This window comes from Myiozetetes cayanensis, unplaced genomic scaffold, assembly GCF_022539395.1.
Source record: "Myiozetetes cayanensis isolate MyiCay16 unplaced genomic scaffold, myiCay2020 scf4, whole genome shotgun sequence".
Taxonomy (NCBI): Eukaryota; Metazoa; Chordata; class Aves; order Passeriformes; family Tyrannidae; genus Myiozetetes; species Myiozetetes cayanensis.
The window spans coordinates 55,346,643-55,454,933 of record NW_026087631.1 but is presented as its reverse complement, the minus strand read 5'-3'; the positions used below and the strand labels follow the sequence as shown (position 1 = coordinate 55,454,933).

General features: G+C 38.3%; 2 protein-coding genes across 4 annotated transcripts; one reads left to right on the top strand and one right to left on the bottom strand.

Annotated features, from left to right (window-relative positions):
• Nucleotides 1–15,133: 15,133 nt before the first annotated feature.
• On the bottom strand, nt 15,134–31,816 carry LOC126647538 (uncharacterized). The gene is made up of 7 exons (XM_050329837.1): nt 31,705–31,816; nt 30,329–30,385; nt 29,737–29,859; nt 27,643–27,690; nt 25,162–25,250; nt 23,583–23,675; nt 15,134–15,505 (listed from the first exon to the last, which is right to left on the bottom strand). The coding sequence occupies exons 1-7, from the start codon at nt 31,814–31,816 to the stop codon at nt 15,317–15,319; spliced, it is 711 nt and encodes a 236-aa protein (XP_050185794.1). The 3' UTR covers nt 15,134–15,316.
• A 22,484-nt stretch (nt 31,817–54,300) lies between these two features.
• Nucleotides 54,301–107,803, top strand: KIAA2026 (KIAA2026 ortholog). 3 transcript variants are annotated; one of them, XM_050328654.1, is made up of 8 exons: nt 54,301–54,951; nt 57,345–57,545; nt 64,081–65,507; nt 73,981–74,057; nt 78,307–78,396; nt 90,890–91,005; nt 97,598–97,785; nt 99,930–107,803. In XM_050328654.1, the coding sequence occupies exons 1-8, from the start codon at nt 54,401–54,403 to the stop codon at nt 103,550–103,552; spliced, it is 6,273 nt and encodes a 2,090-aa protein (XP_050184611.1). In that variant the 5' UTR covers nt 54,301–54,400; the 3' UTR covers nt 103,553–107,803. The 3 variants fall into 3 exon arrangements, with proteins under 3 accessions (XP_050184611.1, XP_050184612.1, XP_050184613.1); XM_050328655.1 differs by lacking the exon at nt 57,345–57,545; XM_050328656.1 differs by lacking the exon at nt 97,598–97,785 and having other exon boundaries at nt 90,890–90,932.
• The last annotated feature ends 488 nt before the right edge of the window (nt 107,804–108,291 follow it).

Here is a 108,291-nt window from a genome sequence, read left to right as displayed (position 1 = left end):
TCTTAGAGTGGGAGAGGTTCTTCTTTCCCATTCGCTCCCTCAACTTAAGAGGTGTGGAAAGAGAAATTGCCAGTGAGGACTGAGGCAAAAAAATTGTTGAGCATTTCAGCCTTCTCATCTGTTGTTACCATTTTGCCAGTCTTGTTCATTGGGGATGAGGTTTACCCTTTCTTTGGCCTTCCTTTTCTGGCTGACATGCCTTTAGAAGTACTTATTATTCATTGTATCCCTTGCCAAGTTAAAGGCTGGGTGTTTTGTGGCTTTAGCTACAACTACAGGTTATCTAAAAATTTATGTATTATAAAGTTGTAAAGCAGATTACTATTTTTTACCTCTTGAAAAGCTTTAGAATTTCTTCAAGTGCTTTTTAGTGGCAATAGAATTTATCTTTTTAGAAATATCTCTATTCCTTACTATCCATCAGAGAAGTGATTCATGAACTACATGCAACCCAAAACAGCAGCATGCAAGACATTTCTAAATGATTGTGGCCTTCATTATGTAGAAAATGCATTGTTCCAGGTTAGCCTAGGGGCCTGTGAGAAAGTTAGAGGGCTTTCTTATGCCAATATCTTACTGGAATCACTGAACAGCACAAAACTTTCTGGTTAAACAGCTAGACCTTTGCAATGGTGGGTCGGATAAGTGACAGTAACCTCACAGCAGTGCACTACCTAGCACTTCTGGAATCAAATGTAGACATCTGAGTGAAACACTGAAGCTAACTGCACATCATGTGCTAAAATTAGATGCCCAAGAAGTACATCCAAAACTAGCAACATGATGAGCGGTGAGCTATTTAAAGTCAGCATAGGCAGTTTGTGTCGGTCTTGATCTAGGACAACAGAAAGGATAAGGGAAGTCTTAAATTCTGTTTTGCAGATAATACAGACAGCTCAAACAGCTAATTCTGGATACCCACTTAGTCAGTTTGCAATAAGTAGGTTGGGGTTTTCTTTCACAAAAGTCTTTGAGTACAATAAGATATGACTTCCTAAAGGTGATGTAAGACAATTCTTCCAGATAGTTAATTGACTTGGTATAAGTGATCATGATTTTGGTTTGTGTCGTGGTTTTGCCCACCAGCCCATCCCTGGGGCTGAGGATGGTTTTGTCCAGGTGATTTCCGGACAAAAAACCAATCAAAAAGTTCAGTGACGCCTTTGCTAATTACATCTTTAAGAAAACGGACGAGAAGGTTGGTGTCGCAGTTGAAATTAGGAGCAGCAGCCATGTAGAAGAGTAGCGGGCCCGAGGAGGGCCAAGGCCTCCTCGTCCCCCGGCTTGGGCCGGGGTGGGGGGCAGGTGTGGCACTGAAGCCTCCCTTCTCTCTTGTGAGAGAGTGAAGAAAAAAAAGGTTTAAAAGACAAACTGCTTAGATGAGAAACCGCTGCAGAAGAATTCCAGCCATGAGATAACAGGACTTCCAAGGTCAAAGCTGGCAGCTGAAGCTGCAACAGGAGAGAGAAGAAAAGTTCGAAGGGGGGAGAGCTACTTTTTTCTCCCTTTCACTCTCCCTCCCTTCAGCAGGGTAAAGACTGAAAAATAAAACCCTGCCACTTGTGAAAATATGTTGGGGTGAAGAGACCCCCATGCGGCTCACAGAGGAGCCTGTGGATGTACCAGAGATTTGTGACTTTTACAGAGAGAAAGCCTTATGCTGGAGCAGAAGCGGCTCGGATGAGGCAGAGTCCTGTTGAAGACTTTGTGACCCTGAGGGAAACCTCACGCTGGAGCAAGAGATGGCTCAAGTGAGATGTTGGGATCTCAGTAAGAGATCTATACTGCTGCTGTTAAAGATTTATGACCCTGAGGGGAATGAGGACCTACGCTGGAGCAGAAAACGGTTCGGGTAGGGATGTTGAGATCCATGCTGCTGGTGCTGGAAATTTGTGATCCTGAGAGAACCTACGCTGGAGCAGAAAAATGGCTCGGGTAGGGATGTTGAAGATTTATGACCCTGAGGGGAATGAGAGAACCTACGCTGGAGCAGAAAACAGCTCAAGTGGGATATTGGGATCCGAGTAAGGGATCCAGACTAGACCCATGCTGAGAAGTCAATCAAGGACTGTTCTCCAATGGGGAGGGACCTCCATAGGAAAACAGGGGTGAACTCTTAAACCATTATCCCCTGTAACCGTGTGGAAGAAGATCCATAGTAAGCAAGTGTCCCCTTGCAAGCCTATGGAAGGAAACCCTTCAGGACCAGAGTAACCCCCAGCCTTTGGTTTTAACCCAGGAGGGGGGTAGGCCCAGCCCTGAAGGCTGACACAGAGAAGGAGAAGGAGTTCCAGCTGCGACGAAAGTGCTGCAAAGTTACTAGAGAGAGAGAGAGAGAGAGAGAGAGAGCTGGAATTCCGAGAATGGAAAAGAACTGCTTCTCCTCCTTGGACTGATATAAAGGGAGGTGGGGGGAGAAGTATCTTCTGTAAATACATAATACCTTTTACTTAAGTAGAATTATTATAAATATAATTCTTTAGTTTTAGCTTGTTAATAATAAATACTCATACTTTTTTCAATTCAGTCTCTTTTTGTCTGCATAAACCTTCTCTCAACTGATAGTAATTGTATAGGGGGTGTAAAAGTAAATTGAGCCAGGGCAAAACCACAACAGTTTGCCATGGTGGCATTCTGAGAATTTTTAGGTTCAGTGTGGTATAAAACTATCAGCCTTCTGTACACCGTGGTTGTCATCCTTCATTCCTGAAAAAATGTAATCTTTTTATCTCCATGGTGCACACACGTATGTATCCATTACATTCAACATACACAGAATGGCACATTCTACGTATCAGATACTAACTACAATGTAAGAAAACAATGGAGACTGGAAAAAATAGAATAACAGTTGAATGCTTCATGACATTACAATATTGAGTAAAAACGTTCTTAGACATCGGTACTATTTTATATGAATAAGGGATAAAGAAGGTTTCCAAAGAGAATGAATCTGTGACTGGTGACAGAATAAGCCCATTGTCTCCATTGTTTTTGCTCTTTTTTTAAAAAAAAAACCCACGTTTTTTAGTTGTCAGGTATTTAAGGAAATTAACTGAGAGTAAAAAAAAGTAAAGGAAGAATTAAGTATTTCATACTGGTGGTCTAGTGGTTAAGGGCGCGGCGCTGTCACTGCCGAGGCCCGGGTTTGATTCCCAGTCAGGGCCACTCCCGGGCAGATGGAGCTCGTTAGCCGTGTAAGGTAATCCATCTACGTCCTAAGGACCTCACTGCCACCGTCCAAGCTCGCTTGGCCCCGGCAGATGAACCTTAGGATTAAAGGGCGGGCTCAGTTCCGCGCACACTGTGTCTCACCTAAAAAATCCAATGCGCAGGCTGGAAGGTGTAAAGACCTTCCCCGGATCTTCGCTCACGAAGACTGGCCATTATTATTATTGTGGAATATAGGCTAGAAAATCTAAAACAGTTTAAGGATTTTATTGGAGACGTTCAAGAATTTTATAACTCATGTTGGTGGTTTTATCACATAATAGCTTTGCAATAAATCTTTTTAGGAATTCTCCTAAAAACCCAACCAAATGGAAAAATAGAAATAAAAAGGGCTTCAGCTTTCCAATACAGCATGTGGATTTGCGTTATACTTTATCCATGCTAACAGAAGGCCCAGTCATGTGTTAATTTGTGGACATCATACAATCACAGATTTTACCATCTGCTCTAAAATTAGTACATCAGAAAAATTCTGTGTAATCACCTCTTTGATATCTCATATCCTGCAGTATATCTAGATATAATTAAAGAAAAGACTGTCTGCTTTAGGGTCAACTTACTGTTTAAAGTAATGTAAATCCTCAACTGCAAACTGAAACTGCTGCAAGGACCAAAGTGTAAACTGACCAACACATTTGCTTTTTGTCATCCTTGATGCCCACAAGCCAAGCATTTCCAACACTCTTTATTCCTTAGTTTCTTTGTCCTGTTACCTTTACAAGGCTTTTAAGGAGAAGGGATTACTCAATGTTAGGATGACTGTGTCCGTCTCTTTCTGTGATGTGTTATAAGAGGATGAAAGAATCTAATCCAATAAATTTTAATTTTTTTTTAGGGTACTCTCTATCTCTTTGGGGCTTTGTTTTTCTCATTGTGGTTGTTGTATAAAGCTGTTCAACCATCTTTTACTCTCACATTCTTTTGTACAGGAAGCTGAAGTTCTGTGTTTTGGGAGGCCACCTTGCACTTGCAAACCTGCGAATCAGAAGTGGATGTGCTTTTTCAGTGGCTCTGAGCAGTTTCCTGAGGCAGTGGAGCTCACCCAGTGAAGTTGCAACATGGGAATACAGTAAGTCCTCAGAGAAATGCAGACTCTGACAGTGGTAAGGGAGCCATCCAGTGGGCTCTTGTGAGACACACAGCCACGACAAAATAAAATGAACTAACCTCAGGGAGTTTTCTGCCTTTTTGATTGCAAGATGTTGGGTGTTGTGCTTTTGTCCAAAGCCTGCTTGTACTATTAAATGCCAAACTCCTTTACTTTTTGTGTTCATTGTAAGGAACTAATTTTCCCTGAGACATGAGAGTTTCTGAAGATCAGGATATGGAGCTACATTTTGTAGAATACTCATTCAATTAAACTGTAAATACCAATCTCTGGGTTTTTTTGGTTTATGTAATGGAAAGGAAAAAGCACCATGAATGAAGTTGGAAGACATTTATTCATTCCTTTGATTTCTATTTTGAAATACAGTTTCATCCTAATGGTTTTGAGTGTGATGATACTTTAAATTAATTTAAAGGGTTTCCAAATTTGCATTAGAGATTTCTTTAGATTATTTTAGAAGATTCTTACAGATGATTTATGGATGATTTATCTATGATTTGTTCACTTACCAGAGTAAAGTAAAAAGTAATGAAAAAGATTACTATTAATGCTTACAGCAGCGCAAGTTCTGCAACACAGAAAATTTTAGATTATAGTTCAAGGAGTAAAGGGAAATTGCCAGTGTTTTTTAAGCTTGGAGAAAATGTTAATTGGAAGGAAAATTAAGATTTAACTTTATTTGAAACAAGCTAGCACATAGTAGATTTTTTTTCCTATCATTCTTACTCATGTATAGTGTAAGACACTGAGGCATTTTTCTCTTCTGATCACCTTTAAAATCTGTCAACACAGTAGAGAACCTCTTGCTGAAGTTCATCTGACGTAAGTGTACTTTATGAAGTAATCCTGTCCTTAACTTTTTTATAAACTTTGTCTTTATTTTATTCACCCTTTACTAAAAGGTAAGCAAATAAAATTTGACTAGTCTAGGCATGTATATGAAAAACTCTGAATTTAGCTATGCTACAGTATCAAATAATTGAAGTACTTCCACCATGAACAAAAATACATCAAGATCATGTTAATAATATTTATTATTCTTGTCTTATGAATACAAAAAATTTGAGACCTTTTAGGATGTTTTAATCACTCTTTTAAACTTGTTTATTTTACTGCAGAGTCTGAAAGGTCATAAGTCTCTTACAAGACTAAAACAAACAAACAACAATACAAAGTTGAGAACTGTGTATCAGTAGCTCAGAGTATCACTTCTTAATGCTGTAATATACAAAGGATAGCTCTGGCTGACATATCATTGCAAAGCCCTATATCGGTTTTGTAATTTCCTCCTGTGAATTTTGCCATACATATCTATGCAAATTTGCCTGTTGGACCAATAAAAGCCCGGCTACAATTTGTCCTCCTCAGCTTTTGCTGAAAACTGTGCTCAGAATTCTGAAAAATTGTTACAACCATTTTTTTCTGCTGTTATGGTTGATTCTTGGACTATTTTGCAAGAACTCCTCTAATTTATCAAAATATGTTTGATCCCTGTTGCGTTCAAAAGAGATTTTTTGTATTTCAGAGAGAAAGAAAGGCTGGATTAGAGAATTCCTTTTATAGTTATGCTAATATTAATAATTTGTTTTCATTGAGAAATTAAAGCACTTGAAAAGAAAATATTTCAGGAGAAACACTCCTCCTTTTTCAGCTTTTTACTGACCTGTAGTTTGGGGATGGTTGGCTGGTGACTGAGCAGGTGCTGTTCCTCAATGCAGTTTATTTCCTATCCTTTACATGATCACTACAATTCATGCTGCTATGAGATATAAGGCTTTCAGACCTGATATAGTGTACACTGCATGACGTGTTTCCTGATAGCTTAAAACAAATATAAAATGGTGCTTTCGCCTTTTCCATGTTAATTATTCCTTGGCCTCCTTGCTTCTTGTTTTTCTTTCTCTGTTTTTTTTTTTTGGGGGGGGGGTTTGTTTTTGTTTTGTTTTGTTTTGTTGGTGTATTTTTGGTGAGTTTGGGGTTTTTTGGTTTTTGCATTGGCTAGAAGAATACAGTTTCTTGCCAATGCTGGGCTATTTTGTATGTTGGGGAGGAAAGATCGAAGAAAAGTCCTTCTGTATTAATTTACAACAGAACTGAGAGGAAGCAAGGAGTCCAATACATATTCTTCTTGCATCCATTTGTAAAGGTCTGGGGGGATGGTGAAGTGTGCCTTTAGAATACAATAACAGGTTTTTAAGAAACGGCAATTTAAGAATATGGAGTAGTGAAGGTGATAAATAAAACAAACTAAAATTACTGTTCTTATATAGAATATATTTCATTAGTGAATTTTTACTGCTAGAAATATGTCAGTATGTTATAGGATTCATAGCTTCTATATGAGCAGATGCTTTATAGGAACTAGACTGCAAGATGAGAGTGTAAAACAGGTCCTTCTTATAATCTTTTCCAGCATCTACAGCAAAAGGGGATGTATCTTTCCATCTAGGGATTGAAGTTTTTTATCATCTTTCTGTATTTTTCTAAAAATCATCTTGTCCTAGACTTTGATTTTGGGACAGCACCAAGCTGGCCAACATAAAAAATTTTGCTAGTGCACCTGAGAAAGAGGCACTTTATCTCAGAGATTAAATTTTCAGCCTGTGAAATCGTATTCCAGTTAGACACTCATTTTCAAAGTAAATCGTTTTCCAAACAGGAGTTAAAATTACTTCCAGGTTTTATATCTGCCTCTGACCTGCCTCTGCAAATACAAGGCGTCAGCACTGCATTGTCATGTTTTGATCAAAGTTATTCTCTTGTTATGTTAAGGACCCATTCAATCGGAAATACAATAGTTATTGTGCAGCTGAAGCAGCAAAGGTTCAAGACACAAAACAGTTACTAGGAGATTTGAGAAACCATAATTCACAATAGCCCTAGAGCCTTTCTAGAGTCTACCCCTGACAATACTACTAGATTCCAAATGAAAAACCTCAGAGCCACCGTTTTCCAAATGCCAGCTCCTCAGCCCTGCCACCCCACCTTGGTTGATCTGACCCAGAAACTGAGGTGCTTATTTTTCAATTATCTCAGGCACTTTTAGGCATTACCAGTGTGCAACACCTCTGTAAAAGTGTCATTGGTTATTTGGCCTATTTTAGGCCAAAGGAAGAGCAGCATTAAAAACATTAGTGTTCTAATACAAGCAGAAGCATAACATTTAAACCCAAGGAAACTGATAGTGGCAATACCACTGCCTTTAGCACTATAGCTCTACCTAGCTGCTTTAAATGCAGCTGAAATTCACAGTTCAGCTGTGCAATGTAGAGAACTGGGGGACAGCCCTTCCATCAAGGACAACAGAGTTCATCACCCCCACATTTTTACTGCAAATCACTGTGGAGTATTTGCAGGAAAATGGAGGCCTGGTGAACAACCCATATTACCAGCTGTGAAAGAAACCTCAGGCTTCCCATGGGAAGAACACTTGGTTTACAGTTGGTAGTTGTAAACTTAGGCTAACTTCCCAAGAGAATGGAATTAGTTTATAGTTAACTTGAATAGACTTCCCATGAGAATAGGATTAGTTTACAACCAACAGTTGTGAGAACCTACGGTGGGAGCTGGTATCCAGGTGCAAAAACATCGAACCTGCATCTTGTCCAATGAACATGAGACATGGACTCATGGACAGACTGAGCTATCCAATCCCCAGACTTTAATCCTGCACCCACGAGGGTACAAAAAGTGTATAAAATGTGTGCTGTGTGTCTTAATAAACGATTCATTGCTTAATCGTATTGATTGTCGTGGTGGATCTGTGCTCTTGCCGTCCATAAATCACCTTGCTAACATCTCTATTTTCTTTGTGCTGAACACAGACAGAAACTGTCCAGATGCCAGTAACCAGGTGGGCATCATAAACACAGAAAAGGATGGTGCTGTAGACGCCAAAGGAGGAGGGGACTGGCTAAAAAGCATCACAAGTGCCACTGTTTGATCTCCAATTGTAACTCCCATTGAATGTCTTCACCTCTGAGAATGCCTTCTGCCTTCATTGATATTTAAGTAACATACATAGTAGATTTATGTAATAAGATATTAACCATTTATAAATCAACAATTCAGTGTACTGCCAATAGTCTCTTTGTTTGCCAAATGCATATCCCACTCTGATAAGGTGTATAATTGGGTTTAATGGTAGAATTACACTAGAATGTCTGTTCTACTATCAGCTATTTATGAGATAAACAGTAGTTCTCATCTTTGGTGCTACTAATACCACAAAATTCCCCACAAATTAGCTACTTTGTGTAAAATTGGCATAATAATTTGTCAGTAGCCTACTTCACCATTATTTTAAACAAATGTAATTATTAGAGTTGTTAAAAGAGTGCAGGTGTTCATTGTATTTATTGAGTGATTAAGGGTCTGTAGTCAGAACTGGTACCTCACTGAGATGTTATTCAAACAATTTGTTGATGTTTCTATTTAAAGTAATACATGCAAAAGGTATAACAAAGGGTAGAGAGACTAGGATTAGAGGAAAGAAAGGATAAGGGTTTTATTATATTTCTTTGTCTGAGCTGCTCTCTCCTGTTACATTATACTTTTTGTGGATTTTAATACATTTTGTGATTAAGGGAAAACAGAGAATAGAAGTCCTTCTGAACTAAATGACTAGGAACTCTACTATGCCTCTAGTTTCAAAACCATACTTTATGGCTCAGCTAATCCCTTCCATTTCCATGGTTGTTCTGTATTTACAAAGGTAGTTCATAATTTTCAGCAATCCATTGTAAATTCCTAGCCCTATAAATTTCAATTTTAAAGTCAATTTCAAGTCATATAACAAAGTTTAGGGTATTACCAAATGGAATATGAAAAATTCCAACAAATATCTTAGGTTGTAAATAAAATGTGTTCATCATTATGAATTAAACTAGTGAAATTGGACAGGACTAAAGAACAAAAGAGAACACTGTCATAACATCTGTTTGCCCATAAAAGTACTGGACCCTGCCGTAAAGACTGCAGGATTGAAGCCCAAGAGGTACAGACTTCAGTGCAAACTAAATATATTGTCACTTAAGTCTGCAGAAGGCTTACAATGGAGGTGTGGTGTGTCTGTATTTCTAAATTGTCATTTCAAAGCTATCAAAGCCTTAAATGTGTTTTAAGTTATCAAGAGGAAAGCCGTATAAAGTGAACTAATTTTTCCTGATCTTTGCCACCTATTAAAAATTACACTATAACAGACTTAACTACATGAACATTAAATTTTATTACTAAATTTAAAGCAAAAACGTGATTAAATACATAGAAGTATATGTAATACAGCAAAGCACATTAATCAACTAATTGTTTAATAATCAACAATTTTTTTTAATGTTTCCGTAAGGAAAATTGTAATAGGGCCATGAACACATCAGCAGGCTCTAACTGCCATAAGAAGCCTGTAACATCCTTTCTCTGTGTCCCCCCTCTGTAAACTATTCCCCTCACTGAGTGCTTGACTGCTTTTATTTAAAGTCAACTCAATTTCCCTTGCAGAGAGACCAACCCTTGCTGCTCCCTGACAGGTCTATTTGCCATTTCTTCCTCCAAGTATCTGTTATTAGTGCCTCAAAAAATGTATCTCCACTTTTCAATCTAAAAAAGAGTAAACTTTTTAAGTTTCTTGAATATGTGTCACAGTCCTGTTAGCCTCATTAAATTGAATAACATCTTACTCAGTGTAAGAAATAGCTTAATACAGACCCATAACAAAGGTTTGGAATAGATTATTCTCCTCTGTTTCTCTGAAGCAAAAAAAAAAAAGCCGAATTTGAGAGAGGATAGGGTTTACTTTAATAGTGTTTGCCTATGTACATTACAGGAAGAACACTGACAACTCCTAATTTCATAGCAAATTTCAGATGCCTTCTAAAAAGCATTTATGAATCTTCTGCTAAACTCACCAATTCTTTGGAATCTGAATTTCTATACATTTTAATCTCTGCATTACAGTAAAGGCAGATAAAATTACTAATTTCAAGCAATTTTTTTACAATTAAAATCATGTATATGAAACTTTGTAACACAATGCTGGCAAGTCTGGTTTGCAGTTAAAACCCTTTAAATTTGTTGATATTTATCTAGTACAAATATACCTAAACACTGCAGATCACCTCATCTGTTAAAACTAAGTTCCAAAAAACATTGGGGTTGAAGTTCTTTCTAGTTTGTTGTCAGTGACTTGTTATGTTTCATTAGAATAAAAACCATACACAATTATTTCAATTTTGAAAAAAGCTACTGAGTAGTAAATGGTCAAAATCAATACTGGTTGATACATTTGCAAGACCCTTTGCTTTGCTTTGAAGTTCATCAGTCTGATGGATATGGAGAATCTGTTAGAATCTTAATGTTAGGCTGTAAGAATGAGTGTGGATATCAGACATACCACAAAGCTCCAATTCTGCATTAGAAAAAGACCAAAAGAATTGTAGGACTAAGAATCATGAGTTAGAATTCTGGATTTGCCATTTGCTATTGACTGGTATTGGCTAAGTCATTTTTCTGTCTGTAGCTTGTGGAGCCCCTGGTGGTCTAGTGGTAAGGGCGCGGCGCTGTCACTGCCGAGACCCGGGTTCGATTCCCGGTCAGGGCCACTCCCGGGCAGATGGAGCTCGTTAGCCCTTAAAGGCAACCCATCTACGTCCTGAGGACTTCGCTGCCACCGTCCAAGCTCGCTTGGCCCCGGCAGATGAACCTTAGGATTAAAGGGTGGGCTCAGTTCCGCGCACACTGTGTCTCACCTAAAAAATCCAATGCGCTGGCTGGAAGGTGTAAAGACCTTTCCCGGATCTTCGCTCGCGAAGAATGGCCATTTATAGCTTGCTTAAAATGTACACAATGAAATTTGTATCCACCTTTATTTTACAATAATGTTTTACAAAACTTTGATTCAGAACGTACTATGCAACTGTGAGTGTTATTGCAGGCTCTACCAGTGCAGAAACTCTGTCACTCATTTCAATACCACAGCTTCAACCATTTTGCTTATATACTGTTCTAACATGAGGAAAAAGTGTGGATTTCCACCAAATCAGTACATTTAGAGCATGATACATATCCAGTAATACCTTGGAAACGTGTACATATATGAATACAAGAGTCAGGGAGATAAGCTAATAGTTCTAGTACAGATAGTATAGCTACTGTTGTCAGAATTAATTTTTGACTTATCTCCAAAAAAAGTAGATAATGTACTATGAAAACACTGGACACAGAATTAAGAAGACATTGCATAACTTTTACAGTTAATATAATATACCAACAAAGGGATAACTCAGGGTTCATATTTGAGGACTTAGTGTACGTCCTTCTGAAAGGAAAATTTCATAAAAACAAAGGTTTTATTCTCACCCAAAGTATTTTTATTTCATTTATGTGTTCCTGAGGCTCTTTCCAGAAGTGATTTTTCATAGCATAAATTCATCTTACAGAATAGAATCACCACCAGTTAACATAGAATAATTTAGGTTGGAAGAGACCTCTAGAAATCATGTAGTCAGCTCTGCTGCTCAGTAGAGGTCAATTCAAACTTGTTACTCATCATTTGTTATACACATCATCACTTTGACTAATTCATGGCTAACTTTGAGATCCATCTGAACCACCAGGAACAAATCTTAGAGTTCTTCTTTTCATCTAATGCAAGAACTGGGGCTTTTTCTGTATCCAGGTTACACTTTGTGAACTCCAGTTTCAAAAACATTGAGCAGTTATTCCTGTTAATTATTAGGATCATTTAAATAAGAGATAATTGAGAAGAATGAGTACTGTACAGATATTGAAATGCTTTACATAGTTTGTCAGATGGTCTTTAAAAGCATAGATAGTTTTTACCATGCCAGAAACATTGCTTTGAAAAAGAAAAAAACCTTATAGCAAAAGTACATCGATGTGACAGGAAGAAATATTATTTTCTCTACTCCGGAGTCAAACATGTAAGATAATTTCAAGGCTTATCTTAAAAGTAAAGCTTAATTGTCAGCAAAGATAGCAAAACATTTTAAATGCAGAACATATTTGTTTATAATGTTAGTAGTCAATGTATGATAGTGGTTAACACTAGTTTAATACTAACTTATTAGTGTAATTAATAGTCTAGTATGAGCTTATTCAAGGCAATTACATCATTCAATTAATTTTAGACAGAAGATGTAGGGGTGCCAGTAAATGAAGCAGCAAAGGTCAAATTTATAGGTTTTCTGAAAGTGCATTTTGGATTATATATCCAATTTGGATTATATATACGTTTCTAAATAATAGCTGTATACATAGGTCAGACTGAAAACAAGGCAAACTCATAATTAATTACTAATTAACTACTTTCTTTCTTTCTAAGACATCAAAAAAATGAAGCTGATACCTGACTGAGAGATGGTGCAACTTCTAGTAAAGCTAAAGTGAATGATGAGGAATGTATGACTTTCTAAATAGTCTAAAGTACCCATATGCATAATCAGATATACTTAATTCTTTCTCTTTGTTTTTTTTCATTTCTTCTCCTACAGAAAAAACAGGTAATTTAGTATGCCACTTAGACAGTTAACATGATGTTTACTGAGGAGCTAAAGCTTCAAAGAACAGGCAATAGATTAACTTCTGTTGTCTATCAGCACATACTTGTTACTTTATCATACATTCTAGGGTATCACTTTAGTTAGCCTTATTTGCAGCTCCCTGTGCAACTGTAGAATACCATGCAGCCAGAGGTGAGCTTAGGGGTAAAATAATGTTTTTAAACATAACCATTATAACTTCTTTGAACTGCTATTTGCACTCATTTGGGAAATAACTGGTGGGGTAATAAAAGGGCTTTGGAACTGATGTGAACTTTTCAAGACATAGTCCTCTGCTCAGCTACATGAGAACTACAGGTTTTTAGCCAGGGTTAGTGTAGTTAACTCTTCTACTTTTTAGTTTTCTAGAAGGAGGAAGGAATGTGCATAGAGTCACATTATTCTTTCTATGCTTTATTATCATCAAACTTTTTCTTTATTCTTCTCCATTTCATACCTTTTAGCTAATTTTTTTTCTTGTATGTCTTTCTGTTCTCACCTGTTCTGTTTCTCTAGTCAGTTGGCATTGCTATTTGTGTTAAATGACACTACTATCTTATATTTTAACTGTGAAATTTTACAAAATTACTGCTGCTGTTTTCCATAAGGGCTTTTGTCCCTTGAATTGTTAAAAAACAATTCTTATTTCTAAGGCAGACAGTAAAAGTACAAAATTCTGCACATAACCATAATTTAAGATTTAATTATAAAATAGATTCAAAATTCACTGAGGTCAAAGTTACTTTTGTGGTGATATGTGCTGATGTCTTTTGTGTGCTTTGTACAAGCTTTATGACTTATCTTTTCATCAACTTACCATCTAGAGAGCACATTTTGTAATTTAGTGAGGTGATCACATTATCAGTAATAAATATGTGACGATGAAGTGTTAGTGTATCAGATAGTGAAATTATTGTACCTTTTGCATAATCTATTTCTTGTGCAAGTATGTAGTGCTAAAATAATTTCATTTTAGTGTAATGTGTGATGAAAACAGTATCTAGAGTTTTGGGGCTTTTTTTTCTTCCCACTAACTCGTTTGAGCTCTTGGTAGGTCCAGAATTTTTAAGTATTATTTGGAGAATACTCAAAATATGTTCAGTCAACATTGGAACAAATGAAATGATTTTCACTATTTGAAGAATACAACAAGCAAACATGAAACCTTTTGAGATCTTACAGACCTTTGGAGTTTGGTGTACAATAGATAATTGCCTTATTGCAACGTTCATTGGTGTGACTGACTGACTGACCTTAGGGTTCCTGTTTCAGTATGCACTGTTGATTATACACAGAACGATTCCTGCAAGGGTTATGTATCTTATAGCCTGTTTTGCTGCAACTAAGCAACAGCTTTTTGGCATAGATGCATCATGTCTATAACTTTTGCACACACATTCTCAAATTACTTGCATCACAGAAAATTGCTGCTAAATCATGGTGGAACCCCATGCACAGCAGTGCACAACCAGATCTTTAACACCTACTCATCTGGATCACTTTTAGTTTGTTTTCTCTTGTATTTCAAATGTGTTATGCCTTACAGGGTATGATCTATGGACATTTAAGTATTGTCATCTTCTGTTTCATACCGACAGACCCTGTAGCTTAAAGAGAGGTACTCATGCTGCTCCTCCACTATACTACACATAAGCACCTAGTGTTAATTTTATTCAGTTATTTTGAACATTATTATTTTTCAGATGTTGTTTTGCACTCTGCTTTGCAGATGAGCACGATTGCACTTCCCCTCCATGATTCAGAGGAGGAAGCCAATATGTCAGAGCAACGTTCTGCCGATGTTCACAGGCACCTGTCAATGTCTCTCTCCAGCTGCCTACACACTGTGCATCTGATGCTCTGTATACATCTTAGAGAAGTGGATAGATGCTGAAATTGCATAATGGAGTGTATGGAATGACTTGGAGATACAGGTGCAGAGTGATCTTCTACCTTTCAACTTCTTCCACCATTCTCAGTTAGACCTGAGACACCTTTTCCACTCCTCTCTGTCAGGATATGCACATATGCATTTAATATCTTCTAAATATTTTCTTGTCAAGTTAAGAGCTTATAATAGACATTTAAAAAAAGATAAAACATTTAGCACAGGGAGAAGCTTTGAAATATCCCCTGTATCCCCTTTTTCAGCTTTGAAATATCCCCTGTATACTTTTCCCATTCCAGAAGATTTCATATCCTTGAAAAGATAATTGTGCAGGTAAGACACAGAGACTGATCACTTGGTATGTTTTTCAAACTTAGCCTTCCTCTTTTGCTGTTGCAAGTAGAGAAATAAAATATGTTTGTGACTCAGAAATTAAGTAAAGGTAAGATTTCAGCCAAACCAGAAATTAGTTGATCTCAAACTTCCTCCTCTTTGTAGGAGTGTGGGCACTTAGGCAACAGAAAGGTAGACAAGTTACTTTTCCTGTAAATATGACACCCTGAAGTAAAAGTTTTTGTCCTCATTGGGTTCTTTGTTTTCCAGCTTACAAATATCAAGTGAGTCGTCATTCACATGCAGATAGTAACTTCTGTCTTCATAGCATTGGAACTGTACTGAATCTCCTTGGTAATGCATGATGAAAAAGTTATTATCGTCATTCAGCTGTGAAAATATACAAGGTAAAGAACACGTTATATTTTTAAAGCCTTTCTATAGGGTTTCGTGTGACAAAAGTTCATGTATGTTGCTGGTTTGTTGTATTTTGGATGCTTTTGTCCAGTGACACATATTTACCAATTTTTAAATAAATCTTTGACAACACCTAATCATTTTGGGACAGATTCTGTGATAACTATGAATAAAATAATACCCATCTCCCTCAGAGCACTGAGTAAGCACAGACTCATAGCTTCACTTTTTTTCTTCACAGAAAGATTAGCACAGTTTTGCCAGTATCATTAGGATAATTTGGGATTTTCATCTCGTTATTTTTTTATCTTAGACATGCCCTGTCAACTGCCTCTTTTGAAGTAAAACTAGAATGTTACAGTAGAAATTACTCTTTAACAACTGTTCTATTACCTGTGATTTTTCCATATGTCTCATTTCCAATGTGCTTTTTTTAAGATCCATCTCTGAGGCAATAGCTATGGTCCAAACAGCTCCTCTGTGTGTGTGGTATCTAGCCTCTTCAGGCACCTTAGGCTAAGGACTGAGAAATAGTCCTTACCAGAACACATCATGCCAGAGAGAGGAAGAGTGTGTGCTAAAAGGTAGCCTTGGAAACCATAAGACCTGGAGACTAGAAGCACTGTTAAATCTGCGAAACCTGGTAAGCTTGTGGTAGGAGCTGCTGAACCTGCGCATGTCCTCCAGCACACACTGGCACCTACCACGGGCCATGTAACCCACACCACGTCCAAGAAGGCAGCAGCTGCTGTAAGTGGGCAAGGATTACAGGGCAGTACATGTGATCACAGCTGCTGGAACGAGGAACCCTTGTGCAACTGTGCACAACTGCCTGGAACCCCCTGGAGAGTGTGGGCATGAGACCTGCTCCTGACTGTGTACACTGAGTGAAGGAGTAACTGAGAAGACTGTGTGAATAGTTATTTGCTGCTAATCATAAGACCCTGCTGGCAATAGTAAGACCTTAATTAACATAAAATTGAGATTTGTATTTCCAGCAGCTCGGCCTCCTATCAGGGAATATATATCTTTTGGGAAAGACTGAATGCATCATAATCTAATTATTTCAACTTTCCCTTTGAGTGACCTCTTTGACTATCATCCTATCCAAAAGACAGTTCTGTAACTCTTACAGGTCTAGTGCATTATCACACAGCACCTACAGGATGGACAAAGGATCAGATCCACCCAGCGTGGGTTTAAGAAGAACAGGTCTTGCCTGAGCAACCTGATCTCCTTTTATGATCAGGTGACCCACCTGGTGGATGAGGGGAAGGCTGTGCATGTGTCTATCTGGACTTCAGCAAAGCCTTTGACACTGTCTCCCACAACGTACTCCTGGAAAAGCTGCAGCCCCATGGACAGGGGCACTCTGTGCTGGGTCAGGAACTGGCTGGAGGGCCGGGCCCAGAGGGTGCTGGTGAACGGGGCTGCATCCAGTTGGTGGCCCATCACTAATGGTGTCCCCCAGGGATCAGTGTTGGGTCCAGTTCTGTTTAACATCTTTATTGATGATCTGGATGAGGGGATTGAGTCCATATTTAGTAAATTTGCAGACGACACCAAGTTGGGAGGGAGTGTCGACCTGCTGGAAGGCAGGAGGGCTCTGCAGAGGGACCTGGACAGACTGGAGAATTGGGCTGATTCCAATGGGATGAAGTTCAACAAGGCCAACTGCCAGGTCCTGCACTTTGGCCACAACAACCCCCTGCAGCTCTACAGGCTGGGCACAGAGTGGCTGGAGAGCAGCCAGGTGGAAAGGGACCTGGGGGTGCTGATTGACAGGAGGTTGAACATGAGCCAGCGGTGTACCCAGGTGGCCAAGAAGGCCAATGGCATCCTGGCCTGGATTAGGAACAGTGTGGCCAGCAGGAGCAGGGAAGTGATCCTACAATTGGGAACAAATCATGTCAAAAAGCAGTGAAATGTGACACACTGTACTCAGCGCTGGTGAGGCCACACCTGGAGTGCTGTGTCCAGTTCTGGGCCCCTCAGTTCAGGAAGGATATTGAGGTGTTGGAGCAGGTCCAGAGAAGAGCAAGGAGGCTGGTGAAGCGACTTGAGCACAAGTCCTGTGAGGAGAGGTTGAGGGAGCTGGGGTTGTTTAGTCTGGAGAAGAGGAGGCTCAGGGGAGACCTCACCACTCTCTACAACTCCCTGAAGGGAGGTTGTAGCCAGATGGGGATTGGTCTCTTCTCCCAGGCAACTATCAGTAAGACAAGAGGGCATAGTCTTAAGCTCTGCCAGTGGAGATTTAAGTTGTATATTAGGAAGAAATTCTTTACAGAGAGAGTGATCAAACAGTGGAATGGGCTGCCCAGGGAAGTGTTGGATTCTCCATCCCTGGAGGTTTCTAAGATGAGACTGGATGTGGCACTTAGCGCCATAGTGTAGTAACCATGGCAGTGTTGGATCAAGATCTGGACTCTTAAGGTCCTTTCCAACCCAGCTGATTCTATGCTTCTATGATTCTATTCTGTGATTCTATGATCATTGCTTAAGAGGACCTCCAAAAGGAAACTAAATGCCTGGAGAAAAGCAAGAGAATATTAAAGCATCACAGCTACATTTGAAATTACAGCATTGGCAACAACAACCTTTCCATGGAAGGAGCAATGTATCCTTTCAGCCCGTAGGACAAAAGCGGATGGAAAGAAAATGTCCTGCAGTTATGGCAGACTACCTGAAAGAAACTTGAGATACACCTTCTATACCAGCAAAGCTATAATGGGAAGCAGCTAAAACATTCTGTCGTGATAGAGTCCATGTAACAACAGTGTATCTGCAGCTTCAAACCAAAAAGTATGTTTTAAATAATACTGTTAAGAAAGTTGAAGAAAATTTGTCTTTAGCAAGGAAGTACCTTCTAGGGACTCAGAATGGATATAAGGAAACATATATGGAATAAGACAGTTTAAGGAAAGAAAATCTGCAGAAGGAAGGAGAGAGATTCATATGCACAATGCAGAAATTCATTCCAGAGGGAGGGAGACTCCATTGGTATCTGCTGAATGTGAACCCAAAATTACATGCTACCCAAAGGAGATTGAGATACAAAAAATAAACAATGCCTACTGTAACAGCATGAAATGATGGAAAATTAGATGGAGAACTGCAACAGGAAAATTATTTGGTGAATGACATTATGTGACTAGGAGAAGAAAGAGGAACTGGGAGTAGAAGCATAATGAAACACTGTTAGGACTGGGAGTTGCAGCAGGTCATTAGAAAACAAATTGTTTTGCAAGCAGTCGTGACACAGGTAATTTTCTATTGTGGCCTGTAAAGAAGGATGTTGGAGAATGCAGTCAATTACTGCTCAAGTTCTTCCTGACGACAGCTTCTACAGCAGCAGGGATGCCTGAGAGGTTATTTGGAAATTCCAAGAAAAGAATTGCTGCTTTTCAGCTACAATATGACCATTTGTTTTCCATTTCATTAAATGAAGAACCAATTTGCAGGTTGGGTTTTACATTTAGTGTCAAAAAATACACCTTTTCTTATGTCCCACGGGTGATTCACAATGCACCTGCAATAGTACATGTATGCCCATGTTAGAAAAATGCTAAAAATATTGTCTCCATAGGCAATATTAAAGAAAACACGTTAGTATTGCCTTATTAAAGAAAAAAAAAATACGTCAGTGATGGGAGCTACAGAAAGAGATGTGAGGGAGTAATATCCAAGGTTTAAGTAAATAGACTCAAAATGATGTAAAGTCAGATTGAATAAGGCACAGTGAGCAGGTTAGGCTCAGCTGCTATACACTAAACTAGGAAGCAGCCGGAAGATAAAAAGGAATAGATACAAAAGCCAGATGAAAGAGAACATCCTGCTTTGTTTCAACTCATTATGCAAAGGAGTACAGGGCACACTGCAGTCTACATTTTGACTCATAAGAAACAAGGAAATGAGCAAGTTATCAAACAGGCATGAGCTGTACAATGATAATAAGCAAACCAGTAAAGCTGCTACCACCAAAATTGCATCCAAGAAGCTATAGACAGGAAGCTATTACAATTATGGAAGGTATTACAAATTAATTATGTGATTTGTGGCTAAAACAGGGTTGATGACACCCCAGTGTTTTTTGCTATTGCTGAGCAGTGCATGTACAATATTATGAGCTTCTCTTTCTTCTGACTCAGCCTCAGTGAGTAGGCTGGGGTGGGCAAGAGGGAGGGGACACAGATGGAAGAGCTGTCTCAGAGTGGCCAAAGAGATACTCCATGCTATATGATGTCATGGTCAGGCATAGAGACTGACGTAGAGGAAGCAGGAATGTGAGGTTGAGTGGATGCAAGTTTGCTTCCAAGGAGGCTATTGCTCAGAAACTGGCAGGGCATTAATCTCCTTGTGGGAGGACATGAGTATTTGGGGGTTTTCTGTGATATTCATGTGTTATTCTTCTGAGTCTTCTGCTTGACTCAAAAGTTTTCTTATGTCTGCTTTTGCTATTCTCTCCCCTGTCCACAGGCGGGGAGTGGGTCTGGGTGAGTAGCTGGGCTGGATGCTGACTGGGGCCAACACTTCAGTGCTTTTTTGTCTCACAGCTGGTCCTGTGCGACCAGCCCTGGGTCAGTCGGTTCAGGTGCATTGGACATCCCTACACTGAAAGTAAACTGTGGCCTGCACTCTGCTGCTAAAGGAGTCAAGAATAATGTTTCGGCAATATCAGCTGTAGCATTCACTCTGCCACATTTGTTTGCCATTCGTACTGGAGCAGTAGGATAATTGATACAGCAGCCCAGCCCCCAGTGGTGGCATGACTTTGTTCAGCCCAGAATAGTCCTCTTTCACCCTCTGTCAGACTTTCACACTGGTCATACGTGACTTCTGAAAGGTGACTGAAGCTTGCTGATCACTCCTTGGCTCTCCAATAGATGAATCAATAGTTGCAGGCCGAAAAAAACCCTCAAGCTGCACATTGGGTGCCAAAAAGGACTGTGGGTGGACCCCAGCTGGCTGCCAAACCCATAAACATTGTCACTACTTAAAAGGTCAAAAGTTCTGAACCAAGGTATTTTGATGGACCTCACACGACAGGTTTTACCTGTTTAGAGTTTATTTTGGACTATTTAACTGGAGTAAAGAGTAAGTCTCACAATAAGATCTTTCCTAAGTGCATAGCTAGCCTCCAGTGTAAGCTCTCTTATTTAGCTTCATCTAACTAGTCAGTAAAATATAGAGGAGTCTAGAATGAAAACTGTTCCAGCTGTTAATGGGACTTTTTACAGCTGCAGTCCTTAAGGTCTCAGTTCACTCAGGCTAAGGAATTCCAGTCAAAATTTTGGGAAAATCTGTCCAGACACAGTCACCTATTAATCCTGAATTATCCAGCAAAGAACAAAAACTTGAAGAGGAGCACTCAGCTTCAGTGATAGAATTGTTGAATTCTATCTTTTACTCTTTTTTTAAGCAACTGTGTTAATTCAATAAGATTTGAAACTGAGGGAAAACTGAGTGCTACTAGTGCTTAGGAAAAGCTGAGAGAGATAAGTATACATACATAAAAGTCTGAGGGTGGTAATATGTCAAGAATAATAAAATATTATAGTTGAACCAGAACAGAAACTCTGCTGAAGAGAAATACTACATATATGTACTGAAAATGATGTGTACCTTTCTGATAGCCAATATATATTCACTAATTCCTGTGCTGGAGTTAAAAGGAAATACTGTTCTGTGTCTCTTAATTCATCATGCTGTATGGCTAACTGCATTTGCTTCTATGATATTATTAATTATGATAAGCATGTTCTACTACAGAGTTAAAATAATCACAGTTATAAGCAAATGCAAGCCTGCACCTGAGTGAACCACTGGGGATGGTCTCTCCACTGCTGCTCTAGCTGGAATACTGCAACTGTGTGTGCTGTGTGAGGCTGTAACTGTGTATACTGTGCAGTTTTCCACTCTTACCATGATATCATTGCAATAAATATTGTGCTACCTTCCTGGCTTAATCCCCTATCAGTATCAGATGTTATTACAAACTATTATGTGTTGTAACAAGTTTTTATTATTTTATTGCCATAAGAACCTAATAATTAGAAGATGTTGTGATTAATACTGATAGTGAACCATGTCTCCACAAGCCTTGGTTATAGAAATAGATATTGACAACACTATGCATGCATAACACTCTGTTACAGGCTCCACAGATTCTCACATTCTTACATTTCTGATAATTCTACTGGCAGTCTTTAAATAAAAAAAGAGAAATGCCTGTCTTTAAGATCACTGTTCAAAGCTACTGGACTAAAAGTCACATTGCAGCCCCACATAGCTTTGTCATTGTCCATGAGAAGCACTTTTCCATCTCATTGCACTACTCCTACACTTTTCCATCCTAAGGACAATGGGGGCTCTATTCATCACACTAGAAATCTTTTACTCGTGAGTGCACTCATTTTAGATGGTTTATTAAGAATCTCATGAGTCACACTTGACTAAGATTTTGCCTCTTGGCCCAAATGTATGTGATTCAAGTGCAGATTACTGATTTCTTCTTGCAAAAATGAGTAACATTTCTTCTTCTATTTGAGGGTATTAACAAGAAACCATGATGAGCAGATCACTATCTGTCTTGTTAGCCAACAAATGGGTTCTCTGAAGGAATTTTTGATTTTAATTCTTTTTAGAAACCTGAACTGATGAATAGGTGTCTACAGGCAACCGTTACAGCTCTTCTTCCCAGATGTTTCCCCAAATTTGGAGGCATCAAGACACTAATTCTTTCCCTATGAATCTTTTCCACAGAAAAGGCATGTATTTTTATTTGAAAAAAAAAAAGTATTAAATATATTTTAGAAGGATACAATATGACCATAAAACTTTACATCATACAAGGAGGGGACTAATAGTTGCCTTATAAATTTCCTAAGCTTTGTTGCTTTCTCCTTCTGTGTAGAGTCAAGGAATATTAGTGGCAGGTAAGCAACTCAGCAGAACTTAAACAAAGGACCCACTTAGATTTTCCAGGCCCAGTACGCAGATCATTACTTCACTAGTATAGCTTGTACCTTTGGAAGATCATTTCAGAAAGACTTCAATTTACCAGAATCGGTAAATTAATCCTTTCTGGTTTAGAAGAAAGGTTAGCAATGTTAGAAATACTAGGCTGGGAATTTCAGGTTTTCAGGGTTTTATATTCACTGTTATGAAGTTCTGAAACTATCTGATTCTAGATAGCTCTAATTTTGCCTGCTGTAACTGGAAAGATTGTCTTTTCAGTTCCCCTGAATAATAAACTCACACCCTAATAAAAATTATTATTATGTACATTTCCTTAGATTTGCATTTCCTTTAGGTTACAATGTACATTTAAGATATCGTATAAAGGAATTAAATAAATTTTCTTCATGTGCTCACAATGTCTTATCATTTATATCTGGAGAAGAGCCAACAAAATCAAGCTTTCATCACAAAAACATGTTTACAAATCAGCTGGCTACCTGTATTTCTATCCACAAGGCATTACTCCTGATCTATAGTCATCTAATGATACAGGATTCAACCTGAACATATGACAGGAAGTGCTTCCTTTTTATTTCTTCTTCATAATAAATCATACGTGCATCTTTTACAGCTTTATTACTTCCCAGAAGTTTATGACTGATGGCGTCATTGTTTTTTACAAATGTTCTAACCTTTGTAACCTGATTCTTCTAGACCTGATAAACACTCATCCAGATTTTCTAGCCCTTGTCCAAGAATCTGTACCAAATGAAAACTACTTTGTGTCTCCCTGCATTTTATGTAAGCATAATACAGGATGTATAGCCATCTTTCATGTATTAATTGAAAGTCAGATATTTTATCTATAGATTGAAAGATGTACTCATACATACAAGTCAGGTAAAAAAATATGGAGATTTTGTTTTCCTGAAGAAAATAATAAAGATCAGCTGAAAGTAAAAGGAAGTAAACAACCTGTCACCAAAACAGTAATAGCAGGATGCATTTAAATGCCCTATTTCTACAGCTATATTTGACACACAGTCTCTCACACATATTTTTTTGTTTTGTTTTGATCATGATTGTATACCTGTTTGAAGTCAGGATCTTCATGGTTGCGTGTTTTCATGTTGCACCTTTCCACTGAAGGATAATCTGGCTCCGAACAGGATGCTTTTAAGACCTGTGTTTACACCCAGATTTGTTAATTTTATAATTTAGTTTGGTAGTTTTTTCTTCATATTTTGATTTTTTAGCTCATCAAATGTGTTCTGAAGAAAAGTATATTTTTATAAAGTTCATTAATTATTATATTCAAATTATCAAAGATTAGTAAGTTGATAAGTTTCTGAAACACTTCCATAAATATATTCCTCTTTTAACGTTTGCAACACAAAATGAATTGGGTTGAAAGCAAATACTGAAGACAGACCTTCAAACTGTTTAATGCCCAGATTCTATTTTGCAATGCAGCACAGACTGAACCATGTTGTATAAGGATACCAATATCTTATCACAGATAAAAAACCTTGTTGACTTCCGTATCAGAATTCCCATTGAAATTAAGGAAATTATTTCTATTCTTGTGTAAAAAGAAAGATCCATAATCTTTCCAAGGTTTTTACATATTTGAGAGATACCATCTTCCCTCATTTTCAGAGAAGAATTACTTTCAATGATGTCAAGAAACATAATCAGTTATGACCTCGAACTTTAAAATAGGATCATTGGTAAGTTAAATCCATTAGGGGTCAGAACTCAATTCTTTCTCTGATTTGGTGGAACATGCCTCAAACAATTAATTTATGAAAAGTTAATCTCTTAACCAGAAAAAAATCATTTTACTATAATTGCTCTTTCAAGGACAGAAAGGAAAATTCCAGTGGGATAATACTTTATAAATATAATTTATGTACCTTACAGCATACATTTCCCCAAATAATTTCATGAAACAGATTTTACAGAAAGTCATCTATGAGTTAAAAAACAAACAAAAAACATCCAAGACTTTTAAAGGAAGCACTTGGTGATTTACACCATCATGAATGACCAGTATTAGATGAAGGGTCATTCTTTATCTCAACTCAGCCTGTGTAAACACAGCCTCTTGGACCTTTGCCCTGTTTTAGAGGGTAGATTGCAACATAGCATTCCTCAGACAGATTTTGGTAATGGTTATAATCCCTCAATAAGGAAGACTATCCTTGCCTTCTCTTCTGACCATAAACAAATTTTCACAACACTGGAGAAAATGCTCAGACAACAGGTGGTTTATACTCTGCCTCAGCTCAGTATTTTCTTTTCATCACATTCCTCATCTTAGAGCGTGGGTTGATTAGGAGGAGATAATTCCCTTCTTAAACTCTTCTCTTTCCAAGGCAAGATTCCTGATTTCTCCTCCCCTCTTATTTCCTGCGTGTTTTCTGGTTAAGAAGTCCCCTCTTCTTCCACAGAGACTGGACCCTAACAACCCCAACTGTTTCCTAAACCAGAGATTTTTGCAATAACCTTCTTGGACTATTTCCCCAGAAAGAATAAAGGGGAGTAGTTGGAAGTTGTGGAATGTGGAAGGTGGTAAGTAAAGTGAATTCTAAAAAGTCTGTGGGGGAAATTGTCCTGTAGTAAGAAAGAGCATTCAATAGTTATAGAGGAAATAAATAACTTCTTACCTTCAGAGAGAGGTGCTTCTTACCGTTGCACAATAGGACAAATTCATTAAGCTTTGATCTCTGAGTAAGGCTCACCAAATTTTTAGAATCTGTTTTACACAGAGAAGAATATTGTAATAATATGAGTATCACTTTGTAAAATGAAGCACAGAAGAATATACTTTACAAAGAGAAAACATTCAGGTTCACTTTATGTTGATAAGCACAGGCATAGAAATAAATATAATCACTCTTGATACCATTCTCCTGTGTAAAATATTTAAAGCCTGTGACTTTATGAGGCTTTAAATATGCCATATATACACCCTAGTTCTCTACATTTATAGTTAACTTATGGAATATCAGCTATACATTAATATATATAAAACTAACTACAAAGACACATATAGTAGTAGTTAACACATATGTGTAATATACATGTTTATGGGATATACATGACTATATATATGTTGTAATGGAAAATGTAGGATTTTTTTCTCTTTTATTTTCTGCTTGCTTTCTAGATCAAAATCCTTCTACTATTGTAACTGCAGATGCATTGCTTTAACTCTTCTTGAGATAATACTGTTTATTCTCCTGCAGAAAGTAAGACTTTATCAATAATATGTTTCTCAGCTTGATAAACTGATAATGTTTGTTACCTTCTGGTACTGCAAGGCCTCAGCAAAAAATAAATACATTAAGTACTCTTTGCCAATATAAAGCATTACCTATTACAACCTATTACCTATTGCAAACCCATTACATCAATGACTATCCAGTGATGCTATACCTATCTGACTGACTTGCGAATTTACTTCAAATAATACCACTTATGCTTTTAAACTATCTCAGGTGTACCACTTGAGACAAAAAATCGTAAAAGAGAGTAGCAGTTGATCTAAATGTTACTCACTGTAGCAACTGAACACAGATTTTACAGAGGTTGGGAATTTATTCATTAATAGCTGCAGTTAGGAATACTTTTTTTTCACATTACCAAAGGTATTTTTTAGACTGTGAAGGATATTCCAAATCAGCAGGATACATTCATTCCACCTGACTCATTTTAGCTGCTCTAATCCTGGCCCTGATTTTAGCTGGCCCAACTTTCCCCAACTGTATTGATTTTGTGTTAGTGTTCTGAAGGAATTTTGTCTGAGACAGTTACAGCATGAAGGTATCATAAAAATCCATGTTGAAAACTGAGACAAATTCTCCAACCTAAACTGAGTATGTTTTAATCTGCTTACATGTGCATCCAGATAAATATAGTAGACTGGAGGTCTACCATTCTGTAATTTTTGTTGCTTTTCGTGACATCAGTTTAGATTTTAATTACAGTTACAGCTGCAATTTCAGCCGTAATGTGTAAGAAACATATCAGCAGGCAAGAGAGATTTCTTATCCAAGCCAAGGGTGTTCTGACTTAGAGGTGAGAGTGACAACAAAAGAGATATGCTGGAGTCCATCCAGTTGACCAGGGTCATAAGACAACATGAGTTACATCCTAACTATCCTTGGTTTTCCTCTTCTATGGAGTTTATTGTGACTTGGTTTATACATTGTTTAGTCTGAGTAAACCCAGAGTCCAATTTTCTCTATTACATCTGAAAGACGTGACAAGTGGTCTACCAACAGCCAGCAAATGCCAAGGAAAGTAGGAAACCTTTCCATGATTTTATGTACTTCTACTTTCTGATGGTCTTTTAATTAATTACCCAGTCTTTCTGGTTACTAAAACCTTACCAGAGTCTAAGGGTTGATTTTAAAATCCATTCAAAGAGAATGCCTTGAAATTAATGAAATCCAATATTTTCTTGCTTGTAATGTCCCAAAAATGCAGTGTTGGGAACTGGGAGGATATCAGTATTTTATACTGTTCCCCAGAAAACTTCATTTGGCCTTTGTTCAGGGTGCAGTACAGGACCAGATGGTTATTTGTTCTCATTGATTACAGCAGCCTTTGATAGCTGGAATTGGAACATATTTTTCTTCCACTGTAGTACCTGGAAGTAATATGTCTTTAATTTTCCCCATTGTTTCTTATGCATACAAAATGAAAGTTCCAAAAGTGTGCCTCCTCTTTCTCATATCAATTTCTTTTTGTTTTTCCTCTCCTGGTACAACAGGTTTTTGCTAGCTAAGACCCATATGCCAGCAATAGAACACCCACACTTTCCTATAAAAAAAATTGGATCTTGTAGCTTAATACAATATATCCTCTTACATACATTTGTGTTCAGTCCAAGCCACTACTCCTAATTTGCTAAGGTAAATTTTGTGAATTTGAAGATTTCTTCTTATGGAACACTGAAAGGCTGTTTCATTTTTAGAATTCTCCAGTAACCTGATCTAACTGAAAAATCTGGTGCGATACGGTACTTCTAATGTCAAGTTTACATATAAAACATTATAAACTTCTTTTCCTACTCTCAAACATATCTTCAAAACTACACCCTAACAAACAGAATGATACCCGTTATTTCAGGGGAGATTTACCATTAACTTCTGATTCATTCCTCGTAAACACGCTTAACCACGCAATGTCTAAAATAGAAAATATTTAAAAATATGTGGAATTAGATACATTCTTGAAATTTAAAAAAGTTACAAACAATTTAAAGAATTGTTCTAAAGCACAATCTGAGAAAGAGCATGTAATAGCAATAAGTATCAGACTTCTTCTCTTGTGGATCTCTGAATTCATTTAACCCTCGAAGGCTGTAGAGTTAGACTTGTTAGCAGGTACCCGGAAGTCTGAGCTCTGAATCTAATAAATGTATTGATTGATTAATTATCGTTTGTAAAAGCGAATGCACCTAAAAACTAGAGAAGAGTAATCAGATGTAAGGCCTAAAATCCTATTAGAGGGGAGCTTGAAAGTGCTTTGGCAGCAGAAGTGAGCACCCTAATAAGAAATGTACAAGCCTGGAAGGTAATAGGTAGTGACAGCAGGTGGTTTAAGGCTTTTGTAACACTGGTCTGAATCACCCAAACAGTCAGCTGGGAGAGGCATCACCCACTTCAGGTCAAAGTCACAAACATCCAGGTTACAAATGGTTCCTAATATTACATTTTCTTAACTGTGTCATGATGAATATGTGTTTGTGGTGCTTATGTGTTTATACACACAATAATATTACACGGCATTTCTTTTCTGTCTGCTTGTTTTTCTTCTAGAAATATCTTATACATTAGGATTATCAGATGATGTATTTATTCACGAACTGCTTCCATTATATACCTATACAGGCTTTGGTTACGTTCATAAATTAACAATATGATTGTATGAGTTACCTCAAAATTCTATTATGTTATCAAGAAGAAACTTAAAAAGATACAAATCACACTAAATACCTTATCAATGCAGCAGTCATTATTTACAACTTAATAGAAAAAAAATAACATAAATTGAGTTTATAAATATATCAAATGAGTGTTACATTTCTTTATCTGAAGCATATATAATTAACTTCTCATTCTGTAAAAACCAGGTGTTTGTAAGAAATAGTTTCAATAATTTGATAGCTAACTTACAGATTTCAACTTCTTCTTGTATTTTGGTTGGAAACATGGTTTATTGGGTTTCCCCCCCCCCTACTTTCACATGTCTGGAAAGTGTATCATTCTCAAATAATTGCATTTGATATTATTTGGCTTTTCTCTACCAAAAGAACACCCTCTAACAGGCACTTGCAGCATGTTAGTTATGATAACATGTTTGGTGTCAAATAGAGAAGCCCCATTTGAAACAAAAGAGTTATTTGAGACAAAATAACCCCACAAATTCCAAAATATGTTCTGTTTTTCTCTGTTTTGCCCTTGTCTCTGAGAATTATCTTTACTTTCTCTCTCTTTAGAGCTAAATCTCTAGACTTCCCATTAAGTCAAGTGAGCATGAACAATATAATCTTCTAATCATTCAAGTATATTACCTACTGTAAACCAGGATAAAAATTTTCTTGTATCACTATCAATATTCATAAAGATGCAATATAATGTTAAGTCTACAAAAAATGTAGACTTATAGAATCACATAGGTTGCAAAAGACCCTTATGATCATCAAATGCAAACACTGATCTGACACTGCCAAATTCACCATGTTCCTAATCACTGTATCTACACACTAAATCCCTTGAGGGGTGGTGACTCAATCATTTCCTGATCAGCCTTTCCCAAAGCTTGGCAGCACTTTCATTGGAGAAAATTTTCCTAACATCTAAGGCTAAACCTCCCCTGACACAGTCTGAGGCCATTTCCTCTCATCCTGTCTCTTGCTCTCTGGGAGAAGAGGCTGACCCCACAGCTCACCACACCCTCCTCCCATGTAGTTGTAGAGAGGAACAAGGTCTCCCTTGAGGCTCTTTTTCTCTGGGCTAAACATCCCTAGCTCCCTTAGTCGCTCCTCACAGGACCTGGGCTCCAGACCCTTCACCAGCTCCATTGCCCTTCTCTGGACACACTCCAGCACCACAATGTCTTTTTTACAGTGAGGTACCAGGAGCTGGACACAGTACATAAAATAGTACATTTAAAAATGTCTTGAGTACTACACATATAGTTGGTGAGTTTTGGTATATAAAGCACATTACCTTCATGGGACTGTGAATCCTTGATTGATATTTCAGGATGACCGTCTTCATCTATGTCAAAATGCACTGTTTTTGAATCTTCAGTTAGTATATAACATTTCACTGTTTGTCGCAGACTAAACACTAAGCAAAAATGAATTGTAATTAATTTTGCTAGCAACAGAGAAATGGTAAAATTCCATAACAGAAAGATGAAGTGTATTTTTCTAGCAATAATTACTTGATAATCTATGTATATTTTAACTGTGGGCATAACAGCCATATATATTAGAAGTCCTACGGTGGGCTTAAGCAGCCAGTTTGGGGGATTGATGGTGGTGTGAAGAAAGGAAACAAATATTTCTTTGTTTAGAAGGCTATCTCAGTGAAGAAGAAAAGACATATGCCAGCCTTTCTGGAGAGTTAACATGTGTGAAAACTTGAGCTTGAAAAAATGGCTTCCAACCCAAGAGCCTGAGAGACAGTTAGTATAAGAAGGAGGGATTGTGGACAACCTGTCCATAGCTACCTTCAAAAAGACTAGTGGGGACAGCATGGTTTTAAAAATGAGAGAGCCCACATTACCAGTTGGCTGGTGAATGAATAGACTTACAGTAGGGAATAGAGCCCAGTGGGAAGTCGGAGCCAGAGCAAGATTTCGCGCAGAAGCCTTTAAATGGAGAGACGTAAGAAAAAAACTTATAAGTCTTCATTCTGAAGAAAAGCAGAAGTAAAGCAGAGAATGGTTCTCTGCAGCATACTGTTTCCAAACCAGTTTCCTTTATTTCATAAGTAAGTACTTGCCTGCTTCCCAATCTTGAACTTCAAAAATTGAATCTGTGTACAAACAAGAATTTTAGGTTAAAGTGAATATGGCTACCAAAATAGCAGCATTTATTTTGGGAACCAGACATCTCTTAGTGAAAAAAATGCAGGTATTTTTGCCTAAAAGCTACCAGGAGGGAAACTATTTCCTATTGCTACTGAACGCAACTGTGCTCTTCTGGATGTCAGAAGGATGTAGGTCCAGAAGCTTGAATATCAGACATCTACGGAATAACACCACAGGACACCATTTTCATTACATTTAGCTGAACACTGTTTACTGGAAGAGATTTGCTACACTGAAATCCAGTTAAGAAATTTCTGAGATCACACAGACCTCCAGGGTATGCTGCAAGATAAAAGTCCTTTCTTTGCCAGAACAATTAGGCTAGAAAAACAACAGGATACACAGAATGCACCAGCAGTGGCATAATGTTTTAGGAATGTGTGGCTTCACCAAAAACTGTTACTTATTTTATATTGAGGTACCTCCTCTAAAACATCTGTATTTAAGCAGATATTTTGAAAAAATACTGTTGTTTCCAAGAACCTTTCTTCCTACCCTGTTTAGGCTGAGCAGAAACTCTGCACGCACAATAAAAGCCCAAATCATACCCTCCAGAAATGGCAGGTCTGACATATTCTGTGTTGGACCATTAGCACATGCATAACTGATTTATTCCTGGGCAAAGGCTTTATCTTCAAAGGTAACTGGTTATCAGGCTTCCAGGAAAAAACAAAGGTTGTTCTACAAACCAAAAGGTCAACAACTACAATAATCAATACAGCAAACCTTTTAACAATTACTATATTGTGGTAGATATAGTGTAGGAATTCTATATCTGACTAGAATTATAAGAACTAGTACAGTGCCCAAACAAAAATGGTTGGCAAGCCTGCTTATAGCATTCACTCTTTTCCAGGGAGCTACAGATATACCTTAGGAATTACTTATCTGAATTCAGTGGTGTGAAAAATCTAACACTATATTTTAAGGAGTATTTCTCTTCCAATCATTTTAAAGGCAGGTTTTGGGTTTTAGTTCCACAAGTATTTTTACTGTTTGATGGCACTATAGATAAACTTAATTTTGTTGGATTCTGCCTTGGATTGGAATAATCTTTGCAAGATTACCAACATATCTGCCACTCAGATAAGAGTTACCTGAATTTCCAGGAAGTGTTTTCATTTTTCTAAGCACAGGTTGCTTCTTAAGAGACTGCCTTCGATGGCGGGACACTTCATATGGCTTTTTATGGCCTGAGCGGAGCAGCATTGTGGGAGCATCTGAGAAATACCGATAACCTCAGGTGACTTTCTTTTCCAGTCCTAAAGGAGGAGTTAGAATTTGTCACAAGACTTCATGTTTCTGTTGAGCCACAAGTTTGCAAATAAAAATTTGATAAATGAGAGTTAAAGGAAACAGATAAACTCAATAAATGTTTCAGTGCTTGCATGACCCAAGCATGTGTCTTGCAAGGCAAAACTGGTGTGTTTCCAGTGATAGTAAATAACAGTAATGTCTATACTTCCACTAAGATGCAGGTTATCATGGATAACACAGTCATGTTGAAGGAATATATTTTAAAAGAGTTTCCCATTAAATAAGATATAAGTAGTTTATGTGACTTCAGTGTCTTTATGCTTGTCAGTCATACGAAGGTAGCTACATTTTGCTGGATTGAAAAAAGTACATTCATTTTGTTCTTCAGAATACAGTCCAAGATAATTTTCAAAGTATTCATAAGGTATTGAAGATGATGCTACATAGAATAACACAGCATAATCTGATACTCAGTAAAGACATGCAGCCATATTTCAATCTTAAACTGAAGTTCAGGAAATTTTGCCTCAGGAATGAGGACAGGAATTTGGAAATTTGAGGAATATATTATAATATTAAGGGTTATCAGTTAGCTTAGATATCCAAAGGAGAAATCAATGTCTAAGAATGGGAACTACATTGATGGAGGAACCCCACAGGCAGCTAATAAGGTATCTTCTTGTTACAAGTTAAATCACGCATTTCAGAAAACCTAAGGACCTCATTTTGGCTTGAAGAAAGGGAAACTGAAATTCTGAATTCTACACACTCTACCAAAATCAACTGTTTATGACTACTGCTTATGGTAAGTGCAGACCAAAGAAAACTAGCTTCAATTCTGTCTAGTATCCTGGTGAATGGACAAAGTGAAGATGGGTACAATTCCTATCGCTGTGCAGCTTTGCACAGAATAACTAAGTATCTGTTATGCCACAAGGGTCATGGCCCTGACACAAGTGTAATGACGTGTGAATTCATCCAGGGAAGGCGAGGGAAGTTCTGTTTTCTGACTTGGTTTAGTTTCCTGATGCAAAGTTTCACATTAAATATTTACATGAAATACTACAAATGAAAGACTTCCGTCCCTGGCAATTCTCTTGTTACTAAATACAAAGGGTAACTGAGTCCCTTTTTCACTCTCTTTGACACTTTAGTTATAACAACATTCAGTAAAGTCTCTGAAAAGTGAAACATTTATTATAAGGAATGAACTTGCTCTTCCTAGTGAAGATGTCTCATTTTTCAAATGTCTGATAACTTGCAGTTAGAGGTAGAAATAAAAGGCTGTCTTCCTTATCCAGCTAAAATTGTTCTGAACATTCAAACAAAACAAAAAAAAAAAACACCAAAAAACCCCGAACCACTCTTTGCAGTTTTTCAGTAAGTTCTAACTGCAACCTGGTCTCTGGAAACATCTACTTGAATAGGGCTCTGCGGTGTAAGTGGGCACTAATACTAGCTTGGGGATCTTGAGAGATATTATTGTGCTAGGTGCTCAATGTTAACAAAGCATTAAGACTTTGCTAGATCTATGAGGCTAAAAACTAGACACTTGATCCCTTACTGAAGATTATGAAAACAAAGCGGAATTCTAGTTTGGCTGCTGTTGATCAGAAGTTCTGAAGATCCTGATTTCTGATTTTTATCTACATTCATAGTCTTGAGGCTGTGTTGCTGACACTTAGCACTGTAAGAAAAGAAGGACAATGATGACAAGTCAAGACTGAAGAATTCCTGAAGAGGGCAGAACAGTTCAAAGACATTTTCAGAAGCATATTTAGGAAGTGGATAAATTCTTAGGAAATGTTCTGTGATGAATGATGGACAGTAATCTTGAAGTTCTGAAGGACTGTATTGAAGTTTAATTATTTTGGCTTGTTTAAACAAGTAGGAGATTGAAAAGTCTATTGTAGAACTTCACCTCTGTTAGCTCTAGAGAACAATTAAAGATCTCTATAATAAATAACAGAAGCTTCCACAGCTTGAATTGCCTCACATGTCCCTGAAGACTAAATGACATAAATATTCTTATTTCAATAAGCCTTTCCCCCCATGAAATGTTCTTCCATAGATGTTACCTACTCCTACTTCTTTCATTTAGTCATAGTTTTTAAAGCTGTGTATATCTCCCTATGTTGATTTCTTTATTTTAATGTCTTTCATGCCTATTTCTTCAGCTCTTTTCTTTCTTATGTAAGGTATATATGCTTGAAGAGGAGTAGGAAGATCTGGATACTGTTCTTGGCTGCAGACATGTCTGTCTACCATTATTGTGGAAACTTGGATCTGTTTTGTTTCATTTTGCATCTAAGTACAACGCAGTTAATACCCTCTAAATTGCTGAAACCAAATATAAGAGTACATTTGTTGCCAATGGCAACAAGATCACCCTAAAAGCAGAGAGAATTTTAATTATTTTCCTACTACACAGACCGTATAAATACATTTATATGAAACCAACAAAGAAAATCTGTTATATAGCTGCTCTTACCCCCTTAGTGTTCTTAGTCATCATTCTCTCTTTCACTTAACCCCAAGACACATCTGATCATAAAATTAAATCAAATTCAGTACATGAAAACAACATTTAAAATTTTGGAATTCGTTTGCACAGTGGTGTGTTCCAAATATTATTTCATGCTGTATTGGTATATTCATAACAAGATATGTCTAAGATTAGAACTGTTTTTGTTGAGGGTATTGGATTGCAGCTGTTAGTCCTGCTAACAAAGATTGTAAGTAACTCGTCCAGGTTTGTTCCAATTTAATATGGATTAAAAAGAACTTTTGGTATCCTATAGCTAATAAATAGTGAGGTCATAGTCTCTTTCGAATCAGATATCACAAAATCTATAAACTACATACAGGAATATCTAAAAACAAACATAAACTAGACAAAGATTTCAGAAGAAAATTTTACACTAAACAAGCAGTCTGATAACATAGTCTTAAATTGAAGCCTATTTAATCCTGCTGTAATTTCCCATTCTTGCTTACCTTATTTTGCCTGTTATTGTCTCTGCTGGGATACTTCTACTCAACAGAGTGCTAGAAGCAGCTCTGTTACAGCGAATTTATTGCCTGAACACAGGGCAGGAAGCCAAACCTCTGAATAAAAGAAAAGTCTGACGTGGACCTAATCTTCTAGATCTCCAAATACTCTCATTTATATCAACATTCTAATGGCTCTAATTGCTCCTGGAATTCCAGGAGTGTTGGAAACAGTAAGAACAAACTTTTAAATGTCTATTTCTTTAACATACCGCAGAACCTTTACAGTCTGGAACTGCATGCAAATTTTTAGCCTGGAGTTCTGTGAAATGCTTGAGTATACAAATAAATTATATTCTCACATTTTGTGTCACTAATGTTGTTCTTGCTATCCGTCATTCTTTCAGAGTTGATTCACATGCGAATAGTGGGTTTATAGTAATATAGACATATTAAAAGTAGGAGTGTAGCCTCTGTTGCAGGGAGCTCAAAGCAAGCTAAGTGCTTAAACATTTACACAGCTATCAAATGGGCTTTGCATCAATGGCAATCCTTGGATCTTGTGACATGAGTGAACTTGTTACAGCAGATGTGCTACATTTCTTTGCCCATGAAGCCCAGGTAGTAACTAGGTCTTTCCTTATCAAATTCAGTATGTTCAGTTGGCTTTATCTATCCACGTATATACATTCCTAAGCATTTGCTCACTTATTGGTGAGGCCTCTCTATTCATACTAACTCATTTTTTTTTCTTTTTTAATTAGTGAGCCTTGCATTTCTAAAGAAGTGAAACACACTTTTATTTACCTCACTGAAATAATGAAATTCCTCCAAAACCAATATTAACTTGTTTTCTTTTTTACCCCAGAGTTTTCTTAAAATCAAGGAGCTACTGCTTTTATCTGGAATTTCTACATCATGTCAAGAAAGTTCTATATTTCACCTGTGTTTGATCTGGGAAAAGTCTTTTTTAGATTATTAAGCCCTAGTAGGTGGTATAATGCTGTGTTTTAGATTTAGGACGAGAATAGTGTTGATAACACACTAGTGTCTAGTTGTTGCTAAGCTGTGTAAGTGGTAAGCACTAAGACAAGGACATTCCTCCTCCTCACACCACAGCACCAGTGAGAAGGCTGGGAGTACAAGAAGATGGGAGGAGATACTGCTGGGACGGCTGACCCTGACTGACCAAAGGGATATTCCAATCTATATGGGGCAAAGCTCAGTAATATAAACTAAGGGAAAAGCTGGCTGAGGGTCACTGCTTGGGAACTGGCTGGGCCCCAGGTAGCAGGTGGCTAGCAGTTGCATTATGCATCACTTGTTTTGTATATTTTAATTATTTCATAATAGTTATTTTTATTTTCCCTTCTTTTTCTGACCTTTTAAACTTTTGTCTTTATCTCAGCTGGTGAACTTTACTTTTTTTCCCCTGAATTCTCTTCCCCACCCTGGGGTGGCGATGAGGCAGTGAGCAAGTAGCTTGTGTGGTGTTTAGCTGCCTGCTGAATTAATCCCCAACAGTCCCTTTTGGCACCCAACCCATAGGGTGTGAAGGGCTGAGATAACGAAAGATGTCATGAGAGCATATTAAAACAATTTTTTTTTTTAATAAGCAATTCATTGCATTGGTTTAATAGTCACTGCTCACAATATTGATTTACTTGATCTCAGTGTCATGTGTGTTCTCATTATATTATATTATTATATTATATATATTATATATATATTATATATTATTATATTACATTATCTCATTATATAACATCTTACTTGTAGTGTATGTTCCCTGTTGTGCTATTTATCACCTGGGGTTAAGGTTATAACGTTGTTGTACTTTGTAACACAGGTTAATGATATGTTGAAATTCCTGTCATCAGGACTGCAGCGTTCATGCACCCGGCATCATCATCATGTCTGCATGGTGGGAGCCGCCTTGCTGGAAAGAGCCTGTAATTGCACCATCTGCCTACTCCCATGGGAGAGCCTCTCCATGGGTGAGACACCCTCCTCCGTCCTCCCCTTCTCCTCCAGGGGAGTTACAACAGCTCTTGGGAAGTCTCAATATCCTCAGCGTGTTCAAACCAGCATGTTTGTATTGATGTGATGGATGATTGTGTTTCAGGTCTTGTGTGAGGCTTACACAACTACGTAAGAACATCACCCACAGATCTGCCCCAAAGATATTTATGAGTGACAGGGTGTGTGGGATGGTGTGGACAAGTGCCTAGGACAGTGGGCACCTCCAATGTTTAGGAACTTCACCTCTGAACAAGTGCAGAATCCAGAAAATCTAGTAAAATACCTAGAAAAGGTGAGCTGTCACCCTGGTAATTCCTGAGAGACCCAGACGACTGCAATATGCTGGGGCCTGGCCCAGGCTGACTGAGCCCTGTTCACCAGTGCTCAGTGGTGATAGTGGGGAGGGAAGGTCTCCAAGTCTGATATGACAACAGAGCAATTGCTCCACAATTGAACCAGAGAATCAACATCTGCTGGCAACAGCTGCCCTTGTACACAGGAAGAAATACTGGAAGTTGAATTCAGCTCATTCAATAAGGGATGAAGGTGCTGCTTCTAAGAGAAGCAGAGGGAAGAAGTGGATGAAGCATACTGCTCCAAAGTAGGGCCATCACATGAAGAGAAGGAAGATAGGTGACCACTGTTTGAGAAAGAGTCAGAACTCTTAAATGGGGAAGAGCCACCCAATGATTCCTATCACTGAGTGAGGTGCGGGATGGGTGAAAGGATTTTGCCTGTCAGCCAGCTGAGTGCATTTTCACCTGGATACTCCAATGCTGGGATGACAGGGCCAGTACCCTGGAATTAATGAATAGGGAAGCCAAGTAGCTGGGTTCATTTACTAGGGAATGAGGCATTGATGAAGTGACTGGAAAATGGGCCCTCAGCCTCTGAAGACTGCTCTTGTCAGGCATGTACAAAAGTTATTCTTTCAAGGAAGATGTTATATATCATACAGGCAAGAGGACCACAACAGAGAAAGGTATCTGGTACCTGAGGGAATTAGCCATGTTGGAAATTCAGTACTAACTGGAGTCAAAGTGATGTGTCTTGGTTTTACTGACAATGCATGACAGGGTACAGAACCTTTGATGGAATAGAAACTCCTCCCTCTAAATCACGATAAATTTTGAAATTATGAGGCGTTTGAGTGTAGTATGAAAACGAATAGCAGTTTTACTAAAAACAGAGAACAAAGCAGAATAAAACAAGGATCAAGCAATAGCAGAACACATCACCCGAAATCACTCTTTCACTTCCCTGAAATCACTCTTTCACTTCCACTGGAGACAACACAGTCTCAAGTCAGTCCCATGGTCCCAGTGTAGCTGGGGCAGGGTTGCAGCTGCACAAGCGGCAACAGTGGTGGTGGTAGCAGCCACGCAGGAGCGCCAGCTCCAGCCAGAGACACTGAGGGTCTGGCAGCTGCCACCTGGTGCTGAGGTGGCAGTGGGGTGGCTCCAGGGGAAGCAGTCCCAGAAACCAAAGAGGACCAGCCCTGCTGTGTTAGCAGCTTTATTCTGCTTTATTCTGCAGCTTTATTCACAGAATATTTCCCAGTAGGAGCCCTCCTCCCTCCTCGCACCCTGGGAGGAAAGGGGGTGTCCCCCTGCACTTCTCCATAAGCATGTGATGCTATGGAGAAATTTAGCTAAACCATGGTGGCACCATCAACATTGCCAATATATTTTTCTCCGTTCTTTCAGTGGCAGAGTGTAGGCCACAGTTTTGTCACAGTTGCCTCCACTACCTGGAGTGGCATCCAGGAAACCTGGAACCGAGTGCCCTGGAGGTGGAAACACAGCCTTGCCATCTGCCATGGACTGATCCAGACTACACTGGAACAGGGAGAAGCTCTAGAACACGTGCAATTCATACCATCATGTGAGGCAGTACAGCAGAAGTAAGTTTTGATAAGGGGAAGAAAATAGTACATATTCTTCTGAAATATGGTTTTGCCATAAAACAAAGTAAGGTCATGGGACCTGCACAGGAGATCCATTTTTTAGGAAAAAAATGGCAAGAAGGACATCATCAAACCTCAGTGGGTGTAATTAACAAGATAACAGCAATGCCTCCCTCAGCGAACAAGAAACAAACACAAGCTTTTTTAGATTTTGTAGACTTTGGGAGAATGCAGATTCCAAATTGCACTCTGATTGTCAGCCCAGAAGTAGAACAGTTTCAAATGGGGCCCCGAGAAACAACAAGCCTTTGAACAAATCAATCCGTAAACAGTTCATGCAGTAGCCCTCAGGCGATTTGGGCCAGAACAAGACATAAAAATTGTGCTCTATAATGCAGCTGGGGAGAATAGCCCAACCTAGAGCCTCTGTCAGAAAGGGCCAGGGGAGATTTGAGATCTACCCTTAAGCTTTTGGAGTTGGGGATAGAGAGGATCAGAGGCCTGTTATATTCCAAGAAATAATTGGCAGCATGTGAAGGGGTTCAAGCTGCTTCAGAAGGGATTGATACTAAAGCACAGCTCCTCCTGGCACCCTCAACTTCTTGTGTTGGGCTGGATGTTCAAAGGGAGGGTCCCGTTTACACATATCATGCAACTGATGCTACGTGGAGTAAGTAGGTTGTATTGATCACACAATGAGTTTGAACAGCGGACACCAGTTGTCCAGGAATTTTGGAAGCAGACATGGATTAGTCAGATGGCAAATATTTCAGGATATAGCCAGGGGAGGAAGTGTCAAGTTCTGAAAAGGCTTCACTGTACAGTGAACCACCATAAAATGAAAAGCAATATGCCCTGCTCACTGATGGGTCCTGTTATATTGTAGGAAAACTGCAAAGGTGGAACACTGCTGTTTGGAGTCCCACAAGACAAGCTGCAGAAACTGCTAAAGGACACGATGTGAAGGACACTGCTGAAGGTGAATGGAGCCAGTTTATGGAGGAGAAGACTATCCAACTGTCTTTAGACATTGCTGAATGAAACAAATGGCCCATACTTTACCTCTATACTGATTCATGGATGCTGGCAAATGTTCTTCAGAAGTGCCTACAGCAATGCAAACAGACCAACCAACTGGCAGCACAGAGGTAAACCCACCACGGCTGCTGAATTATGGTGAGGTATTGCTTCTCAGGCAGAGAACCTGGTTGTAAAAGGATGTCATGTAGATGCTCACACACCCAGAAGTCAGGCCACTGAAGAACATTGGAACGACCAGCAGGGGGATCAGGCTGCTAGGGTTGAAGTGTCTCAGGTGGATTTGGACTGGCAATATAAGGGTGACTTATTTCTGGTTCAAGGGGCCCACGACACCTCGGGACATTCAGGAAGAGATGCAACATACAGACTGGCTCGTGATCGAGGGTTGGACACTATCTCCCAGGTTATCCATGGATGTGAAACATGCACTGCAATCAAGCAGGCCAAGCAGGTAAAGCCTCTGTGGTATGGAGAACCTTAGCTGAAACATAAACGTGGGCAAAGGCAAACCCATTCATGAGATGGCTTTCACTCAAGGATCTGGGTGGACTTGATTGGTAATGTGGAAGGATGGGGAAGTCTGATGTGCACCTCAAAGGGATTTGATTCTGGCTGAGAATAGCCAATGATTATCACTGTATGATGTTAATTGGTGTATAATACTGTATGGCATCACTACTAGGGTTGTTATATGCCATATCAATGGTACTGAAGTAAAAATTGCCCAGCTTAATGAAGAATGAATCTTGAAGAAACTGGGCAAAGTGCACCAATGATAGAACAGTGGTGATGGAACCAGAACTGGCTTCAACATGCAACAATCCAACACCACGTGCTATCTCTCCAGCCCTAAAGGTCTACTATGACAAATGAAGCCCAAAGTCATGGACTAAATTGGCTCAATGGACATTTTAGAGGGATGATATAATATCTGTGTGTATGTATCAAAAGACAGGAAAGGATGCATTGGAAAGAGCATTACATAAATGGTATAGAATAAAGGGTGGATATTGTTCTGGTTTCATCTGAGACAGAGTAAATTTTTGCCTTAGTAGCTGGTATAGTGTGTATAGCTGTGTTATAGATTTAGGATAAGAACAATGTTGATAACACACTGATGTTTTTGTTATTGCTGAGCAGGGCTACACTAAGCCAAGGACTTTTCAGGTTCTCATGCTGCCACACTAGCAAGGAGTCTGAGGCACAAAAAGCTGGGAGGAGACACAGCTGGGACAGCTGACCCCAGCTGACCACAGGGATATTCCATACCCTATTGCATCATGCTCAGTGTATAAATTAAGGGAAATGCTGGCCCGGGGCTGCTTCTTAGGAACTGGCTGGGGATCAGTTGGTGTGGGTGGTGAGCAATTGAACTGTGCATTGCTTGTTTTGTACATTCTATTCTTTTACCATTATTAGTATCAATATTATTATGTTCCCTGCTGTTTCTGTCCTATCAAACTCTCTTTATCTCAGCCCATCAATTTTACTATTTTTCCCCTCCATTATCTCCCCCATCCTGGGGGTTGGTGAAGGGTGGTGATGGAAGTGAGCGTGCAGCTGTGTGCTATTTAGCTACCTGCTGGATTAAACCATGACAAGGACAAATGCAATGAAAAACGTATGATATGGCAAATTGTTTTATGATTGTTTTAATGCAGTTGTTAAAAGGCTATACTGAGTCAAGATCTAAAGGTGCTGTGGCAGCTGCATTTTTTGGTAGGGAGCAGATGGATCCAGGTTTTAAGATACAGACTGCATATCACATGAATCATGCTGCATATGTACCTGGGATATGAGGTAGAATTCCAGGTTTAAGTGAAGTGTTTGTTGTCCTTACAGCCACAGTACAGAATAATTTCTTATTTTAAATGAACAACTGTGTGAACATACAGTTCGTACTCTGTGTTTAATGCACTACACTAGCACTGCTCTAAAAGAGCAAAATAATAACATATGCCATCAGGTGCCACAAAAAAAAAAGAAACTGTCTTAAACTAATTAAAACTGATACAATTGGGGTAGATTAGGCCATAGGATGCATCCACATTGCAGCTAATCTTCCATCTTAACCTTTACAGTTGATTTTAAACTTTACTGTTTCATTGCTCCCATCAGCAATAACAGCATCAAAAGCAGGAGCAATCAAAGGGGACTCTGTGCAGATTCCAAAGAAAAAAATCAAGTTACCATGTTAGAAGTACTACTGGGAGGGCACCTGCCCCACTTGAGAGGAAGACAGGTGAAGACACTCATCTGGGGAGCCCCACACACTTGTCTTCTAGGTTGGCCACTGGAAGCATTTTGCTTTCTCTGCCTCTCTCCAACACTGCCCTCCCCACACTGCTACTTGGCACCCATGTCTCCCTTTCCCTTCCCTTCTTTTAACTGTATCCCTACAGTTGCAATGTTAAGTTCAGTCCATCACTGGACAAGTCTTCAAAATTCTCATCAAATTAAATTGTGATATTAAATTATCTTGAAATCCAATAGCCTCTAGAAAATAGTGATACAGAGAAAAGCATAAGTAAAATTACTAAAAAATTAGTTTTAGTGTAAATATGGGCATGGAAAGTAACAAGAGAAACAGCTGCCTAAAACTGGTTTGTTTTTTGGTTTGAAATATTCATCTGCAAAAAGTCAGTATTTGCAGGAAGAAGAAGAAGTTCTCTAATATCACATGCTACTGTATGAATAACATTTAGCATGCAGTAAATATCAGTAAATACATTTTATCAGCCAGTTAATCTGCAAATAATTTGCAGGAGACCTAACTCAAAGTATCTCAAGCTGGAACAAAACTGAAACACAGCCAATGTACTGCACCAGACAAAAAGATCAGATATAAAAACTAATTTCTAATTCTGACTCCAGTGTATAGTCAGATTTACACTGCTGAAAGTTTAATCACAAATAGTGTAAAGTAAGCCTATCCAAAGCATTTTCAGTAAAAGTGACTGAACATTTTAAAACAGAAGTGAAAAGTAGGGTTTTCAGATTTAGGAGATGTCAGGTCAAAAAAAACTTGCTCTGGTTTTGAAAACAGGGTTTTTATTCTAGTATCCAGTGACTTACTAATAAGAAATACTGATTGTATTTTCATTGTGTCAGAATATATATTAACATTTGTATAAGAAGTTCCCGTTTTTCTTCACATTGAAGTCTTTCTCCCCCAAAGGCATGAAGATACCAAACCAAATATATAGCAGTAATTTATTTTATTACTGAGATAAACTGACATGGTAACGTATCAAGTAATTTTTTTCTTGGAAACTGTTGGGTTTTTTTAATATTCTAAGAACATTATAACATAAGCATTTAACTTCCAACTTTATCTTGCTTTGCATTCTGTTAATATGGCATGCCAAAGACATATATAGGACTAAACAGAGTCTACTGTAGCCTATCTACTGCTCCCAGGACTTCCAAACTGTCATTGAATAATTCTGTTCTACTGTAGAGTGAAGACTTTGACTCAAAACATCAGGCTCTTATTTAAACCTCCACATGTTTCTGTATACAACAGAAGTCTAATGACATAATGCTTATACTGACAACCGCAGCAAAATCTACAATTTTTTGGAAACTGGTTCTCAAAAACATACACACAAAAGTGAAAAATGGTGCTGTATAAATGAAAACTGCTTCTGCTTCAATGCCATTTTACTACTTTTTAACACTTCTTGAGGTCTAGAGTTTCTACACTGAATGTTGCTGTAGATGGTTTTTACTCAGTATGGGTTACATTATTTTTGGTCCTTACAGGAATAAGAGAAGGATGATGCCTCTAGAACCTGAGATCACGGAAGAGTCCTCCCTGTAACTTGCTAGGAGACATACGGGACACAGAATGGGTTCAGCAAAAGGGGTCCACTGCACACCAAAATATGGAAGCCATGCAAGGAATGACTGAGGTCACTTGGTTTGTTCAGCCTGGAAAAGACTGAGGGGAGACCTCATTGCAGTCTAGAACTTCCCTGTGAGGGGAAGTGGAGGGACAGGTACTGATCTCTTCTCTGTGGTGACCAGTGACAGGGAACCATACGAAGCTGTGTCAGGGAAGATTTATGTTGGATATTAGGAAAATGTTCTTCACCCAGAGGGTGGTTGGGCGCTGGAATAAGCTGCCCAGAGAAGTGGTCATAGCACCAAGCCCAAGAGAGTTCAAGAAGCATTTGGATGATACTCTCAGGCACATGGTGTGACTCTTGGGGTGGTCCTGTGCAGGGCTAAGAGTTGGACTTGATGATCCTTGTGGGTCCCCAGAATATTCTATGATTCTATGTTTCTAACACCTTGTGGTACTATAAGCCATGGACCTCAACTGCAAATAGAGGAGAATATAGAGGCTGTCAGGATATCCTCTTGAACCATGGTAGTATGTCTTTATTACATGCAAAATTGTTGTGAAGTCTCCATCACTGAAGATACTCAAAACTCAAATGAACAAGGCCCTGAGCAAGCTGTTCTAGTTGTGCCTGCTTTGAGCATGGAGGCATGGAGGCAACAGACATGCAGAGGTCTGTTTCAACCTCAATTATATACTATGACTCTGTGAAATCAATATTAATGAAATACTAATTTTTATATTAATTAACTTCTTTATTCAGACTTTTCTATATCTCCTACTTGGAAAGAATTGTATTTTCTCTTTAAATGTAGAATCAGAACAGAAGTACAAATGAAATGTGGTTGGATGAGACTGAAGACTTTTACATTTAAACCAAATTTTAGTGATAGTTTCCTGCAACTTCTTGACAACACTCCAAAACAAGAATCAGTGTTTGTTAATTTATACTTTTCAAATATTGCCCAGACTTTCCACTATTCCTCATTGATAGACTGGTACAGTACCACACAAGTGTTGTCTTGAAGTGTGCTTTATGTGTAAAGTGTGTCTATCAGTAAGGTAACTAAGCATTGCCACAGCTTCTTTTGTTTGACACCAGCCACCAGGAACAGTGACGTACAACACATACTGTAGAATTGTTGATAATGTTAACATATTTGGAGGAGTTCTCTTTTCCCCTGTCAGAAACAGACATTCATATCTGAGTGAGTGAAGTTTTAGCCCTTGCCCATGATATGTTTCCTCAGATACCGTAGAACGTGGTCTTCAGAGTTAATGATTATAAAGGAATTGAATGGGCACTGAATGGAACAAATGTTTTAGTCATCTAAACATTGACTCTCTGTGCACTTTTAGTCTCCACACCTAGCCTCTCTCATAATCTCTCTTTGCTATTAAAATTATATCCTTGTATTTTCTCTCCATCCTTCAGCAATTGGAAAGGGAAATAACTGCCATTTCTACAATACCACAACAAAGAAAAACAAGGTTCAGCTCTGCAATAAATTAAATAAATACAATAAACACAATAAATTAAAATTGCAAAACCTTTCACATAAAAAATGTTAGGTCTGTATGAAGCAATTTTGTGGTTTCCTTTCCTGTGTTGCACAATTACAGAGAGCAGAGTGAAAATGTACAGTGTTGGAGTACTAAGTTCCTGCTGCCAATTTTCTAAAGGACTGAGTCTTATGCAGTTGTGCTGTCTCTCTGTTTGTCCTCTGCAACCACTTTTTAACCTGATGGATAATTTTCACCAAATTTGGCAAGGATGAGGAAGGAGGAAACTTAGTTGAAAAAAAATACACATTCTTTCCAGTTTTATGAACAATAGCAGCTGAGTATCAGACAATTGACATACATTGCTGAATGAAAAAATGCAGCCTTATCTCAACAGTTATCCTTTCAATTTGGCTAAGGACCTACTTATCAGCCTGTATGGACTAGCTCTCCAGCTCTCAGGTGCAACAGACAAAATGGCAACCCACAAAGGATCTGAACTCTGGAGTGTTTTACAGAACCAAACAGATTAGACATTTTACCCTACTTGATTCTCTGGCACAATCTGACTCACGTCACATTCCTAGGTCCCAACTTGTCTCCTCTGCTTGTGGTCTGGCATGGGCAGGAAGGTCCCTGCTGGTAGTCTGGCATGGCTGGACAGAAAATCATGTTGGTTCCTGTTGTGATGCCTCCTGCAACCTCCAATCTCAGGCATTACTGGTCAGGGTCTCTGGGTATCCTGCAGTGTTCATCTACACACAGAATCTCCCTGATTCTCCCAGGATCATTCCTCCAAATAGGATTTCAACCTCCTCTTTCAGGGTCCCTTTCTACTTTCTGAGACCACTTCTATTCAGGGATCTTTGGTTTTGGAGCCAGCTCTTCTCTCTAGGTTCCCAAGCTCTTGGCTTTCTAAATCCAGATAGTCTATATACAGAATTACAATGCATGATCTGCCTCCCAACAGGTGTTTTTGTCTCTTCTTTTTTTTTTTTTTTTTTTTTTTTTTTTTTTTTTTTTTAGTTTTTTTTTTTTTTATGTTACTTTTTCTCCTGTGCCACCAGTGATCATGTGTGTAGCTGAACCAGTCAGAGCCCTGGGCTGCAACACTTGCCTCATTGTATAGGCAAGGTAGTGGGGGAAATGAGGAAAGGTTTAAGAATTTGAAGATACTGTAGCAGAGTAACTTCCCATCAGTACAGCATCAGGACACAGTGAACCATCTGAGATTAGTTTTACTGTTCAGGAGCAAATGTTAGAGTTGCATTTGTTTTGCCTGTCACATATCTAGGGGACAAAAACTGATTTCAGTGCAGTGGTATGGAGAAAAACAATCTGACACATGGTGAATTATACAATGTAGAAATGGGAAAGAATATCCCATTTCAGACTTTTAGAATAAAGATGGCAAGTTCCACCACACTGCTCTTCAGGAGAAACCTAGGAACCTGGTTTAGCAATCTAATCAGAAATAATTAGCTCATGCAGTGGACTTCGAAGGCATTCTGGAATCAATAAAAAGCATTTGAATGTGTTAATTTGCTTTACTCTTTCTACAGTTCTAAATAGATATCATAATAGAACTTCAAGTCATATTAATTAAAAAATACATATTATTATAATCTCTTTTAAGAGAATGGATTTTGAGGCATTGCAATACACTGTAAAATTTTACATCTGCTTTACTTTAAGTTGTTGAGAATTATTTATTTTAAGGAGAACTGCAGTTTATCAGCACTATTAGCTGCAGAAGTTTGAGTGCAAAACAGCTTACGGCTTTAAGAACTCAAATAAGGTGGAATGTAAAACTCCAGGATGTATTTTTTTGTTTTCGGACGGATTGTATATCCAATTGGCAATGAGTACAACATAAAAACCAGCTGTGTCCCTAAAAGGGAGAAAGATCCATGTCATGGTGGTGTGACAAGAGAGAGAATGAAAAATGTCAGGAGAATAACTCATTTGAAACATTTCACAGCTTGATTATTTTCTTCAGACTCCTCAAGAATTACTGTGCATCTGATAAAAAGAAAACTTCAGGTGGCAGATCTGCAATTGGAAAGGACTTTAATAGTGTTTTCTAGAGTTTGGTGTTCATTTCATTCACCATTAGTTTATGTAAACAAAAGGAGCATGTAGCTATTTAGGCATAGAGTTTAAATGATTCTGGTGACAGTGCTAATTCTGTCACCTCACAGAAGAGCTGCAAGGACCCTTAGTGTGGGGTGTCTTTTATGTCACTGTGGAGGTCACCAGTAGCAGAAAGCCGTACTTTGGACCTCTGTGTTTAAGGTATGAACTGAACGAAGCAGAATGAAGGAAACTAAGCTACTCAGTCACTATGGCACTGCCAGGAAAAGAAGAAAATTATACACTGAGTGGATGTGTACTATATTAAAAACAGATTTTTTTTTTTTTTCTGATTTGTGGAGCATAACCTAAAGCTGAATGCAGAAGCTACTTTTTGAGCTCTATTTACTACTCCTGAAGCAGAGAAAATGATTTCAAGGCAGAGAAAGTCCAGGTCTTCATAGAAAGAAACGGACAATTTTATTCTTCTTCCTAAACACTAAACATTGGTTCTGTGTTGCTGCTGCAGAGATCATCCATCTTTCTTCATGCCACATGCCGAAAGAGGCAGCTTTTAACCTGTTATGACACAACTTTCCAGTGTCCCAGTATGAATACCATGATTTTGCCAGCCTAATTGATTCTTTGAGAGTGGTGGAACGGTGGTATCTTCTTTTACAAAAATGCTATATCCTCTTGTCTGTAGGGCCTTTGGATTTAAGAAATTTAGAATAAAATATTTTTTTACATGTTTTCTGAGAATTGTATATAAATCTCTAAAAAATGCACATATAATCTGTCGTTAAATATAGATAATAGCCACAAGTAATTCAGGGGGTTAAAACTGCTGGGTTTTGCCTATCAGTTCATCTTACTTTATGTAATATTTGTAACCATTAGCTATTTCTTTATAGTGTAATAACATTCATTTCAGATTGAAAGCAAATATAGAGACAAAGTATCAGGTTAGGGCATACAGTAAAAACTTTACAATAATGCCCAAATCAAGTTTGAGGAAGAGACTAAATATTTACATTGTCATTGGGTGTCTGTAGAAATTTGTGGATGTTTCATGATCAGCCTGAAATACTCCCTTCACTTTAGATTCCTGATTCTGATCTCTGTGACCTGCTAGTGCTCCCTCATTCAAAAAATTTCATCAGAGGTGGAGGATACTGGTCACATCGGAACAGTTGTCTCTGTTCCAAGATCATCCTGTCCTCTGTGAACTGTCTATGGTAGATTGTTCTTTCTCAAGAACACCTCACATTTCTTCCTTATGGTATCCACTTTTATCTTCCTTTTATCCACTTGCCATTTGCACTTTTCTGTAACCACCTAAGACACTGTGATAACACTATAATTGCAAAATGTCTTGACATCTTTGTGATAACATGAAGGCAGAGGAGCTCATGCCATATTCTGTCTTTGAGAAGGTCATGCAGATACACACTTGCAACTATTTTTCATGGTTAAGATGTATGTAAATCCCTACCATGACATTTTACAAAAATTGTAGACCAAATTCAGATGTATGGAGAGAAATTAGAATATTTATCAGCTTTATTTTTTCTGAAAAATATTTTTCTCTGATATGCAAGTCATAGCTCCTATTACTAGTACTGAATGTGGTAAAACACAACCCCACTGTTTACAGGTTTTCCAAAGTGTTTGCTTTTGCTCCAGGAGTTCTACCCTGGTTACACTGAAATGGCGTATTACCTCTAGTTTAAGGTAGGAATTCTATATGGGTTTTATTCAACAGTGCACTCATGTGGCAAGACTTAGAAAGCACATAAATGGTGTATTACAGGATTAGTTGAACGCAATGAAATTTTTTCATTACAGAAGATAAAACAACATATAAAATTTTTTGGAGTTTAAATCAATACAATATATTCCCTAGTATATATATTTTTTTTTTTACTATTTTTAACTTACTTTAATTGCATACTTAGAAAAAAATATCCTGTTTCAAATACTTTGCTGATACAAGAGTTCTCAATAAAGGATATAATTTTGTTTTGTCACATGTGGCCCCTTTCTTCACTGAAATTTAAATTTCTTGATATCTTAATTTTTTTCACCAACAGAGAACAAAAGTTCTGTTCTCTGTGGCAGATCTGAATAGAGCTGAGATGTTATCACACCAAAATTTCTGAACATCACATTTTGTGGCTCCTCAGCTCCTAGCGTATGAATTCTATGCAGAATTATGACTGCAAGTTCTCATATGCTCAAAGCAAGGCCAGATATATAGCAAGAAGTAATAACTTTAATTATGCAACCTGATATCGTTGAAGAAAGTATAAATGACCTTCCAGGCAAACAAGCCTTTCTTAAAAAAATACAAAAATTTGGAGCTGAAAGCTGGACATACATTGAAAGCAAGTGGATTTATTTATTTAGATATGCAGCATATAATAAAGCCTTCCATGTTATCTCAGACATGGCTCACAGGGGAGACCTACAAAACACTTTCAAAGGATGAGCACTTATCTAAAATTCTAACTTTTTGGAATAAAAAAAAAAGTGGAAAACAGATACTGGTTTGGTACTTCATTATACATTCTCTCCTCATGATAAAGCTGTGTATTTCAGAGACTATAAATAATTTTTCTTTCATTAAAAAGATAGTTATCTCAAAGAAATCACACCAGGCACATTGACAGCTTTGAGGAATCTGGAGAGATGGTACCTAGTTAGCTGACAAAAGTCAAATTAGTTTTACTGTTGCCATTTCTAGTATTTGTGAAGTTGTATTTCAGGAAGAAAAAAGCCCCTTGGAGCACACTTTCCACATTTTGGGCAATCACAAGCAGTTGTAGATAGGCATAATAGAAGTGTCAGGGATCAGAAAGCTACAGCAAGGCATGCAGGGCAGGGTGCTCTCTAAGAAGAGATGCAGTACCACTGTATTTATGCCAGAAGAACTGGACTTTTAATTCCCTTTCTGACAGTACATCTTTGGTTTAACTGAAATGGTTAGAAAGATTGCCTAGAATCTTGGTGTCCTGGGTTTCTGTGGCTGGGTTTTGGTAGCAGGGGGGCCTGCAGGGTTGGCTTCTGTTAGAAGCTGCTAGAAACTTCCACTGTCCTACGGAGCCAATGCCAGCCAGCTCCAGGATGAGCTTCTGCTGCTGGCCAAGGCCAAGTCAATTAAGAGTGATAGTAACACCTCTGTGATAACATATTTAAGGATAGAGGAGCGTTGTGCAGAAGAAACTCCAGCCAGTGAGAACATGGGATAACAACATAGACACCAAGGTCAGTGCAGAAGGAGGGGGAGGAGGGACCGCTGGGGAGCAGGAGAAGGACTCAGAGCTCAGGCCCCTGCAGCCCATGGAGGACCATCAGGGTGCAGAGACCCCCCTGCAGCCCATGGAGGAGCCCATGTTGGAGTAGATGGATGCATGAAGGAGGCTGTGACCCCGTGGGAGGCCCAGGATGGAGAGGGGTCCTGCATGAGACCTGTGGCCCGTGGAGAGGGAAACCAATGCTGGAGCAGGTTTTTCCCAGGTAGGACTTGTGGCCCTGTGGGTGACTTACATTGGTACATATCATCCCTGAAGGACTTCACCCCATGGAGGAGTGACCCACGGGACAGCAGTTTGGGCAGAACTGCTGCCCAAGGGATGGACTCCCGTTGGAGAGGTCCATCAAGGACTGTCTCCCGTGGGAGGGACTCAGAGCTGTGGCCCCCTGTAACCCGCTACACTTGGTAAGCCTTCTGTTCTGCTATGTCCCATGGCTAACAGATTTCTTACAGTGTCTGCCTGCCAGTAGGTCCCACAGCCGTGAGGTTGCAAGCAAGGACATTTCAGTGTGGCTAGAATATAGGAGAAGGATATTCAGTCTTGAATGAAGAAATGCCCTAGTTTGAAGATTACTGGAGAGGTGACCTTTCTTAATCCAGTGGAGGCCTGATCTCAAGAACTGTGAAGACTTGTGCCTTTCATGTTATTAGACCAAGGATTGAAGAAAAGAGGGAAGCCACTGCTAGAATGCCCTGTTGGAAGAGATCTAAGAGTCTGTTCAATTTTTCTATGACCCAAAAGTACCAAAAAGTGAGACTTGAGGGCCAAGCATCCAAAAGGCATGAAAGTTCTAAAAGACCTGACATCTTAATCTAGTTTTATTTAATTTATAATAGAAATTCTCACTGTAACTTGAATGGCTTCTTTTCTGTTATCTTCAATTATGCTTTTTCTACAGTTCATTTAATCTCCACACATCTTGCAAGACTCCCTCCACAACTTCTGTCCCTCTGGTGAAGACTCTTCACCTTCATCTTGGAATGGGACCTAGACAAGATGAACACTATTCCTGAGATAAGTTATTAAAGAAAACACATCAAAGCATTCTCTGTTTTCCATCAGGACATGCTGGTCCTTATGGTCCAGTACAAGAAGGAAATTCAGCCTCTGCCTGCAAAGTATCATTCCAAATGCAATTTTTTAGAGTCAACACCACAAGGAAATAGAGAACTGTTATCCTACAGCATTTCAGACTTCACAATGATGTGCAGTGAAGCATCAAATGGGTCTCTAATAAGGGCACATCACAAAGACTCCGTTTGTAGAAGGACTACCCCATTGTGGTGGAGCCCCTGGTGGTCTAGTGGTAAGGGCGCAGTGTTGTCACCGCCGAGGCCCGGGTTCGATTCCCAGTCAGGGCCACTCCCGGGCAGATGGAGCTCGTTAGCCCTTAAAAAGGCAGTCCACCTACGTCCTAAGGACCTCGCTGCCACCGTCCAAGCTCGCTTGGCCCCGGCAGATGAACCTTAGGATTAAAGGGTGGGCTCAGTTCCGCGCACACTGTATCTCACCTAAAAAATCCAATGCGCAGGCTGGAAGGTGTAAAGACCTTCCCCGGATCTTCGCTCGCGAAGAATGGCCATTACCCCATTGTGGTCATTCAAGCTATTAGAGGATTTTCTTAAAATAAAGCAACTTTATTTATTATTTCTACAGTCAAACAGAAAGAATGTTTGCATAAGGACTTCTTGCTGCAATTTTAGATAGAAGCAAAGTCACGGATGTGCCAGTACAACATGGGAGCTTCCCGTAGCTCCTTTAACAGTGCGCTGGCTGAGTTTATCCTATGACCATGGGATATGCCCAGCACAACATAGGCCTGAAGGTCATTCTGTACATGGCTGCACCTGGGTTAACTATTGTGTGGACACTACAGTCTCAAAGCACAATGGCCCTTCCAAGCCCACCAGTGTGGAGGCACACTGCAGCCTGTGCTCCAGCGCAACACCCTGTCTGCACACTGTGGTGTCTGACCTAATTTCTATGGAGTCTACAATTCTAGAGGAGGCTTTGAAGAATAAAAACAGGTACCTGTAACATCAGTGAGTGATCAGGAGAGATGTCAGGACTTTGGGGGTCAAACTTCGAGCATAGCTGTTACCTGGGCTTTGCAGTCTGATGTTGGAAAATGGGGCTAGAGGGGGTGCCAAAGGCACAGCCTTTGTCCCATAGGCACAGCCTCCAGGGGAAGCACTGTGGCTGGAGTACCATACTCGCGGCCTCTGCTTAGGGCCCTTCCGCAAAATCACCTTAACAGAAGCATTTCTGAAAGCTGGCTCTGACCTAACGAGAATTTAAGGGACAGAGACTTCCTGGTGTCCTTAGAATGAGAAAACACAGTAACAACAGGAGAGTGGTTCTTGATTTCTTTATGTTCTAAATTCTGATTTACTCTCATCAAGAGAACTCCACTATGAGCAAGGTCTCTGGAGTGATCTCTGCAGAACATTACCTTGCAGAATGTTTGTATAAATATCTAAAGGGAGGGTGCCAAGAGGACAGAGCCAGGCTCTTCTCGGTGGTATCAAGCAATAGGACAAGAGGCAATGGGCAGAAACTGATGCACAGAAGTTCCACTTGAACTTGATGAAGAACTTCTTTACTTTGTGGGTGAGTGTGCACTGGAACAGATTGCCGAGAGAGGCTGTGGAGTCTCCCTCACTACAGATATTCCTGAACCATCTGAACACAACCCCAGGCAATGTGCTCTGGGATGACCCTACTTGAGCAGCGAGGTTGAACCTGATGTGCCTCTGTGGACCCCTCCAACCCGAACCGTTCAGTGATTCTGTGAGAATGGACAAGAATGCCCCTAACAAGTAGAGGTTTGATCAAGGAAAACATCATTTTTTTCCTGCCCCCTTACATTAATTCTCTCTCAGCAGGGTGCTTTTTGTAGTTACGTATGCGGAGAGGAAAAAACTGAAACCGCACACACAGTAACTGTCTCCCAGTTGCCTTGTACCACTACAGAGACCGCTGCTACTGTGGAGCTCCCTGCCGCCGGGGGGATGTCCCTTGCGATGTTGTGCAGCGGTGAGCGGGACTGGAGGGCGCTTGAGGGCAAACCTGGAAGGGCTGCAAGTGCCCCCCCCCCCCACCACCCAGGGCAGGTCAGCGCCGTGCGGAGCAGCCTTCCCTCAGAGGCACCAACTCCTAAGGCAAGTCAGACAGGACCGAGCGTAGAACCGAGAGCTTTTGTGAGCTGCCGTCCCGCTTCCACGGCTGAGAGCCAGTGACGGAACACCTGTGCCATCTGGTTACAAAGCGGCTATCTGAGCGCCCTGAGAGGATCACCCGGCGCCGAGGGCAGCACAGAGCGCTGGGGATCAATCCCCCCCCCACTCTGAGGGTGGCTCCTCCCCCTCAGCGCGCGCCCAACAGCCGCCAGCGCCCCCCCGCGCCGCGCCCGGCGCCCTCTGATGACGCCACGTCTCGCCCGGCGTCCGACAGCCCTCGCTCGGCCCCGCAGCCGCCGCGGCTGGCCGCGCGCATGCGCGCTGTGGCGAGCGGCGCCGCGTCCTCCCTCCCCGCCCCGCGCCCTCGCGCCGCCGCCTGCTGCCCGCGCGGGTCGGCACGCGCGCTGCCCCTCGGCAGCGGGAGAAGGAACTGCGCGCGCGGACCGGGATGCGGCGGAGCCCCCGCTCGCGGCGGCGGCGGCAGGGAGGGGGCGGGCCCTGAGGGCGAGGGCGCGGTCCCCGGGCGGGCGGGGCCGCGAGCAGGCCCGGGCGGTGCTTGTCCCGCGACGGGCGCGTCCCGCCCCCCGGAGCGGGGGCAGGGCCGGGGCCGTGCCGGGTGCTGAGCTGGGGCAGTGTCCGCAGGTGAGCCCCGTGCGGATGCGGCGGCCGGGTGAGGGGCAGCGCCGCGGTGCCCGGGCGGTGCCGAGGGGCCGGCCCGGGGCGGGAGACGCGGATTCCGGCGGAGAGCTCCCGGGCGATCGGCCCACCGCCCTTCGGAGCGGGATGGAGGAGCCCGACAAGGAGGAAGATACTGCCGGAGGGAAGACTGCCTGGCAGCAGAGCCTGAGTCCCGAGCTGCAGCAAGGATACCGAATCCTGCGCGAGTTCCTGCTGGAGAAGTACCGGCCTCTGACGGCGCCGTTCCTGGAGCCCCTCGCGGATCAGGCATCCTTCGGAGAAGAAGGCGCCGGCTCCCCCTCGGGCCGTAACAGCGGCCAGTCCCTCCAGCAGCTGCCAACTGGAATATGGCTGTTGAAGATGGAAGAGAAATTTTCCAGCGGGCAGTACACAGGGATAGCAGATTTCGTATGTGACTTCCGGCTCATGCTGGAGACTTGCTACCGACTGCACGGTGTGGATCACTGGCTCTCCAAACAGGCCCAGAAGCTGGAGATGATGCTGGAACAGAAGTTGGCGCTGCTGTCCCGGTATGTGTAGAAAAGTCTATAGGTGCCCTGCCGCATGTTGTTTACATAAAGTAGAACAGGGGGGTGTGTTTCTTTGTGTGAAAAATTTCATTAAAAGAGAACAAACATCAATCCAAACCAAACAAAGCCCCACTACAGAACACTGGAACTCTCAATACTTTCATGTGAGGAACGTTTCCTACTACGATCTATTCAAATTCTAATTCAAAACTCTTTGGAAATACCAAACCTGAATATTCCAAAAATAATTCCAAACCAAAATGCCAAACAGAGCACAGCATTTCCTGGCTAAGATTTTCCTCCTGAAAGAAGCCTTTTGTGAACAGGGAGGCATACGTGTTTATGCAAGATGTCAAATGCTTCTTTATTTATCGTAAAACTGCCTAAACTTTGTATGAATATCTGGCTTTTTTAAATTGTTTTTGAGCAATCTGTGAAATTTTTACTGTCTTCAAAATAAGTAGGAGTAAAATCTTGAGCCAAAGGTACCTGCTTTGAAATGGCATGATTTTTGATACTCATAAAATGAGAGACAGTGCATGGAATACTGTAGTCTTAAATGGCAAAATGGAAATTGTGGTAAGTTTAAATATAAGTCCTCGGCAGAAACTTGTTTATCAGCCAAAACAGCTGAAACATAGAAAGATGTTGACCTATCTGGTAGAAAGGCCAGTTTAAATCACGACTGAAGTAAATGCTTTCTCATGAGTTTGTCATAGGCATAGTTCAGTCATTATCAGAAACTCATGGTGGCTTCTTACAATGAAAGGCCCACCAGTCTCCTGAATGACATAGTATTTTGCGTGTAAAATCCAGAAATTTACTTTGGCTAAGGGTGAAGATGAAGAAGGAACAGTATTGGGACGTTTGTAAATCTGTGCATGTCCATCAGCTTTCAGCTTGTTAGTGACACAGAACATGAGCTGCCAGCTGGTAAGAAGAACCTTGCTTGTGTAGTAGGAACACTTGAGGAGTGTGGTGCAGAACTCAGCTGAAACTGGAGTGAACCTATGCATTCTGCTGTAGTAACAGTATATTTGAAACTATTTCTGTGTAACGGCAATTTTGGGACAGTTTGCAAGAAGGGAAGGAGCCAAACCTAATGGGGCTTGCATGTTGCTAGTTTGCTTGAGTAAAACTTGGTTTAAAAAAAAAATCAGAGCTCCTGGCTTATATGCTGGCAAATAAATAACCAAATGCAGCTTGGAAAATCTGTGCTGTGTTCATTACTGTATGTTGTGTGACTGTAGCATCTCTGCTGTATTGAATTAAGGGGCGTTTTGTTGAATGAAGTGACTACTCATTTTATTTGGTAGGACCTGAGAATGCTCAATGCTGTTTTGTTAGAAATTATGTTAGAAAGTGAAGTCAGTTTATGCACTGTGCCATCAAATAGCAATATATGTATTTACTAAAAAAAAAAATCAATTGCCCATGTAATTCTTTCAGAAATGCAGAGCCTTTTTCAAATAAATATTAGGAAATACTAAACTAAAAATAATCCTACCTCAATACACAGTGAATTTCTCTTGTATTAACTCTTCAGAGATTTGTAAAGATGTATTCAATATGTCTGTGTGCACTTGCTTAGTAAAAGTTTCTAAGAACTATATAGAGAAAGGATTATGGAATCTAGAAGTCTCAAAAATCTTTTATAATTTTTGATCAGACAAATTTGTTTTAAGTGTTTATCAGACCTAATTTTATAAGTAAAATAAAATTGAAGTACTACTTTCTGGAGTAATCATTCTTGCATTATTACAGAGCAATGTTTAGGTCAATGATCCCCTTCAAGTGGTTCAAGGAAATCAATCAGTGTTGGTTGTCTAATTCTCAGATACTACAAGCCACAGGAAATTATCTTAGAGTGGAGATTACTTTTGAATGGGGTTTGGATTTTTCCCCTCTGTCCCCTTAAATGTTCTCAGATGTTGTGAATAACTGGTCCCAGTTTCAATGGAGTATTTTGAAACAATGTAGGATGAAATGAAACTTTGCAGCCAAATTTGTACTGTTTTGCCTTTCATCTTTTGTAGTTTTAAACAGAACTAAACTGGTGTTTAACACACACTTCTCCAACCTAAACCAATGAAAACACCTTTCCCCCCCCGCCAGATATTTATGGATTAATATAGAGAATTCAGTCTCCAAATAGTATTTGGTTATTTGAGGTGAAGGTCCACCATTTTTAACTGATGTGAAAACACAGGGCATATTAGCATGTTGGGTTTAAAATTTCATAAAGGAACTTGTAAAGTGGAAAAAATGGCAGTTGAAAACATAACTGCTTTTGTCTCAGTAAATGTGCTTGATCCATGGTTGGTAGGGAAGGCATTGAAGTACCACTGGTAAGGACAGTCATAGTTGTGAATTGGCTTGCTTTTTTCTTCTAGGCATTTAAGAGAGAAAACATCATTAGCTGTCACATCTAGAGGATGCTATGGGCAGGAAGATGAGAAAGGAACAGCATGCATTTCCACAAGACGTCGTTCCACACCTCGCAGTTTAGTAGGCTTGTCAACAGGCATGTTTGAGTCTGTGATGGTTCAGGTTCTAAGACAAGAGGAGCAGCTGAGAGCAAAAGAGGAAAAGAGGTAATAGGAAAAACCGTTTTGTTTTAGTTTTAAGTAATTATGTCTTCCTAGTTCTCTACAGGAGCTAGCTCCTTATAGCTTTTTTAGGTAAATAACTATTGTGGGGCTCTTGTGGTCTTAAGTTCGTGACTTCAGTACACTATATCCACAAAGCAAAATGTTAGTACCACCTTCAGGAAAAATTGCTGAAGTCATAGAATTCACCACATAATGAAGAAGTCACTACATTAAATTATAGCTGCTTTTATTTTAGGATTGTGAAACTTTTAAGAGTAATTAAAAACATCCACAGCAATTTCCTGTTAGCTCATTCGCAGGTTATCACCCCTGTCCTTGGACTGTTTTTCATGCAAGAATTAGATTAAAAACTGCCAGAATACTTAACTAGAATCTAATTCTGTGATCTTGTCACTGCTTCCCTTATTGATAGCCAGAAGCAAATTATCTCTGCCAGTGCCACTGCTGTTAACTCCCTGATGTGGCATTCCAGCTTGTCAGTTAGGTAATGCATTTAGAATGTGTGTATAATTAAAATCTGTGGGATTTTGAGGTATATCATTACAGGCAATGTTTAATGCTAGTATGTTTCACTTTGAGGAAAAAGAAGCTTATAAGCTTGTATATTTTAATAGTAACTTGAGTGACTGTGTCTGAAGGTGGAGCATGCTGGAAAGACAGCATTTGCTTTAGGAAGCAAAATGTTTCTAGCTTTTTTCAAAGCTTTGGAGACTTCTTTCCATATGTAACCAGTTCACTCTAATTTTGCAGGTAATGTTGATTTTCAACAGATTTGAAGCTATTTGGCTGACTTTGCTGTTAGACAGTACTTTTTCCCTAGAAAAGAGTGAATCTTTTTTCTAATGCACTCATTTTCTAATCACACTTCACAAAAAGAAAGAAAAGCAAAGATCACTAGTGTTATTGTGTCTCTGGTAAAAGTCTCTTGATTTTTGCTCAACTCTGTGTTCTAGAACTCAGAACTTGGTAAAACTGTTATGAAAAAGGACATTTTGATTGTATTTTAGTTCATCCATAGAGTCTGTAGAACATTTTACCAGACAAAGTAAGAATTTGGCTTTCATACACGTGTTTCAAGCTCATTCCTGTAAAACTGTATTAATTAACAGTTAAATCCATGTATCTGGATATACTCAGAAGTCCCGGATCCTGTGCAAATGATACTCCACAGTGCTTGGTTCTGCAGAAAATTCTATGATAAGATCACAACAAGCTTGCCTTTTTACGCCCTAAAATGTTGAGCTATACCACTTACTGCAAAGCAATAAAACTCTATCACTAGGTAGCTGGTTGAATATTTCTTTGACTCTGTTGAGCTACTCAAATAATTATGCTTCAGATGTCTTCTGAAGTTTTATTTCCTAGTAGATCCCATCATGTTTTCAAAGTAATTTGGATCTCTCTCTGTCAATTGCTTCCCAACTCACAAAAAATGTTTCAAAAGTACCGTTTAGTATTATTTTATGAAAAAGGCTTGGAAATTGGAAGACCTATAAAATTATTTATATATTACCAGTGAAGATCATGATACAGTGTATATAAAGTGTCGTATTTATAAATGCACATACTTTCAACACTAAGGACACTATATTTATTAAAAAATATATTTCAACTTTCTAAACTTATTTTGGCTTATTGCTAAAGTACAGATTATGTTGTTAAGAAGAGAAAATGGTTATGCTGCCTTTTTTTTTAGAAATCTGATACACTGAGGTTGGCACAGAAGGAATACTTTCAAAATTAAATGCAAGATTGCAGGCTTGGAGGTTTCAGTTGGAGAGCACAATGCTGGCAAATCAGTTGTATTTGGATAGGCAGCATCTGCTGTTCACCCAACTTTCAGATGAGTTGTCAGGAACATAATAAAATGCTCCCTTTCTGCCATCCAGTGGACCCCTCAGCGTGCATGTACCTTCTAGCCAGTAATTATCTTGGTTTAGAATGCCTAGGAGTTACATGCTTTCAGTCCCAAATAGCTAAGGCGGTAAATGCAAGGGCCTCTCTACAAAACAGCTTCATACCTAAAGAAATTGCCTGTTGAAATATAATTTTATATCTAATTCTTTGCTCTAGATATTTAGATATTCTTGTAAGGCACAGGCCTTATAATGAGTATTAAATAAAACTAAAATTAAATTAAAAATACTAAAATATACAAATAAATATAATAATGTATATTTTATATAAAAATAAAATATAAATTTAATTAGTAAATTAAATACTTTTAAAAGTTTGGGCTTTCTCCTCTCTCCCCCCCCCCCCCCAGATCCTTGACAATGATTTTGCAAACTTTTTTTCAATTTCATATTTTGGAAGGACAGCCTGAAGTGTGATTTTTATCTTTTCTGTAGTTAGCTTAATGGAAATCCTACTCCAAATCCTACCTATGTTTTTGTTATATGGGTGTCCTTTGTTGAGAGTTCTCTTTTTCTTGCAGTTTATCCATTTCTTGCACAATCAGTTTCATTTTTTCTTTATTCAGTGTTGTATAACTTCCTCCACATTTATCATGGTACACTCAGCATATGAAACTGAGATGTCATTGCAAAGCAAATTTCATTATTTTGCAGATAATAATTTCTGTACAGTAGCAATAGCACTTTTTCCCAAGCTTTCCTTTTGTTCAATTGTTCTAATTATCAGAATATTGACCATCTTCTTTGGATTATTTATAAAATTTCTATGAGTTTTTATTTAGGAGTTTGGTTACATGCTAATATACATATGCATAGCAATATACATACTAATTTACATATCAGTTAACAATAAATAATTGTGGAATTATTTTTAAATTGGAAATACCTGGTTAGGTACTGAAACATAGAAGTAGATTCCTACTGAAATTTTTAAAACCACTGGTGAATGGCAGATAATTAACTGGTTGATTCCAGTGGGAATTAAGTGTCTGTATGACTTGGTTTGTTGAAAGTTATGCTAGGCATAACTTCACCATCTCTGAAAACATGATCCTGGGATAAGTTTTAGATATGTTCATTAGAACATTTAAAGAATTCAATTCTGGTTGCGAGTTAGTAATCTAATTTAGCAAATTATGGAATAAGGTATGTTTATATAGTCAGTTTTGCTGTTTATGAGGATGTTAACATGGAATTAACCTGGATCCTAGAGAAAAATATAGAGTATGTTATAATACGATGTAAGCCATTACAGATACAGAATTAAGGTTACATGGGCATCTCCCAATTTAATATCCTCTGAGTGTTACACCTTGACTTAATTTAGAATAAGGTGTAATAATGCTAATTTGTACATAACTTTCTATTTAATTTTTTAAAAGAAAGTTTGTAGAAACAAGTTACTGTAGAATTAAAACAGTTCTCTGTATCTTGTCATTAGAGTTCCAGTGTCTGACCTTTTACCTGAATCAACACCTAAGTAGGTTAGAAATGATAATTGGGGGAACAAAGTAAAATCTAATCATTGTCTCCTCTCCCCTCCAAGTGAAATCTCTTGTTGCAAGCAAGAAGGAGTTTGCTTATGATATCTGCTGTCTCAAAGGAGAAAATTATAAGAAAAGTGGGAGTTATATCTGGACTCTGTTTTAGGTGTTATGTCTGCTAGGGATCACGGTTGCTGAGCTTTAACGTCAAATGCCATGGCTTTATCCACTTAAGAGCTGCAAAACAAGTGCTGCAGATGTGTTCTGGGAATATGACCTCAGTCTGGAAGTGTCAGCTTCAACTTAGATTAGTTTTGTTATGATTGTAAGTGCAGTACATGTCTGCCAACATATTCATGGTAAATGTGAATAAAAGTTTGAAACAACAGCATTTTTTACAATTGCTGTCAACGTAAAAGCCAAATATGTATGTCCAGAGAATTTCTCAGTCCAACAGCAAATGTCTCTCTCTTACCACCCCCATTTCTTCTTCCATCCGTGCTCCCTTGCCCCCCCCCCCTTCTCCCCTCTTCATTCCCTTCCATCCTCTCAAAAAAAACCCAAACCAAAACACTGCAGGAAAAAGCTATGCCCTCCAAAAGATTCTGGCAGGAACACCTCAATAATGAAGATATGAAAGTGTGCTTTTTATACATTTTCTCTTGAATGTCTGCTGAGAATGGAATGACAACAGATACTGTGATAAAACAAGAGTTTAAAAAACAAAGGCAAACTTTTTGCAACTGAAACAATTTATATTTTTCTTTTTAAGGAACCTTTTAAAACATTCTTAAAACAGTATAATAATTGTCATTTTATCTAGACTAAAGTGAATCTAGGGTATTGTGTTTGAGAATTCTATCTTGATTTAAATTATGAATTGATGATAAACTGAAACTGTTTGCAAAGATGGTATTTTTAGATGACCTACAGCTTATGTTTTTCTCAACAATACTGAAATGTTATTGTTTCTACATATGTTCTATCTCACTACATGTTCATATTTGGTCTTATTTCCATACATACTAATAGTGTTCATACCTTTTGGAGTCAGCAGGTTATTAGGAGGTGTGTTTTACATGTAGGAGGAAAGGAGTGGGATCCAAGAGTGCTTTGAAATTGATGTTTGATACCATTTTTTACTTAGTATGGTTTCTTCCTCTATCTCACTTATAAATTAGTTATTTTTATTTATTATTTTCTCTTCTTTATTATACCAATGCATTATTAGCACATTGAAATAGAACGTAAGTCAGAATAAAAATAATGCTCACTTTACCTATGCAAGTAGTATAGTTGCATTTATCGGTTTAGTCACGTAGAATGGCAAATAGGATTTTGTGCTGCAAAGTAGGACTTTGTTTTTATATCCCATCCTTTACATCATTAAATTAATGCTGCACTGGGAGACTGAAGTTAAGAATTTAGTGATCTGTTTACTTTTACATTTTATGCTTTACATGAATCTGTCACAAGAATGTATGTGGTATTTAAAAAGTTCTGTTCAAATGATGGTAATAATTCACTGGAAATTTAATTTAATTGTATAAGATAAAGCATTTGTAGAATCTTATTGTATTTTATGTTATTTTGCATATACATGTTATGTTTCTCCTGTGCTGATACTAAAATGTAGACTAAGTTGGGTTTGTGACATTTTTTATGCTGTTGATATAGCTAGACAATAGTTAATACTTCAAATACACTCTCTTCAAGCTAGAAGCCTCTATTTAGCTTCATGTTGTCAAAAGAAAGATTTTAATTTATTATTACTCTTTTACTGAATTTGAAGGCATTGATACTTTGAATGGATACATGCCATTTACTCGCTACTTGTATATGAAAAAAATATAATTGAAGGTTAGCAATCTGGAAATAAGGACATGGAAATTCCAGTAACAGGTTACATTAGTGCTGTAGGAAGGTCATTGTTCCTACCACTGATAGAAGTTTCAGGGAAAAACATATGAAAAGCTTAGGATGAACTCTAAAAAAATTTTCCTGTAAGTACAGCTGTATTTTAATCCTGTCTTTTGGAGTCTGGTCATGCCTTCAGGCAAAAATGTTAGTTTACTATTGCAACATTAGAGAAAAATCCCTTCTGTTGCTGGTAACCTTTGATATTCTTTGATTCATGCAGATGTCCAGTTTTCCTCTTTGGAACTGAATTAACATATCCTGTATTTTAGTAACTAAATGGAAAGCTAGGTGTGATTTGATTATCTGAAATGAAAGCATTTCTTCTTCTAACACTTGTTACCCTTAAACTTCACAATGAGTTTCCAAATAAAAGTAAACAGAAGTTCTCAGGCTGTCTTATTAGCTTTGTATATTGCTGTCATGTTTCCTCTTGCTAGTGTTTTGTGTGGAGCCCCAGATTATCCAGAACTTCTTACAGACCTCTGATTACTGATAACCTCTTTCTCTGAATACACGTTATTTCTACTCTATCCTTTTTTTAGGTAGGGGGACCAGAGCTGATTACATTTTTTTCAGATGAGGGCAAGCCATTCATTAGTGTAATGACATTTTATTTCTGGTGTTATTTTCCATGACATTTTTTGTGCGTCCCAATACTTGTTTCCTTTTTGACCACCATTGCAAACCAGCACACCTATGGCTAGGAGGGAAAATACGAGTAGATAAAGCACTTAGACATGTACACTTGTGTGCTGAGGAAGGGAAGCACACAAGGAGCGTGACACAAGCCACAGAGCAACCATTTGAAAGGAAGATTTAACTGGAATTCATGTCAGAGAATTTGATATGGATAATTTGATGGAAAAACTTAATCCTGACAAAAAGAGATTGGAAAGGAAATACATTTTAAAAACCCCAAAAATCTAAACCACACAGACTGTTGATATATGACAGGCTTTTTTCTTACCTTTTTCCATTTTTAAACTAGAGATAGATTATAAAAGACTGTAATTTCCCATTCTGGTCCAGTGATGTGTTGTGTACTGCAAAGTAAGAGAAACTAAACTAAAACTTTATGCACTGTGCTCTTCAGTACTTCAAGATAAGTATCTTTGTCGCGCTGTAGCTCTGACTTTTTTTCTCCCTCATTTTTTGGTTTACCCAATATCTGAATTTTCATGAACTTTCTTTTAATAGGCAGAGAGATCAAGAAAGAAAAGAAGCAGAAGAAGCTAGTCAGAAAGAAATAGAAGAATGGGAAAAATCACTTTTAGCTCAAGCAGCACCTACAAGGATGGAGATGATGTGGGAGATTCCAGCTATTGGTCATTTTCTTTGTTTAGCACAACAGATTTTAAATTTACCTGAAATAGTATTCTATGAATTGGAACGCTGTCTTCTGATGCCTCAGTGTAATATTTTTTTGTCTAAAATAATGACTTCTTTGTTAAGTCCTCCTCATCGCAGATCTACGTTGCACCGCAGACCGACATTTTCTTACAGGACTTGGGAAGCAGCACTGAGAAAGAAAGTACAACACTGGTACACTGTTGTAGGGCAGACTGACAATCCTAATGGCGCTGCAGAAAAACTTGGCTTGTGTCCCCAGTTTTTCAAAGTGCTCGGAGAAGTTAATCCCTTGGAGGAAAAACCATTTCATGAGCTACCATTCTACCAAAAAGTATGGCTGCTAAAAGGTCTCTGTGACTTCGTGTATGAAACACAAAAGGATGTTCAGGATGCAGTGCTAGGTCAGCCTATCCACGAATGCAGAGAAGTAATTCTTGGTTATGACTGCTTGGAGAATGCATATGTTCATTTTCCACAGTTCTGTGGTGCGGATGTTCGGATTTACAAACAAAAGCCTTTTCAGGCTCCTGAATTCCCATCTCTTCCCATCAAAGTTAAAAAAGTACCTCGTATTAAATCGGAAAGAATAAAACATGAATATGTAGCCAAAAGCAATGGGGAGGTCAGTTCTCCTGGTAGAGAACTGCTACATCATTGCAAGACAGAAGTAGAGAAAAGTATGGACTCTGTCATTATCAGTCCAGAAAAAAACCCACATTTAGGCACCTTTAGAGTCCCTACAGGGGAGATAAACTGTGAAATCAAAGCCTCAGGAGTCTGTGACATCAAGAAAAGTGTTTGTTATAAAGAAAACTTGAGGAATTTGATTACTTCAGGAAAGATTGTTGGTATGGGTGGGGACTCTAGTTCAAGAGAAATAACGGATGGGGAGAATGCACAAGGTTGTGCTGAAATGGCCAGACTAAGATCTGATATGAACCCATTCAAGGAGAACACACTGAAAGCTTGCCAAGTGCATGTCAATGGCACTTACAATAGTAACCAAGACACCAGTTACCATGAATCTGCTAAAGAAACAGTGCTAGAGAACTCACTGCGTCATAATAAGAAGCTAAATAAGATACTAGCAAAAAAGAAGAAAAAGAAAAAAAAGAAGTTGAAGGATATTCTAAATGAAAATCTACAGAGAAAACTTGATGACCTGCAAAGAAAGCGTGAGATTCATCTTCATCCGTTCAAATCTTATAAATCTGAACTCCAGAACAAGTTATTTATAATTAAGAAGAAAGCAAAACACAAGAAGCACAAATCTGGTAAGTTGACATTCTTACCTGTAGTAAAAAGTAGGAGGATACTGATTTCTTTTTTAAGCTGCATTTTTAGCTGATATGTCTGTATTTTATTTTGTGAAACAGGACAACCTTATTGGATTAGACATTTCGGTTTCCCATATAAAGCATGTAAAGCAGGCTCATCAGCTGATTAAACCATGATTCATTTGCAGAATTTAGAGAACATAATACATTTGGAGAGGTTGTTTGTTGAAAAAATATTTAGAAGAATGAATGTGATTGACTGGTTAGCATCAGAGTGTCACTTGAAGTCATTTTATGGTGTCTTATGTTATAGCAGTTGTAGAAATGTTTCTTCCCTTTCTGGTAATATGACCTCATCCAAATTATGAAGAAACACAGAGTAATTACATGAGATCGTGAATCTAAGGCCATTCATACCGGAACTGTGCAGTCTTAGGTCACCAAACAGTACTGCTTTAACTGTGGGCCTGATTACTGAGTCCAACGACTGGGATGCGGAGTTTATGCTGATGGCATTCTTATTACAGATTTGTGCAGCATCTAGCTAAGTGTTTCAGGTAGGTGATATACAATCCAGATTTCAATTAACTCACTGGAAAATTTTTAAGCTATTTGAAAACTGAAGTTTTCAAAGTCCTTAAGTCAGTTCAAATTGTCAGGTAGCTGTAGTATTTTTGATGGCATACAAAGCACCATAAAAGCTTCATTCTGTTGAGTCCTGGGCTAAGCTATCTGTGCTAGATTTTAGCAGACTGCTTAAAACATTGTATTTTTCAAAGTGACAAGCTACTTTTCAGAACAGTGTAAACTGACAGATAAGTATTGGATTTCGTCTGAAAAGTGGAAAGCCAAAATGAAAAATCTGGGTAACAGCAAAGTGTCTTCTAAAGGGCAAGAAAATTCCAAGATCTGATGCCAGTGCATTTTACTAAAAGTTAAAATTTAAAGCTAAGGAAACAAGTAATATTTAGATCTCAAATATTTGTGCATAATACCTAAAGAACTGTCTTACCATTTAAATCACAAATTCCTCCTTCCAAAAAATTTCAATGCCCACATCTCACCAGAAATTTTAAAAGTTGAAGCTGAAGTTCATATATGTCACATTCAGCAGAACTAATGTATCTTACGTTCACTTACTCAACTGTTAGCTCTCCAAAAGTGTCACTGTTTTCATTTTTCTTAAAACCAAACAAAATGAATAATAACCCAAATTGCAAATAAGGACTCTTTTTTTTATAGAACTGTCTTAATATGCTGAGGCATTTTCCATCATATTTTGACTACCTCTTCATTGCAAGTTGACCTTGCTGGAGAAGTACAGCGTTGCAAGAAAGAGCTATTCTTCCTATGCTTGTTAAATGTCTGTTTATCCTGTACCTGTTAGGCTGAAATGGATACAATTGGTTTCAATTCATGCTAATGCCTTGTTGTTCTGTAATGTTTCATAATGTTTAAGGCTAAGTAGTATTTGTCAAAGATCAGCTGAAATGTAAATCTTCCACTGAAAGATTCCCTTACAGTGTAGAACAGAAAAAGAGATTTGGTAAAACCTGAATTCACAATGACATTTAAGTCTTATCCTGGCCATAATCACTCTTTACAACATTCTTAAAACAGTGCAGTGGGTAGAAGAGAGCATCAGGAATGTAAAAGTGAGTACCTTTCCTTACTTTTTAACAAAATTATTTTTTTTCCTGCTTACTGTTTCTCTCAGGCAGCTAAATGTAACTTTGAGTCACAGTTTGTATTTCTGTTGAGATGATTTGCACACTCCTGGCTTCTAGCTGAAAACTTCCCAGAACTATTGTGAGGAAAACTTACTGGAGAACACAGCCGTGTTATGACCTTTGCCATAATGACAAGGTTTTCTTATGATTTATGAAAAGGTGTAACCACAACACTGAATCTGTGTCTTTGAAAGAAGATGATGGTTATTACTGTGGCAGTGTTCTGTGTGAGTATTATTAACAGAGTAGTACTGAATAAAGTGGAAATACAGAATCGGAACAGTTCTGTAAACAACTTGCATGCTATGCATTCATTTTTAAATGTGATTTTGTTACTGGAGTTAGATAAATTAGGCTATACATCTCGAATTGGACTTTGACAATGGTGATAAGGCTTGTTGGATCTAGACTAAGACAGCTATGCTGAAGTAAATTGTGGGGTACAATAAAGGTTTCAATGCAAGGCACAGTACAAAAGCATGAGAATCCTGTGATTACATGTTTGAAACAGGGATTGGATGAAATTCAGAGCAACTGTAGGGTTGAGAAAATAGGAGGCACCAGAGGCTGCTTGAAAAATAACTGTGATGTACCTGAAGGAAAGGTTGGAGTAAGTTGAATCTCTTTATATTGCAGTTGGTGTAAAAAACACCAATACAACACAGAACTTTAGAAGAACTTTGATGTAAATTATATACTCATACTCTGAAAAATTCACAGTGTTCTACTGCTCAAAGTCCATTTCACAGTATATTTTATTTCTTTAGAGTACCATTACTTCTTGTGTATGAAGTCAAGTGTTGCTTGAATGTGAAGAAATGAGATAAAAGGCCTGGCAGCAATTTTGTAGGGCCCAGTTTACTGTCCTTGGGAGTTTAATCTTCAGAAGTCTTTTATCTTCAGTGTTGTAAAAGCTTTGTTGTAGAGTTGTCTAACCTCTAGATATGGAACAGCCTGTTAATCATGTTGAAAACATTGAGAGCTATTCCACCAAGTTGTAACAAGGTACACAATTCATTAAGCTTCAGTGTCTTCAGAAACGTGTACCATTGAGGTTTTATAGGGTTTCCCTACATTGTTCTTTAAATCAGCATTATTAATGCACTTGTCCAGACCTGTTTTGGTCTTTTGACTATATAAAAGCATATGGAAGCTTCAAAACCCTATCATGATGCTTCATTTTCCAGATTGTAGCATATTTTATTTTCTAAAGGAAGAGTTGTTGGGAGCAAGGAGCAAGATAGAAGATTAGGAGATTTAAAGAGGAAGTAAGACATCCTCAGTAGTTACCAAATCTTTGAAAGGCATGAAATGTGTCATACAGATTTGTTGACAGAAAGACACAGGTCGTATTCTTCAATTTGAGAACAGTGGAGTTGCTCCTAGAATGCAACGAAAACAGAAATTCTTGCAGTTGGAAGGGGCTAACTTAACTGTGTTTTACTGTGGCAAATACTGCGGAGTTAGTATTTGATGTTAAACACATCCATTGCCCCATCTGGGGTAATAAGACCTGAGTGCATATGCAGTAAAAATTCCATTTTTATAAAAAAATATTATTCAAATAAATTTTTATTTAAAATTGCTCTCTGTTGTCACTTTATAATTTGTAGCATGAATTAATATTACTTTAGGAAGCCACAAGGACTCAAATATCTGAGTTTATAACAAAAAGTTTTACTAGGTCTGGAAAAACATTCCCGTTTTCAAGTCAAAAGGATTCTAATGTAGAACAACTTAGAGGTTCTTGCTGAAGTCATGTATGAGTGTCAAGAAATTCCAGTGGCTTAGTGTTTTGTCTGTCTCATTTTTATGCTTCTAAAGTAGTACTAGAAGAGATCTGAATTTCTAATTTTTTTGTTTCCCCTACTTCACCCTCAGATGGCAAGACCAACTTGAGAAGGCTTATGCTTTGATGGTATCTAATCTCCCTAGAGTGTTTTTTGGATGCTTGTGACTAGTTTTCAGGTCCTAGTTGTTGTGCTACCTTGTTAGTTGCTTACACGTCTATTCAGTAATAACATCTGTGGAATTTGTTTTGGCTTGGAAGGAAAACCTGTGGCAGCCAGACATCTCCTGGACCTACTGAACTTAAATTTAACATTTAAGAATTTTCACAGAGTTGGCTGAGGGGCTCTTGGTTAGTAAAATGTTGATTTCCTTTGAAACTTACAGCAGAAGTGTTCCAGTAGTAGTGTTATTTAAAAAAAATAAATGTGAAAGATTTATAGATCTAGATTTGTTTTTTACTTTCAGCAATGAGTTTGTTTAAAAAATTACTTGATGACAATTGTAAGCATGGAGAAGGAAAATCAATGAAACCCACCTCTTAACTATCAGTCAAAAGTATAAAATAATCCAGTCTCTTGGGATTTGTAGTTGAGATTAGAGGTTAACTCAAAACAGTATCGATTCAGGGAAGTGATATTTCTTCTGCCTTACCTATTGTGGTCACCATCAATTTGGCATTAATTAGCTTCTTAAATTAAGAAGCAGTGATGTAAGAAATTATGTCACACATTTAGTTTGGTTTAGTTTTACTTATTATTTAAAGCTCTGTCTTTACTTTGAGACTGAATCATACATGAAATCTGGAATAAAGTGTTTTAAACAATAAAAATATTTCAGTGCTTTCTATTGTGATGTTCACTTGCTTTGAAATTAGCTTTTCTTGGAATAGCATGTTTTGTGTTCACTTCAGTGCTTTCACTAACCTCAGATACTGCTTTATACTAATACTCACTATACAGGTTTCTGCCCTCATTGTCCTTCAAGCACCAAACACTGGATGGACAAGGCAGTATCCAAGTGAATGCTGCTTGTGTCTGCTGAACAGAGTTTTCAGCTTTTTTGGCAGATGAGTACAGGGTGGCTTAAGTAAGTTTACTGTGGAAAACGTGTTTTGCTGCATTTCTACTGCAAGAGAGGTTTGTTTTCATTCAGACAGAACAATGGTGTGATAGCTAAAATGTTACACAACTGCACTGTTCTTTGCTGCAGAGCGTATGCATTTTGACAGTGCTCTTGTTTCAATTTAATATGCAAGTAGTTTGTTTCAGCAGGTAAAGTCAGAAAATGTGCAAATTGAGTTTTTGGGCTCTGATGCTGCCAACTGTAGGCATAGGTTGGTCACATGTTATTGGGGAGAAATTTTACTTCAAGTCAATAAATAATTTTGGTTTATATCCACAGGTAATTGAATTATGATTTAAATTAGGATAAGCTTTGTTATGGTTTGCTTGAAGAATAAAGTGATTGTGTATTTTCCCTTTATTCTCTGGTAGAGAAAGAAAAGTACTCTGTATTTGTTGTACAGTCCTGATTCATTTACTGCACAGGAAAAGAATCTGACCTGGGACGTCTGTAATTGTCCACTCTCTGGCATCAGAAGTGGCTTAGCTGTGAGTGTTGGAGGTGGTATAAAAAGAGCTGATCCTCTCCTGCAGTGCGGGAGGGGAAAAGGAACGATAGTTACAACTTCCATTTCGGGTGTAGGATGTCTCAGTCTCTTCTCCTCTGAACTGAAAACAAGCTGAAATGTGGAGCTTGTTGGAAAAGGCAGTGGGGAGACATAATTAGTGATTGTTGGACAGTAAATTGTTTGTGAGTGAATGTAAAGTTACACAGCAATTGTATAGGCTGACAGTTCCTTAGAACAGTGCTATTTGCAACTAAGTATATTTTTCAATATCATTTTGATGTGTATGTTTGAATACAAACCAGTTGATTTTTTTTTTTTAATCTAGTAATTTTTTTATAATTCTGGCAATAAATAAAGCCCTTTTTTTTTTGAAGAAGAAGTGTTGGCTACATTTGAAATTGAACTTTATATAAAAAAGAAGTAAAACTTTCATCTTTATCACAAGTATTACCCAATATGGAAAAGGAATAAGAATAAATCAGTATTTATTTATCAGTATTTATAACATATTTATCAAACACTTGTCTGAGTAAACATAATTTAATGTAGCTATTGCTGGATAGAGAGGCCACTGTTAGTGCCTCAGGATGATAGGGCTAACAACAGCTTTCGTGTACTTCCAGCTGTTGAAGGAGAAGGTCTCTTCAACTGTTTCAAGATCATGATTTTCTTTGGATTTCTTGGTTTAGTTTGGGAAACTCCTTATTTGTTTTGATGGAGAGTGTTTTTCTCATTTCAGTCTTACCTGATAGTGGAGAAAGGTAACAAAAGCATTGCCTGCTTTGTCTTCCTTCTGAGCAGTGGAGTCCTGAGTTAGTGATTCCTATGTATTTGTTACTAATATATGTATACTGGGCAAGGCAGACTTTTTTAAAAAGTCACACACTGTAGAAATGCTTTTTGGAGGGAACATCTGGAGGTCATCTTCTCTGATTCCTCGTTTGGAGCAGAACTGAGATGGATACCAGGTCAGATGCAACTTGAAGATCTCTAAAGATGGAAATCAGTTTATTGAACCACTGTTACCCTTCCCTCTCTGAAAACTTTTGTACTGAAATTAGTGTATTATTTTGTCTGTGTGTATAACTCTTTCTACATGCTTTATAAAATATGGCTAGTAAAAGGTGGAATCTGTGGGGATGGGAAGGGAGCAGGCTGTGTTGAATTGAATAGGTGAGCTAAAAAGATTCCTTTTTAGAAATATTTATTTTTATTATCTTAGATTTTTCTAAGTTTTTCTAACTGATTGCTGTTAGTCAGCAATTAAATATATTTGTACATCGAGTATGCTCTGAAATGTACGGTCACTGAGATCTGGCTGCTGTCAAAAACATTACTTCATCTGGTAAGGAATTAATATAAGCTATTATATTTATTTTATTACTTTACTTATGATTATGGGCAAGTACTTCCTTGGGTTTTTAATTGTTTATAATTATTTCTAACAGTTTTCTATCTCTTTGTCACAAGGATATATCGGGGAAAAGAGAGAGAGTATTTCTGTTAACTGTTATTTTTTGAAGTACAGTGCATCATAAATCATACTGCACTGCACTCTGAAAATATTCAAGTAAACATTTGTTGAAAAGTATGTAAAAATATTCAAGTAAAGTGGAAATTTCATTTTAAACATATTCGAATCTTCCTTTTTGTAAGGAAGCAAGACAGTCTAGCTGCCCTGGTTTTTTATCTTTTCATATTTTTTCCAGATAACATTTTTTTACAGGGCTATAACAAGGAACAAACAAGACTTCGAGTCAGTTTGTCAAGAAAGGTTATAAGTGTCTACTTTAGTTGAGTAAGTGGACAGCAGTGCTCTCAGTAGTAGCAATTATGTTTTCAGTGCAACTGTATCCATTAAGTATATAACAAAAGTGGTAACTTATCTGCCCCTTGTCAGGATGTCTAGGTTGTTCTAATAAACATGCTTCTCTGTTTTACCACTTTTTCTCTAGTGTGAAATATGTGTTTCTTTTTAGTAATTGAGGATTCTTTAAATTTTTTAATGTGTTCAGTGTGGGGAGTTTCAAATCTAGGCTGGTTTAGTGGTTTTTATATAGTTTGATTTTATGTGGAGTTTCAGATCTGGATTCTTCAAGCCCTGTGCCTTGTCCCTTAAGTGTGTTTATTTCAGCGTCAGGTAAGATGTTCATGAAACTCATAGTATAATAAACTGAAAATATAGATGCCTAGGTATCTATAGAATAGAATGAATGCCTAGGAATAGTTGTATGTAAATGTACTTATGCATTTACCCACACAAGAAAACGTGTGTTAAGAAAAAGCTAAATGCAATAGTTTCCAATATTTTAATTAATATAAATATTGAATGTCACTGTGCTTGTGTTATTACCAAGTACAAGTAATTATGCTAGTTGACAAAAAATTCCACATTTTGTGATTTTTTTTTCAAGTTCTTTTTTTGTTTAAGGTCTGTAACTCTTTTTTAAGACTCCTAAATGTGAACACAGTAGTAGTGTTAGAATGATGGTCTTGGTCTGAATGAGCAAGTTAAAAGTGGTCTTATTTCAATTTACCATATGAATGTAGAAATAACCATATAAGAAACTCTCCTGTCTTGTGTATACTGGTTAGTGACATAACTACTTGATTTGAGACATGGATGTCAGAGCTCTGACACTGTAGGTAGTAAAGCACCTGCCTTACCTTCAAAGGGATTTTTTCGTACATCCATGTTCTTATATAGCACAGATGGGTGTAAACTGCATTATAGAAAGGTTTGGTTTCCTCTAAAACTCTTACGTTTTGCTGCAGCCAGAAAAAACAAATCCGTAATCTGATTTCATTGGTAACTTCAGCATGTTCAGTCAGGAATTTCTAGATATTGCTTGTGCTTTGAGGGTATCTTTTTACTGTATGGTACAGAGATCCCAGATCCTAATGTGTGATTCGCTTTACAATGTCACAGAACAAATCTTGCAGGTAAGATGCAATATTTCTTAAGTTTGTGCCATGAGTTCTGGATTTCACTCCTTTCAGAAGAGTGGTGTAAATGTTTCCTTTGTGATTGAAATTTTTAGGTGCCATGTTATTGGAATTGGAGTGGGTTTATTCCTTTTCTTCTTTTTTCTTCTTTTTTTTTTCTTTTTTTTTTCCTTCCCCCACCCCCAAAAGACTGCACTACACAGATACCTGTTTAATGTTTGCTTTTACTGAGCCTAGTTCTGATTCATCATGTTTACATGACTTACTGTAAGCTGTTAGTTACAGTTTAACTTTCAAGTCTGTATATAACTTGGTTTTATTAATTAAGTACAACAAACAGCATTATGAAGCTTTTCTCTTTTAATCTTACAAGGAAAAAAATCGCTAACTAAAAAAGCTATCACAAAGAAGAGGAAGGGTGTCAGAAAGTCTACCATACCAGAATTTCAGGTAAATTGTTTTAATTTTTGTTTTAAGCACTTGAAATCTGAATGTCTGTGAAGTAAGTCCTTTTGTTTCTGATAGAGATGTTGCAAATCTTTCTTCTAGTTTAAGAGGTTTAACCTGATAGTATTTTTAAAAGCGCATTTCACCTTTTCTTGGTAAAGAATGTTTTAGCATTTCTATTACGTGCAGCTTGCACACTGTTCCACAGTGTTGTTTAGGATCCCAGATATATCTTTTACTGTATAAAACCTATGAAAACTAGGAGTTGTTAATGAAATTTTTAAGGTAGATACAATTTTCTGGGATAAAATTATGTGGGTTTTGCATGAGGTGTGACAATGTGGTTGTTTAATTGAAATCCATCTTGGTTCACTGGAGGACTTGCAAAAAATTTATAGGCAACTATGCTCGCCTTGCTTGGAACTTTTACTGCTTGTCTGTATGTGACTTCAGGGCCAGAGAGCACCAAGAGTATCAATTATGATAATGTGGTTTTATGGTGCTGTAGTAGAAGTGTTACGGTGCTTCAGTTCTGAGTTGCTATTTATGTATACATGCCTGCTTTGGATTGAAGTTCTTGCTTGGCTTTTTTTCTTTTCTTCAGAAAGCAGTCTGTGCTATTTTGATGAGTTGACCCACATTAAATTGTAACTGTTTTCTGAAACATTCACACCAAATCAGTTTATTCCGTGCTGCTGATGACGATTATGTGTTTCAGATGGAGCTAGTAGAATTTCTGGTGATAAAATTGGTTAGTAACACTCAATATTGAGAAGCGACTGACATTTAAGTGTAATCTGTCTTTTGTCTATATTGTAACAGTAGTGACTAAAATGTTCCCTAGCAGCTCCAAAAAATTGGTACAGTGTCTAAAAATTTTATTTTTCCAAGCACATTACCTGCATGCCATGGATATATACAGTTAGGTTAGAAGTCCTTTTATTACAGTATTAAACTACTGCATTTAAGTAGTCTGTCTAAAACTTAGCCCAGCCTTTTAGCTAATCAATGTAAAACGTACATGCATTTACATATCTATCTAAGTGTATATTTATTTATGTAAAAACTTAAAATGTAACATAATACTTCTGACTCTTTTGATCAAAGCTAGGAGTTATATTGGTTTAAGTGAGGCTCAGATTGATTAGTATTGAGCAGTTTAATCTTATGAGGGAACTTTTTAACAACTTAACCTGCCTTTTTCAAGAGGACCAACAGGATTGGTATGACTGCTAGAAGTATTTGCAAATATTAAAACACTTATATTTGGAATAATATTAAGACTTTTGGGATCTAGTAATGTATGCTTCAGTATACTTTTCCCACATACACAGATAGCCAAACTTTATGAAATTATGTAACTGTGTTAAGTAACAAGTATATTTTTTAAATATTTGATGAAACAGCTTAAGTGTATACAGGCCGTGTAAGATATGCAGGGAGGATATAACCACAGGTGTATTCCTATTCTCATCTAAACATCAGTTCTTCTGGAATGAAAATTAATAAATAAAAATGTATAATATTTTTCATGTGCCTACAGCCTACAAAGGTAGAAAAAAACTCCAAACCAACCAGAAGACACTTTATTTTATAAGATTATGTTCTGTATTTAAGTGTAGATCCCATACCAAATCATGACTTGAGTAAATTAGTATTAATAAGTCTTTTGATATGTGCAGTGACACAAATTATACATTAAAATCAAATATTTTAACAAAAATATTCAGGAACTAATTGTACAACTTAATTTTAACACTTATAATGCCTAGCATTTTATAAAGGAAACTTTTTTTCTCCTGAGATTATGACAGGTGATTAGAAGGCACATTTTTCAACAGCCATATCAGAATGTGACAAAATGATTAGATTGTAACATCAGTACATGCCTTCATGTTAACTTACCCATTTAAAACATAGAACAATTTAGAAAGGCAGTGTTGTTCACAGGAAATTGAATTGCTTAGTTCCACCAAGTCGTTCTTTAAGTCCTTTTAAAATACTTAGTCTAAAATACATAAAGTCTATGTCTAACACTTTCTAATAAAATACTTAATTTTTTGGCTACAACAACAAGGAGCAAAGAACAATGAAACATAAATAAGAATCTCATTAGGAGAAATATGATCTAGATTCCATAACAAAATGATCATACAAAATACACTACACTTTGTTATTACTGTCCTTTTCATCTTCCTTTCAAAGCGCTGGCTTCGTTCTGTAAGGTGGGAAATGTTAACCATGTGAGAGAAGTTTCAGAAATACTTTCTTCCCAATCAGTGTGCATCTTTATTTCCTCATCTGAAATCACACTGTGAATGACAAAATATAAATTTTTTTCTTGAACATTTTTATAATGGTTTTCAGTACAGTACTGAGGTATTTCAAATACTAAACTAATTTTGACCATAAATCCTCCAAGCTTAGCTGCTGTTATCTTCCTTGTTTTACCAGTGTGTAGTTGACACACAGATATGAGCCTCAAACATATACCTCCTCTGATGCAAATTGGGACTTAGAGATTTGATTACTCTTGCCTGTCATCCCCAGCCCCAAAACAACCAAACCTAATATATTGGCATTTTTTCCCATTGATGTAGTTTGGATTAGTCTCATAGAAGAAAATAAAAAGTAGTGATAATATTTAGTAAGTGAATTTTCAAGCATATAGTCAAAAGAGTGGATTATAATTGTGTAGGGAAAATCTTTAACCATGCCTTTTTGACTTTTTTCAAGGATTTTATGTGACATACTTGCACTTTTTTGCATAATAATACAGTATCATAGATTTTTTTCACAGGCCAAACTGGCAAAGAAAAGCCAGTATTTGGCTTCAGTTTACATCTTATGTATGTAAGACTTCTTTAAGTGCAGGACAGACATGCATGTTGAACGTAGTAAAGTTACATGTAGTAATTCTATTTCCTGGCTTAAGAGAGATACCTTTTGCAAGTTAATTTTGCATACATTGTGTATGGCAAGACAGTGCCAATGTCATTATTAATTTGCTATTCTAAACTTGATAAATGTGAAAACTGTAAACTTTAGTTTGAGTCACTCCAGTTCCTCAGTGCTTCAAATGTACACAAGTGCTATGAATACGATGGCATGTATGCATTAGAGGTTACCAAAATTTATGTATTTTGCAAAAAGTGTCAGTTCTATGTTTTAATAGTGAAACAAAGGGTTTTTTTAATATGACTTTGCTACAAATCTAAAACTGCACATGAATTTGATGTAAAACTATATTGTTATGAATACTGATGTGGGAAAAATAATTAGCAGTTGTATGATAACAGTTTTTCTGGGATGGGCTTCGCACAGTTGTTTATTATAATTTTTTAATTTTCTTTAATTATTTTAACACATTTTCAGTAATAGTGAAAAGATTTTCACCCAAGGGTGTTCAGAAAAAGCAAGTCTTAACATAGAATAACCTACAAGAACCCAACACCTTAAAAATTACCAGTTTATGAAGTCTTAAACTGACCTAAATGATGATAAGACAAAATATAAAAATTACTTTTGCTTTATGTTTTTCTCAGGAAGATAGCATCCATTTTCTGAAAGGAGAAATGTAAAAAACTGATTTTAAAAACCAGGAATAAGAATATAATACTTTCCCAAAACATACACAAATAGGTAGATCTGATAGATAACTAGGTTACCTTAGTATCATAAATCAGCAAGGTTGGAAGAGTCCTCCAAGATCATCCAGTCCAACCAGCACCCAGCACTACCACTGTAACCCCTAAACCACTAAACCATATCACCAGGTCCAAATGTGTCTTGAACACCTCCAAGAATGGAATACTCTGTGTCAACATATAAAACTATGTCCAGGAAAAAGTTGTAACAAGAGCAAAATGTTATAAGCACAGAATACTCCAAAGCTAGTATACTTTAATTCACCAGGGAGCTGTTTGGAACTCAAAGATGTTCCAACTCATTACTGCACTTGAGACAAATGTGGTAGTTGACATTCACAGAAGTTTTAAGAAAATACCTGCATGTTGAAATGGAAGCTTACAGGTAGAGATATGATTTATGTCTGAAGAATAGAGTTTTTTCTTACTAAATTTTCTTGCTTTCCACAAGTCCTGCATTTTTTTTTTTACTTTTAAAAATGCTATAAGAAAATAAAAATCAAATGGTAGCATTAAGTAATACCGTGCTTTTACATTTTATTTAACTTCATTGTATGTTTTCCAAGTCCCCCATCACCAAGTGTTTGTGTTCATTTGTTTTTTAGCTTATTTGCACTAATCTTGATGAACTCAGGGAATTAATCACAAAGATTGAGAATGAACTCAAAGATCTGGAGGACATTAAAAAGAAATCGGTATGTGACCTTAACAGCTTTCTCTTGCATGGATATAAAACAGTACCATTTATTTGCTGAGGCCTCTCAGCTGAAGATTTTTATGGTGTTCAATAACTGCATAAAACCTCATATGGTTGATACCTAGAGACGGTAATTTTAGTTTTTCCTGTATGTATAGTGCTCTGTTCTCAATGGTTTTATAAGTGAATTCAGTAACTGTGTTAACACTTTCCACTGCCAAAATAAATTTGAATAGTGGCAATACCTTAGAAGGAGTAATTCATTTCTATTAAACATGTTAACATTCTGCCCTGAGGACAAATCCTTATCAACACGCAATAACAGGATAGAATTATTATATCTTCATATGCAGTAGTGATCAGAACTTCCAGTAAGCTGACTCCTATATTGTTTATTGGGATTCCTAACTCCTTTTGTTAGCAAATAAGTTATTAAAATTTGCTTTGTTTAATTTTTATTGAAGTGGGTTGTACCAGAAAGCATGCTATCTGGCTTTTGACATCACATTGAGACACAAATTTTACCGATGTACACTGGATCACTCAGTCTGTGCAGCTGAAAACCTCAAATGAGTAACGGTTAGACAAGAGAATCCAGTATGTTTTGGCTTTTGTAGGAGGCAGTGATTTTAATTAAGATTTAATTAGATAAGTTTAAATAAACTAGGCATTTCCATGGCATTTCTATAAAAGGTGGTAGATAAAAATGTTGCTTTTTCTAAACCTTAGAAACTAGGCTACTTTTAATTCAAGTGAATGTCTACAGTCTCATGCAGAAACAGATTTTTTTAAATAGAGGAGAGACATGTAGGAAAGAGGCAATATAAATTAGGACTCTGAAAGACAAATTTATGTGCACTTAGCATAATAATTGTTAAAATATCCAAGGGATTAAAAACAATCTTATCTTGAAATTATTTTGCAGCTGCTAAATTGCAAATTGGTTTTATGATAAGAATGTCAAGGGTTTATCAGAAAGGTTATGTCAACAATAGAAGAAAAAGCCAAAAAAATGAGAGTATGCCACAGCATTTCTATAATCTTAGTGTAGGTGAGGCTTTTAGTCTACTAGTAAAACTGTATGAACAAGACTTCTTCAAGGGTAGACAAATGCTAAATATGTCATAATTGCTCTTTGAACTGAAATCTGATAATGTCATTATGTAAGTAAGTTGCATGACTTCAGCAGGAATACTATGTTTAGTTCTAATGCACCGTCTTAAAAAACCCAAACACTTAAGTACAGGGAAGTTAAGACTCAGCATTTGGAAGTGTGAGGTAAGGACAATCTTTCTTGTGCTTGTATAGACCTATCATATTGTGATTCTGGGTCTCTAAACACTTTTGTTGTTAGAAATTTTACGTAAAGAAAAAGAGTTAGGATTAATTGCTGAGGAAGTGATTATGAGGAAACAGTAAAGTTAAATACCGATCTTTAAAAACATAATTATTAGGGAAGTTTCATGTTTTCCTTTCAAATATGCAAATAGAAAGATGTTAAATTAGATGAATAGTCATAAATTTGACATGCTAAACTTAGGTTTCAGTTTGTAAGGAAAGTCATTAGGATGTCACTTTTGATGTCTAATACCATTTTCAATTATGTTAGGATTAAAATTGGAGAAAACCTAGACTTTTATTCTTCGGCTCTGACCAAATGACAGTGGCAGTTTCAGAAGCATCTAGAATCAAGTTTTTTCAGTGTTTCTGACTGTTAAGTAAAACATTGTTTTAATTTGATAATGGAAATAGGACCTAATGTGAAAGCTTATTTTAATATGATGGTATTTATATATGCTGTTCATGGACTTTTTTCTTGTTTTGGCCCAAAGATGGTGATGTTCTTACTACTCCATGGTAACATTATTGACTTTTGTTTGCAGTAGTGACCTGGGTAGAGCCATAGGAATCTTTTTCACGGGTAACCTTAGTAATTTCAGTTTTAGTAGTTGCTAGCACATGCTGCTGAGAAAAACCCTCAAGGCAAACTTTAATGTTATATTAATTACTAACACACATTAGAAATACAGCTTGTCTAACTGATAGCAACACTTTTAAATATAACCTTTTCTTAGTCCTAACCTCCCTTTTGTTTCCTAGAAGACCTTTCTAGAGTACATAAAAGGAATTCCTTCTCCAGAATTTGGCAGGAGTGGAGACTATAATGAGAGAGCTGTGCTGTAACAGTTTTTTAACATGAATAAACTTACTATTTTCCAAATTTTTTATAGGTAGTATCTGACACGTTTCAGAACAAATGACATGATTTTTGTTTGGCAGGTTAAAAGCAAATTAGAACAGAGTTATGTAATGGAAAGCCATGGGTAATTTTAAGTGTGAACATTTCAACAAGCTTCTTCCACAACAATGAGGTCATAAATCTGCTTGGTTGATTAAAACAGTTTGTTTCTGTACTCTTGTACACTATATTGTCTTTTGAATTAGTTATGAGTAGTATTTGTCCTTTTAAAAAGTTTTACTCTTTTGATTGATTCCTGGTGAGTTTGTTGTACCAATTGTGAGATTTGCTTAGTGCTAGTTCACTGTAACTGTTTAGAGAGGAGAATTAAATTTGACCTCAGTTCTTTGGTTTGGAACAGAGTTCAACTCTGCGCTTGAACTCTAGCCACAGTTCTGAAGTGACACTGCAATTTCACATATGCTTTCAACTGACATAAGCCAAAACTGCTGCCAAATAAGTTGTTCCTACTCTCTGTGTCTCTGGAAGCTTCTATTTTGTGTGACACCCCATGAGAGAGACTAGCAAAATTCTTTGTTCAGCTGCGTGGCAAGAGAGTTAGTCTGTGGTAAACCTAACTACTCTTTTTCTGCTGCTGAACTTTTTTAACCCAGATCAGTTTTCTAGTGCAGTTTATCATGCAGTTGCACAAATACCTGTGCTTGTATTCTGCCAGGGTCTGAGCAGTCATTGTAAGAACAGGAATGAGCGTCTGTGGGGAAAAGAAAATCTCTTCAGCTACTAAACAGTTCTATTTATTATATTTAATATATCTACTATATATTACATATCCAGAAGGAGATGAGAAATCAAATTAATGAGACTTACTGTTTGTTTGAGTGCTTGACAGGAAATCAGAAAGTGAAAGGTGCAGAAAGGGGGCTTAAAGGACTTGTGCTTAGTGTTCTATGCACGTTATAGTGAAAGGATAGAGAATAGTTCCCTAAGGAATATCTAAACTACAATCCCTTAATATTAAAATAGTGTGACTGAAAACACAGTAAAAATTGAATTAATAGAAAAAAATTGTGTGAAATTACATGGGGTGAATTACAAACTGAGTAGACAATTATAAACCTGAAGTAGAACATACTGGCTAAAAGTTCTTTTGAGATTTTATTGCATTTTTATCTCTTATTTGCTGAAAATTTAGGCTGTGTATGTAATATGCATGGCTCTTCAGTTGAATGTGAGCTCTTAGAAATTTGCTATAATTATCAAATTGATCAAGACATGGAAAGTAGCCTAATTCTACACTTGAAGTGTAGAAATAATAATAATTAATAATAATAATTATTACTATTTTGTCAAACGTGATAGCGAAGCATTTTGCTAGTATATTTAGGATAACATAGAGACTTCTATCTAATATATGAAATTTCTTTTATGAGAAGAGATAGTAAAGTAGCACCTCCTGTCCTGATCAGTATGCAAGATAACAACTATGAGTTTCTGACATTTTGGATTCCATTTTTCCATAGGTCTTCTGTGTCTGGTCAAATGAGTGGGAGTTGCAGCATGAGTGGAAATCTTCCTACTGCCTTGCAGATAATCAGCTTCTCTTATGATCTGAAGTCATTTTGCTTTGTGTGTGTGAAACGCTTAATTAAGCCATTTTGTAGACCCTTTGTATGTACTTTACTGTTGCATATTATAGCAAAAAATTTTTTTAATTTTTTTTTTTCCCAAACCCTTCTTAACATTGTGTAGTATGAAAGTGACAGGACTGCAGGTACTTGTATAAAATAATGAACCTCAGTCTTCTTTTGCAGATACCATTTTGCAAGCTGACTTCGTAGTAAGAGTGTTTTAATGTAAAATTTGAACAGGAACATTGAAAGATTTCTTACTTACTGAAATGCAAGACTTTATTTTGGTAGGACCATTGGATTTGAATCATTCCCTGCAAGTATGATCAGTAAATGAATTGCTTTCCAGGGAGTGAGAAGGGAGACTGGAGCCTGGGATTCCTGTAGCTAAGTTGAGAAGGTTAAAATGGATAAAGGGCATTACCTTCCTGAGAAGGAGACTACTCTCTCCCTATAGAAAGAAAAAAGTCAGACAAACGTTAAGGAAAGGAGAATTTCTTAGTCGAAGGACACCAGCCACGTTAACAGATAATTAGGGTTTGGAGAAAATGCATTGAAGATTTTATTATTTATGGAGGTCTGTAACACCCTGATGTTCTTGACTTCGTAACAAAAAAAGTAAAAAGCTCCCTTATAAAGGTTTTCAGTTCTGCTATTGTTCCTGGAGGTTAAACAGTTGAATTAGACAGTCCCAGGACAGGTGAATGTCTTTTATCTATCTTTGGGAGTGGATATGTGTTTAAGGCAGGTGAATCAGAAGAGCTGAAAGCAAGCTGAGGTTTTCTGTAGCTTCAAGTCAATATCTCCTGCAAAAATACATATTTCAGAGGGCACCTGAAAACTTAGAGAGAAAAACCCACTGGTTCAGGTCAGAAATATTTAGAACCTCAGACATAAATTAATTTATGAGGCTAATCAAAGGAATACATTGATCCAGGATGGAACATAATATTTTCTGTGTCTGCTTTTTCTGACGTTCCAAACAAGCTGCTGTTAAATTTGTTTGTACAAGGTGTAAGTATCTAAAGTTAGAGACTGTTTTCTGGATTTTTTGATTTGCTACATTTCATTTTAAAGTATGTTAATATATGAAAAAAATAATGCAAAATGGTTCATTTATTAAAAGAAATTTATAAAATACTCCTCTCTGTTCAGTGAAAAAATGGGCAATACTGTCATATGTTTGAAAATATTTGCCAGGGAAACTGTTTAGACAAGACTCCACAGGGACCTCCAAGAAGAACTTCCCTTTAGTAGAAATTCATGTAACTGTCAGAAATAGGTTAGGTCTCTTACTGATATTTTAGTGAATCAGACCTCAACTTTATAAACAATAAAGTGGAAAAATTTACTGTGTCTTCTCATTTGGGCCCCGTGGAAGCCTTCGTATTATTGGGTTAAATCTTCTTCCATTTTTATGAGGAGGTTGACTTCCTTCTCCTGATTCCTCCTTTCTCTTCTCCTGACCTCTTCCTCCCTCCCCAGTAAAATATGTACCATGCTTGAGACTTTTGCATGTAAAGAGATTTCAGTTATACTTGTTTTCTTCAGCATTGCTATATTTACATAAACAAACACACAATCAAAAAATACTATAGTTTGAGGAATCTGTGTATGTGCAGATACTTGTATGTGCAGATGTACAGGAGGTTTAAACTGCAAGTTTGCAACTTGTAAAGAGATTCCTATAAATACTTAAAGTAACAATTTTAATAGATGTACTTCAAGTCTTGCAACTGAAACATTTTCTTTTTGTTTAAGCCTAGGTTCTATGTTACTGTGCATCTTCATCTGTAGTATATATAACATATTCTCTTTTTCCATTCTTTATCCCAGAAATTTATTTGGTACTTTAGTTATTTCTAAATAGTTGGTTATTGCTTCTCTGTGGCTTCCCTGCATCTCTTAAAAGCACTAATATGAGCCCAAAGTGTAGAATTTTGAAACTGAAATTTACACATTTACATCCACGCAACTTCCTGTACATTGAAGATATGGAGTTTCTGTAATATTTAGTTGTATAATATAAATGAATGATGCCAATTTTAGACTTCAATTTTTAAAATCTTCTCCAAAATATTTAATTTGTCTTTTGAATATTTTTGTCCCAGTTTTTGGTTTATCATAGCTCTTCCAGTTTCCTGTCTTTTTTGGCTACTTTTTTCAAAACTTTTTTCTCTTGGTCTTTCACGCCTTTCCTTGTGTGGCTGACTAAGCATCCGATAAATGTATGCTAACAAACTTTTCTTAAGCCACTTTTGTCTCATACGTTTCCACAGTTGCAAATATGAAAGTGTGGATTCTGCATCAGAGATGAATGTGTACTCATACATTTAATCTGGAACATTTTTGTCATAGAGAGACTACTGTATATTCAGAACATTTCACAGTGCTTTGGATTTTGGTTAGTTGTTGTTTTGAAGAAATAATTTAAGCATTCCTGTCAGCACACAGTTCTAACAAAACAGCTGATTTTAAGATGCTCAGCTGAAGAATAGAGAAGTACTTGTGTATCCAGAGTTAAGAAGATAAAATATTCAGCTATGTGGGAGTTAAGTAAGATCATAACAAATTAAAAGACAGGTTTTTTTGTAAATAGTTTCAGATACTACGTCCTTCCAGTTTCTTTGTGAGTTACAGGAGTATAAGTTAGTTAATAAGTAGAAGTGCTTCCAATTAAAAGTAAAATTCAGTGACAATCAGTGCTGGATAATTTCATTGTTCTGAATCAGGTTCAAAACAATAGTAATATCATGCTGATAATAAACTTTCTCTTGTGTTTTTGTGGTTTATATATTTAAAAAAATGTGGTAGATGGATCAACACAATGACTTTGTAGTAATTTTGCCTAAGTAAATTTAGAACATGTCTAAACATCTGAATAAAAAGCCATTTCATAGTAGTGAACTAAATCAGGAGACAAAGACAGTCTTGGTAGCAAGAAGGTTGTTGTGGTTTTGTTGTTGGTTGGTTGTTTTTCTGAGATACCATTTTATGATATAGTTTGATGTGATCAGATATTTCGGTCATGGGTGTGCTGGCTGAAGTCTGAGGACTTTTCATTAGTTGCTGGTAAATGCACAAAAATAGAATTAAGAGATGTCATGAGTGTATTTGTATTATTATTTACTACAAGCCATTCTTCCTGACTATATTTAGTCCCAGTCTTCAAATAAGGTTAGCTTTTGATATATATTTATAATATTCAGAATGATGTTACTGAAGGTAAAATACAAGCTACTGATTTTCAGGAACCTTTACTGTAGAATATAACTAAACTAAGCATTTTCAAAATTAAAACACTGTCACTAATAGATGAATTTGCATAGTATGAATACAGACTCTCATCATGCATTCTTACTCAGTTAAAATTGGAAGTGTCTGAAATTCTAGTATGTGGCCCACAAATTGGATATTAAGAACATTCAGTGTTAATCCGTATCTGAATTAAAGAAGTTATTGATCTCTGTTCTTTAGGTATCTGATGTCCAAAGCAGCTGGAGATCACCAACTCCCTCTCTGTGTGACATCACTAGAAAACGCTAGGCTGGTGATGTCACACATACCACAGAACCCCGCTGCAGAATGGAGCAGGCCTATTAAGGGTAAGTTTTCTCCCTCCACCACCACCCCCTTTCAACAATATTGCATGGTTTTATAAGGTTACTAATTTTCTTTACTTTATATCCCTAGAATATAAAGTAAAGATGACAGAAACTCTTATAAAACTGCAAAATATTGTGGTGTTGTGTGTGTATTTAAAAGCAAAACAAAAACTCCCATATAAAGTTCAGTCCTTACCCCCTATATCAATATCCTGGCTCCAGTCTGCTTTGGGATTCCATGATGAGTATGCCAGAATAGTGTATGTTGGGGCATCAGTCACAGAGAGCGGAGTCACCATTTCCTGGCTGCTCTGGATGTCAGAAACCTTGTTCTAAAAGGTAAGTTTTCAGCTGAGAATGTGTTGAATGTCTCTTTGCATTTATATGGAAACATTCAGCATATTTCTAAAACGTATTTGTATTATGTTTGCATTTTTAAAGTTTACTCATAACTTGACATAGCTCAAAGTCACATTTTATACTTGTCCTCTGCCTAGGCCTTCTTTTCTCTTATTTTCCTGTTGTTAAACCCTGTATCGTGTTTCCAGAAAAGAAGTCGTGTTTTGTTTGTCTGCTATGTGGAGCAAGATGGTAACTAAATTCTGTTTAATATCATTCTCAATGATCTGGACAAGGGCACCCTCAGCCATTTCAGAGACAACGGCAAGCTGGGCAGGAGTGTTGATCTGCTGGAGAGTAGGAAGTCTCTGCAGAGGGATCTGGAGAGACTGGATCAATGGGCTGAGGCCAGTGCTGTGAGGTTCAACAGGGCCAAGTGTCCTGTCCTGCCTTAAGGTCACAGAAACCCCAGACAGCGCCAAAGGCATGGGGAGGAGTAACTGAAAGTGTCCAGTATAAAAAGGACCTGGAGGTGCTGGTCAGCAGCGGCTGAACGTGAGCCAGTGGTGTCCAGGTGGCCAAGAAGGCCAATGGTGTCCTGGCCTGCATCAGAAGTAGTGTCTTCAGCAGGACCAGGGAAGTGATTGTCCCCCTGTACTTGCACTGGTAGGAATCAAAGCATCTGGAATCCTATGTTCAGTTCTGGGCTCCTCACTGCAGGAAAGACATTGAGGTGCTCGAGCGTGTCCAGAGAAGGGCAATGAAGCTGGTGAAGGGTCTGGGACATAAGACCTGTGAAGAGCAGCTAAGAGAGCTGGAGCTGTTTAGCCTGAAGAAGAGGAGGCTCAAGGGAGACCTTACTGCTCTCTACAACTATGTGAAAGGACATTAAGGCCAGGTGGTGGTCGGCCTCTTCTCCCATGTAACAAGTGCTGTACGTTTCTAATGAAAATATACCATCAGAGGTCCAGCCTGAACCTCCTAGGTTTCAGTTTATAACTAATCTCCTACGTTTTATCATTTGGTATTTCTGAGAATTTGCAACACAAACATTTGTAAAAACAAGCCTGTTATCTATAGAAATTATTAGGCAGCTATGTAAGGAGGGAGTTAAGTCTGAGTTATTGATTTGGCCTTTTTTTTCTTCTAGAAAAAACCCACAAGACTGTGTTAGAGAATGAAATTGCATAAGAAAAGAAATGCTAAGTTTTGTAGTGATGTGACTTAAGGTTATAGATACATTTTTCATGTCTCTTTTTACTATTTAATATTTAAGGAATAATAGCTTCTGACCTTTGCAGAGATCTTGCATGTTTGCACAGAAAATCAACTGAGCTACAATTTAGAAGAATGCCATTTGACATATATTTGTTTTGTGTTGACTGTTTCTGAGGAGAGAAGGTTCTTCTCATGGCTTAAATTTGTCTGTGTTTCCATTAACAGGTTTATTGTCAACTCCAAAACCCAAGTAAGAATGATGAATAATTGGATAAAGGGAAATAATTTACATTTTTAAAATTTATGTTGCTATAAAATTTACATTGAAATATACATTAAAATGTATAGTTTTCCAGAAACTATATCCAGTGGGTGCTATTTTTCACAAATTCACAGGATGAGTCGGGTTGGAAGGGGCCACAGTTGGTCATCTGGTCGAACCTTCCTGCCCAAGCAGAGTCATTCCAGAGCACATGGCACAGGGTTGTGTCCAGTCAGTTCTTGAATATCTCCAGTGAGGGAGACTCCACCTTTCTGGGCAATCTGTTCCAGTACTTGGTCACCCACACAGTAAGGAAGTTCTTCCTCATGTTCAGGCAGAACTTCCTGTGCATCAGTTTGTGCCCATTGCCCTTGTCCTGTTGCTTGGCACCACCAAGAAGAGCCTGACTTCATCCCCTTGGCACCTTCCCTTATAAGCATTGGTGACATCCCCTCTCAGTCATCTCTTCTCTAGCTGAACAGGCCCGGCTCCCTCAGCTTTCCTCCTGTAGAGATGTGCTCCGATCCCTTCCTCTGTTACCCTCCACTGGGCCTGCTCCAGGAGCTCCATGTCTGTCTTATACTGGACACAGCACTCCAGATGTGGCCTCCCTAGAACTGGGTGGAAGGACAACATCACCTCCCTCAACCTGCTGTCAGTGCTCTTCCTAATGTACCCCAGGACCCCATTGGCCTTCCAGGCCACAATGACACACTGCTGGCTCATGGACAGCTTGTTGTTCAGTGGGACCCCCAAGTCCTTCTCTGCAGAGCTGCCTTCAGTGGGTCAGCCCCAGCCTGAACTGGTGTCTGGGGTTATTTCTCCCAAGGCGCAGGACCCTGCATTTGCCTTTGTTGAATTTCAGACACTTCTGCTCTGCCCATCTCTCCAACCTGTCAAGGTCCCTCTAAAGGTCTGCACAGCCTTCTGGAGTATCAGCCACTCCTCCAGCCTTGTGTCATCAGTGAACTCACTGAGGAGGCCTCTGTCCCTTCATCCAAGTCATTGATGATTAAATTAATACTGGACCAGTATTGAACCATGGAGGACACTACTAGGAGCAGGCCTCCAACAGGAGCTAGCTCTCAAATTCAGGGGGCGGGGATTCGTTAGTTTTTTGGTTCATTTATGTAATCAGGGAGAAATGTGACTTATATTTGTTCATAGTTGTTCTTCTGTGAAGTGTTAATGAAACCAGTATAGCCTTGAAGTCTGTCCTTGACTGAGTGTTCTACTTGTATCTGGCTGCCTGATACAGTTACCAGTCTGCTGGTATTTATGTCTCATAAATACTTTTTTTTTCTATTTCAGCTACAATCTTAGCCTTATTTAAAGACCAGTTACTCTGAGAAATTAATAATTTCATGTTGCTTTTACTCTGTAGTGATTTTTCATATCTTTTTAACTCTACATTTTCACGCATCTTCTTTGCTATATCAACTGCATGTACTGCATTTCTGTATCACAATAGTGGTGATATTGTTTATTTTTGCTATTTGGTTTTTGTTTGAGACAATCCAGTAGTACTCTGTAGTATATAAATTCATCCTTTTAAAACTGTCTATGAAGTGTTTTCTGTGTCTTACAAGAAAAATCTGTGCACATAATGTCCTTTCATATGTTAACAATTAATTTTGATTACTGACATTAGGAGATGATATCAGATGCCCCAGTAGGTTACAGTGAACACAGGAGCTGTTTTCTGTTGCAGTGGCTAGTGACAGGTTTTATGCTGCAGTGTGTAACATGTGCAGTTGTGACTGGCCAAAAGTGAAGGAAATTAAAATACAGTTTGCTGACTTGTCTGTGTGTTCCACAGTGATCATTATGTGGTAATGTGGTGTAATATCCTACTTAAAATCTTTGATTTCATAAGTTTAATTGAAGAATGAAGGAGTAACTATTCATTTTGTTATGTAATGTGTAGATGATTGTTTATAAAAAATAGATACCTGGTCTTCAAACAAGCACTTAGCCTGACTGATCTTGCTGTACATTGGAGAGATCTGCTTAAATGTGTAAAAAGTCCTTAGGAAGATCATTCTTGTAGACTGCTGAAAGGCAGCTATGGCAAGCTTTATCCAGATTTTCCTGCCCTACATTTCTTGGTGTGCTAGACCACAGGAAGCTGTGAAGGATATAAGAGCTGTCAAAAGCTAAATATGTATATGAAATAAGTAAGTTCCCAAGTCTTTCTTCTTTTTCATGCAGAACCATAGTCTCTTCATTGTTTTACATCCTTTCTGACAAGTCAAGAGCTAAAATTCTCGTTTATATAAAATGCAGAGTTAGTAGCGTGGCAGAAGTACTGGAGTACATCACATCTCTTTTAAAAGTGTTACATATATATGCACTGTTCAGTCTTTAATGTAATGAACTACAGAATAAAGTTTTGGGAAGAAATATTTACAAGGGGTATCTATGAGTGTTAAGGGGTGAGTTCTGCAGCACTATGACAACCGTGGTTGTTATTTCCCAGTGTCTCTTATCCTCATTTTTACTTTCCTGATTTAAGAAAACATTAATTTTTCATAAAAGATTGTAAGATTACATATATCAGTTTTGAAAATAACACCATTTTTAATTATACATTAAATTAAAAGCCTAAAAGTTTTACACTGGAAAACTGGTCTTTGCTGCATAGTCTGTTGCATAAAAGACTAATTTGCAAAAATTTTCTTTTAAATAAACCCTTTATCTAGAACTTCAAATAAAATGTAATGCAAAAACTGTGGGAATTTTATCCCTGAAAATTACAGTAATTTTTTTTTTTTTTTTTTACAAATAGTAATGATAGAATTTGTACCACTTATTTTAAATGAGATTAGGGTAAGATTTCCTGTAGAAATTTTGTCTCTGATTGTGAAAAGTTACATATGTGGTTGATTTCCTTGACCTGAATGGATTGCTACCTATGCTAGTTACTCCCCTCAGTAATTTTAAATACATGGTGTTTTTGCAGGATCCTTCTTCAGTTTTAAGTTTGACCTAGAAAAAATTAGCATACTTGCAGTATTGCATTTTCAACTAGGACATTCTCTCCCTAGTTTAAAAAAAAGTTAAAGTGTTAATGTCTTACATAGCTTACAAGTAGATGTAACTCTGAAACTTCTTACTATTTTCTTCCAGTTACTTTGGTCAAATACTGTATTAGTGTACCAGGATTATTGTAGTACTAATAAAATCTAACAAGATTCAGGTCTAACAGAGTGATAAATAAATGGAATTTATGTTTTCAGGGAAGATGGTACCACCGGAAGCAAGCAGTAAAGGAATTGCATGGTACGTTGTTACGACTGCTTAATGAACTGTTACCATGGGAACCAAAGCTAATTAAAGCGTTTCAAAGAAACAGGTAATCAGCTGCTTTTTTTTTTAACAATGGAGTATGACATGAAACAAGGAACAAAATTCACTTTTTTACAAACTAATCAATGAATTGGCTTCTCTCAAATAAATTAAATGAAAATACTTTGAGGAGAGGAGTGAGGCACTGGTAGTACTTTACCTGAAAGATTTTATGTTCCAGACCTATCATTTTAAATAAAGTTGAGTTAACCCTCTAATGCCTTTTCTTCTAAATGCTTTAGAAACCCTAAGCATACCTATCAATAGTGTATCACAATACAACTAGGATTTGTGCTGCTGCTTATTTGGTTAAGAGATGCTGAAGACCTTTCTCTAGAAAACTATACTGGGGCTTCTTAGAATACTCTACTTACTGTCTAAACTTACATAAATTGACTGTTAATGAATTCTCCACAGAGCAATTCTTGAAGCATTGTTTTGAGGTCTTGGTAATCCTGTAAATTAGAAATGCATGTGGAATGAGACATGTCAGAGGAATACCAGTGGCAGATTTAAATCTAGTAAGGGCAAGTATTAGTAACAATGAAGATGCTATCCTGATTATAAATCATGGAGAGATTAGGTGTTGTCTTCAAGCTTGGTGCTGCTATTGTTTGTCAGCCATATAGCTGTTGCTATAATCATACCTTAGTTTTGCCACAAAATTAAAAAGCAAGTAGTGATTAAAAGCTTGAACTCTGTGACAAAGGATAGCAAAAGTTAGGCAGGTGCTTAAACGTTAAGTGTAAACTTACAGCTATCTGGTGCAAAACTAATACTGAAAAGTGCTAAAGGTATTATGCTTAAAAAACCACAGCAACATAACACTGAAGACAGTAAACAGATAGAAATACTAAGAGTTTGGTTCCTTAGTAGCTCATTTTATGGATATCATGGATGAACTAAAATTCTTATTTGGAAATTTAGAATATTGTTGAGCATTTTGCTTTAAACAATTGATCCAAGTACAAATTTTCGGTTTTTTTCTGTTCCTTTCTATTCACATTTCTGTTCATTTGCCTTAGCTGTTCATTTCTCCCTGTTTTTTTGCAATTTAGACTCCTTCTGGAAATAAGGCAGATAGTATTACTATTAGGAAGGATTTAATTTTCCAGTACATGGGGTGTCCAGTTTTATAATTTTTGTAAATTCTGCTGTGGAATGGTTTGATGCCCAGTATTAGTTCTTGTTTAGTGAATCACAGAATCATAGAATGGTTTGGGTTGCAAGGGACCTTAAAAAGCATCTAGTTCCCACACCCCTGCCATGGTGGAGTTCACAGCCCTATCCAGCCTGGTCTTGAACACTTCTAGGAATTGGGTATCCACAGCTTTTTTGGGCAACCTGCTCCAGTGCCTCACAAGCCTCACACTACAGAATTTCTTCCTAATATCCAGTCTATGCCTACTCTTTTTCAGTCTGAAACCATTCCCTGTCACTACATGCTCTTGTAAAAAGTCTTTCTCCATCTTTCTTGTAGGCTTCCCTCAGGTCCTGGAAGGCTACTGTTAGGTCACCCCAAAGCCTCTTTTCCAGGCTGAACAATCCCAGTCCTCTTAGCCTTTCCTCAGAAGAGAGGTGCTTTAACCCTCTAATCACGTTGGTGGCCTCCTCTGGACTTGCTCCAACAGTCCTTCCTGTGCTGAGGACCCCAGAACTGGATGCAGTGCTCCAGGTGGGGTCTCACCAGAGCAGAGCAGAGCGACAGAATCACCTCCCTAGACCTGCTGGCCGCGCTGCTTTTGATGCAGCCCAGGATACAGTTGTCTTTCTGGGCTTCAAGTGCACATTGCTGGATAATGTCCAACCTCTCATCTACTAGCATCCTTAAGTCCTCCTCAGGACTGCTCTCAGTCCCTTTTTTTCCCCAGCCTATATTGATACAGGGGGTTACCCCAAACCAGATGCACTTTGCACTTACCTTTTTAAATCTCATGAGATTCCCATGGACCCACTTCTCAAGCTTGTCCATGTCCATCTGGATGGCATCCTGTCCTTGAGATGTGGCAGTCACACCACTCAGCTTGGTCTCTGCAGATTTACTGAGGGTGCACTCAATCCCTTCATCTGTGTCATTAATGAAGATATTAAATAACACTGGGCCTGGTCTGGACCCCTGAGGAACACCACTGGTCACTGATATTCATCGGGACTCTGAGCCATTGACCACTACCCTCTGGAAGCTACTGTCCAACCACTTTCTTATCCACCTAATAATCCATTCCTCAAATCTCTCTCTCTCTCTCTCTCCAATTTACAGAGAAAGATGTTGTGGGCGACCATGGCAAGGGCTTTACAGAATTCCATATGAATGACTGTAGCCCTTCCCTTATCCACTGCTGTAGTCATTCCCTTGTAGAAGGCCACTCGGTTGATCAGGCAGGACTTGTCCCTCGTGAAGCCCTGCTGGTTGTCCCAAATCACCTCCTTGTCCTTCAGGCACCTTAGCAGAGCTTGTAGGAGGGTCTGTGCAATGATGATCCCAGGCACAGAGGGGAGGCTGACAGGTCAGTAGTACCCTGAGTCCTCCTTTCAACCTTTTTAAAGATGGGTACAATGTTTCCCCTTTTCCAGTCACCTGGGACTTCAGCTGATTGCCGTGACTTTTCAAGTATCAGGGAGAGTGTTGTGGCAGCTGCATCAGCCAATTCTCTCAGGACTCTGGGGTGCATTTCATTGGGTCCCACAGACTTCTGTGCATTCAGATTCTTCAGGTGGTTGTGAACCTCATCTTTGCTTACAATGGAGGAGACTTTGCTTCCCCAGTCCCCTCCTACTGTCCATCCACTCAGGAGGTGGGGGAAGAGAGTCTGCCATTGAAGGCTGAGGCAAAAAGGTGTTGAATACCTCAGCCTTCTCAATGCTGTAGTTTTCCAGCCTTGTTTATAAGAGGCAGCCCCTGGTGGTCTAGTGGTAAAGGCGCCGCGCTATCACCGCGGAGACCCGGGTTCGATTCCCGGTCAGGGCCACTCCCGGGCAGGTGGGGCTCGTTAGCCCTTAAAGGCAACCCACCTACGTCCTGAGGACCTCGCTGCCACCGTCCAAGCTCGCTTGGCCCCGGCAGATGAACCTTAGGATTAAAGGGTGGGCTCAGTTCCGCGCGCACTGTGTCTCACCTAAAAAATCCAATGCGCAGGCTGGAAGGTGGAAAGACCTTCCCCGGATCTTCGCTCGCGAAGACTGGCCATTATTTTATTTATAAGAGGGGGTACACCTTCTTTGACCTTCCTTTTCTGGTTAATATATCTGTAGAAGCCCTTCCTGTTATGCTTTACATCCCTTGTCAAGTTCAGTTCCAGATTTGTCTTGGCCTTCCTCACCCCATCCCTAAAAAACCAAACTTCATCTCTGTACTCCTCCCAGAGTGTCTATTCCTGTTTCTGTTGCCTGTGCATTTTCTTCTTGCTCTTCAGTCTGACCAGCGGTTCCCATCTCACCCATGCTGGTCTCTTGCCTTCTTTGCCTGATTTCTTGCCCACGGGTATTTCCAGCTCTTGTGCTCTGTGAAAGGCTTCCTTAAAGATCTGCCAGCTCTGATCTGCTCCCTTGTCCCTGAGGGCAAGGGCAGTTTCCCAAGGGATCCTGTTGACTATCTCCTTGAAGAGCTGGAACTTTGCTTTCCTAAAGTTTAGGGGCCTAACTTTACTCCTTACCCGACCCATATCCCTCAGGACTGCAAATTCCACTGATGCATGATCCCTACCAGCCAAGTCTTAATGTCCCAGATCAACTCATTAGTTTGGTGCCCATCATATCCAGTATCACATCCCCTCTGGTAGGGCTGCTGTCTTAAGAGCCTGTGGGCACGATGTCTCCTGTAGCTGGAACAGGAAAGCTTTGTCAATTGGCAACCCTTGATCAGGGGCCTGTAATGAAAACCAACCACAAGGGTCCCTTTGCTGCCTTATCTCCGATTCTTACCCACAGGCTTTTGACCTGCTTGTGACTGTTCTTCAGAGAGAGCTCTTCAAACTCAAACCACCTCTTGATGTAGAGAGCAGCCTCTCCTTCCTCCCCTATCTCTTCTGAACATCCTGTAGCCATTGGTAGTCTCACTCCAGTCATGTCCCAAGTTTCAGTAAGGTATCAAGACCATAACTTTCCAGCAGCACAGTGGCTTCCATCTCCTCCTGTTTGTTGCCCATGCCATGTCAATGTGGTTATAGAATACAGAACTGTCATTTAAAGTGTGTTCCAGTGCTATGTATGAGCTGTGAGTGATAGGAGTACATTTTAATCTGGAACTGGATAAGGTTGAGACCTTACAGGTATGTGTGCTGATAGCTAGAGAAGCATGCTTAGAGTGTAAGGTAACTTCTGAGATTAATTAATTCAACTCATATTTCTTTAGTATTTATGTTTTAGGCTGTAACCATAGTTTATTCTACAATAATAGCCTGAATATTTCCATGACGTAACTGTTTGGACATACACCATACACATAGTATAGGAGGGAACAGCTCCATCTGAAACACAGTGCTACTACATCATGTGGAGGAAAGAAAGATGGGTGAGGGATTCTAAGTCAGTGTCTTGATCTTGTTCATTATGCAGCTTCTGTAGCAGCAGTAGCAGTGATGAAGAAAGGTATCATGTAAAAGGGAAAAAGCAATTGAGTAAAATTTTCTTATGGTGGTGTAAACATCAGAACCACAAGTCTTGCTGTCAGTGCTGTGTCTATAGGGTATCTCAGCGAGCTGCTAATGACTACTAATTGAACAACAATTCTGATCTTCTGAGTTGTGGAGGGCTCGGTAGAGCTCCTTCTTATACCACACTGTGGAATAAGGGTCTGGAGTTTTCCTTCCTTTTTTAATGTCTTTAACTAGTAGGAGCACACTTTATGATCAAAATCGTTTTCTTTCCCATCTGAAAGGTCCTCTGGTCTCTTCAAAATTATGATAGAGAATAATGTTGAATGGTATTTTAATAGCAGCAAGGTTTAAAACGAAAAGTTACTTGTGCCCACTGATTACAGCTGTATACTAGGCACACAGCAGAAGTTCCTCAAAAGAAAAAAGGAAATTCCATCCAGAAGCTTAATACAGTAGTGGTTCCCTGGTATCCTTCTATAATTCTTCCACACCTGGACTCCAAGCTCAAACCCTAATGACAGAGTTGAAGTACTGTCCACACTGCATCTTCATACAGGCTTCAATGTTGTCTTTTCTCAGTGAGAGTGCCAAAGCTGTGAATAAACAATAACGTCTCACTGACTCTTAGCGGGCCCACGTGGCCCTCCATCCACACCAGCTGTCCGTGGGTCCAGGATCCCCATTTCAGGTCATTCTACAGCCTTCAATCTCTGCCAGTTTTTATTCCAGTTTCCAGCTCAACTACATCAGTTACTGTGCCTGGTCTTGGGGTCCTGCTGATCTGGACTGACTCTCAGACTGACCTACCTGCATCAACCTTGTGGAGCTGTCCAGAAATCATTCAACTGGGTCCTGACCCTGGCAGCTGTCACTGGACCTGGTCCTGATCTAAACCTTTGAATTGATTTCCCAGCTTGGCCTCAGACCTGCCTCAGCACCAGGAACTTGCTGTTAGTCTGGGCTTTTGGTTGAACCCAGTTACCCCTAGGCCTGCCCTGCTGCCTCATTCAGGGGCAGTGGGATGATGTACTGGTTGGTGATGCTTGTGCCCTGTGAGCTGTGACATCATGCTTGGTTCCTCCCTCTCTGTCTCTTAGAGAGCTACTGGCCATTGCTGCACTCCGTGCAAACAACTGTTATTTTAATGCAAAAGAATGGGTAAATTTAAGATCTTCTTCGTAGTGTCATAAGGGTTAGGTCCAGAATAGAGTCTAGATTCTATTCCACACAAGGTGCTAATTGCTATAATTTATTTATTCATTTGCTAAATAATTCTGGGTATTGTGTTGGTAATCACCAGCTGAATCATGAAGTTAACTGTATTTGTACACTAAAATAGCCACTAGATCCCATCTAAACAAGGGTTTAGAAGCAGGGACAATGGAAATGTAGCAGTTTAGCAGTATCAAGGTAAGTGGATATGTTTCTGGATGGTGTTCCAATGAGTAAAGTAGCTATGTATTTCTGTTATGTGTGAACCTATGGAACTGGTAGAGGCAGGTGTTCTCTAATGGCCCAGAGGTAAGAAAGTGTTCTCTAAGGAGAAAGTTACAATGCAGTCCCACAGCTGGGCCAACAGCGTGATGCATTCCAGAAAAACGAGATTTACTTACTTCTCTAGCTGGGGTTGCTGTCAGAGGAAACAGTAGGATTGTTACAGTTAATACTCAAGTCCATATAGGTAGGCTTGTCACAATGCAAGGCCAAGGAAGAAACAGAAGATGGATGCAGTAAAACAGTGATGATCTTATTACTTGACTCAGTCTTTTTGCTTATTTTTAGAGAACTTAATGACATAGGATTCTGTTTTGGTAAAGGAAAGGACCTTACTGTCACTTCAGATTTTCTGGGTTTCAGAGACTTACAGACAGAGCTACACTGAAATTTTTTGAGGGGCACAGGCAATTAAATGTATACCAACTTTTTGTATGGCAGCAAATACAAATAAAAATAATGTTTAAAACAGTGTGGTTTTAAAGTAAAGTTAGTTTTGTTATTTTCAAGGTCTAGATTGAAGAAGGACTATGATGACTTTAAAAGACATCCAGACCATGATAAATTTACCAGAGAATTGTGGAGTAATGATGAAAGTGAAGTTGATTCTGGCAAAGAATCTTTTGCAGTAGTATGCGGTAAATCATCAGAGTCTGCAGAACATGTAGAAGTTCCCAAAAAAGATCACTCAGACAATGGTAAGCATTTATTGGAATTCAGGAGCTTGAACTTGATTCAGGAGCTGAATCAAGGTGATTTGGGAACTCAGTTTTTCCATGTGAGCTTGTGTCCTGCTTTTTACCTTAACTACTACTGTGATAATACCAAAATAGCTTGTGATATGCATCTGTCAGATGTAGACTTGAAGAGGGCAGACATGACCAAGAGGAAAATTCTCCTTTATTTAAGTGTTTGCCATTTCTTTTTGTGCTTAACTATTTCTGTGATTAACATGGTAGACCTGTGTGGTATTTACTTTTATGGGGAGGTTGACCTTGGCTGGCTGTCATATGCCCACCCAGCCACTCTGTCACCCCTCTTCCTTAATGGGACAGGGAGAGAAAACAATGTAGAAATGTTCAAGGGTCAAGATACAGACAAGGGGGATCACTCACCAGTTACTGTCACAGGCAAAACAGACTCTCTTGGGAAGAATTAATTTCATTTATTGCCAATTAAAAATAGAGTAGGATGGTGAAAAACAAATACAAAAGCTAAACCTCCCCCCCTTTCCCATTTCCACCTTCTTTAAAGGCTCATCTTCATTCCCAATTCTTCCAGCTCCTCCCCTGTCAAGTGGTACAGGAGGGATCGGTACTGGGAAGGTCAGTTCGTAAGAGTTAATGTCTGCTGCTCCTTCCTCCCCCTTGCTCCAATGTGGAGTCCCTCCTATGAGATACAGTCCTTCACAAACTGCTCCACTGTGGGTTGTCTACACAGACTAGAGTCTTTCAGGGTAAGACTCTGTGGGTCCCCCATAAGCCAGAATTCCTGTCAGGAGCCTACTCCAGCATGGGCTCTTCATGGGCTGCAGCTTCTTTCAAGGCGCATTCACCTGCTGTAGAATGGCATCCTCAACAACCTGCAGTGTATATGCCTGTTCCAGCACGGTCCTTCATGGGAGCAGGTCAACCTGCTTGATCATGGGTTGCAGGGGAATCCATTCCAGTGCCTGAAGCACTTCTTTCCCCTCCTTCACTGACCTTGGTGTCTACATGGTTGTTTTTCCTACATTTTGTCCTCACTCCGTTCTGTCATACCCTTCTGCGAAGCATTTTGCATGAGACATCACCAGCCTGGCAGACAGGCTTGACCATGTCCTGCAGTGGATCTATTTTGGGATCAGCTGTGTCTGGCACAGGGCAACTCCTGGCCTCCGCCCTCACAGAGGTGCCCCTGCTGCTCCACACTGCCAAATCCTGAATGCATGGCTCCTCTGTCCACCTGGCACCCCTGCCTGCATCCTCAGCCCTCTTACCACTTCATGCATCCCCTGGTCACTGACTGGTTCAGCTTGATGCTCAGTGCAAAACTGGGCATTCACATCTCTGTCCCACAGGCATCCCACCCTCACAAGTCCACCTATTCTGCCAGCCCAGAACCCAAGCCCTCCTGTTTACCAGCTAGTCTGGCTTGAAATTCATCAGTGAATACACACACACTGCCCCCATGCACAGTGGATTTGGGGAGGATACAGACATTCACCCCGCAGCAGATTGCACCAGGCACACAGACTGACCTCTTGCAGCCATCCTTGCAGCTCCCCCTTCCTCTGCACTTCCCTTCATGGATTTGTATAGCTCTGCCAATTCCCTCACCCTTCCCAACCCAGTCTCCAAGATCTCCCCTGGTTTATAATCATATCAGGTGCAAAGTCCAGATTGATCTTCCTGCAAGGGGCATCTGCAGTTTCTTGATAGCCCATCAATTAGTATGATTGGTGAGGCTGTTTCTTGTCATTGTCTCCATTTTTATTTTGTTAGATCTGTGTCTCTGTATATCTTTTTTTCCTGGCTTCTCCCTTTTTCCCCTCAAAATAACCTTGCTGGAATAAACATTCTCACATTCTCATATGCCATTAACAATTAATGTGAATGACCAGGTTTAGTTTTCCTCACTGTCTCCCACTGCTGATCAGGTTTCAGTTCCTGAACTGTTTTTGTTTATTACTTCCTCCTTTCCTTATTACCCCCTTTCTCATTGAAAAAGATCCTTCACCAGATGCCCTTAAAGAAGCAGACATTTCCTTCCACTCTTGCAAATACTGCCTTTATTTAGACTCTATAAAATTGTTTCAGTTTCAAACATGTAAAATGCAGTTTCTGTTTTAATATCCTTGCAGATGAAATGAAACTATTAGAGATGAATTTACCTGCAGGAAAAAACAGAATTCTGAAAAAAGAAACATCTTCTAAAGAAATCCAGAAGACACTGCCCAAATGCATTAAACGACAGTTCAAACAAAACAGTTGTCTGGATCAAAGCACTAATGAGCTTTCACCGAAGAAGAAACCTAAGCTGAACACTGTTGAGACCGTGGTCCAGAGTTCAGAAAGTAGCCTGCAACCGGATAATTGTTTGACTGAGCTGAAACAATTTGAAGGGTCAACTTTAGAGTTGTTTTCCCTGACAGATCCTACAACATCAGTATCAAACTTTCTGAAAGGGACCAAACCCATCCAGGCCTTGCTTGCCAAGAATACTGGGAACAAAGTGACCTTAACAAATCAACCATCGCCTCCCCCAGGCATAAGTGTATCAACTTCTGAAAAGTCAGTTTTACCACCTTTGGAATCATCAGTGATCAAACCAGCATTGCCCTGCCAGGCCAGTTCAAAGACTCCCTTACAAATGGTATACAAAATGCCAAATGGCCACTGTGTACCAATAGACCTTCAGAATAGCTCAGTGAAAATTCAAATGCAAACTGTGACTGACCCTAAAACTGGAGAAAAAGTCATGCAACAAGTTCTTATTTTACCTAAGAGTTTTCTTCAGCAGCAAGAAGGAAAAATTGTGTCCAAGGATGTTCAGCCACTACAGCAAAAATCATCTGAGCTGCACTGTGCATCTTTACCAAAAATGTCAAATGTCAGTGTTTCTTTAACACCTGTTCTCATGACAGGCTCTGCAAATACTACCAGTCAGTCACCTACTACAATTTTTAGCAAGAATATTACCCACTCCCACTCGTCACAAGTGACTGGTTCCATGAACACTACACTATCATTGCCTGATGTAACTTCAGCAGGTAACTTGCTATCATCAACAGTTAAGGTGAACCATTCTGAAACTGACAAAATCAAGACTACAGTTTTAACTGCTACATTCCCTGTGTCTTTGACTTCATCTACTCTTTCCACATCTAGCCAGTCCTTGATACCAGCAACAGCATTAAGTGGGTCTGCGAACACTGATTCTGCCTGTCATAGTCTTGCCTCGCAGCAGCCAACTGACTCCTGTGAAACTAGGCAAGAGCTGAAGACCGTGTGTGTAAGAGAATCACAATCTATTCTGGTAACAACACGAGGCGGAAACACAGGCATTGTTAAAGTGCAAACAAACCCAGACCAGATTTCACCTAGTAGTTTATCTTCTAGTCCAGTTTTCACTTACACTTCTCAACTTCAGGCCTTTCTTGTGCCAAAAACCACAGCATTATCATGCTCTACTGTTCCATCTCTAGTAACAGCCACATCTGGTCTCCAACATAATGGACAATCATCTCTTTCTGGATTTGCCCCCTCAACAGCTTCTTCTGTTAACATTCCAGCTTTCCCAGCTGATTTTACCCAAGCAATGGGGAAAAATATCAAATTTGCACTACAGCAGGCTGCTGTTGGGGACACTTCAGGTCAAGTAATAGAGAACTCCTGCTATGTGTCCTCTCCTTTATCCTCCGTTTCTTTAGCTAGCAACGTGATGTCCACAACTCCAAACAGTCCTGTTAGTGTGACTAGCACTGGGCAAAATAACACTACCATAACTCCAAATTCTTCTGTACAGCATCAAGGGGATACTAAAACCAAACCAAATTCTGTTGTGCAATCTGAGTCTAATTCAGCAACAAGTGGAAGTTTAATCAGTGGTGCTCCAGTCCAGAAATTTACATTAGTTACAAATTCACCAGTTTTGTCTCCCTCTAGAGCATCAGGAGTCAGTATTATACCCTCTCCACCATCCACTGTTGTTAATGCTCAGAAGCTGGTTTTCGTTAACACACAAATTGCCAGTGGCCCATCAACCACCAATCTAGTTGCAGAGTCATTGAGACAGAACCTTCCTTCTCCCCTAACCAAAACCTTCGTTAATGCCACAGAGCAACCACATTTGGTTTTGATCCCATCTACAGTAGGAGCACCAATAAGAATAAATTCATCACCAACTGTTGCTCAAGTAAAAGATGTAAAAATTGGATTAAATATAGGTCAGACCATTGTAAATACTAAAGGCAATGCACAGGAGACCCCACCAGTTAATATATTGCACTCTGCCATTTCTAAAGAAGACAAAAAGGGCATTGGCTTGGCGCTGTCTTTGACAAGTAGCAGTACTGTGGTTCCTTCTCCAGCTTTTGGTGTGTCAGCTAATGAATCTGTATGTGCTGCAACAAAAGCTGAAAATGCCTTTACAACAGCAAATGCATGTGTAGAATCTGTTTCAGTAACATCAAGTGGGACTTCTCCTGGGACACGGTCCACTGTCTTGAGTGGTGGCAGTGATCCCTCAAGAATAAGGCCAGTTCTGGGTAATCGACTTTGTACATCAAGTATTGGAAATATGGGCATATCAACTGTGAAAACAGGACATCTTGCTTCATCTGTGCTGATTTCAACCACACAACCAACAGTATCTCCGCAAAACTTAGCATCTGCTTTGCAATTTCCATTCATTAGCTTGCCTGGATCTGCAGCCGCCCCCCAAAAGGTGTTACATACATTTCCTCAGTTAGCAACAGTTCCAGCTCCTCTTCCAGTATCAAAAAGCCAGTTGCCAACATTGCTTCAGTTTCAGTCATCAGGAACTTCAGCTGCTATGGCAAGTCACACAGGTATTCACAAACCTCAGACTGTGTTGTCTTCTCCGTCACCAAATACAGGTAAAGTCATTAGTTTTCCCAGTTCTTCTGCCCTAAAATGCCAGCAGGTGCCTCCCAGTACAGAGAAACAAAGTCATGCTTACACTTGTGCTTCTACCGCTCAGATGTCTGCAGCTTCACCAGCTGTAACAAGCAAAACAGGAGGGGGTCAATTGAATGAGTCTTGCATTCAACAGAAAATAGTCATTAACACCTGTATGCCTTTGGCACCTGGAACTCAGATAATGATTAACGGTACTCGTTTTGTTGTTCCACTGCAAGGACTTGGAGCTGGCAGCCACGTTCTTCTTCTCTCCCGTAATACGAAACAGACTCCTTCAACTGTTAACCGTTGTCAAGAGGCTCAAGGTGTACCAATTGTTAATCCAATAACCTCAAAAATCATCTTAGCACCAAGTAATTCATTAAGTTGTCAAATATCAAAACATCCTTTGAAAAGCTCTACAAAAATTATGAACTCTATTGGGGCTGCAGATGCTTTACCCATTGTACATGCAGCACCCCAGATATTTAGTACTCCAGGTAGCTCATCTGCTCAACTGTCTGGGGTAACACTGTCTGTGTCTTCAGTGACAAAATCTCCTATTAATGTTGTAGCTACGTCTTCTGTTGTTTCTGCCGTTCATCCTCCGAATTCTCATTTGCCAAGCAACACTTCAGTGTTTCACTTAGACACTTCTATCAAAAAACTGTTGGTCAGTCCAGAGGGAGCCATTTTGAATGCTCTAAATACTCCAGCACCAAAAGTTTCTTCTCTGTCTTCATTGCTGCCTCCTGTTGTTGTGTCCACAAGCAGAAATCCTACCACTGTCTTCCCTGCATCTCAGTCATCTTGCCTTGATAAACCTGACAAAGCTGCATCCTGAATTTACTGCAAATGAGCCACTTTGAAATTTTGGGGCATTCCTCAGACTTTACAAGTTGTAACTATTGGATAATTTCTTACAATGTATGAACCAGTTGATTTACTCAACATTACTTAAGGTTACAGTTCTTTCCTGTTCACCTGTGGGGATTAAGAGGAAGAAAAATTTTAGTTTGTCAGAAGTTTTCAGAGAGTACTTTAGTAAAAAGGTCAGAAATGACCAATGAGTTCATTAAACTGTTTGGAGAAATCTCACCTTTTGCACATGTTCCATCTTACATTATGGACTGTTTGCCAGTGTGTTTTTGACAGTGTATGTCTTCTTTTATTTGTCAAATTAATTTTTGATCTGTTTCTTTAAGGAAAATATTTATGCATTGTAAAAATGCAATCTATAGTATAGAATTTACATGTTCCTGAATTCCTAACAGTCCATACTAAACAATATGTACAAAGAACTCTGTCTTATTTATGTTTGGTTTACATAATGTATAGTTTTTTAAGTATTTTAGTAACTTTGGACCAGTGTACTGTTTAGCAACTGCAGAAGAATCTGCATATAATAAATCAAGTTGCTTTACTGCTTTGTGTTTGCAATAGTTAAAAATATGTGTATCTGTTACACCATGGCAGAATACATACATACATACATACATATATGTATGTATATGTATATATATGTGTATATATATGTATGTATGTGTATACACACATCTTTCTTTTCGTGTGTGGTAGAATGAAATTATTTAACCTCTTTTGCTTTTCTCTGCTTTTACATTTCACATGATTTGGCAGGATTTGGAAGGAAGGCCTTCTTGTTGATCCTCGTGATACAGGGCGGGATAACCCATACTTCATCCGTTCTTAAGAACTATTTGGTTATATTGCCTAAATAACTCCAATGATGTGGTAAGGCTACAAGTGGCTTTCCAGACACCAGTTTAAGTCACACTGGTTGCTGTTAAGGACTACTATGTTTTGTCTTAGAGCTCATAGATCTGTTGAACAGTTCATTATTCTCTTTTTTACAGCCTTGTATGCATTTCCACATGTTTGGTAACTGTAACAAGGTCACTTGTTGGTCTTCTGTCTAGCCATAACAACTACCCATTTCTTTTCACTAGTCATACTTTCTAGATCTGTATATTTTTCTTTAACTTATAATTGGTCTATCTGGAATGATAGCACTAAAGCATCACACAATATTAAAGGAAGCTTTATTAGTGCTTTGGGGATAATAATATGTTATATAAACCTTCCTTTTTTATGCAGTGTATTCAGTATTTGTTGACTTAGTTTCAGCTTTTGATCTGATGAAACCTTTGGGTTATTTTCTGCAGATCTACTGAGTTCACAGCTGCCTCCTGTAGTGCTCTTGGAGACAAGTTTTTTGGCATCTTTTGAGGTTTTGCATATAAAGAAAGGGTGCTGATCTTATTTTATGGAAGATGATGATTTTAGAATTGCTATCTTTGTATGTGTTGATTTTTTGTAGAGTTTAGTATTTTTTAGAAACTAGAAGGGAAGATTTCAGAAGAACTTACAAACGATAATTGCCTTTTTAATAGCTATGACTTCAAAGGGGATAAAAGCTTACATATCCGTATATAGCAGAATTTCTTAGACTGAGTTTCAACAAGATGAAACTTCAGCCTTTGCTCTTCATCCTGTTGAATTTTCTTCTTCCCTTCCGTTTTTGCTATACTAGTTTGGCAGTTTGGATGTTGAGTTGAAGAATAGGACCACGGCTTACTCCCTCTGTGTCGGTTGCCCTTTGTATTGTTCTGAAAAGTAACCTAGTAGCTAGTTAGCTAGAGGTCTGGGAAAGTGGGGGAAGAAAGGCTTGTGCCTTCCATAGGGACCTTTCCTTTTGCACTAACTAATAAAATTGCATTGGGAAATTGCATCTTTCCATCTTATCTCAGGGCTGAGATAGACGGAAGCTTTCAGTTTTGGAATTAGAGAAGGTTTGTTCAAGTTTTAGAAAAAGCTACCTGCTACACCTTTGCTACTTCTCATTAAAGGTGTTTTGTAATGGATTTTGAAAACACCTAGTACTAAGTGTGTCTGCCCATCAGAGCTCACAGTATTAAGGATTTTTAAATCTGACTGCATATTGTAGTTGAATGCTTCAGTGACTTTTCCAACAGAGGAAGATGGCAGAGAGTTGGCAGTTTCTTCTTGTACATTTTACATACTCTAAAACCATATATACCAGAAGCTGATTTTATTTCCATTTTACTGGTGGAACCATGGGACTCACTGTCTTGGATTTTTCGTCTTTTCTTGCAATGGCAGTTTTTTCCTTTTTTTTTTTTTTTTTTTTTTTTTCATTTAAGTTTGTTGTAGAGTGAATATCTACATTATTTGGAAAGCTCAAGACTAGGTTATGCTATTGCAGATATTCTTGATGAGGGAAAAAAATCTTGCATGACATTTTTCTGTGTGCTGATGTAGTAGAAAAATTTATACTATAATTGAAAGTTAGAAAAGCTGAACTTAAAAACTCAGGACTCAAGTAACTTGCCTGAATGATTTCCAAGAAATTTTTTTTAATTAATATGATAATATTCTATGATTTTTATAAATATTGTATAATTTGGAAGACATGTACTTTACAACATGAAAAGTTTGAGTCAGCTTAATTAGAGTTTTCATGGACTTTTAGTCTGTACTAGATGTGCTCAGATTCCAAGTCCTATTGGAGAAGGACTTGAGACCTCTATGTAATGGGCTTGCATCCTTCATTATGTAAAACCAAATTTTAGTAATTTTTTTGAATAAAATTCCTATTCCCAACATTGTTCTCCAATAATATAAATGTCAGTCAGAGGTAAGGTTTTGTTTCAAATGCAAGTAGATAACCACTGACAGTTGGCTGTGTACCTTTTGTTCTACCAAATGCATAGCGCTACTTATAACACAAAAAGAACTGTAAACAAGTGGATTGTATTCACAGACACAGTGAAAAAGCAGAACTACCTGCATCTTTACTTGAAGTTAAAAAGACATTTAGTTACACATATAAACATAGATATATAGATCAGCCTTTTAAAAAAAGGTGTTCAACTTTTCAGAGCTTGCTTGTAAAATGCCTTACTTTTAGATCACTTCTGATATTATATACAGCTATTCATACATTATATTATATACAAAACTTTGGGTTTATAAATTACTGTGAATATTTTGAATTACATTCTTTGTATTTACCTACATGAACATGTTCTGCACAATAATTTTGGTATGCTCTGAGTAGAAAATTACGCTTCTTTTGCTTCACTGTTCAAACCCACATGTATGAACTGCCATTTTCTCCCTGGGGATTCTGCTCCTACCACACTAGGAGCAATTAAATTTCATGTGTATTAGTTGTTACAAAAGTATCTGTTCAAACCAAGTGTGTTACTGTTAAGTCATTCAAGCCCATGCTCATTTCACGGTGTTAGGTAGCAAAGGGTACAATGTGAAAACGAAAGCAAAAATTCTGGCAAGTGAAGAGAAAATAATTTGTCTTATGGGAGTAGGTCAGAAAATTACTAAAAGCTACCATTTGAAAGGCATCCATAGCCTTACCACAGAGTTAGTTTCATAGTTGGTTTTCCTTCTATTTTGTGGTAGTGCAGAATTTTAATTGCCCAAAATGGTTTTAAATTAATTAATCATTTTTAATAAAACACAGATGTTTGTTATGATGCAATTGTTTCCTTTAAAAAGAACAGCCAGGGGTGCTCAAGAGGACTTAAACTCATGTAGCCTGTTGTCTGTAAGCTGCGCCTGAAAAGAGTGAACTAACTCAAAGTAAGATTAATAATGCTGCATCAGACTTTAGGTCCATCATGTCTCTTGAAGCAGTCAACAGTAGCATTCCAAAAGAGCACAATAACAAGCCTGAATAATCTTCTAGTGTCCACTAATCTGTGAGCCAGAGTCTTCCTCATGCAGCTGTGTTTTTCTGCAATTTAATAGCTTTCAGTGTATTTCTCTTGATGAAATGGACCAATCCTTTCTAGAATTCTTGAAAGCATGCAAACAAACTGTTACCATCCACAACACTCAGTGGTAAAGAATTTGTAAATAAATCTCCTTTTTGATTTCAGAACCTGGCACCTGCTAGTTTAATTTGATGCAGATAATATTTATATTGTAAGATGCAATAAGCCTTTGCTGTTTAGTCATTTTTCCATGTGGCCTGTGTGAACCTTTGCCATGTTGGTTGTCTCTTCTCTAGAATAAAGAGAAATAGTGAATTCAATTGTTTCTTATATGGAAGTAATTAGTTGCTGTCGTTGTGTGTGCCTTTTTCAGTTTTACTGTGTCCTTTGGGATCAGAAGACTGCATATTCTAAAAGCACTGAATCTATTCAGCAGTGTGCTTATGTGTCTCATAATTATTTCAATGTTTGCGGGTTGGTTTCTGACTATTATTTAACCTTGTTCTAACTTTATCATAGAAATATTAATTTTAAACCAAATATACATCAGTGTCAAATTCATTTCATCCTATAAAACTATACCACTTGCAGAATATCATGGCTGTAAAGACATAGTCTTTAAACCAGACTACTGAAACCAGTGTAAGTCTGGCGCTCTCTGTTCCTGTTTTCATATGGTTTAGTTCTCTTGAAAATGTAAAAGGACAAGCAAAATTATTTTGATGATGGTTTTTTAACTCTCATTATTTTTATGGATAGAATACAAAGTTAGGTCTGTATATTAGGTGCATGGTCATTTTATACACAT

Excerpts from the sequence above, each read along its gene's own strand:
- LOC126647538 (XM_050329837.1), bottom strand. The coding sequence starts at position 31,816 with ATGCTGCTCCGCTCAGGCCATAAAAAGCCATATGAAGTGTCCCGCCAT. Across the intron at positions 29,860-30,328 it reads ACTGGGCTCTATTCCCTACT|TGTTTAGTCTGCGACAAACA; the intron begins GTAAGTCTATTC and ends ATTTTTGCTTAG. Across the intron at positions 23,676-25,161 it reads AGAAGCACCTCTCTCTGAAG|GTCTTAAAAGCATCCTGTTC; the intron begins GTAAGAAGTTAT and ends GTGTAAACACAG.
- KIAA2026 (XM_050328654.1), top strand. The coding sequence starts at position 54,401 with ATGCGGCGGCCGGGTGAGGGGCAGCGCCGCGGTGCCCGGGCGGTGCCG. Across the intron at positions 57,546-64,080 it reads AGAGCAAAAGAGGAAAAGAG|GCAGAGAGATCAAGAAAGAA; the intron begins GTAATAGGAAAA and ends TTCTTTTAATAG. Across the intron at positions 74,058-78,306 it reads CTACCATACCAGAATTTCAG|CTTATTTGCACTAATCTTGA; the intron begins GTAAATTGTTTT and ends TTTGTTTTTTAG.